Source organism: Hippoglossus stenolepis, chromosome 8, assembly GCF_022539355.2.
Source record: "Hippoglossus stenolepis isolate QCI-W04-F060 chromosome 8, HSTE1.2, whole genome shotgun sequence".
NCBI lineage: Eukaryota > Metazoa > Chordata > Actinopteri > Pleuronectiformes > Pleuronectidae > Hippoglossus > Hippoglossus stenolepis.
This window is the reverse complement of record NC_061490.1, coordinates 588,806-732,984: the sequence shown is the minus strand read 5'-3', so window position 1 is coordinate 732,984 and position 144,179 is coordinate 588,806. Positions and strand designations below refer to the sequence as shown.

The 144,179-nt window shown below is 39.9% G+C and overlaps 4 protein-coding genes and 1 long non-coding RNA gene across 9 annotated transcripts; 3 read left to right on the top strand and 2 right to left on the bottom strand.

Annotated features, from left to right (window-relative positions):
- Positions 1–1,990: 1,990 nt before the first annotated feature.
- Positions 1,991–2,684, top strand: LOC118114018. The gene is made up of 3 exons (XR_004697412.2): positions 1,991–2,031; positions 2,261–2,512; positions 2,626–2,684. It is a non-coding gene; the product is annotated as an uncharacterized LOC118114018 (long non-coding RNA).
- Positions 2,685–29,106: 26,422 nt separating this feature from the next.
- Positions 29,107–50,055, bottom strand: cep76 (centrosomal protein 76). Of its 2 annotated transcripts, XM_035163502.2 has the most exons (13): positions 49,777–50,055; positions 48,508–48,663; positions 48,253–48,337; positions 44,022–44,246; positions 43,665–43,850; positions 42,111–42,208; positions 41,769–41,897; positions 41,292–41,477; positions 33,990–34,156; positions 33,121–33,280; positions 32,719–32,892; positions 30,591–30,808; positions 29,108–29,579 (listed from the first exon to the last, which is right to left on the bottom strand). In XM_035163502.2, the coding sequence occupies exons 1-13, from the start codon at positions 49,837–49,839 to the stop codon at positions 29,441–29,443; spliced, it is 1,986 nt and encodes a 661-aa protein (XP_035019393.1). In that variant the 5' UTR covers positions 49,840–50,055; the 3' UTR covers positions 29,108–29,440. The 2 variants fall into 2 exon arrangements, with proteins under 2 accessions (XP_035019394.1, XP_035019393.1); XM_035163503.2 differs by lacking the exon at positions 48,508–48,663 and having other exon boundaries at positions 29,107–29,579.
- A 664-nt stretch (positions 50,056–50,719) lies between these two features.
- On the bottom strand, positions 50,720–62,118 carry ptpn2a (protein tyrosine phosphatase non-receptor type 2a). The gene is made up of 9 exons (XM_035163504.1): positions 61,870–62,118; positions 60,631–60,721; positions 60,440–60,540; positions 60,184–60,282; positions 57,975–58,112; positions 55,286–55,495; positions 53,399–53,563; positions 52,776–52,993; positions 50,720–52,446 (listed from the first exon to the last, which is right to left on the bottom strand). Exons 1-9 carry the CDS (start codon positions 61,924–61,926, stop codon positions 52,257–52,259), a joined length of 1,269 nt encoding a protein of 422 aa, XP_035019395.1. The 5' UTR covers positions 61,927–62,118; the 3' UTR covers positions 50,720–52,256.
- A 3,011-nt stretch (positions 62,119–65,129) lies between these two features.
- seh1l (SEH1-like (S. cerevisiae)) lies at positions 65,130–74,991 on the top strand. Its single transcript, XM_035164295.2, has 9 exons — positions 65,130–65,399; positions 65,838–65,888; positions 66,216–66,362; positions 66,498–66,709; positions 70,494–70,592; positions 70,714–70,854; positions 71,022–71,176; positions 72,964–73,117; positions 74,738–74,991. Exons 1-9 carry the CDS (start codon positions 65,289–65,291, stop codon positions 74,913–74,915), a joined length of 1,248 nt encoding a protein of 415 aa, XP_035020186.1. The 5' UTR covers positions 65,130–65,288; the 3' UTR covers positions 74,916–74,991.
- Positions 74,992–77,176: 2,185 nt separating this feature from the next.
- cep192 (centrosomal protein 192) lies at positions 77,177–122,880 on the top strand. Of its 4 annotated transcripts, none has more exons than XM_035163515.2 (51): positions 77,177–77,370; positions 79,248–79,489; positions 79,737–79,844; positions 80,881–81,035; positions 81,663–81,724; positions 84,539–84,674; positions 84,836–84,951; positions 86,068–86,220; positions 86,410–86,560; positions 86,687–86,904; positions 87,331–87,453; positions 89,439–89,594; positions 89,840–90,125; positions 91,432–91,581; positions 91,690–91,754; positions 92,565–92,783; positions 92,936–93,068; positions 93,188–93,270; positions 93,446–93,721; positions 94,161–94,989; positions 95,091–95,208; positions 95,465–95,621; positions 95,770–96,460; positions 97,123–97,314; positions 97,576–97,724; positions 98,850–99,080; positions 99,280–99,405; positions 99,908–100,048; positions 100,255–100,315; positions 100,478–100,617; positions 101,290–101,382; positions 101,726–101,844; positions 102,532–102,729; positions 104,133–104,223; positions 105,045–105,224; positions 105,362–105,622; positions 105,827–105,948; positions 107,637–107,746; positions 108,205–108,367; positions 108,840–108,930; positions 109,046–109,124; positions 109,257–109,380; positions 110,048–110,153; positions 110,258–110,477; positions 111,372–111,448; positions 111,722–111,817; positions 113,764–113,883; positions 116,013–116,125; positions 116,363–116,489; positions 119,835–119,893; positions 121,429–122,880. In XM_035163515.2, the coding sequence occupies exons 2-51, from the start codon at positions 79,320–79,322 to the stop codon at positions 121,559–121,561; spliced, it is 8,277 nt and encodes a 2,758-aa protein (XP_035019406.2). In that variant the 5' UTR covers positions 77,177–77,370; positions 79,248–79,319; the 3' UTR covers positions 121,562–122,880. The 4 variants fall into 4 exon arrangements, with proteins under 4 accessions (XP_035019406.2, XP_035019407.2, XP_035019408.2 ...); XM_035163516.2 differs by having other exon boundaries at positions 77,179–77,214; XM_035163517.2 differs by having other exon boundaries at positions 77,189–77,370; positions 95,489–95,621.
- The last annotated feature ends 21,299 nt before the right edge of the window (positions 122,881–144,179 follow it).

Sequence of the window (144,179 nt, the reverse complement as noted above, 5' to 3'; positions counted from 1 at the left end):
TGCTGCTTTGCAACTAGCTTGCTTAGCTGGTACACATTGGAAAATAAACAGTTTTTAAGTAACTTATCAAACACAATTTTAACAAAATATTTACATATATATTATCTTTAGCATGTCTAACAAAAAAATTATAAACTTACAGTATTGCCTCTATGATGCTTCGGATTGGATGCAAGTGGATTATTTCTCATAGCACGTACCACATGTATGTCTGTTTTTTACTGCAGAACCAGGAAGCCCTAAACAGGAAGTTGCTAAAAACCGGAAATGGACAAATAATATTACTTTTTACAAACAAGTCTTCTAAACTGTAAAGTAATTATCCTGTATCACTTGCATCCAAAAATAGGCACCAACAAATTATTTAAAGAAAAATGAATGCCTTAAGGGCAACACACTCCCCGCCTGACCTATGTGAGGTCACTTATAACTTGCGGGAGTCCAGAACGTTAGTCTTTAGATCAGTCTTTAAGTAGAAGTAGAACAATTTCTACAATTGGTCTAAGAAATGTTTTCACATTGCCTTGATCAGTTTTCTTCACCTCGACCTTTCATACATGTCCATCCTTTCAAGAATTAAACCATGGAGCTAACCTCCTCTGATACTACTTTCTGTTTCAGAGGGGCAGGACTTTCAAGGGTTGTTTGCAGTTAGGCCCCTGTACTAATTACTTTAATGTGCATGAACTTGCATGTGAATTCACACATGCATAAAACACATACAACTAAATTAGTACTGTACATCTAATGCATCTGACACTGCATGAAAAGAAGTATTTGTGTCAAATACTGTCGCTGCAAATTTCGGTGGAATTTCACGTTAACGGCTGTTCACAGGAATCTGCAGGCAGCACAGAAAATTGCCAGTAACTGCCGGGAATTGACGCGGGGTTCCAGTTTCTGGCAGTTTTACAAGCCTGAGAATGTTGGGAGTTGACCCCCCTGCTCCTAAGCCTAGGGGAGGCTTTCACATGTAAATGACAATGCTGTGAGCTTTACAAATGCAAATCAGGATAGTTTCACTCAGTGGTGCAGAGGTAACACCTTTTGTAACACCTTTTTCTAAAGGTACTAACTAAGGTACCAACTAAAATATCTTGTCTAACTACACCAGGCTTAAAATAAATATAAAATCTGAAATTGTAGCTTATATAGATTTCCCTTATGAATTACATTGTATACCATGAGCAAAGGTTAATGCTATAAAAAAAATTAGAAACAGTGCAATTTATTTCAACATTTGCCTGTCAAGCTCATCCAAGATAATATGTTGGAATGGAGAGAGTGGCACCACTGTACAGTTTTCTAAGAGAAGTCTTTCTGCTGACACCAAAACACTGTGCTTCACATAAATCAGTTGTGTCATCGCGTGTCAAAGTTCCAACCATTTGTCCTCCCAAAATACTGGCAAACTCAGCACCATATTCACATGTCCATGGCATACTAAGCAGTTGACTCTGCTGAAATTGCCTCATAATTTGAACTTCAATTATCCTATTGTTGTTATTAAACTTTCCCAGTATTCCATTAAAACACTCAACACTTTTATCCAAAGCGACTTACAATAAGTGCATTCAACTATGAGGGTACAAACACAGAACAGCAAGAATCATGTAAGTACATTAACTTAACACCAGAAAAAATAAGCTGGTCCTCAGTCACATACTCATCCCATATAAATGTAAAGTACAATTTAAAAACTGTTATAACCGCTGCTTCAAAAGTGAAAAGGTAATTTGTGAAGTTTTACTCTGAAAACGTCACACTCAGCTACATGCCACAAATCAGTCGTTAACGTCAACGCGGTAGAGGGCTGGTCCAATCCAGCCTCCTGAATGAAGTGTCTGCAGACAAGAAACTAGCGGCTCGTGTTTTGCGTGGTCCGACGAGTGACTCTGTTTTCGGTGTAAAAAACTTGCTGAAGTCGACACCACTGTTTCCCTGGAGGAGAGGATGAGTGCGTTGGAAAGTAAAGCCGGGCCCAGTGGGCAGTCGAGGCGGAGAAGACGGGCGCACAATCCCCAAATTACGGTAAGAGCTACAGAGAGAAGCCATTGCTCAGATAAGCTAACTCTTAGCTCTGAATAGCGTGTTAACAACTGTGGGATTAGCGAGAAAGTTGCTAAAAGAAGAAGAGAGCATCGAGTGCTTGAGCAGAACGAGTGCATGTTTAAATGTGTACGAACTGCTTCAACTCAAGAGTTTGTTCTCGTTAAGTTTTTTATATAAACGTGACTTTTTGTCCGGTTGTATTTTATAGGAAACTGCCCGTCTCTTCACACCTCTGAGGCAAATGGCCGGCGCCACGAACCGGAGCGAGGGAAAGATGAGAGAAGAGACGCGCTGTGCTGTATAAAATACATTCTCCAGGTTTACTATATCTGATCTATTTCATCATTGTGTTTTCACAGCCTGAGCCCCCCCACACACACAACGAGGCAGTCACTGCACATTTGGCCGAGACTCTAGCTGCAAGTCCGGATTTGCAGTGTGGAAAATGACGCCATTGTCCGTAAGTAACTGTTTAGTAATTGTGTTTTTTTACTGTGGATCTTCCAACGGTGATGTAGCGAGGCTATTTCCGTTTATTAATAATATACTCATGTTACTCATGTTGTTTTCCAGCTGCCTGTACTATGACGTACTAAGACGTACTATGAGCCAGTATGAAGGAACTTCCTGTACATCCAACCGGACCTTGCAGCTCTTGCAGCAGCATTGAGAAGTTCAGGAGTCGACAGAGAAGAAAGAGGGTAAGATTAGATTCATTAGATCATTTTTCAGTTACATGTATAGGTGTATGTTGTCATTGAACTGTGCTAATTGTCATTGAACTGTGCTAATTGTACTGATTGTGTTTACAGTTGATTGAAGTGGGACAGATGACATGGATCCATCCTTCCACAGCCAGGAGCTCACCGACCTGTGTGCCACACTTCAAAGACCAGAAGCTACACTGAATCTCACAGCTACACACCACAGATGTCTACACACTGGAGCAGATTCAGACAGAGTCCCACCAAGAAGTTATGACCCAGAGGCGGCAAAGAGACATTTCAAGCTTCACCTGATTAGTTTTTCACTGGCTAGGCCAGTTGTGTTTTTACAATGTTTGTGCTGTATGTAAATAAAGCTTTGACTCAACATATACCTGGTTAATGTTTTTTTCCCTCTACAATATGTTCAACATGTAACATCAAGCATCACATGAATGAATGTATAGTCTTCAGTAACTGCAGTGCTTTTGGTAAAGGCTTACTAATAATTAATAATATATATTAATTAATAATAACTATATAATATATATTAATATATAAATTATTAGTAATAATAACTATATATTCATTATTAATATTATGTGGGAGGGGTTTACCCACGTGTGTATTATAATGACCCAGGGTGACCAATAGCAACAGATCTACCAGCCAATCACAAGTGACTTTTCGTTTCAAAGGTCTGTGGTTTCATCCAATGGTGAAATGAGATAAATTCTAACAAGCAATTTCGCTGCGATTCATATGCTAATTAGATCACACCTTCGCTCCACGACTCCACGGCAGCACGCCCCCTTCCCCAGCCCCCACCACTGCGAAAGCGGGGGTATGTTTCTGCCACTTTGTGTCAGTTTGTGTCACGGACGAACGTGGAATTGGCCTCCTGTCAACGGGCACTAACTGCCAGGAATTAGGCGAGTCTGCAGGCGTTTGCAGTGACGAAAATTCGTCTTTTCGTCTAGTGTGCAGTATCTGCATATGCTGAATTATACCCACAGAACAGTATGTGTACATATATTTTCTAAGATACTAAGATACTATATATCCTGAAAGTCTTTTTTCTGGTATTAAATTCCCACTCTTTCAAATCTGTTATATATTTTCTTTCTTTGCTATAATATTTGCTCAGCTCTCCCTTCTCTCATTGCTTCTTTGTCTCTTGTCTCAACAGCCCAGCTCTGCTCTGTTGACATATTTTGGTGATATTTCATTTGACTGCGCTCAAACATTCAACTTTATTAGTCCACTCTCAGTTTTCACTTCCTCTAACACCTCTGGCTGAAGTACTTGCTGAAGAAGACTCTGTAAATAATTAGAGGGAATGGTGACATTAAGACACAATCATGGATGTATTTTAGGTGTTATTTAGTCTGGTTTTAACATTAATCAGCTACTATGCCCCGAAATGGATTAAGCTTTTGTCAGTTTTTACAATATAAGATGTTTTCTATTTAAATTCACACTTAGATGTAAGGTAAGTTTGGATGGAAGAGGATTGTATTGTCTCATGAATCACTGATGACTCTTTGTCTCTCATCTTTCAGAGTAAAAAAGAGTTTTTCTGGTGGCTGAACCTACAGAGACAAAAGAGATGAATAAAAGATGAAAAAGCAGTAGCGCAAAGAAGATACAAACTTTGAACAGACAAAAAGTTTGCATTTAAGAGTCTTGCATTAAACAAACAGGAAAAAATCCTGTTATTTATTCTAAGAAATGGGCGTCTCTTTTCATCACAGCTTTGATCAGAGTGACACAAACAGATCCAGAGAGAGAAAAGCAGGAAAAAACAGAACTGGTCTCATTCCTGATTGACAGCTTTAATTAACAAAAAAGAGAGAGCTCTGTGCACTTCCTCTCACAGCCTCTGGGGGCTGAGCTGTGATAACTCCGAGATGCCAGGAAACAATACAAGATTTCTGAAATGAATTATCTATTCTCCTCACAGTTGCATTGGAGTATGTTTGTTTTGTATTTTTTAATGAGAATATTCAATTTGCCGAGATTCACACAGAACTGGAATTCTGTGTGCGGTGCTACATAAGTTCTTCCCTTATTCCCTATTCCCTAATTAGTGAGATACCATATGTTTCAATTGGTAAGAGGTTCACATTTATACCGCGTTGTTTGAATATGAAATTTTCACCTTTATCCTAATTATAATTTCTTTTTTCTATTTTTTATTTTATTTGTGGGATAAAAGAGGGAATTAATTGTCAATTTGTTTTTAACATACCAAATGTGTATTGGAAACATTTTCTCTCTGATTTCTTCTATTTGGTTTTACATTAGGCCGATTTAAAGATGCGCTTTATTCTGATGTCTACTCACCAATAACAATATATATAATCATAATATTTTTCTCTTTTTCATGTTCATACCTACATTAGGATACGACACATAGGAGCATGCCAAACCTTCACTGTCATGGTATCACAGTTTGCTTTGGTTAATGCATAAAAACTGGATTGAGAAAAAGACTGTGGTCTGTGTTGAGTTAAGTACTTTCTTAAGGTTAGAAGACCTTTGTCGTCATGGTTACAAAAATGAACATGTGGTTAAGGTTGACGAAAAAACAGCTGTCTCCTGTGTGAAAGTCCTGGGTTTTGTCAAACCATCTGTCTATCCCAAGCTCATTTTAACATGGATTTTATCCCTCTATACTGTCAGTCACCTGAATTCCCCTTATGCTCATGGTAATAATTTGGGCACTAAGTAATTTACAAATACTATACATAACGGTTTTTACGGTTATACGCAAATAACATGATGAATATAATGACAATTGACTCCATATTAGTGTTCGTACTTATAATGCAGAGTCCCTCAATCTAAATCATTATGTTCATGGCAGGATGGTAGGTAGGAGTCAATGATTATGGTGAATTCGAGCAGAAATTAGCATTAGCAAGACACTGACATCAGCATTGTCTCAAGCAGTTGGTTGAAGTGGGCTTCAATTAGCTATTTTCCATTCAGTGAATTTACCAATGGCCCCAAAATAAGACTGAAACTGGGGATGCACACACACAGCATAAAAACATGCATTCACAACCAGAAAAGTGCTCACATGCCGTTACATTTAAAATATATTTCAGTCCAGATTGCAGAATACATGTCCTAGTAGTTTTTATGGTATTCCATTACAGCGCTCAGTGTGAGAAACATATTTTGAATTGTTTGGATTACTTCAACATTGTCTGATATTATTATTGCATATAAAACTGTGAATGAATGTGTTATTCACACAATACTATAACCTAGAGCAGACATCCTGATAGTGATGTTTAGTCTGCCAGGAATGTTGAAGGTCCAATCCCCCCTTACCTTTTATGTTCAACAGCATTCTGTAACAGTGAAAACCAGTAATCGGCATGACAATAAAACCATGTGAATTGACACCAGTTTCATTGAACATTTTGTTTTTGATTCTAAGAATATAAGTTTACTCTGATTATCACCAATTTAAAATGTAAGTGTAATAGTGAGCCCCATGACAGTAAGAAAATAGTTACTCATATTTAGTTTTGTCATTATTTAAATTTTTTTTCATATTCCAAATACATGTATTATCCACTACTCTGTATTCAAGCTTACCTGATGCAGCCCCACCATCATTTAAAACCACACTTTGCCATTAGATAGAGGGCAGCAAGCAGAGCCATATCATAGTAGAATGTATCTCAGGTAAAATACAAGTGCCTCAATAGTGTGCTTAAGTATAGTGCTTGGATAATTGTTTGTCACTCCTTTGCACCATTGTTTGATTTGATTTTCAGTCTTTGATTTTCTATATAAAACAGTATAAAGTATTAAAATAGATGATCATTGCAACTGTTTTGCAATAATGCATTAAACGTGATACCATTAAATGGTGTGCCTTTTGGCATTCAATAAATTTGATAATCAAAATAAAATATTGAATATTAATATAAAACATATTAATATTAAATAATAACTTTAATTGATTAAAGTTACCTCGGGGCACCACCCTTCAAAGGAAGGGAAAAGATAGCCAATTTATTGATTAAGTCTCATAAAAGTACTAACTACAAATTTGGAACTCTGATTAACAATTACATTAATAACTATAACCAAAATTACCATATAGATAGTTAGCTAAGTTGAAGGATATAGAGTTCTTGACAGTGGTTGGTAAAATTCACACTTAACATTAATGAAAAAACATTTGTGAAAGAAAAACATTTATTATGAAGATAATAAAGTATAAAAACACAAATTACTAAAGGTGTACTTACTATATAAAGATGTATATGTGAGTATGTGTGTGTGTCTGTGTGTCTGTGTGAGTGAGTGTGGTTTCAAAATGGCGGCTGGCCACTCCAAAGATAACGACCCCCCCCCCTTTGGAATGTTTACGACATGTAGTGGGGGTGTATGTGTGTGTGTGTGTGTGTGTGTGTGTGTGTGTGTGTGTTGGTGCCAAATTAGAGAAAGTTACTAGATGCATGCAAAGAAAGACTATGAAGAGCATAACATAACTATCATTAACTTTCAAATAACTTATAACCAAAATATCACAGCAACACAAATCAAACTTATAAACATCACACGGAATCGAATAAACAGTCTTTGCTTAGCCTAGTATAATTATTAAGCCCAGTTGTGTTACCCGTCCATGGAAAGGGAAAAAAAGGTTGCTGTGCTGTTAGAAGTCCAGTGAAGTCGTCTTACTGGTTTGTGGCTCCCGTTTTTGTGGTTCTGCTGTGCGATGCAGCTCTTATGCTGAGGTCCATAGGCTTTAACAGTCTGCTCCAGTCAGGCCTGCTTGAAGGTTGGTAGAGCTTGGATTTGGAGGAGGTTTCCCTCGCTCGGTGAGTGGAAAGCTGCACCTCTCCTCCATTGAAGTTGAGCAGACAGAGGTGGGCTCCTCTCGGAGAGTTGAGTTGAGTTGAAAGAGTCGAGAAAGTGAGCTGGACAGCCGCACTTCTCCTCTCGGAGGGTTGCGTGGAAAGAGGAAGAAGGGGGGAGAACTGGGTGACCAACAGAGTGACCAATAGTGGTTGAAACTTGTGTCCCCGGTCGGTTTTCACACCTCTGTGTGACGTTGACGCGCCCTGGGAGACTGAGTTCTGGAGGCTCTGGTTTGTCTCCAGAACAAAGAACATGTGCTCTAGGCTTTGGCCACATGTAGGCCGAACTGTAGTTCACAAATACCAGGTCCCAACACAACTAATTATATTCGACTGTTATACATATCGATTGCATCAAATAAAACTTTTTATACATTTCCAACAACAATCTTGATGCATTTTGTTTGATTTTATTCATAATTTGCCTGATATCCCTAAATATGGAAATGTCTAAATATGAGCTCCACAACCTCTGACACTACCGATTGTAGCAACAAGAAAAAAGAGGAAAAACTAATAATATTCATAATTATTTCTATTACATTAACACTGTCACAGGTGTGACTGTAACAGTGGTTCGATGTAATGCAGTGAAAGTTCAAAGAAAAAGTTTTGCCACAGGCAGCAGAAAGTCCTGTCAAACAATGTTGAGGAGACGTATTGCTTTGAACAAAATTAAACTGAACAAACATCCGAAGCCTTTCCAAAATAAATTACATTTGATTAAAAAAAAAAAAGTGGTCCATTCCAAATGGTATGTAGGAGACACATCTGTTCCTGAAAGTCAGTTGAGGTGAATAGAGAATAAAGACTGAACTTCCAAAGGAAACATGGAGCTGTCGACATTCTTGTTTCACAACTTCCCCCGGGCCTTGCTGTGTTCTAGGGACTTGCTTTTGCACTTATTGCACTGAAGTTAAACTAATAACAGTACAATAAGACTTTATAACAAGACATGCACACTCAGATGATCAATGACGGCTGATGGATACCAGATATTATTTTGTGAAGAAGAGTGAATCAAAGGCAATGTCCGGAAAACATGGCTGCACTCTCAGCTATAGCTGAGCTCAGATTCAACCTTCGGGTCATGTCTTCTGTACAGCCCAGAGAAAGTCACCCTCATGGCTGTGAGCACCTTCCACATCAAGGAGGAGGGTGAAAAGGCAAAGTGCTTCTAGGTAGAATAAAGAAGAAGAGAGAAGGCTAGAAAAAGGTATTTGCTCAACTATTGTGTTTACTTTTGTACTTATCACATATTATGTGGTTTTGTCTGAAGCAATATATTCAGGATAAGGTTTTAAGGAGTTGGGGTGGATAGGCTGGGGGCTGAAGCTGCAAAAAACTAATAGTTACAATTGCTGATGTAAATGTTTATTACTGACCTTGAAAAACAGTAGTTTGACAAAAATGATGTGAAACTATCACATGTTAAAGGGATAACACTTCACCTACCCCTCCATTGAGTGGTGAGAAGATAATGAGGGGATTTTTATTTTGGATTGAACTATCCCTTTTACTAAGGGTTTGCTTACCAGCTTTTTTTTTAACCTCATGTCACACTCTTCCTGAGTGGATAACATTTACTCAGTTGCCATTTTCTTTTCTATATTTAGTATAACCTCACAGCTCATCAATATAATTTATTTTCCACACATGCACAAAATGAAATTTTTCATGCAGATTTATTTTACAGGTATACAAAGGTTACAACAAACTTTGCAATTATTTGTCTGCTCTAATCTACTTATTTTAAAAGTTGGAAATTAAATCTTTTTGAATCAAACAGTAACTTGCTGCAGAAGTTCAACCTCTCCCACAAGAATAGATGCCATGTAAACATCCCCCCATCTTTCCCAAGTTGTAACAGCCCTGAAAAAGTTGTGCGGGAAGTCATGGTGAATTCTGATTGACTGTGACATCTATGTGATTTAAATGGAAGACCTGTGTACCTCTGAAGTTTACCAACATCAAATATAAAGCAAAACAAAACCTCATCGTTCCAGCGAGACCGCTTCACTTTAAATATTTCAAAAACCTTCCCCCTTTTTCCTCTTGCCGACAATCAGGAAACAATCTTTCCTTGTCTCTCCCCGGCATCTTCAGGGACTCTGGGTACACAGTGTGTGGGAAGACGTCTGAATTCAAGATGACTGCTCCACATCCGATGGCGGATGGGTGTAGCTGGTGGAGGGCATATTAATTGGTGATGTGGCTGGCTTCTCCTGCGGAGGGAGAATAGGAATATGAGTGGCTCCCACTGGCTCAGCGCGTCACATAACCAGTGACCTAGAAAAGGAACACTTATCACTCCCTGGAGCGGACAGCAGAGGAGCCTCACTGCTAACGAGTGCACGGAGCTGACGTCTGTTGCTGAGAAGAGACAACAGGGGCATTGTGGGTATGCAGGACAAGCAGAACTGAGTCTAACAAACTAAGGAGGAAGATATGCAGTGAGTGACTGTGGACTGCTATTTATAGCATTTGATGAATGGTTCATAATAAACCAGAATGTGAGTTAATATAAGAATGTTTGATTGTTTAATTGTTTAAATTCTATTCTATTTATAATTATTTTATATAATTTCTTCATTCATTCAGTCTGGTTTGTCATCAGTTCTGCTCATAACTCTGTTGTCATTTCCGATCCAGCCACTCCCCCACCTACTTCTGGTTAAATCACCTCACTTCTCCATTTACTCACAGCTCCACTATACTAGTCCACTTCCTTTGTTCTCTGCCAAATTATCTTTGTGCCATGTGCCTTTAGCTTCCCAGCGCTGTATTCTTAAGTCCTGTTATATTGATCCTGTTTTTTAGACCCAGTCTGTTAAACCTACCTTTCGTTGAAGTTTGCCATCCTGGATTTCTGTATCCTTTTGTCAAGTTAAGACTTTTGAACTTTCAGCTGCATCCTGAGTTGTGCATTTAGGTTCTGTTGTGCCTATCTTGATCTGTGACATCCTGCATATCCTCTATCAATTGGTGCTGCAGCCAAACCATAGTGTTGCTGAGCTGGAGCCACCCAGCAAACCAGACAGTCAAACAGCTTAGATAGTAGATGATTTTGATTAAGCATGTCTGTCATGTTAGAAATCAAGTAACACTGCATTTACAGACAGTAATAAAGTCATAAAGTACTCAGTTGGTCAAGATGCTGCAAACTGCTAAACACATCCTGTGGTGTAAGAGTGCTTTCCAACCTAAGTCACAGGATAAATTTGGTGTTTCATGAAATAGTCATGGAAGAAAAAAAAAGATGAATGTTACACAAAATCTGAATTAATAGTTATTACTTTTATACCTCAGCAAAGGAACATTTTACATTTTCAAGCACATAAATAGGTCACTTCTAGACTTTGCTTTCAAAAAGCCAAAAAGGTTGAGAACCACTGGATTCTATTTCTTTAGGATGAAAATAATATATTATATTTTATAATATTCAAAACAACATGGCTTATTGCATATGAAAAAGAAATGCATAATGCCTATTATTATACGTTATTATCTAAGTGATAATGACATATTTGGGTTTAAATGTATTTCATAGGATAAAATTTTACTATATTGTGTCCTCTTTTTCTTTTAAAAGAAACCCTCTCCCCATCCTTTCATTTGTCTCCCCCACTGACGTGCATCACAGCCTTCACATTAATCACCCGTCTGTCGCTCCATTCTCTCCTCCTCCTGCTCTCAATTTATTCACATTCCTGTCTTTCCTCTTCCTTTAACGTGAATCAAGCCTAATTAGGCGCTCTCAAGATCTGATTTTCATAAAAGGCTCGGGGGAAGTGAGGGGTTTGGTTATGACAATTATTTTTCATATATGGAACAGGGACAATGTATAAATGGTTATGAGTATTCAGCGCCTTAAAGGAAATCCCCGAAAGATGCTGCTTTGATTGTGATATTACAAAGAAACGCTGCCATTTGTAAATATGTCGGTCAATGTTGAGGCTCGGCAGATAACAGAAATAACCATGTTATTTCAGTGTATCACTTGGAAAACTGATCATTAGATTTGATAAGAAAATAAGTGAAATACTGTGTTCTGCAAAATATAAAAATATATATATATAAAATATATAAAAAACTATCCAAACATGCAAAATATCTGTATTACACCACAGCAGAGGTATAGGGACGTTTTTCCATGATGAACTGATTGACTGAGCCCACATTTAGCTCTCTTCAGTATTGGTCTTCTACGGTAGCCTTCCTTTGCTCCAATTAATGGAAACCATGGTTTCAAATACAGCACTAACAAAGACCGTAGAAATAGACAGCAAATGTACAATTTTAAGATATTCGTTTGAAACTGTGCCCAACATAAAATCAACCAAACTGTGTTATCATCAGCACATATTTAACTTATATTCTCCGAAAAACATATGAAACATATGTTCTGGACACCCACACAAGCACACACATTTTCCAGCTTTCTAGTATTGAATAAATTCGTTTTTACATTATTTAGAGTGTATGTGCCGATCATCCAATTACAGCCTCAGGGTGGATGTAGGGGGGTGAGAAAACATTGGTTTAGGTGGAGAATATCCGATGATGTCCCCTGTTATATTAACCACACACACACACATAAATTCATGTACAATGATAATCTGCTATACTGCATGCGCTCTATTGTTTACAGCCCCCTGGACGGGGTCTCCAGATGGTGGGGTGCCTATTACTGAGGCCCCTACTGTGAGGGACCCGCTGTGTGTGTGTGTGTGTGTGTGTGTGTGTGTGTGTGTGTGTTGCATGTGTTTATCTGTGAATTGTGTAGATGCACAAACACAAATTTTTGTGTGAATTTCTCTATATTTGGGGGGGGGGGTAAAGGTGAGCCAGAGGCAAAGGTGAGCCAGAGGCAACATACAGGGAGACACCAGTGTGGCATTCCTTCAAAGACCTGATCAGAGCCACTTCTCTGACAAAGGGGAGAGCAGTGTGTGTTTCTCCGGGGGATTAGCTCGGCCTCGTCCATTAGGCCTCAGCCAAATACCCCTAAGGAGACGATGGTTGGCTCTATAGCATGAAACGCATACAGCACTCACACTGCTGTATGCTGGGCCCAGCTCATGAATATCATTACATAGTAACCTGGGGATAAAGCTCAACATCACACAACATGTTTTACAGTGCAGTCAGGACGAGCTCCAGAGTGTTTGGAAGCTCACTAAAAGTCTTTATTTTTAAAGACTTATGTCGTTTTGGGTTGAGAGAAATGTTTAAAGTCTCTGCTGTAACATTGTGATGAGGATTTATTTCTGACAACAGCTTTCTTTCAGCAGGGAACCTTTCACTGTTTGGTGTTTGTTAAAATTAAAGGAAAAATGAAGAGAAGAGAAGAGAAGCTTTTTAAATCAAGACGCATTTATGTTTTTCATCTCTATCTGTTCTAAGCGACAGCTTCCAACCACTTCTGACCTTTGTCCCCTGGAGCCCACTGCTCAACATTACAACACATTGATAAGCAGAGGAAGAACCAAGCATCAATACTGCGTTTACTGAGGTTACGAGCAATCAAATTGCATCTAACAGCATTATGGCAACTTGGATTAAAAAGATTGGTAGACTGATGAGTTATTACCATTATTAAGATAATAATAATTATATTAAAGGAATGGTGTGGAATTAATGTAAATAATAAATTAAATGATATAATAATAAAATGGCTTTTGTCGCCATTTAAGGGGTAATTAGCACAGGTTGATACTGACTCCATTATAAAGGTTGCAAATTGAAATGACTGTACACTTTTTGAGTATAAATGGTTATGCATTGTTTGGGGATGAAACAATCTGTTGATTTGTGGGATAGACTGTTACTTTATAGATAGATAGTTAATGCCAAATGATTTTATTCTCAAATTAATACCTTTTGGATTTAAAATTATTGGTTTTTTGGGACATTTGACGGACAAAACTAATATTGTAATTGTATTTAATTACAGTATGATGGATAATTATTTATAAAATAATTTTTTTTTAAAATTTAAATCTTTATTACTGTATTTTTTCTGATATTTTTCTTAAACTAACTTACTTAATTTGTCTCTTCTTCATTTTGTGGTGCAGTAATCGCCCAGGAAAGAAAAAAAAGATATTTATGTATGAAGAACATACGTGATAGAACACCTTGAGACATCTCATCGTCCCTGTTATGAATTGTCAGTTCTTGTACTTATATTTTGTGTGTAATCTTTGCACCTCCGATTAAATAAATTGCCTCATTTGGTTAATAAAGTTACATTTACAAACTTCCACATTGTTGATCGTTGACACACCCTGACAAAAATGAATTCCAATTTTTATAAATAAGTTAGTTTTAACTTTAAAAATCTGGCATATATTTGAAAACTATCACAGTGCTCTTTGGATTTAATAGAACACTGTGTGCAAATTACACAGTCACAGAGAACAGATAGAGACAGAGATAGACACTATCTGTGGAAAATTCATGGCATTTCCTGCCATCATGGTGACAATCTGAACTGTAGATACAATTCATTACCTGCAGGATAGCTGACAGTACGTGCTGTATGCCACAGAGGCACGCTGACATTTCAATATAATGGTGCCAATAATGCATTCATCTGTTCACCATTTATGGACCAGCAGTCAGTACTGATGTGATAGTCAGGAGTGACATGATATGCACCTCAAGCTGCTGCTGCATCTTTGATGGGAAAGGTTTGACTTTTAGCATTTGGATAAACAGAGGATTGACAAAAGTAAAGAGAGACAAAATCGGTTTAATATTCTTCAGAATTTTACTTTAATGGCAGAAAATTTGTTTTAAAATATTGTAATATTCATACAGCCTTAAAATTCTCTAAGGACAATTCAGACATTTATATTATATTATATTGTGTATTGTATTGTATATAATTGTCATCATCAATCCATTATCATCAAAATTCTTTGCACAGCATTCCCTCGTGTGCCCCTTTTCAGCCAGTGATGAATTATTTAATCATAGTATGGATGTACAAGCTCTAAGTGCTTTGCAGTTGCAGAGCCACATTGCCTAGGGGCGGAGAAAGGGACTTGGTGAGACGGGTGGCCAGGTATTTAACAAAAGAGCAAGCAAGCAAGGCAAAAAAAGGCAGTACTTGCCAAAGGTCATAGCCACCCACCAGGTCTTCAGTGATATTTCAAATTTTTAGGTGAAAAACACCTGCTTTACTGCACTCAGCTCTCTGTGTACGCACACCACCTTGAGGCCTGCCGCGGTAATCCCAACGGCATTAGTATGTGGTGAGAATGATGAACGGGAAAGGATGTGGTAGAACGTGTAAGAGAAATCATGAAGAAAAAAGAGAGAAATTAGAGGAGAAACAAATGAAAAGGACAGAAAGCAAAAAAGTAAAAAACAAGAAAAAGACAAAACTGTAGATATAAAATACAAATCAGAAAAAAGGACAGAGAGAAATGGAAAGACAAAATAAGACAGGAAAGGACAGCAGATGGAGGTAGGGAGATAAAGGAAAGTGGAGAGATGGGGTAGAAAGAGGAGAAATAAGACTTCATTACAGCAATGTGTCTCCTGCTAAAGCTAGAAATCAGATAGGCTCTGATTGTTTTTTTTCTTAGATACACTGTAATCTCAATGATCTCTAAATACTGCTGTAATTGGATTCTTCTGGGATGATCAGCAAAAAAACCTTTGCTCCTTACAAGAGAAGGAAAGATAACTGAAAGATAGATAAAGCTTTTTATTTTTTTTAAAAAGTATAATCAAAAATTACATTATCTTGTAATAATTAGGCTTTTAAATATTACACAGAAATATAACCTCACATATTTTGATGCTAAATTGTAGAATATGAAAATTTTCATTCTATCATTAGAGTTGGTCTTGTTGTATCTTCCCTCACAGATAAGTTTGACATTTTGGCAAATGTGCTTACATGCTTTCTTGCCAAGAGCAAGATAAGAAGACGGATACCTCTCTCATACACAGTAGTAAGAGATAGTCTGTGAACCCTTTGGAATGACCTGGTTTTCTCCATTAATTGAAGATTTAATATGATCTGATCTTCTTCACTGTCACAGACAAACAGAATGTGTTTAAGCTAATAACACACAAACAATTATTATTTTTCATGTATTTATTTAAAACAGCCATTGGACATTCACAGTGCCGGTGGAAAAAGTCAGAGAACCCTTGCATTTAATAATTGGTCAAACCTCCCTTGGCAGCAAAAAACCTTAAAACCAGTAGCTGCAGATCAGGAGGATTTTGAACTGTTCTTACTTTAGTTCTGTTTGAGCTCAGCCACATTATTTGGACATCTGGCCTGAACATCTCTCTTGAGCTCATTCCACAGCATCTCTATTAGGGCCAATCCAAAAGGCAGATTTTCTGACTGGTCAGACTGCACCCACTAACATTCAGCTCTTGACAAAATGTCTTCTTTGTCTTCTTTGACCAATTACAATTGTCTTGATTGGAGCTGAGACCAGGATGCAGTAGTAATGACTAGGAGGAGACGTGGTTGAGTCGAGCATTGTCATTAAATAGATTTTTTATAAACAGTAAAAGACGCAAAGGTGGGCCTGGTTCGGGCACTCAGCTGTGGGATATAGAATGTGCAGAGCTGGCTCAGCAGGAGCAGGAACAGCTGCATTGAGTTTTCTCGTGCTCTACTTTAAATGCAGTCCCGGTTGGGACACACACACACACAAATGCACGTATGTCAACCATGTGATTGTATGATAGTGTGTACGTTTTTGCCTTTTTTTCACAGAAAAATAACGAAAGGGGAGGACAATCCCGTCTGAAATAGGGGTTTATACCAGTCTGTGGTTTATACCCACAATGCACACATTGAGTCAGACTAAGACTGTCCAAATTTTGGACAATGGTCTTTTTTGGATTATTTTCCCATCTAATATTTGCAGTAAAATGTATCTGGATCTATATTTTAATCAATTTCTGTGTTTGTAGAAGGACTTCAACAATTTTCTCATGATGTTTTCCTGTGTCTTTCCAGGATATCAGTTCTATACAATAAGCCTTTTAACAAGGCCAAATCTTTGATATAACTGATTAAGAGTACCAAGACACACAACATTTGATTAAAGAAATGTTGTATTTCAGAGGCATGAAGCTGGTGAAGTGAATACAATGTCCTGTCAAGAGACATATTTTTATATGAGGTGAGGTCCAGGAAATGAAACTGTTTAAAATCCTGGAATTGAGAACAAAGGCATCATCGACAAAATAATTTTTATGACTCCTTTGTTTCAAGGGATGTAATTATAAAGTAGTCTGTTCAAATTCAATCATAATTATATACAGGAACTGGCCCAATTAGTGATCCCATTTATTCCATCTGTTTGAATGCCACCTTTGTTATTGAAAGAGAATATTACTCTTGTGTGTGTTGGCTTCATAGAATATTTGTTGTAATTTCATAATAAATTATAAATGACGGTATGTCATTTATTTGAAGAGATGCTGCTTAAAGAAAGGAATAGATTTGTATCTGCGTTGGTGATAAGTAATCAGAGGTCAGTCTGTTTGATATGAAATGTGCCGTACACAAATAGACATACAGAACAAACATCTGCCATAACTTTTTTTCTTGATGACAAGATATTGTGGTTTGAACATTTGACATGTAACCCTGAAGCAATTACTGTCATAGAAGGTGTGCCAAATTGGTGTAAAAATGTTTAAGCTGTCTGTAAATTAATTTTTCCTTTGAAATGGCATTAAAACTCCCCTGAAAAATGAATTGCTAATTGCCATATAAACTCTTAAAGGGATGGTGAAGAGACTATAAACCGTGCTGAGCAAAACAATATGGCTGTTACAGGTTCATTTGAAATTTTTTTCAAAATGTCTCTCTGTCTGTCTTTCTATCCCAGCAAACAGGGTCATTAGGGTGTTTTTTCTGCTAATTTGACCTTTAGTTGAAACTGGCACATCACTGGCCTCTAGCAAGCAGAGTAACCTGTTAGCAGTGTAGTGCCACCACTTTCCATTTAGATACAATACATCATTACTTCTTTTTCTAGAAACTCAGCAAAATTTGTGTTGCAATAAGTGTAGTATGTCAGATCCCTATTTTCTTGCCACAGAAACTAAGATAAGACTGTTCTCCCATAAAAACACAATTATACAGTATATGTTGTTTGTGCAAGCAGCTTGTTACAAGATCTGGCAGCCGTGTGAAACAGTGTGTCAATTTGGAGCAAATGTTCCAAGTGACAAAATGGGTGGATAGATGGCTTGGAAAAACACTGTACTTCAAAAAGAGAGATCACAGTCAACTTTTCTGCATTCAACCAACAGTCAAATTGTTTATTTTAATGATCACAGCAATTACTCTATAACCTTAACCTCAAATGATTGATCGTGTAATGGTGGGACCTTGCTACAACAGCTCCATCCTCCCATTGCAACTACCTGGCTCTAAATGCGCAATATGGGAGCATTCATATTCAGGATATTTTAGCTTCTTTTCTGGATAGTAGGAGGAAGTGTAGACATGTCATCCATCATCCATCTTTATATACAGTATATTGTTTGTCTCTGGTTTTACTTAACAAACCAATGCAATGCAATGCAAAGGTCATTTTATGTGATAAAATGCTATAGCAGCTAGAGTAACTGTCTTAGAATAATGCAAGTCTGAATATCAGGAGAAAAAAATATATAATATATTATTTCCACTTTGCACAATAACGTCTGGTTGCCAACATATTGATTTGACAGTTTTTGTCACCCAATCCTACTTTTCCTCCAAATATTTCTTATAAACTACTATATTGCTTTCTTGCTTTTGTCCTAATTTTTTTCTTTTATTTCTGTTTCTTTCTCCCCTCTCTGTCCTTTCATTTTCTTCCTCCTTGGCTCCATTTATTCCTCTTTCACCGTTGCTTTGGCTCCCCTCTGCTGCTTCACAGCCCTCTTTCCCCTCTGATCTCTCTTCCTTTCTTTTGATTGATCACCATTTCAATAACAGTGGCCAAGGTTATTTGGCAGCCACCACAGAGCACATTTGTTTGTCCCCCTCTGCAACTGAAGAAGATACTCCGCTATTCTAATGGACTCCAGAAGAGAGAGTCCTTAAACTGGTTTAAAAAGAAGGCCAGCAGATCCCTCTTCCTCTCTTCCCTCTCTCCTTCTCAGCCTTTGTGGGCGCTGACAAAGGACTCCCTCTGTGTTTGCCATGGGACCAGATGTACCCAGGCAGTTCACAAGATACTAGTGCATGGAAGCCCTTTTCTTCCTCATGCTATAGGACATTAAAGCTGGACTTAGCATATTGGCAGCTCTAAATTAAATTGAGAGGTGACTGGAAACTTCTTATCCTCAGTAAGCATAAATCATGTAAGGTGTCACTAAACTTCACTTCACAAGCTTCTGTTTTCCAACAATAAAACTGAAAGGAGGGCCGATGCTAATGCTTGAGTCCAAATTAAAAGGCAAAATAGCACGACTCAAATTTGTCCCATTATGAATCACTTTCTTTTTACACAGATTTTAATACAACTCAGTATTAGAGGCTTGACTTCTGCTACCAGCTCACATTGCAGCCCTGTACCCTCTGCTTCATGCACACAATAGGTGACAATCCAGAGATGGACTGAAGTCAAGCAGGGGTCAGCGGCGTCCTTGTGAATGTCATCCCTGATGCGTTGGCTCTCTGGCCAATAGGGAAGCAGAAAATGTTGGTGGGTCTTTGTGCAGCAATGAGACGCTGCTGTGGAATGAAATTTCTAATTTCTTAACGGCACTGAATCAATCTACAGTTGTTATGCTAATTTTGTTTGTGTTTTTAATGTTCCTTTGGCATGCAGACTATATCATTTGAGTAGATCAAATGACAGTACAAATTCAACATCTATGAGGGGCCATTTTGGGTTCAGCATCTTGCCTAAGGACACTTTGGCATTGGCCGGGACTCAAACCACCAAACTTCTGCTAGTTTTGTTGATAAATACATATGCTCTATCTGGTATCTCTAAAAAAAATTATTCTCTGATTCTTTTTTAATGTGATCTCTTATCATTTTGACCAGCTGAGTTTGGTGCTCTCTTAAGCATACCAGGTGCTGGCAATCTGAAGTGTACCAAGTGGAATCACGAGAAGAAGGGAGGGAAGAAACAGCATATTATTAAGTTGTTTATTGTTGTCCTTCCGTCCTTGATAAGATTAACTGTAGCCTGAATATGGTGCTGTGGATTACTTATTCATTGTAAAACCTATGAAAACCTAATAGGAATAACATTGTTGACAGCTTTTATTCCTTGTTTTCTCACCCTTTACTTACTATCAGATTAGATGGGTGGTTTTGACCTATGTGGACTCTTTATCTTTTTGAATGCTTTTTATATCAGACATTAATAAATCTTGGTTGATCTAATCGTCAAGAAAAAATCTGATTGAAAAGTAAGATATCAACATATTGAAATAAAATGAAAAACTAGGGGTCAGATCTCATCTTTAGATAGAATCAAACTTATAAGAGTGTTTTCACACCTAATCCATCCTCTGAATTTGCCCAGTTCATTTGGGTTAGTGAGAAAACTAGTGAGTAATCTAATCTCGACCAACCAGACTGAGGCAGCTCAAAAAGAAGATCTCTTTTGTGAAAGCAAATGTATGAAAAAGGTTATTGTTGTGAGAGCTGATATTGGATGTGACTACCAATAAATCCATCTACTGCTCATGAACTGTTCAGAAAGTAATCTTATAATCAATCTGAATAAGCAATTTCTATGTTCATCTTTTGGTAACCATGGTAACATGTGTGTACGCACATGAGTGGAGGACTATACCCTTAAACCACCATTAAAACTGTGGTCTGTGTAATATACTTTGTTATCCCTCAGTCTATTGAGTAGTGATCCCACTGTAATAACCCCAGAATATTGGTGTAAAGGTTGTCCCTGATTCTGAGTTTGTAGGTTAAAAACTTAAGTCAGTGGAACAACAGTGCAACAGTGTTATCCATTCATGTGATGAGATTACATACAAAGTCAATGCAAAGACTGATTTGAACTCAATTCATGTGACGCATTTTCGCAAAAGCCAATCAGCGCTGAGAATTAAAGATTAAGATTTTATACTCACTGGACTCAGGTCCTGGCACCGACCATGCTAACACAAACAAATAAACAATGTTTTTGTTCGAAGACTCTTTTTTTGGTACCAAACTGATCGTGTGGGTACTTAAACAACTTTAACTGTTTTGGACATGTGTCCTTATCCCCTAAATCAAAAAAGTAATATTGAGCCCTCTCTGCTTCAGCTTGGTGGCTGGCTCCCTTTCTTTCTTTTCATTTGTCTCTCTAGTCTTCCCTCTCACTCTCTAATCTTTCAGAGTATCTATATGTTCTTCTCTTTCTCCCCTAAATTTTGAAAATAAACAAATAGCATATGTTATTAACAAGGAACGTGTTTGAATAAAGATGTGATGTTTAAAATGAAGTCCACTGACATAATGTATGTGCTGCCACACTAACAATTTTTGCATTAACTATCTGTCAACTTTTTCATCTGGTTGTTCCTGCTCAATCTCTCTCCCCTCTCCATCTTCCTCTTTCCCTCTTTGCACTGACAATAACACATAAATATAATGTACGGAAATACAAAACAACATATTATGTGATAATAAATGAAGCCAACACACAGAGCATTTATAACATAAATATCTATAAGAAGTGATTGGGAAGAATCCACATTAGCTGACAGTTTATCATTACACTGCTTAGTATTGTAAAAATGATTGTGATGTCCACTGCAAAGAATGTAGGGACAACAGTAGCTAACATGTCTTTATAACAATGTGGTCTTGACTACCAGTCCACTTTCTTACCTGGTTCATGCTCTCTTTCTCTCTGTCCATCCTGCTCTCTCTTTCCATTCTCCTCTCTACCTCTTTTCTCTGACAATAACACATAAACATATTGCATGGAAATAGAAAAAAATATATACCGGTAGTTGGGGAGAAGCCAAAGTGTTTAGTAACATAAAATCATTGATAAGTCCATTGTAATGACTGTGGGCAAAACAATGGCTAACAGGGATTTATAACTGCGTGGTCTTGACTATATGTTCACTTTGTCACCTGGCTATGCTCTCTTTCTCTGTCCATTCTGCTCTTTCTCCATCTCTGTCTCTGTATCATCCTCTGTCCCTCTTTGTACTGTCAACCAGATGGGAAACATAACAACCAAAGAATTTACAGTATGATACGAGGTATGAAGATGTGAATCTATGTGAATCTTCTGCATTCTAATTAAGTATTGGGTTGCTGTGCTCAATGCAGCAGGTAACATCATTTTGACCTTACTCTTTCACCTGAACCTGGCTGTATTCTTGAAATAAATATTCGGATATCCATCTATGGAAAAACAGACATTTCTTTAGGGTCGTATAAATAAGTTTGTTTTTTCCCAAAGGCTTTTTACCACAGCTAACCTCTTTTATGCCGCAGCAAGTCCATTGCGTTTGGTGTGAACGCAGCATTAGAGGCAGATTAAAGGGATAGTCCACCCAAAAATGAAATTTCACTCATTATCTACTCACCACTATGCCGATGGAGGGGTGGCTACAGTGTTTGAGTCAACAAAACACTTTTGGAGTTTCAGGGGTAAACTTTGTAGCAGCTGAGTCCGATACAATTGAAGTAACTGGCGACTGAAGCGACCAAGACTTCAGATGTAATAAAACTGAAAAACATAACATGCCTCCATACTGCTCGTGTGGTGTCTTCCAAGTATCCACAAGCCCAGACATTCATATTTAAATTGAAACGGCATTATTTAGACCATGTTGTAAGCCTATATGTCCATTGATATCTTCTTACGAGGGGCATTCATGGACGTGGAAACGTCCGCTAGCTTAGCCACTTCCGGAAGTGACTTTTAGACTTAAAACAGGGTGTAAATTACCTCATTTCCAGTCGAATATGAATTTCGGGGCTTGCGAACACTTTGATTACACCACACCACGAGCAGTATGGAGGCATGTTATGTTTTTTCGGACTCGGCTGTTACAAAGTGTACCTCTGAGACTCCATAAATGTTTTGTGAACTCAAACACTTCACCCACCTCTCCATCAGCATCGTGGGGAGTAGATAGTGAGTTTCATTTTTGTGTGAACTATCCCTTTAAGTGTAGTTCTTATTTTGACCAAATTATGGAGCTGCCTCTCAATATTTTATTTTATCAATTGATAGAGAATTACAGTATTATGACATTGTTATCAAGACTAGAGAAGTGCAATATAAATACAGACCATTTACCATTGCTCCAAGGACTATCTGCTGGATCTCCTGTCTTTTCGCCATCCTTTCTTCTTATGCATCCAACAACAACAACAACATCATTAAACTGCAAGCAAACTGACATCTCACCCCAACTCTTCCCCCTCACTCCTGTTTTACATCATTAAGTGGCAGCGTCAGGCTCAAAGGTAGTCGGGCAAAGTCTTTGAGAGAAAGGGCGCGCCTAGCAAGCGGGCATTTTGATGAGCTTGACACTCCCTCAACCAAAACATGCATCATTAGTAGTTCAGTCGAAACACCTATCTGCACAAACTTCATGTCTTTCTCCTTCCTATCTCTCTCACGCACGCACGCCGCGCAACGCACGCCGCCACACACACACACACAGTTTCTTTCTTTCTCTGTCTCTCCCTCCATCTCCCATTTCCTTCTCAAGACCCCCTCCTGTTTTTTAGCACTAATTAGCTGGGTTCTCCCTCCTCTGTGCTTCCCCAGTCACATCTCAAAGGGAGATGGATATGATTTTTCTTTAACCTAAAGGCCAAGTTAATCAGCTGAATTAATGACTTTATTACCCGATAGGCTCCAGGCCATGCAAAACATTTCTCTCTAATGCCCAACGCTCCTCTCTGTATCTCTCCCACTCCTTCTTTTTACCCCCTGCAAGAATTTTAAATTTAAAAAAATGCAATGAGACAAGAGAATGAGAGGGGCAGAGTCCAGGTGTTGGGTGGCAGGAAGATACAATGGGAAATATAATAATTGCATAGATATGGAGTTACAGGTGCGACTACTTTAACAACTAGCCTCAAGTAATTTATTTATTAACAATATTTGCAGGGGTGTTTCCTGAAATTGACAAAAGTGTAATTTATCAAATAGTCGTTATTTGAATAATGGTGTAGTCTCTGTATCTGGATGTAAAAGAGGACATGTGGTTCCTATACAGTTTCAATCACAAACAACCTTTGTCACACACACACACACACACACACACACACACACACACACACACACACACACACACACAGCAAACACAAAACAGCTTTTTTGTCTGGCTAAAACACAATAATTAGATGATACATTGGTGTCAGTCAGTAGATTTATTACCACAGTTGAAAAACACCACTGATAAGGAGATGCGCCATTAGTCTTCTTATTTACTTGACAAACTCTAACTTAGCCCAAGGCCTGTACATCGGATTAGGTTCATCTGCTGACAACAAAATAATGAGTTGGCTCTACAAGAAGGAGACCAGCCTTGGGAACTCGCTTCTTATTTCTGTGACCAGACAAGCTCAGCTACACCTGCCTTCTGTGTGTAGAGATGAGCTTTTGGTTTGGATTAATATCTGGGGAGAAGAATGTAAGCAGCCTAATACTTAAAGAAAAGAAAGAAATGCATGCAAATACAAACAAACTGTTTCTGTATGGTTTGGCCAATGTATTACATCCCCTTATGATCCCACTTGTATCTCTGATTATTTCTCAGTTCAACGTCAAGGCAGAAAAAAAAGAATTCATCTTAAGCAGGGCAGTAGCTACAACCAAGGAAACCGGGGTCGGGACGTATTTACATTACAGGGTTACAGATTTCTAAATTATTATAGTGTAATAAGGCTTGGATTCTGTAGCCATTCTAGCCAGCCATTCGCTAATTATCACTAAACACAATTTAAACTGAAGCTGATGAGAATGTGATTCATGTTGCAGGTGTTTGGTCATAAAACCTAAGATTCATCATCTGGACACATTGATTGTCTGCACAAAATTTATTGACATTGCATACAGTAGTTGTTTCAGTCTGGACCAAGGTTGTTATTTCAGTGATCAACATAACCACTAGTCATCCACTAACCAGAGGGTTGGTGTTTTTTTTATCCCAGGCACCTCCTGTCTGTATTCAGAAGTGTCCTTGGGCAAGATACTGAACCCCCAATTGCCGCTGATGGCTATCAGTGTAGGATAGAAAAAAGCGCTATAGGAGTGTATGTGTGAATGAGTGAATGTGACTTGTAATGTAAAGTGCTTTGTGTGGTCATTAAGACTGAAAAGTTCTATACAAATATAGCCCAGCTACTATTTACCATTGAAACACATCACCAGAGTGGCACAGTTTTCTTGAATTCATGATCTTCAGCTACTGTTGATTAGAATTCAGTTCCCATCATTGTGGAGTCTTTTAATAATAATTAAAGGAAGCTTTAAGTTGTCAATTAAACAAGCAACACCTTATTTAAGTGTCTGTGAATTTCTAATAATTTCCTAGAAACATCCTGGAAAGAACCGTAATATGTAATAATATGTAATAGTAGTCAGGGGTGACAGGGCAGGCAATTAAGTTGTGTTAGGTTTATTAGCACTTATTGTTTTTGGGACAAAGGTCTTGTGATTGAAAACCCCTGAACATAGTGCAGATAAAAAAGTATTTTCATTTACAGTGATGCTTTAAATCCTGCTGGTGGCGAGTGCAGGTTATATATACACTGCATATGCTTTTGAAAACTAATGGAGAACACGTATAAAATAATTGTATGTCTCATATACAAAACTGGGCCCATAAAACTTGCATTTTGCATGCTATTGTTTGCAATTTTCCTTACAGGGCTTAACAAGGTGTCCTTAACCCTCAAATAGAGTGAGGAAAAACTACCAATTTCTATATATTTTTTTACTTATTCCTAAATGCAAAAGCTGAAGTTTAGTTGTTGCTAGTTGTGAAAACAGTGTGAATACCAAACCAGCATTCTAAAGGACCATTCTAAAGTGTGGAGCAAGGACATCAGTCAATTAAGAAGATTACAAGAATCATCTTGAACCCTCCCTCTCCAGCAAACACTTGGTAATTTTGCAAAACGTCACTGTTCCCTCAGATATTTAATATTTTTCCAATGAATAAAGATATTTTTTCATAACATCCATTTTTTCGCAATGAATTCTCACAAATAAAATTTGACTGTTAGGCACAATCAAAAAACGTGCCAAAGTAATGTGCTAAAGATGGCTCTGAGCTACAATATACTCCTCCCAATCAACACCATTACAACTGATGATACAGTTATTGACAATACTTGTGAAGTGTGGGTGCCTTGTCTATGGATGAAGAAGACTCATTAGCAGCATATACCACCTTGGAAGAGGAAGATGATTATATGTGTGAAAAAAAGTGTATGCACAATAATTAAAACGGAATTGGTATGTTACTATCTATATCCAGTTTATTACTATTACTAATTAACAAAGTACAGGCTACAAAGCCATTTACAGCATACTGTGTAACCTTTACTTATACATAATCAATTCATTGCTTTGTTTAAATTAAAGGGGACATAGCATGCCCATTTTACCACAAGTTGATATGGTTCCTTGGGGTCTTAATGAAATGTCTGTAACATACTTTGGTCAAAATACCACAAGGATCATTTAAAACAGCACCCTTTTTACCCTGTATAAAACAGCCCTCCACAGAGTGACCTGTTTTGAGTGCCTGTTCCTTTAAATGCTAATGAGCCAGCTCCCCCCTCCCCCCTCTCCCCCCATGATTTTAAACGATATAAATTACATATTTTATATGATATAAATTATCAAATATGCATCCCATACTTTGTATTCCCCTTCTGTTGTCCTGGAGTTTTTATTTTCCCAATCACATAATTAAATGTCCCCCTCTGCCCATCCACTACAAGCACACAAGCAGACAGACAGAGAGAGAAAGAGAGGGGTGGGGGGGGGGGCTATGAAGACCATCATTTACCCCCGAACCCCGACATTCAACGGGTACAACAACAAGCAGAGAAAGCAGAATCGCGGGCTGACCTTATATATACAGTCTATGGGGCTGACCAGCGCGGAGAAATGCTCGTCCCGTGTGAACAGCCAGGCGGCTGCGCGCTTGAGAACGGCGCTGCGCTGCCTCGCAGCGGCGCTTCCGCGTCCGGTGTTAACCCGGCGTAACTACTGTAACCCGGCGTAACTACTGTAACCCGGCGTAACTACTGTACCCCGGCGTACAGTAGTGCTGAACACTGCGGAAGTCTTCCACACTGCTGGCTGTGTGGAAGACTTGGGGTGGGCCAAGGCCATGTAGGGAGACTTCCAGTGCCTTGTTACGACACAAAACCCAGGAAGCTCAATCGAGTCACTCAAGCATGACGTTTCTGACTTAGAGGAACCATAACAAAACGCGCGAGTGTTTTTTTCCCAGAGTTTTTGGGTTGGTAGACATGCCAGATACCCACATTAACCTGTAGAAGCACTAACAAAGTGGAATTTGCATGCTATGTCCCCTTTAAGAATGTAATTTTAGTCTATACTTAACACCTGCCTTAATACCAAGGGTGATATACACACAGCACCATAAGAACAAGAAACAAGAAAGTCTCACCTGAATGCAAACACTGCATGTCAGCTGCATGGGTGGAGACGCAAGGTGTGAGTGGTGCTTTTACACTCAGTTTTACCATAAACCAGCATCCTCTCTTCTCTCTTCCTGTTTTATATAGTAAATCCCTTCCCACAGGGCCTATTAATCAATTACACCTGAGCACTGCTGTTTAATAAGGGCTGAAAACATACCTGAGTTCCCAGCATCAAACACTTCCTTTGCTCTACATTTTTCCTGTGGTATACAGTTATGAGTGGAGCGAAGGTGTGCATGTGTCTGCGTGTGTGACATTCAGAAAAAAGAGAGGAATTATTCATTAGCTCACTATTTCGCTCTTTCAGCCTCCCTCCTGATCCTCACGTTCAACAACTCTGGGGCAAATGCAGAATTGCAAATTACCTCCCGGAAAAATCTAATTAATTGGCCATCCTCACAGGCAGCTAAGTTTGGGCTGATATGTCAACCATTCCCCCAGAACTCCAGCACTTCAATCAGAGCAAAACTTTTTGAACTGACTTCTTCTAACACAATAACTCACTCAGCTAGGCAACTGTCACTTCGCCTTCTCTGCAATTTCAAAATCAGTCAGTGTCAAATCAGCACCTATGAACACTGGCCTGTGGGATTTCAGAATAGTAGGCTCACTGTGGTTTCTACTCACTTTCAAAAGTGAAAAAATATCCATGGGATTCTGCAGAATAAGTACAATATCCTAGTTCTCCCTACAGTGGTGGGTTTCTTCACGTTTATTCCTTATTTACACTGTACATCACGATTGATTAAATACACACCTAGTGATTTGATCACGCTTCATCAAACATTGAGAGCTGGAGTGGACCAATGAAGTGACCAAAGACACGTTGTCCAGTCTGTATGTAGAAAAGCTTGAGAGCTGTAAGCGTATGGGAATACTGTGTTGTAACAAGTCAGTTAGGACAGAACAGAGAGCAGTTGCTGGTATCCAGTGCCAACATTAGTCTTAGATCGCCATCTAGTGTATAATTAATGTATTGCAGATGTATATGTCAGTATAGGAAGACAAACAAACCCAAAAAATAAAAGCATCTCCTTTCCTTTCAATTAGAGTTACAGTTAAAAGGTTGGTTTCATGTCCACCATTTCAGTATTAACTGTAGCTTAATTTAAACAATATGGTTTGACTGCTCCTCAGATTACATACCTCATATTAGGTGCCTGTATTTTCAACTATAAATTATTGAAAAAATCTAAGGTTGGATGTCTTAAGTCAAAATAAAAATACAAAATAGAGGCATTTTATACAGTGAAGAAAAGACAACATCATTATGTATTTTTTTAAGTCAGACTCTATACTTAACGACACACAGAGTATTGCAACATATTCAATAACTTTTATATATGAAGTATAAATATAAATACAGTTTTTGTTTCACTTTTAAGCTTTTTCCAACTGTATAATCCTAATGATTGCTGCAGACTATTCTGATGAGTATCTTTGAGCATCATTAATATAATCATGACCACTTAATTATGGTGATGACAATGATAATTGATAAAAACTGTGATGTAATAAACCTTTTGCTTCATCTTCTACCTTACTTTGTACATGGCATTTAGATTACTGTGCAATACTTTAAGGTATGCTATTGATTTCATGGCAGTGTTTTGAGTTTTGCTTTTTGAAAGGTAAAAATAATTCATATATAATAATCACTGGATTTTCTAGAATTATTTCGATCAAGTTCTAAAATTGAAAGACTCTTGAAAGAAATCCTGTAAATATTCATGATAGCAAAAAAGAATAGATGTCACCAACTCGAAAATGTCTTTTAAGTACACAGTAATATATATATATATATATTTTTTTTAAATTGCATTTATTTTCAAAAATAGATATATGAATACATACAATTCAGTGCATAAAAGTCAGCAAAATAAAGGCCAAAGCACCAGAGTAGAGATAACAGTCACAAACATCTCTGTAAATGTCTTTATCACTGAGTACAACTTCATTTAATTTAGTTTTTTCATGGATGCAGATGTTTTAATGCAATGTGCATAAACAAGTTTGTCTCTATGAAACAGAAACCTGTTGTGTCGTCATGAAGTTAGAAAGTTTTGTCTGGGGCCAATGTACTACACAAACTGGTAGTTTTTTAAAAAACATCTTTCAGTAGTTTAGAGTACAGAACGATATTTACATGCAAACATGAGCCACACTGCACAAACATTCTCTGGATACACAAACACCCGAACTCGTACTGCCAGCCGCACATGGTCGCCACGGCAACTAACTATTTCCTGACAGAACGGAGACCTGCACAGAAAGTGACAAGAGACAAGAAATATGAGGTAGTACAAAGATTGTTTTATTAAATAATAACAAATAAATAGATAGCATTAAATATAAGTACAGGCGATTCTTTTGCCTAGATCACCAGCTTAAAGGCTGTGTTCATGGACCCTTCCAGGTTGATTCACAGACAATATACTTACACATGATAAAGACGATGGTGTCACTTTTGAGACAGATTTCAGTCTATGATGTTACTCGTGTGTAATTTGTCAGCAGCCAAGACACGAGTGAGCATTGTATTGAATTCTGGTTGAATTTGCAAAAGAAAGTGGACATGTGTGCATGCATTTATGTACTGTTGCTTTATGTCTCTATTAACACAAACTCTCTTAAAGGGCATTCTAATTTAATAGATTTGGTCAATACATTAGTAAATATAATTATTGTTGTCTATTAAAGGCTTTTTACAGTTTTAACATATTATGCATTCAGTTAAAAGGGTGTGTGTTTACATTTTCTAGGGCAGCCGGGCCTTCATTTGTGTGTACGCATGGTCTGAGGAAGTTCTAAATTTGATTGTCCTATGCGAACAAATTTAGGTAAAAATATATTGATGAATACCAGATTTGTGCGTCAAACGTTTAAGCACAGATGTGTGTGTACGCAGTGCTTGTGAATGAGGCCCATTATTCCTCTCTCGTGCCATCTACAGCAGATTCAAAGGCTGGTTTCAGACAAAGTCACTGCACTTTGACAGTCATACTATTAAAACTGTTCAGTGCATGTTTTGAGGAACTTTAGAGTTGTGTCTGCTCTTGCAATCATCCAACTAGAATACCACAAAATGCACAAACTTGAAGTTGCAATGAATATATTTTGGGATTTTATTTACAGAACACTGCCGAGGTACTTAAAGTACACTCAAACAGACCACATGGCTGCCAACATGAAGTTTAATCCCTTTAACTGGTCAAAGCATTTTCCATGCACATACACACTGCTATCTATAGTATATTCAGAAATGTATCTTACCTGAGACAAGTAGCAAAGGCTCTACGAGCACTGCGGTGCAGGAAGTGTATGGGGAAGCCTTTGAAGGTGTGTCCATCTGGCACTGCCCTCCTCACTGCATCCTGGAACTCCTCATTGCCACAAGACACACCAGTGCAGCGCTCCAGCTCATAGGCTGATAAAGCAGAGGAGAGCAGGTAGGACAGGTGATCATCCCACACTGTTGCCAGCTCCAGGTCCTAAGGGAGGGAGCACCACAGAGCCCATCGTCAGCTTATTGCATTGCATGTCAGGATAAATCTCCTAACATGTAACTAAACAGTGGATCTTTAACATACAATATACAACTTAAGCCTCTCTTGGTCTATCAAATCAATAACAAAAGACCCGGGGCCTGTAGCCTATACTACGAAGCAAGTTCAACATACCCAGGATATCTTTCCGATATCCGGGTGAACTTAATCTAACAATGGCAGTCAGGCTAAGCGGTCACACAAAGCTGGTTATTAACTCGTTAAGTAAACCCATGTTTGCGTCATCAAGATCTTACCGCGTGCACATGAAAGGGGCAGGGTTTACAGCGTATGAACAATCACAGACATGGACAAGGAGTACAAACACATTATCCAGATTAAAAGAAACACAGTAACAGCTGCTAAATGCAGGAAGGACAGCTGGTAAAACATCTTAATGTGAAAGAATGTGTAGGTTACGGAGCCATTTGAGAAAAAAATATATTATGCGATCACGACATAATAACGAGATATGAATCTGTTCTTTACTAACAAGACCTGTGGAACTGAATTTAAGAAGCCTCTTGGATAAGAGATGAAATGTTTAACTTAATCACATGATGTAGCCTCTATAACAAGCTTTTGTTTGACACACACTGTCTGCACTGTCTCTGAAGACACACTGTGGTGGAAACATTTAAAATTACTAGTCAATAAAACATATGGAACTACTTTAAGGAGAGTGTGCACCGCACAACAGTGTAGTGTCATTTTGGTGAGGGCTGACTGTTCAAGTCTCCAAGAGAGGGGAGGGAGGGATGGGGGCTGTCACAAGGTAAATCTGTAAACTATCTATCCCCCATTCCAAGTAAATATTTATTTCATAGGATAAACCTACTTAAAAGAAGGATAAAAGTATACAACTATTGTGATGGCCCTGCCTGACTGTTGGTGTGGTGGACAGTTTCTGTGTTTTCGTATGTGTCCTTGAAGGTAACAGAGGAGCGCAGTGGTGACAGCCAGCCTATTCAGAACACCTTGGCAGAGCGCTCCAATAGGATAAAAGCCCAGCCGGCTTTGCGCTCGCTCTGTCTCAATTGGACTTATCCTGGCCAGCGTTTGCACGCTTTGCTTTTGTTTGACTTCTGTTATGCTTTAGCTCCACAGCACCTTACACTTCACTATGCTCCCACACTCACATCCACATTACTGATGTACATACTCCACATTTATCGTTACTTATTGGTTGTTTAATTTATAATAAATACTTTAAACTACCGTCATCCATTGTGTCCATCTCCGTATTTGTCATGACCTGGGAGCTGGGGCATGACACTATGTTTGGTTATCCTGCCGCTAACACACCCACTACATAAATATAAGTAACTTCAACAAGTAGAGAAACGTAGATCAATGCAGACAGTCTGTGGTACTGTGAGCACATTTCTCCTACGTGTCAGGTTGGTTATGTTCAGCTCCAGCAGCTGACAAAGGTTTATCATTCCCTCCGATGAGAATCTATATCTTTCATAAAGATACTCATTGTCTTTGAAGACCCTTGTCCTCCTCAGAGACCCTCTAACAAGCCGCGCACGAGGCTCCATGGGATCCTTTTTTTTATTGCTCCACGGGATCCTACGGTGATGTCATGTTTCAAATGAATTGATTGGTTAGGGGGCAGAGATTTTATACTGGTTAATCTCTTACCTCCAACTTAACCAGCTCCAGAGCAGGTTAGCAGTTCAGCATAAGTTACCATGGTGATTTACCCCTATAAGAAGTTAACAAGCTTCGTAGGACTGAAAACCCTAAACTAAACCTGAAGTTACCCGAATAAATAAATCCTGCTTTATAGTACAGGCCCAAGGTGAGTTAGAAATCATCTTATAGTGTTGCCATCCAGCAGCATGTTTTACCTTCCTGTGCTCCGAAACCAGGTAGCGCATCTCAAACTCCAACTGGTTGCTAGATGAAGCAGGATCCAGAGATGAGGCACAGAGCGAAGGCTGAAGGGGCAGAGAGGTGACTGAGCCTGGGTCACAGACAGACTTCAGAGCATCTTCACTCATCGCCTTCCAACAAGATTGATTCTAAAGGGAAAAAAGGAGGGAAAAGGAAGCGATGGATTAGATCTATGGAGAGTTTGATGCTGCATGAATTAAGATTTTCATTACAAATTAATTTCAACAAACACTACACAATACCAACAAACAAATCAAAAGTGCAGTATTGTGGTGTAAAAGACCATGATATACATGTAAAAATTATGTAATCTGAGAGATGGATCACAGTAAATGTAAGGGACACCACGCTCCTACCTGGAAGTCAAAGACACAAAGCTCTACAGCATCAGATGGCTGGCAGTTGGCCAGGAAGTTCTGGTGGTTGAAGACACAACCCACAGTGCGGTAGGGGGATGAGGGTTTGGGCTGGGGGGCCAGAGGTGGAGCTTCTGGGTCAATGGCCTGATGGAGGTATCTGACCACACATACTTAGTCCAATTACAAACCCACAAAATTATTGGAAAAAATAAAATAGCACACTATGCACAATTTCAAATGTATCTCTTCAGAGTTATGCTGTATAAATATAAATATAAAATAAAATAAAACTGTACTGTAAAGCGCTTTGAGTGGTCACCAAGAATAAAAAAGCGCTATATAAATACACACCATTTACCATTTAAATAGTTAAATAAAAATAGAACTATGAAGAAAACATACTACTATAACTTGCCATACTCATCTGACAGACCGATTTGAAATCAGGTCTTAAATTCCAGGGTTAAAGCTAAAACACAACATCTGATTAACAAAATCCCAGAAGTGGATAAGAACTAAAAGTTTTTCTTTGACCCAAAGCCTGGCCAACAATTTCAGAGATATCCTGCTGACAAAGACACAAACTGTGTAAAGAGGCAAACTGAAGCAAAAACAAAAACAAGTTATTTTTTAGGCCACATCTGATTTAGCACAGGAAAGTAGTATATCTCGCAAAATCTATTTATGAAATATGGCTTTTCTCCTCCTTCAATTTTATAAGTATCCATCACACAAAATCTATAATACACTGCATTTCAGCTTGCGTCCAACATGCTTTTAGAGCGCCGCATTCCACGTGACTTAAGTTATTTACAATAATAATAACAACAACAACAACAACAACAACAACAACAACAACAAGAGACCTGTGTGCTGTCAGGCTCTCCCAGAATGTAATGCTCCCATCAGTACCGCGGGTCAGGACCCAGGTGTGTGGCACTCCCTTTGCTTTGGTGCCTACACACACATACGCATCCAAACCAAAGCCCAGCAGGAGGCTGCACAGCAGGGTGGCGTGGTCTTCACAATCCCCCTGAGGAGCACAAACAGCAATGGGTTCAGCTCCTCTCCAGAGATGGAAATGTGGAAACCAAATTGCAGATAATTGTATGATTACCATATTAACTTTAACAAGAGAGTGAAACTGTCCTTGACCTTCATTTATTACATTTTAGCCTTGAGAGTTGCACTTTGAGAGTAACACCATTTTGTTGTCTTTCATTTTCGATTCTGCAGCTCTGAAGCTGCAAATTTGCAACAGATTCTTTTAATCCTGCTGAAACCTCTTAAAGCTATTGGCCTGCTCCATTCACTCTGGAACAATGAGTTCCTGTTGAAAGTTCTGAAGGCTTGTACAAGTTTAGATTATTTTGTTATGCATCTCACCTTATTATCAAAATATTACAAGTTTTTATCTTATCTTTATCTATTTGGTTTTATCTTGAAAAGATAAAGACTTTTATTCTGAGTTATTATGATTATTATCTTGAAGTATTTTTGACAACTTTTCTTCTAAAACAATACAACATTTTCTCAAACTTTACAACTTTTCTGAGAAATATTATGACTTGCAACTTATTACAACTTTACCTATCACAACATGTTTTTCTAAAATAGTAAAAAGTTATTCTACAATGTAATTATTCTTTATATTATCACCTTGTTCTAAAGATATTACAGCTTTGTTCTGAAAATACTTTACTAATATTGAACTTTAGGTGTAGTCTCAGTTCCAGGCCAAATTCCTTATTTACACTGTGACAAGTTGACAACACAAAGTTGAATTACTGCATATTCTAACATTTAACAAATTTTAACAGATTCAATGGTTCCTTCACTGTTGCTTGTCTAATTCATCATGTCACTACAACAATCCGTCTAAACAGAATTACTATATCCTGTTCTCACTGCTCTATTTGCCTTTCACAGAAGTGTTGAACACACAAGAAAAGTCTGCAGGAGAGGAAATAAGCTCTGTAGATATCAAATTGTCTATAACAGTAAGCAATTGCATTTGACTTTTCTGGTATAGAGGCCTGGGTTGAGCAAGGGGTTGCTGCTGCTGCTGCTGCTGCTGCTGCTATGTGCTGGCTCAAGCTACGGGCAAGTCAGAATGATAAATGCTCCCCAGAAGTGCTAATATGGATGGCAGAATCAGAACAGGTTGGGGAGTGATGAGGCTAAATTAATTTCCCCTGGAATGAAACTCATAAATCAGAGCTGACAAGGGCCACTTTGTGAGTCTTGTGTTTTGTCTGTCTTGCCAGCCGCTAACAGAAAAGACGCAGGAAACGTTTATCCCATGGTGGTCTGGGAAATTCCGCGCTATCAAGTCAAGAGATGAAAATGCATCAGTCAAAGAAATAAGTTCAGCTATAGCACATCTTAAATCAAATAAGGCCCCAGGACCAGACGGGTTCCCTTCGGAATGGTACAAAGTAATGGGGGGTTCGTTGGTCCCTGTGTGGCAGTCTACCTTTAACTGGGTCCTTAAGGAGTACACTATACCCCCCTCCTGGAGGGAGGCGGTAATCTAAAGTAGGTAAAGGATAAATCTGAATGCAGTAACTTTAGACCGGTTAGCGTGTTGAACCAAGATTATAAGATCTTTACCCATATACTAGCCCAAAGAATTGAGGGATTGTTGCCACAAATTATTAGCCTTGATCAGACAGGTTTTCTTCAAGAACGACAAACCCAAGAAAATATCAGAAACTTTTGGAACAATATGGATCCTTCTCTGGATATAAGCTGAATGTTTTAAAAACACAAATCCTCAGTTTTAAGTACAATCCCTCAATAAATGTGAAGGAAAAGTATAATTTGAAGTGGGATGCTGAATCCATGGGATATTTGGGGGTAAATATTCCAGTATACTTGACAAAACTTGACAAAACTCGCTTAACTACCTCCCCATGAACAAAAAGATTGGGGAAGACATAAGGAGGTGGGACCTAATACCATTTCTTAATTTCGGATCTCATATTGAATCGGTCAAAATGGTTATTTTGCCAAGATTGTTGTATCTCTTCCAGTGACTTCCTCTAGATCTATCTGACCAACAATTTCAGGAGTGGGATAAACGTATCTCGAGGTACATTTGGCAGGGACATAAACCAAGAATCAAATACCAGAGTTTACAATTGGCTGGGTGGGGTTGCACTCCCGTGCTTAACAGATTACTATATTGCTGCATCATTGAATCCTTTCTGGCGGGAGATTCATGGGGTTTTGCAAAAAGTTTTTCAGAATGACAGAAAAAAGGAAAGTTTATACTCAAACTTACATTAAGACTATTAAAAAGAGGCCAAATGGAGGGTTTGGATGACTGCCTGGCACTCACTCAAAGACACCACATCACAGACAAGATAGTTAATTACAATAAGCAATAATAATACAGCCGACACTTTCTGAAACATCGCAACTGAATGGTCAAAAACATCTAAGACAAGTTTAAGACACCAGCTGGTGCAACTTGGACACATCATCAGTGATGAACCCAGGGTCATAGGGTGTTTCGGGTCTTTGATCATCATACACCCTCACCTGGGCGACCCAGCCGGGGGTGATCAATCGCCGGCTGCGCCATGGTTAGCCCCTCTTGATCCACAGCCAATTTGAAGCTTTTTCTGCAGCTTCCGTGATGTTCTTGGTGGCTCTTCTGTCCTGCAACCCTCGGATTCCCAGGAGACTAAGTGTCCAGACACTGGCCCGCGAAGCCCCTGCAGCCCACCTCGATGGGCTCACAGCGGGCCTTCTACCCTTGGCTTTTGCACTCCTCAGACAGTTCGAGATATTTCCAATATATCAAAAGCTCCGTCCAGGTGATCTTATGGACAGCTGTATGTTCCCGGTTCATCCAAACTCCCTGTTTGCGCATTGCCACGGTCCTGCTGCAGTGCTCCTCCTCTGCACGGATCTCCCCCTGGATCAGCCGATGTTTCTCTCTCCCCTTGGCTTTGTCTTACCAAGGTCTACTAAGGCAGCCAAGCCTGGCTCGTCCTGCTGCCTCCTGCGCCCTCCACTTTCTCCCAGTTCTGACTGAGATACCTGCCGAGGAGACTCTGTTGTCAGCTGAGTCTCTCTAGAGGAGTATCTCTCTGAATTTGTAGACCTTGGATTCCTCAGTTATGCTGGTGAAAGGATGCTGCAACTTTTTGGTGTGCCAGTAAAGGGCAATGCTGTTTCGGCTCTTTGGCAGGCCAAGCCACCTACCCAGGCACTTGCTGATGATAAGTTCCAATCCCTCAACAATAGTCACTGGGGCTTTGTATATCAGCAGCGGCCGGAGTCTCTGCAAGATACCATGCTGATAGATCCATAGAGCCAGGTTTTCAGTTCTATACAGGCTGACTGGACTGCAACTGTGTCTCTCAGGGAGGAGTCAAAGATCTTGCCGAGGCTCTTCACAGGCTTCTCAGAAGCTGATGGAATCTGGACACCTCCTAAAGAGAAGCGCTACTTATTACATACTCTTCCCTTTCTCAGAACCAAGGTTCTGGATTTGGCTGGCTTGAAGCTCATCCTAGCCCAAGTAATGACCTTCTCCAGTCCTTGGAGGAACCATCGGCATCCTGGCACTGATGTTGTTGTGAACGTCAAGTCATCCATGATAGCTCTAATTGGGGGTTGAAGGATGTCCAACCTAGACAGCGGTCCTTTACATCCACTTCTGATGACTTCATCAGCATGTTCATTGCCAAGGCAAACAGGGATACTGATATGGTACAACCAGTGATTATGCCTTTCTCAAGACCAGTGGTCACCAACCTTTTTGAGCCCAAGATCACTTTTTAATTCTAAACATAAGCTGAGATCTACCACTCTGATATCTTCCAAAAAACCCACACATATTTATTATTTTTGCAATTTCTGTTAAAGGCTCAATGTACGAGCATAAATATACCCAAAGAGAGGCAGTAATATAGTAATATCAATTCAGATATACAAAATGTATTCAATGCACAATATTCACATTAATATAAATTCATATTTACAACTTCTGTTCAATGCTAAATATTTAGCTTCTCAGTTCAACAATATGTTCGGCAGAGGAGCTGCTACTGCAGTACAATGTTTTTACATAGGCTTTGCCTTGAATATGGCCATAAATATGACTATTTCCTTGTATAAAATTAGTCCTGTGTACTCAAATAAACAATTATAACAGCTGAACGCAGCCAGTGAGTCCAGAGCGGGGATCAACATCCTATGGACACTGTTGAGATCGATATGTCGATCGCAATCGACGGGTTGGCGACCACTCCTCTCGATGATGCCATTACGATGTGGTTGTCCCAGAGGTAACTGTTAATAATAGTCCAGTATGAGATTTGTGATCCTCTCTGGGACATGATGTTTGGTCAGGGCTGTTGCCACCGGCTTATGTGGAATGGATCCTTAGGCAATGGCGAGATCTGACCAAACAACGGCTAGGTCTCCTCTGTTCTCTCTTGCCACGCGGATCAGCTGAGTGACCACTCCTGTGTGTTCTATACAGCCTGGCATGCCTGGGACTCCTCCCTTCTGCACTGCAGTGTCACTATAGGAGATCCCCAGAAGGTACTCTGTCAGGCGGTTTGCAAGTATCTTGAAAAATACCTTGCATTCCACACTGAGCAGGGAGATGGTGTGGAATTGAGTGACGTTGCTTGCGTTCTCCTCCTTTGGTATTAAGACTCCTTCTACATGTCTCCAATGCTTGGCTATTTTTCCCTTACGCCATACTGTCCTGATGAGTCACCACAGTCTCTCCAGGAATCTTGGACAGTGTTTATATACCTTAAATGGTACTCCACTTGTCCCTGGAGTTGAGCTGATCCGCGCTGATCTGATTGTATTCCTGACTTCTGCCAGAGTGGGCTACTTGGTGTTGTACAGGATACAGGGTTCAGGTGGTGGTGGTGGGGGGAGGGTAAAGTGTTTGAGTACACAAAACACTTTTGAAGTTAAAACAGAAAAGCCATAACATGCCTCCATACTGCTCGTGTGGGGTCATCCAAGTGTCCTGAAGCCCCGACATTCATATTCGACTCGAAACCAGGTAATTTACACAAGTTTTAAGTCTAAAGTCCACCAGAAGTGGCTAAGCTAGTGGATGTTGGCATTTCCGACGGTCCCTGAATGCACCTCGTCAGAAGATATCAGCAGACATTTACACTAAAAACATGGTAAATGACGCCGTTTCGAGTCGAATATGAATATCAGGGCTTCTGGACACGCGCATGACACCACAAGAGCAGTATGGAGGCATGTTATTTTTTTTCTGTTGTTTTATTACGTCTCAAGAAGGACTAACCATTGACTTCAATTGTATTGGATTCTGCTCTAACAAAGTTTACCCCCTGAGTTTTGTGGACTCTCTCCCTAATGCAAATGCACAACATTTCTGTTACCTTCCAATTACTTTCATATATGAGATTCATGTTTATTGTGTAAATAAACTAGTAAAATGAACTTGACTGTGGATTTATTACATTCAGGGACTTAGCCAGTTGAGTGATATTCTATATATTATTTATATACTGTATATACACTACCGTTCAAAAGTTTGGGGTCACTTAGAAATTTCCTTATTTTTCAAAGAAAAGCACTGTTTTTTTCAATGAAGATAACATTAAATTAATCAGAAATACACTCTATACATTGTTAATGTGGTAAATGACTATTCTAGGTGGAAACGTCTGGTTTTTAATGAAATATCTCCATAGGTGTATAGAGGCCCATTTCCAGCAACTATCACTCCAGTGTTCTAATGGTACATTGTGTTTGCTAATCGCCTTAGAAGACTAATGGATGATTAGAAAACCCTTGAAAACCCTTGTGCAATTATGTTAGCACAGCTGAAAACTGTTTTGCTGGTGAGAGAAGCTATAAAACTGGCCTTCCTTTGAGCTAGTTGAGTATCTGGAGCATCACATTTGTGGGTTCGATTATACTCTCAAAATGGCCAGAAAAAGAGAACTTTCATGTGACACTCGCCAGTCTAATCTTGTTCTTAGAAATGAAGGCTATTCCTACAACGGTGTGTACTACTCCCTTCAGAGAACAGCACAAACGGGCTCTAACCAGAGTAGAAAGAGAAGTGGGAGGCCCCGGTGCACAACTCAGCAAGAAGACAAGTATATTAGAGTCTCTAGTTTGAGAAATAGACGCCTCACAGGTCCTCAACTGGCAGCTTCTTTAAATGGTACCCGCAAAACGCCAGTGTCAACGTCTACAGTGAAGAGGCGACTCCGGGATGCTGGCCTTCTAGGCAGAGTGGCAAAGAAAAAGCCATATTTGAGACTGGCCAATAAAAAGAAAAGATTGATATGGGCAAAAGAACACAGACATTGGACAGAGGAAGATTGGAAAAAAGTGTTATGGACAGACGAATCAAAGTTTGAGGTGTTTGGATCACACAGAAGAACATTTGTGAGACGCAGAACAGGTGAAAAGATGCTGGACGAGTGCCTGACGCCATCTGTCAAGCATGGTGGAGGTAATGTGATGGTCTGGGGCTGCTTTGGTGCTGGTAAAGTGGGAGATTTGTACAAGGTAAAAGGGATTTTAAATAAGGAAGGCTATCACTCCATTTTGCAACGCCATGCCATACCCTGTGGACAGCGCTTGATTGGAGCCAATTTCCTCCTACAACAGGACAATGACCCAAAGCACACATCCAAATTATGCAAGAACTATTTAGGGAAGAAGCAGGCAGCTGGTATGCTGTCTGTAATGGAGTGGCCAGCACAGTCACCAGATCTCAACCCCATTGAGCTGTTGTGGGAACAGCTTGACCGTATGGTACGCAAGAAGTGCCCATCAAGCCAATCCAACTTGTGGGAGGTGCTTCAGGAAGCGTGGGGTGACATTTCTACAGATTACCTCAACAAATTAACAGCTAGAATGCCAAAGGTCTGCAATGCTGTAATTGCTGCAAATGGAGCATTCTTTGACGAAAGCAAAGTTTGAAGAACAAAATTAATATTTCAAATAAAAATCATTATTTCTAACCTTGTCAATGTCTTGACTATATTTTCTATTCATTTTGCAACTCATTTGATAAATAAAAGTGTGAGTTTTCATGGAAAACACGAAATTGTCTGGGTGACCCCAAACTTTTGAACGGTAGTGTATATTCTTAAGATTTATTTCTAGAACTAATGGAACATGTTCCTCCTTACCTTCCCTCTGCATAGGAAAGCCATTAATGTGCACCATTGCTCCTGCCCGCCCCCTCCCACCACAGGAGCCTTCTCGTGGGCCAGCAGGCTGACGAAACGGGCTGCCTGTCGAGGACTCTCCAGCAGCCGGCCCACCCGGAGGACACGCACATAGGAACACACTGGCTGGTTGACGCCATTTTCATCCTGCATAATTCACAGACACAAAACCAGAGGTCATGGGACAGCATGGAGCCAAATATAAATGTGAGGGGTTCCAGATTTAATAATCCCTAAACTGGTTAGTTTTGCCCCAAACCTGTAGCATACACCTGTGTATCAGTTGAAAACTGCAACTAAAATTTTGTTGTGTTTTAGAAACTCCCTCATAAGTGTGGACATACATAACATGTACATGTCCTAAAACTTTAGCAATTATGTAATATGCAGAAGAATTTTAAATTATTAATTTGAGCCGAACATGTGACTGAGACGAACCTGCGCAAATATCTTGACCATTTTGGATTGGTGCGACGGTCGTATCTCAAGGAACTCCCTCCACCACTGTTTGGCATAAACCAGGAAGAGTCTCTCCTTCTCTGCTGTCCTCTTTCTTTCCAGGGATTGCTGAAGGAGAAAAACACAGTGACATGATGCATTAAATATAGAGCTTTGATGTTTATTTTACTATTCAGTCTTTATATCCAATCTCAGCAATATTGATCACAAAAGGCATTCAGTTGTATTCATTCGCTTTGAGTGGCTGATGAGTTTTTCCTGTAACTGCTAAAACCTGATGAATAAACAGTCACAGATATAGAGAGACTCCAGTGTGCTGACCTGTGTGCTGATGATATCAGTGCTCAGAGTCTCTGTGAGAGGAGGGTAGAGCTCCAGACTGACTGTCAGAACACCAGCTGGGACTTTAGATTCACTGCCTGGTGAGAGAGAGACACGCACACACGCACACGCACACGCACACACACACACACACACACACACACACACACACACACAAAAGAAATCGTATATAGCAAGCATATCAACTTATTATCTAGCAGCTAATACAAAGTATTTACAGCAGTGGTTCCCAGCCTGGGGGATAGCACCCCTCCATGGGGTCACAAGAAGTGAAAGATAAAGTCTTTCCTCCTCTAATTTTAAATGATTGAATAATTGATTTTTTCTGATTCTAGCTGCTTATAAAATACTGCAGAATATTGCATCTTCTGGCCTCTAACATTATTCAATGAAGGAGTTTAGAGGGCAAAACAGCGGCTTTTGTTTGAACTACTGACAGACATAGAGTATGCAGCATGTGAGGAGTGGTTGAAAGCAGACACTGCTGTATTTGAAGGGGGCATCAGCCAGATAGGTTGGAGACAAATGTTTTACAACTCAACAAGTTAAAACCGACAGAATCAGGTACATATAGGGACATATAAGTCTTTGTATGGTTTCTCAATGGACACAAGAGATGTGTGAAAAAAATTTGAATTCTTAAAAAGAATTATCGAAATAAATATTTGAGCTGGCTTAACTATTCTCTAAGCCATCAACTTCTCTATTAGACTCTATCCCAACTAGACGTTTTAAGGAAGTTTTTAATCTCTTATCAACAGTTCTATATTAAATCAGACTAATATATCTATATCAACCGGCTATGTACCGCAGGCTTTTAAGGTAGCAGTACTTAAAACCTCTTCATAAAATGCCTGAGATTCTGTTACAGAGACTAGATCAACATGTAGGAATTAAAGGAACCGCATTAGGCTGTTTTAAGTCGTAGTTATCGGATAGATTCCTTAGACTCCTCAGTGTACACAAACGTTGAGTGATGATTTGAAATAACCTGCATCAGATGATGCAAGCTGTTCCCTTGGAAGATGACTTTAGAATCTTTTCATTTTTTAAACCAATATTGCAAAACAGTACATCAACAGCCGGTTGCTTTTTATTACAGTGATTTTATAGGTGCATGATACCAGTGTGTAAAGAGCTACATTCAGATACACAATCATTAGCAGTCAAATATGTGAAATTAAATGGTCTCCCTGAAGAGGAAAGGGTTTTCTTTGTTATCACTTCACATTTAGGTTAAGTCCATTTAGGTTTTTGGTTTATTGTATAAGAAATGAAGTGCTACACCAAGAACCGGACCCATTTTGAGGGAGGAGACAGACTTTTTTTTGTTTCAAATAAAATGTTAAATGTAAGGAGTTTTAATTTCGATTAAATGTTATTTTACTATTGCTATTGTATTTTTTATGTCTTATTTGTCCATGTGTGCTGGACACTTCATTATTCTTAGCTCTTAGCTATAGATATGATGCCCTAGAAAAATGAATAAATTTTTGCATATATGTTCACTGCAGAAGAAGAATTTTTCCTCACCAACTCCCATCAGCTCTACAGCAAAGCAGGTCTTTCGACTGGGTGCGCCGAGGACTATCCTCCAGTCCAGGAAGTAGGATGAGACCAGCGTTGTCTCACTGGAAGTGTCTGTTTTGATCAGCACCAAGTGAACCGGGTCACTCACTGACAGCAAGGCAGTTGCATCTGCCATTTTATTGCTTTCTCCTGCAGCATCAAAAGCAATGATATGCATAAGTGGGTTTAAAGCAGTAGTCTGTGACATTTTCAAAATATTTCATGTCAAATAAATGTGGGAAAAGTTAAAAACACAGTCCAGATAATATTTGAAGCAACATGATGCAACAGTGTGCAAACATGAACCTGAATGACGAGTACCTATTCCATCTCTATGAATCTCGAAGAGTAAGCCCTCCTCGAGGTTGGGTTCACAGGCACAGGGCACTGGCTTTGAGTGAAACCTCTGGTTGCGGAAGTGCACGTAGAGTGTGAATGTCGAACACACTTGACCTGGTAAAGGCTCAGGCTCCTGGAGGTGCTCCAGAAAGGCCTTACCACCAAGTACTTGCAGATACAGGTAACGCCTTGATGGATCGATATTGGCTTAGAGAAAGAAAAGAATGTCATCCCTCAGTGTCCACGTTAACAATGATATTTTGTAACTAACACACTCAAAACTGTAGGGAGCAGTGCTCAGCTGTACAAGATGTCTTAATAATCGTACATACAGGGAACAAGAATTACTTTGAAAGCGGCAGGAACATTATGTTAAATGTTACAACACAGCTGATTAATTTCTATGCAGTAAAAGCTATAATCAAAGATAGATTTCCAACGGAGAAACCATTGGATCAAAGAAAAAGTTAAACTTATTGTAATAAGTTAAACAGCAAAACCCAACATTTAAAAAAAAAGGTCAATAGATAAATACTGCATATCATATGAGATAGATACAGTTGACACTACTTAGTCATAATTTACTTTAGTATCCCGGTTTTTCTCTGTTTAAACATTTATAAAATCTGTGTTAGCCATGGCCTTTTTGATGTTTGGCTAATTATTCCTCTCATTTATATTTTGCATGATGATTTTTTTGTCACAAAATCCCTGATTGGATATTCTGAATTTCTACCGTCATAATGTACAGTATTGTTAGTAGGGTTGCAAAATTCCAGGAATATTCAAAGTTGGAAACTTTCCATGGGAATTAACAGAAATATACGGGAATTAACGGGAATAAACTGTATATATTGGGGTAATTTATACTAACTGTATTTACCTTGTCATATACAGACATACATATAAACATTTTGTTTTGTCATAAGCAGACATGCATGCAAACATTTCTAATACAAATTTTTTAAATTCAATTTTTTCCTTAATCCATTTGTGAGTAGAACTTTAATGGATTCTTTCATTGAACAACAAAAAACATGAATGTTGAATAAAATAAATGTATTCCCTATGACCCCCAAAAAGTCCCATTCTAAATGTAAAATGAAAGCATTTAGTCAAGCGTTTTGCTGCGATGTGCTGTGATGGAGGAATGCACAGTGCAGGGTTGAAATTCAACTGAATTTGCATTAAATCGGGTTGTTTTAACCAAGATCATGCTGCAAGATCTAGAATTGCTGATGTTAGCCACTTGCCAGCAAGACAATTTTGTTCCTGTGGACTATAAATACAGTCACCTGTCTGCGTTGTCAATCGATAATGGATACAGCCTGCTTTCTCGAACAAGAGGACTTCGGACTTTCATTTGACGCATTTGATCATGTCGGGTTGAGAGAAAAATAAAACACAAATCCATTCATTCTGTCAATTTGGTTTACAATAGCTAGCTACATCCTTTGCAAAGAAACACAGCGTGTGCTGCATTCCATACATCTTTAAAATAGAGTTTTGAATGACATTTTTATTGCTCAGCCTTTAATTTGCGGTAATTACTTGTATTTTCGATAAGTCGCCCAACTCGCGCTTTTTTGATGGACCCCAACAGCCGCGAGTAATCGAGGTGATGGTGTACCTTTGTGTGGACATACATACATCCTACTCTCACTGCTGTAAAAAGTTAGCCTACTGTATACAAATAAACTTGGTATTAAAATGAAAATGGCTTCAGTGTAACAAGTAATCAATATGCTAGGTAATGACAAAGACGTTAAAAAAAACCCAAAGTCATAGGTTTACCTTTCTGGGAGTCAATGTTCCCAACTAGCTGCATCCAGGGTCCAGTTGAGCTAGGCTTGCCTAGTCTTGTTTTCAACTACATTTAAGTTCCCTGTTATAGGCTAACTTTAGCAAAAAAAGTGTCAAAATTTCCCAAATTCCCGAGCTTAACTTCCCATGGAAAGTTTCCGGAAATTTTACGGAAATTTTCCGCCCCTTTGCAACCATAATTGTTGTTGTATTGATGTGCACCAATATTGGAACTTTTAATTTAGCTTTAAAATAGGATGTCATTTGTTCTGTTCTTTAAGCTCTGAAAAGGGCATGTAAGTACATTAGGAAACAAATCATTCCTCCTTACTCCATTTTTAATGCCAAGAGGGACATTCATAACTATTTTTGCAAATTTGAACCTGTGTCACAAATCATAACCCACATGAAACCAACTACATGTAGCCTTGATATCATTCCCACCAAAGAGGTTATCAACACAGTTGGTTCCAGTATTTTAATGATTCTTAATAGATCCCTAACAGAGGGAATCAATCAATCAATCAATCAAATTTTATTTGTATAGCCCATATTCACAAATCACAATTTGTCTCATAGGGCTTTAACATGGTGTGACATCCTCTGCCCTTAACCCTCAACAAGAGTAAGGAAAAACTACTTAAAAACCCTTTTAACAGGGAAAAAAAAGAACGTAGAAACCTCAGAGAGAGCCACATGTGAGGGATCCCTCTCCCAGGACGGACAGAAGTGCAATGGATGTCAAGTGTAAAGGAGAACATCAAGATAAAGGTTTTAGCAGCATTGATTAGGGTAAACATTTTGAAGTATAACTGAAGGTCAGTGAATTGGTGGATTAATGTCATTAATGGTCAAGTGTCTGAGGAGAAATACTATGTATCGAGCAGTCCTGCTGCTGGAATCTTCCCTTCCAGTTGTAAACATGCTGTGGTCCAACCTCTAAGAAACCTAACCTTGTTCCCTCTGTTCTTAACAATTTTAGGCCGATCTCTAAACTTCCATTTTTATCAAAAGTTTTAGAAAAAGTGGTTACAACCCGACTTCGATCTTTTATGTGTCATAATAACATCTTTGAGAAATTTAGATCAGGTTTTAGAGGATTACACAGTACAGAAACTGTCCTCCTCCAAGTAACCAATGACCTTCTTTTAGCAGCTGACAGAGGACAGAGCACAATTCTAATCCTCCTAGACCTAAGTGCAGCCTTTGACACTGTAGATCAGGCCATTTTCATTGACCATCTTAAAACCTGGCTTGGCATCAAGGATACTGCACTTAGTTGGTTTGATTCTTACCTTTTAGAAAGAACCTGCCCGGTTCCCATAGGTAATTACACATCCTCTATAATGAATGTTACCTGTGGTGTACAACAAGGTTCAATTTGAGGCCCAATTTTATTTTCTATTTATATGCTTCCTCTTGGCCAAATCATCCAATGCCACAAGTCTCCTTCCACTGCTATGCAGATGACACACAGATTTACCTTCCGCTGAGACCTGATGACCCTGAAAGCCTAGCTGCTTTGTTAGACTGTCTAAATGATATCCACAGTTGGATGGCACTAAACTATTCGCAACTCAACAACTCAAAGTCAGAAATAATATTATTCAATCGCCCTAACCCCATCACTCAGATTGAATGCAGCCTTGGTACCTGGTCAATCAATATAAAGCCCGTTGGCAGAAACCTAGGAGTTCTGTTTGACTAATCATTCACTTTCGATCCACAAATTAAAAAAGTAGTCAGAACGCAGCAGCCCAGCTTCTCACTGGTCTTAAAAGGCAACATCACATCACCCCGACCCTTGCTTCTCTTCATTGGCTCCCTGGCCGTTTTAGAATTGATTTTAAGATTTTACTGATCACTTTTGAAGCATGCCAGGGTCTGGCCCCAAGCTACATCACAGAATTACTGACCCCTTATGTGCCTGCACGCAGCCTTAGATCCTCAGGTGGAGCCCTGTTCGCTGTTCCAAAGTCGAGGTTGAAAACCAAAGGTGACCGTGCTTTTGCCATCAGGGCCCCTCGGCTTTGGAACGGCCTACCTGAGGAGATAAGGCTTGCAGAGTCAGTGACTTCTTTTAAATCACTTCTTAAAACCCACTTTTATAGACTTGCTTTCATGTGATACTGTGATATTATAATTTTCTTTTCACCTTTTATTTTATTTGTTCACTTATTTTAATCTATATTACGTGTTCAAGTCTTAATTTACTCTTCTTGCTTTGTTGTCAAAGCACTTTGTTAACTGTTTTTAAAAAGTGCTATATAAAAAACGTTTATTATTATTATAAGTGCCAAAAGCTCAGCTCCAAGAATAAAGTCTTCGCTGCATAACCATCTAACTCTTTACAAGTATTTTTGCTTGTTTGCTGTTGGTTTACTTGCGTTTGGTAAATTATGTTTTTTACATTTCTTCAGCTGAGTGATTTCTTTGTCAACAAAGTCAGGAGCACGCTTGGGAGGAGATCCTTTTTTTGCATCCATGAGTGCCTCCTATTAAAAAGCAGACAGAACAACAGTTAGTGCAGAACAGTAAGCATGTGATCAAAGTAAAAATTCAAAAATATAAGCAAATATTAGTTTTTGACATACATCTGGAAAATAATTGTATTTCTCTCACTAATCATCAAGTATTCAAAGCTGCTGGCAAACGGTCATTCTACCTGGTTAAAGTGTAGGTCCTTCATTACATCATCTATGATACCCCTGTTCTGCAGAGCACTTAAAAAATCGGCCTCAGACAGAGATTGATGTGATCGCCCTTGATCATCCCTCACATTTTCAGCCAGCACCTCTCGGATCTTCCCCCGTATACCACTCTGATAACCCAAAAAAACAAACAAAATACACAGAATTAACACCTCTTTCTCATTAACGCTGCCTAAACAAAGGTCACAAGGAGACATTTCATTGTACCTATACAGGCTTTATAATCATCACCTGCTATAATGACATCTGATTAAGATGGACTCCTGACCCTCACCATTCAAAGTTAATCATGTAGCTTTGGCTTTCCACATCTTTGCCCCCCACTTGTGTGTTTTGTTCCTAATGCTCATCCATCTTCACTGTGTTGGAGAGAGTGATTGGGAAAAATGTAGCATTGCTCTTATATCTCGAAAATCTGCATGAGTTGCCCATCAACAATATTTTGAAACACAATTTTAGATAACTGCATAAATAGGTCTGTATCAATGAGTTCAAACCATCAGGTAAATACTTAAACCTGAAGTTGTGTGATAATATCATCCTATCAATGGTATCATCATCATTTCAATCTACCTACTAATTCTACAAATGTATTTCTGTCTGTCTGTATGTGGAGCACATATCTTGCAAAATGTGCAACTTATCAGCTTCACACTTGTTATGTGTATTGTAACTGGTCCAGAGAAGTGCAGTGCCAAGTTTGGTGCGATTTGGACACATGATATGCGCTTTCCAAACAGGCAGGTTTAGAACAGGCAATGCACTAGTTTTTGTACAAATTCATTAAAAGACAATTTTGTTAAAACAAACACAAATAGCTGCTCAATAATGAGCCAATTACTGGGAAAAATCTAACTGGATAAGTTGAATATTGCTTTGTAATTCACATACAGGACAATAATAGGGCACTCTATTGCATCTTATTTAACATAGGTGATAGTCTGATCTCTGACACTATGTCAGAGGACAGTCTGTGTAGGCCAAACACACCGGTCATTTAAAAGTCATCAGTAGGACACAGAAAGTATAGTTAAGCATAAACTGGTGGTACTTTGCTGCTGTGGTGAAAACAACAAAGGTTATACTAACATATATCCATGATGAGTATACCCCGGCTTGTTTTAGTAGTTCTACCTCACTGTGTGCACATTGGACAATGAGTAAACAGACATTTATGTTTAATATAACTAACATGAGTGGAAATAACAGCTAACGTTGCTCACCTTGAGCAGATGGTTGTGAATGATTTGCTTCAGCTCGGAAACTTTCTCTGGAGGCAGAGACATCACTGCTAACGGCGAACTCTGGCAAGCTTTACAGTCCAATGGCTACCGACGTTAGCAGAAGGGAGCTATCAGGAACAACAAACAAACGTGTTTGTCCTTTTTGAGCTCGATCTGATATTTGTATACACATTTGTTGTCTGTATCTAGGCCAAGCCCTCGTCTGACCGTCAGTTTAAACTGTGGCGGAAAAGCTAATGTGAATATGGCGGTCCCGATGCCTGACTACAGTCTGCGATTAAGTTAAATTCATGAACAAACCTGGCCTAGAACACAATAATATACACTATAAGGAATATCACAATAGTGATATGAGTGTTCATTTTTGCTTTATATATTTTATAAGAATGATTTGCCCTTTTTATTCAGGGGTTGTCTTAGCCACCTACGTGTCGTCTGCGACAACCAATACAGGACCCTATTGTAGTACAATTTGTAGTTTGTATCAATAGGCCTATAAGATCAATGTACCTGTTTCAGTATTTATCTGAAATCAACCTAATACTATTAATTATTTTCTACTCTTTCTTAAATTAAAACATACGGTTTATATGGTTATAATTTCTGTAGTATTCAAGAAAAATAAATCTTGTTTCTTTTAGTGGACTACACAACTACAACAGGTACTTCCTCCTCCAAAAACACCACTGCAGACAAAAGAAAATAAAATTACTGAAGTGGTCAATATGAGCAAGGCCTCTTCTTGAAATATTGAATCAATTCCTGGAATCCACAGTGAGAGACCTTCAGTCTGACTGCATTGATTTAGCTCATGGCCAGAATGCAATTATGGAGGGATGGGGACTGGGGTGAGCTGTGGGTGGACACTGGAGCTGCTTTACTGACACAGAATTCAAGGAAAAATACACACAGACAAGCAGACTTTGGTTTAAAAAAAAGATTAATGTTTTATTTTAATCTGCATTTCATGTTTTCTTTTCTCAACACAACATCTGTCATGTTCTAATTGCAGCTCAGCAATGTACAAATCTCCCCTGAAATTGTTAAAGGAAAACAAGAATGAATGGAATGTTATGGTCAAACTGATCTTTTCTGGGCTAAATGAACACTGAGTCAAAGTCATGTCCAAACAGTGCCAATGTCCAAACCAGCCAATCACCAACAAATCGCTACATCTCAGGAGTCAGCACATGCTAATGTCACATTTGGTGTGCAATCAACTCCAATACAATTTATTATATCACACCTCTGGCTACTGCAAAACAGTTAATGTAATGTTGAAACAACAGCTCACATAATCCATTTTCTGTACTGATCATGCTAAAGAAACCTTGGAGCACACACTTCGCCAACTTCAAGGCACATTAAAAGCTATCTCAAACAAGCAAACAAATAGGTGAAGACATGTTTGCCATCACTCTCACCTAACTTAGAATTCAATCCAAGATGCTCTGCTCCAACTCCTAAATAACACTATTATAGCTTTACATTGGTCCCAGTCAATTGAAAACTTGGCTAGATCATGGGTTCAAATTAAAAAGTCACATGCAATGCAAAGGTGCTGTGACCAATATCATTTTGCAATGCAGGTGTCAGTTATGTCAAAGATCCAATAGAAAACACATTACACGTAAAGGGAGTACAAATAAACAGCTTGCTTGGCTGGTATTTTAATAAAACTGGACAGCTTTGCTTTGGTTTCCGAAAGTGAGATAACCTGAACAAACATGAACCCATCCAGTGGGTGAATACACACATTAAGCTGTGAGGGACTAGATAGTCACAATGACCCATGTGACAACCAAAACTGAAGGGAAACATGTGCTTGTTTAACAGAAAATGAAAGGTGAACATTCTAGCAGAGTCTGAAACATATTGCGATTCTCTGCTAAATGTAAATGGAAGAACAAGTGGTGTTCTGGTGAACCTTTAAATGCATGCATGAAATGTGAATTCTCTTAAAGAAAAAAAAAGTCCCATGGCTAATGTCAAGGGAAAGGAATCATCCAACATATCTATGGTAGGATAAACAGTCAACAGAACTCATTTTGAAATGCAAAATGTTAAAACATGTCCACCATGATCAACACACATCTGACTATAGCAAATAAAGAATGCAAAAATAAATCTGTCAGAATATTTTTTTTTGTCTTTACTGCACCTCAAGTAGGTTTCTTTCAAAGCAATTTGCTATGATACAGTACATTCATCAACAGTGACAAAGAGGAAAGGAAAATAAATCATCGTGCTGGCAACGAGATCCTGAGATGTTACTACTTTTGTTTAGATGTTACATGAAAAATATACACAAGCTCATTTGATCCAGCGCTCCCGCATTTTGACCTTAAAGAAATAAATACCCTCAGATATGCACATCTTATCATCTAAATCTGCTTAGAGAAGTACCTAACCCCAGGTACTGGTGCAAAATAAGTCAGTTTTAAGTGACCCCGAGTGTTTCACTGGGAGTAGATCCAGCAAACCAGTAGGCTGACAGCCAAAGCTGCCCCGGCACCGACGTTAAGCAGCACGGGCCTCCAGTACAGCCACTTCTCTCGCTTTCTCTCCGAGTCGGTCAGTCTCTGTTTCATCTGCAGGACCTTCTGCGCAGTGCTGGCAATCCTTTCCTCACGGTGTCGCTTTCTGAGACTAAAATAAACGGCAATTAAGAGGAAGAGGTCAGAAAACAACAGGGTTAAAAGCAAATCCCCACAAAGCACTACATGCCGGATGATTCAAATATTTTTACACAAGAATGACAAATGAACCCGTCAGAAGGACAGGAGGGTTAGAATCTGATTTTCTTGGGACAAAAAGTTGTCTCAAGGTGCAATGATTAGAATGAAGCTTTTAAACTGTGCTTGGATGGTAACACTGTGCACAATGAGGAGTCCAAACCAACAACAGACAACTGTGTCTTTTCTCCACAAATGACTTGACAAAATTCACTTCAAAAAGTACAGAGCTGTATTACTTACTGCCCAGAGAGGTCTTCCACATTGTGGTCATGGCTGTCTGGCTCTGTTGGCAGCAGGTGGTCTCCTGAGGGGGCCTGCAGCTCCACATAAGATGTTGGCTGGCCATTGGGCCTGCTGTCATTGAGGTGAGGTCTAGGTGGAGGTGGCGGAGGGGGCGGAGGGGGCAGATCTGACTCCAAGTAGGGGGCAGATTTAGATAGTAGTCTCTGCTTGTTTTGCTACAGGGGACGAGACACAAACACACAAGTTTTCTCCCAACTACCAACTTCTGACAGCGAGAAAGACGACACTTCATCTGTTCACTGTGACAAGCCATGAATATACTTTTGAATGCCCAAGATTTTAACTTCCTCTACACTTGTTAACAGAATCATTTGATGACCACATTCATCTGTTTTTTACATATTTTCAATTTATGGAAAGACTTAAATTAAGGAAACCTAAACTTACAGAAATGCAAATACACATGAATAAAAGATACAAGATACATAGATTGTTATTTTATTAATATTTAATTTAAATCTTCTCTGGCAAAATCTTAAGCTGCACTGTAACAACACAGCTTTTTTGTAACAGTTGAGAACTAAAAAATATATAATTTTATATTCTATTTATTGAGCTACCTGTGCAGCTGAGTTATCCGTCAGGATGATTTTGGCTCCCTCTATGACCGCCATGTAGGAAAAGCGAAGCTGGTCAGGGGTCTGGATCAGGCCCATACGGTATTCCCTCATGTCCAGCAGCACCTTCTGTATGTCCACTGAAGACCGACTCTTACATCTGTCCATCTGCAAACCAGATCAACATGTTGAGAAGAAGACAAGTGGAAAGATGTTTTTGTTTTTTACTTAATACCAAAAGACTATCAGACAGAATAAAGGGATAGTTCACCAAAAGAAGAAAATTCACTCATTATCTACTCACCACTATGCCTATGGGGTGGGTGAAGTGTTTCAGTCCACAAAACACTTTGGGAGTCTCAGGGGTAAACAGTGATTCAGCCGAGGGGATATCTTCTTCAGACGTAATAAAACAGAAAAAAAACACAACATGCCTCCATACTGCTCATGTGGTGTCATTCAAGTGTCTGCAAGCCCCGACATTCATATTCGACAGGGCGTCATTTACACCATGTTTTAAGCCAAATAGTCCCCTACCGGAAGTGGTGAAGCCAGTGCACGAAGCCACACTAACGCGTACCCCGCTTACCCTTGGCCGAGAGTGAGGTGTTCCGTGTGCCCGAGGGTACGTGAACACGCCTCCGAGGACGCTATCAGAGGACATTTAGTCTAAAAATATGTTGTAAATGACGCTGTTTCCAGTCGAATATGAATGTAGGGGCTTGCGGCCACTTAGATGACATTCACACAAGCAGTATGGAGGCATTTTATGTTTTTTCTCTTGTTTTTAATTACGTCTGAAGAAGGGGTCCCATTTACCTCAATTCTATTAGATCCGGCTGCAACGCTGTTTACACCTGAGACTCCAGAAGTGTTTTGTGGACTCAAACACTTTACCCACCCCTCCATTGGCATAGTGCTGAGTAGATAGAGTGAATTTAAATTTTTCGGTGAACTATCCCTTTGAAAGAGACACATACCATTTGTTTGGATCAATTTAAAATTGTTAATAAGCGACTTTTCTTTTGATGCATCAGAAAAAAACTAAAACAAATACTATGTACAAATTCTAGAAATCTGTCAGTTTTTTTGTATGTGGCACACATATCTCAAGAACCGTTTGTCTTATTGCCTTCACACTTGGCATGTGTATTGTTAAAGGCCCAAAGATATGCTGACGCATTTGGTGTGATTTGGACTCAAAATAAATGTTAATAAAATTTTAATAAACAGGCGACCAGCGCTCTGTAGCAGCAGCGGCTGCAGCGTCAGCCGGAGCTCAATGCTATTGACATTGTCGATCTAGACAACAGTGCGTTCAGGACTATAAATGATAGTATAAATAATATAATATGGTTTCGGCCACAGGGGACATTTTTCTGTGAACTTTTACTTTGGTACTTTTACTTGAACAATGTTGGTTTAGTAGGAGTTTGAGTGCAGGACTTGTATTGAAGTATGTTTACATTGCTGTATTGCTACTTTTACTCAAGTGAAGAATCTGTTACTCTTCCACCGCAGTCTCGTTCCCTTTCTGCTGTCACTTTCAAGGTCTGTTTACAATACAAGTTCTATACTTCATCCAAATCTCTTAATTTGATGATTTTGACAAATATCCGATGCTGTTATATCAGGACTTAACGTATTTATGGTCATCTTGCTTTATCAGCTGCCACGTATCATATTGTGGATATGCAAATGTGACGACAGAAAATGTGTACTTTAGGCCAATACAAGAACAATCAGTATTTCCAAGATTTTCTACTTTTCGAATTATTCTGCCAATAATTGAAAATTTTGAGTAGCGTTTTAACTCTTAACTTTGATATCAGGTAATGTTTCCTTTTAAGGTTGGCTGCATTTGGTGACGTTGACCATCCCAGTTCTCACCAGGACCAGGCACGTGTCCACCAAGGCAAAGGTACCAGAGCGTCCAATGCCAGCGCTGCAGTGCACCACTGAGGGCCCATGCTCCGGACTCAGCGAGCCAGATTCCCGAACCTTGAGGAGGAAGTTGAGGAAAGAGGCAGGAGATTCTGGGACACCAAAGTCAGGCCATGTGGTGTAATGAAAGTGGTAGACCTCCCTCGACTCCCCTGTCTGTGGCAGAAAACATATGGTGTTGGGCATGACGGAGTTCTGACTGACTGGGGTGATTTGTCACGAAAAAACATCACACACATAAACATGAAATCACAGTATTTATTATCTCCACACATTTAGACTTAGATGCTGGAACAGGTCACACGTGCTGTGAAGTGCGACAAAAAGATTTCCTTGGTCGCACCGGTGCACAAAATGTTGAGCTGGTCTGTTTCTGTATATGATCAAGATGTATCGCCTCTCTCTTATCTCCCCTGTGGAGTTTACACTCACACCCGGGCCAGCCCCGCCCCCCACCCACTCACTCAGATAAATGGACAGTGATGTAGAGATATGAGAGGATAGTTCAGCAACATGAACGTGTATTTTTGGAGTGGAGAAAAAAATGTTTAATACAGGCTTTCCATGACGGACCACTAATGACAAAAGATTAGCGCCACTGCTTCAGGATCAGAGCAGAACAACGGTACTAGTTTGTACCGTGTCAGAGTCTCCCGTCTCTGTGTCCTCCCTCCATACCTGCGCTCACTTAACACTTTAACAATAACCACCAACACTAATCACAAGTTATTAGAATCTGAACAGTACTGAAGTCTACTTTGTATTTGTTTGATTTACTCACTACTTGAGTATGTGTTATTTAAACACATTGAAAAAAAGTCGCACAGCCAGGACATCAGTGTATAAGTGACCGGAATGATCCGGATTCATTATCTGACATCTATTGTAATAAATGTGATGGTCAGTTTGTGTGTGAAGACTGACATAGAAGGGCAGAAAAACACACACACACACACACACACACACACACACACACACACACACACACACACACACACACACACACACACACACACACACACACACACACACACACACACACACACACACACACACACACACACACACACCTAGAGGAAACGCTGTAATACTAACCTAATACAATACAAAGTTAAAATCTCATCTAAATCATATATATATAGACCCGTCTATACACTCACCGTGCCAGACGGGCTGGTCTGAGTATTTCAAAAACTGCTGATCTACTGGGATTTTCACGCATAACCATCTCTAGGGTTTACAGAGAATGGTCCGAAAAAGAGAAAATATCCAGTGAGCGGCAGTTGTGTGGACGAAAATGCCTTGTTGATGTCAGAGGTCAGAGGAGAATGGGCAGAGTGGTTCGAGATGATAGAAAGGCAACAGTAACTCAAATAACCACTCGTTACAACCAAGGTATGCAGAATACTATCTCTGAACGCACAAACCGTCGAACCTTGAAGCAGATGGGCTACAGCAGCAGAAGACCACACCGGGTGCCACTCCTGTCAGCTAAGAACAGGAAACTGAGGCTACAATTCGCACAGGCTCACCAAAATAGGACAATAGAAGATTGGAAAAACGTTGCCTGGTCTGATGAGTCTCGATTTCAGCTGCGACATTCAGATGGTGGAGTCAGAATTTGGCGTAAACAACATGAAAGCATGGATCCATCCTGCCTTGTATCAACGGTTCAGGCTGGTGGTGGTGGTGTAATGGTGTGGGGCAAGGTGTACCTAATAAAGTGAGCCGGTGAGTGTGTGTGTGTGTATATATATATATATATATATATATATATATATATATATATATATATATATATATATATATATATATATATATATATATATTCAAGAGCAATTTTTGTTAACAGAGCCAAAGAATCCCTTCTATTTATAATTTTGGTTGTGTGTGGTTTATTTTATGTACGTTTTATATATTTAGGATATTTTAACATTTTTAAAAGGGTGTACTTGCATGATTATGCTATATTATTATTTTAATATGGTTGAAAATGGTTTAAAAGTGATGACAATATCATTTATCACAATAATTTCTGGAACAAAATATCATCCAACAAAATCTGTTGTCATGACAGTCCTACCTTAATATTTCTTAATAATGCACCAAGTTAGAGGTTTCCATGTTTCGAGCTTTAGTTCTCTGAGAATCTATTTTATATCCAAGCAGAATTGGTATTGTACAATGAAATATCCTTAACTGAATCGATATCGAATCGAATCTAGACCCTGTGAATCAGAATTAAATAGTTTTGGGAAATCAGTGGCGATACCCAGCCACAGTTAAAAAATCCCCATTGTATATGTCAACTGTCAAGAAAAGGTATAATAAGTGTAATTTTGCGATGCCAGTAGGCATAGTGATAAATTGTAGGTGCGCCGGATTTATGTGCTGGTTCACCAAAATGAAAAAGTTAGGTGCAACAGTGCGACCAATGTAAAATGTTGGTCTGGAGCGTGTGCAGAACAGGTTAAGTAATGGTCTGAACGTTTCGCTCCAACTGAGCTTAATTATCTTAGTGCTGGACTAGAATTTTCATTAACTAGACACACAGCACTTTTCACCAGACAAAATCCTTGACCAATACAGATTCTAAAACATTTACATTATCGAACTGTTTCCCTCCCATGCTCACCTTTGTGTTTTGCAGTTCCAGCAATCGGATTGTGAAATAGGATTGGTCCTCCTCTGAAATTAGCCTGACAACAAACCCTGTGTCTGTAAAAGACATCTGTAGCTCCTCTGAGGTGGGCCAGTACTGTGCACACTTTTCCTGCAAAGACAGAATCAGTTAAATCAGTTTTGGATATTAAGACACATGGAAGGTGTGATGACTGAAGCATTGCCGGTTAGCTGCATTGAATTTAGCGCATCACTCTTATTTAATACCAAAATACCGTTGACAGATTTAAGGAATGTGCTGTGCATAGCAACAACACATGTGATTATGTTACTTGTCCTCTAAATTATTACTGTATTACTATGCTACATAGTCATTGGTAGCTTGTTTCCACCAGTCACAGTCCTAAACAGTGCCTAGAAAGCAATAGGGCTGAGAGGTAACAAGGTAAAAACAGTCATCTGAAATATTTGAAAGAAGCAATGGTGTTCAAGCTTTATATTTGTGTTTAATTGCTAATGTTAATGTTAATGAGTTTGCTATTCCATTTCTGATGTTGTTAATAATAAAACTGGAATATGTATTACATTTTTGTTGCCGACAATAATAATAAACTTTATTTGTATAGCACCTTTCATACAAGAAATACACCTTAAAATACTTAACAAATTACATGCAACATAAAAAAATGTGTGTAACATAAGATGGAAAATCCGAGTTAGGCACTTAAGTGCAGTTGAAGCACTGCAGCCACCTATGGTGGGAAATGGTATAGCAGTAATTGACAGCTCTCTAAAATGAGATTTTTTGATAATACCATGTATAATGGCAAAATATGTTTTTCAAAAATTGGATACTGCCCAGCCCTAAAAAACCTTCAAAATATTAAGCTAAAGCTAAACTTTGGGGTAAATTTAAAAAGGACCAGTGTAAAGCATATAGGGGAGCTAAGGAATGCAGAAATAGAAAATAATATTTATAATGATGTTTTTTGTTACCTTAGAATGAACCTTTTATATCTACATCAGGAACAGGTCCTCTTCCACAGAGAAAATTCAACATTTTTGCAAACACATTCATTTGTTTTCTTGCTGTCACCATAGCTGGAAGAAGTACTCTTGCCCTAGTCCTCAATTTGTCAGATTTATTCTTAAAATAATAAATACAACATGTTTTTGAATGTGACCTTTAGACATAGTCAGGCAAGCTTTTGATCCCAGTTAGCAGTCTTTATACTGAACTAATTCAAGCAAACTCTGGCTGCTGGCTCTAGTTTCAAATACTGTATAATGGACCAACATGAAAGTTATGTTTATCTTCTCATTTAACTCTCAGTGAGAAAGCAAAAAAGCATACTTTCCTTCTGGGGCTGGGCGATATGGCCTAGAACAAATATCGCAATATTTTTCATATATATTTCGATATTTTGAAATCTCCTCTAAAATCACAGTACAAATGTTAAATTCATAAAAGTCCACAGGAAGTGGCTAAGCTAGCGGCCATTAGCATTTCCGACGGTCCCTGAATGCACTTTATTGGAAGATATCAGCGGACATTTAAGCTTAAAACATGGTGTAAATTACCTCGTTTCGAGTCGAATATAAATGTCGGTGCATGCCTTCAGATCACTGAGCAGCTGTGGATCATAGATGAAACTGTGTTTTCACCGTTTGTTTCTACTGTTCTTCAACAAAGTCACTGACCGGATGCTTCACGTGAACGTGCCTCTCAGCTCACAGTGAGTGAGTGTATTGGGCGGAGCCCCGGTGTGTGTGTGTGTGTGTGTGTGTGTGTGTGTGTGTGTGTGTGTGTGTGTGTGTGTGTGTGTGTGTGTGTGTGTGTGAACTTCAACTCTTGCGTGATGAGTGAATGCCGCTCATGTTCATCATTTGTAAACTGATTTGTTCGGTTCAGCGTTCACCAAGAATATGAACAAACTATCAATAACCGTCTCTGAACTCTCGTATACTTCATTTTATAACTCTCGTCATTTTATACATCGCACGTGGTACAAGCCGCGATACATCGAGTATATTCGATATATCGCCCACCCCTACTTCCTACAGAGAAACTAACATTGAATAAGTATGCTATGTTGTAGAAACTTCTAGAGCTAATGTTGGTCTCAATTTGACACCTTGAAACATGTCATCCAGAACTTTTAAATAAAACAGAAAGGGGAATGTGGTAAATGAATGATTAGCAGGTAGCAATGTGTACTCACAGATCCCTTTTCAATGACTCTGTTGAGCATTATAACAGCTTTGCAACACTGCTCCCAAACCATCAGCCAGAAATGACCACAAGTATTCCTCAAAGGCCCCTGAAGACGCTCAAGAAAGAAAAGTAAATTAACAAAAAGATCACTGAACATTAAAGTGACATCTTGCTCACTCTTCTTCAAGTGATCCACAGGCTTCTTTAATCTACTGTATATTAATGCAGATGGTGTAATTTATATTGTCTATCTGGCACCATACCTGAGACAGAATGTAAGCTCTTTGGGCTTCTTCCATCATAACTAAACTTGCATTGATGTAGTCATTCTCAGAGTTTTCAAGTTTTACTCGACTGTGATCGTCTGAAAGCAGATGAGAGATGACAGAAAAAATAGACATCATTCGCAATAATGCAAACTTTCACTAACAACCTTATTTATCATAAGACTCACATGGGCTGACATCTCTGTAACGGTTCAAATTCCGATTCACTGGGAGTTTTGCCACTTTGTAAGGATATTCGCTGGCTTGGTTACGGATCTCCTGTTGGCGAAAAGAAAACAAACTGACAGTTAGTAGTTTCTTTTTATGTCAGCAACGTAAATGAGAGACATATCATTAACACACCAATGCATACAGATGATATATGCCTCCTGCCTGACAAGTTACAGAGACAACATTCATTTAATTATCAAGCTGAGAAATAAAAGGTATCTTATACAGTATGTAATTTGTGTCATCTGTGCTGACATGTACTGTTCTGCTTGGCTTTCATTTGTCAAACTACTATATTATATTGTTGTATGATATTGTTTTTACAATAATTGTTTTCCATTGTGTGTACAGGATGCGGGTAAAGATGATCTCCCAGCCTCTGCTGGACAGCAACTTTGTTATCTCTTTCTTTCTAAATGACAGATCAACAGAAACTGTTCCACTGAGCAAAAAAAAAACTTATCACGCATCAGAATTGTTTCAACATTTAGACATGAGTGAAAAAATCCACTTCCCAGCATATACAAACTTAACCATTTGAAATGTGTTTCGATTTAACTTTCGACTTCTCCATTGAGTTATCTGGCTAAATTAACAGGTTTAATAATAAATATTAATGTATAAATGTATTATTTATGCTGTAGCATAACTGTGCTTCTGTTACTTCTGAACAGATTAACTGGTGGCCACGAAATATCTTCAGTTCCATGTTATCTTCCAGTTACTAGCGGGGTCAGAGCCCGAGTTAAACGGGAACAGAAACGTTAAAAATTGGGTCCCTTTGAACAGCTGGTGGTAGAGCACATGCGCCTTCTCTGGAAGTCCTCATGAATTCCCAGAAACTGCAGCTGACGTCTGCTAGCGTCAGCGAGCATTAGCTAACTGAGCTCAACTATGAAGACTGTGCTACTGCACGTTCTGTAACGACAAGCTTTGTAGCTACGGAAGTAAGCCGCTGGGAACGCGGACTGCCAGTTTCTCCATTCGTCTTTGCTATGTGCTCATCCCCACATACAACATTAGCACCATGTTTTGTAGTCTTTAAGTTGACACACTGTAATGTGTAACCCATGAAGCTAAAAGTTACAATATACCGATTAAAAAGGTGTCTAACCGACTAGCTACCAACTTAGCTAGCTAAGTAAGTTAGCAACTGATCGTCATAGAAACACGAGAGGCCCTGTGTCCGGACTTACATTGTAAAGGTTTTGCCATCTCCCTGACGAATCAATGTCTTCAAATTCTTGTTCCATAATGTCACAGTTTGTGCCCCGAGACACTTTGTGGATGACCACGGAGTGTTTGCAGCACCGTTCGTTAAGTTACTCCTTTCTGTGAGCCATCTAAACAGCAGTGTGTTTAATCCCGGGATCCCTGCGGGAAGTCTGCTGCTGCTGCTGCTGCTGCACAGTGCTGCATGCACTCTGACTGACTGGGGTTGCCAGTTATGCGTCTGACCACATGAAAAATCTCTTTCCTCTGCTGTGTGGATGGTTTCTTATATGAATTGGTACATATCAATATTTTACTACTGTTACCATACAGTGTTTTGGATTTATCTGGCATTTTATTCCAGGTAATATATCACGTTTTCTTATGTAGTGTATTCTATTTTTTTTTTTGTGTGTACCATACACCAGTGAAATATACATTTCCATTAAATTGGACAGTAAACTTTTGGATCTTGAATCTGGAATATTGATATTTGCATTAAACTTAATTTGAATTATATTATAACTAGTTAGTTAAAGCTATGTAAAACAATAAATAATTCAAAAAATGTGATTTACTTAACAGCAAAGAACATTAAAACAACAAATAAATCATAAATGCTTTACAAATATTTCTGTTTGCAGATATCTTGTCTGTGAGTGATTAGCGTAAATGTCAGTGTACATTAAGTGTAAATATTCTACTTAACCTGGCAACCCAATGTAACTTAACGAAGCTACTTGCTATCTAATTTGTATTATGATAGCTGTGCGTGTTTATTCTTTTAAAGGCCCTGGTCTCTTAATTATATCTGTTTGTTTATCTGTGACAAGTAACTCAAAATATGCATTTTCAGTTGATGCGCCCCTCTTAATCCACGGAAAGATACAAAATGCAATCAGGATGGTATAGAAATGTTCATATTCATGGGGATTTAGGTTTTTTAGTGGAAAAAACTAAAGTAATGATCTTTTAATAGAAAAAAGATAAGAGAGGCTGGTTTAAAAATGGGGAACAATTAGATCAGGTAAGCACATATTCGGATATCTGTTTTTTTTATTTGACCCAAAGCTGACCTGGAATGTACTTATAAATATGATGGAGAAAAAATGCTAAATAGTTTTGTAGATGTAATGAGCTCTCTCAAGGGGTCTGAATGGGGAGCCAGTAGAAGAGCTTTGAAGAATATATATATAGCTCTAATTAAGATAAGATAAGATAAGAAGTCCTTTATTAGTCCCGCAATGGGGAAATTTGCAATGTTACAGCAGCAGAAGACATCACATAAGTCGCATGCATTACTTGGGTGAGGGAATATAAAGAAATAGAAATATACAACAATATATATAAAAAATATAAATGTGATTAAACTGGTATATACAGTGTAAAGACATATATTATGTGTCAGAATACGTACAGTAAATGGGTTGCACATAATTAGATCAGTAATTGACTTTGGAAGTGTGGTATACAGGCCAGCAGCAAAAACCTTGCTAAATAAGCTAGAAAGAATACAAAATCAGGCAATATGCTTTGGGGCTATTAAGACCTCCCCAAATATAGCTGTCCAAGTGGAGATGGGAGAACCTCAGATACAAACAGCTAATGCTAAACTACTGGTCAAATCTTCAAGGACACAAAGAAGAAGAAGAACCCAACTGTGAGGGCCCTTAGACCATGCTGGGAAAGTGAGAAAGCTAAGACAGAGTGCTATGTATGGACAGCAAGTAAAATGGCAAAAGAGATGAGGTTACATGATAAAATAGTGCAACAGCTCCTTATCCTGTGACACCAACATAGTTATTTCCACCTGTATCATTAGACTTTTATATCCAAGAAAAATTGAAGACAGAAAAATGAAAAGGAAATAGGGTAGACATAGTAGAGGGAAGGTTAAGGACTACACACAATACCCTGTTCCCAATACATACAGATGGGTCAAAGGAGCCAAAAACTGGAAAAACTGGATTTGCTTTTGCTATCCCAGACCTAAACGTAAATATAAAGGAAAGAACACCGGATCACCTGACAGTATATACAGTTGAGATGTTGCCAATAACAATGGCATTACAATGGACATAGCAAAATAAGATAAAAAAGGTTATAGTATGTTCAGACTCACTATCAGCATTGGTATCTGTAAATAACCAAATTTATGTTATTGTTAATATTGTTGAAGTGTCTTTCTTTTATTTTATTGTGAAATATTTGCTCGCTTTAAGGTCAGACAATCTCATTTCCGTTTTTGTATTAAATGCTTTTATTTTGAAAGTGAAGTTCCGGTAGAGACACGGACTTCCTGTTATGAATCTGTAATTTCACAAAGGGAAAGTTTTATGTTTTAGCGATCCTCTGAAGAGGCACAAGCTCTTACGGTGTTGTTTAGGGAAGCTTCAAATAAACCTGAACACATCAGTTGAAAGTCTCCACCATCTTTCAGGGGGATATGCTACAAGTCTCGACCATAGTCCATGTAGTGATACAACTGCAGTGCAGATATTCTGTATGAAATATATGAAACACTTTATAGACTACAAACTGAATTCAGATTCATGTGGATCCCAGCTCACAGGGGCATTGAGGGTAATGAAATGGCAGATTCACTTGCTAAACAAACATTAAAACAGGAAAGAATTTTGGTGGTAGCTTTCAGTTAGGCCGAAGCCAAATCAATAATTAGGAGTAACATCATGAATGACTGGCAAAAACAATGGGATGAGGGAGGAGAAGGATGCCATCTATATCAACTAAAGCAAAAAGTGGGAGGAATGAAAACAATAGAGTTAAACACTAGAGAACAGACAGTTATATCAAGGTTAAGAATAGGACAAACAGGATTAAAAAAAACAATGCACTTATAGGGAAACATCCATCAGGACAGTGTGAATGTGGTTTAGGAGAAGAAACTGTGGAACATGTCATCTGTCACTGCCAGAAATATAACACAGAGAGACAAACTACAGAAGGAGCTGAGAAAATGTGGGGTGGAAGAGTTAAACCTGAAGAATTTGTTCAATATTGGATAATGGAGATGTAAAGTATTGTTTGAGTTTTTAAAAGAAACTGGATTCATGAAGAGCATTAAAGTTTAAGTTTTGTTTTTCTTTATTTTATTTTATTATGTATTTATTTCCGCAGACCAAACACTCTGACCCACACTCCAGCATAGTAGGTGGCGGTAATGCACCTTTAACGTTAGGTGCAACCCGCCATTAAACAACAAAAAGAAAAAGAAGAAGATGCGCCCCTCTGTGGTCAACATGGGAGCACACACTCACTGCTAACACACACACATACACACACTACGGGGACCCGCCAAACACACACACACTCAAATAGACACATGACAGGCCTGCTAGCTGAATTGTTTCTCCAGTCTTGTTAGCACTGGGTTGTTGTAATCATGTTTGTAGCGCGTAGTATCGCTGCGGATCATAGAGATCTGATCCACGATGTGTCGTATGATTTCCACGGCCGGAGAATGGCAACGTGCTCCAGTGACCAAAGTGTTAAGGTAAGTTGCTTTGAGCATCAGTTTGCTAACGTTAGCTTTCACCGCTAGCTAGTTAACATGACCCTCATCACAAGCGCCCTGAGCTCATCACTTAATTTTCGGACTTAAACAACATTAAGTATGTTAAATGCAGTTTTACCTTGTTTTATTTAGCTTAGGTGAGAAATTTTGTTTGTAGCACATAAACTAGTGACGCTGTGGGGAAGTTGTATTGTAGTTGTATGTAATCTTTTCAGAGTTAGCATGGAGGAACAACATGAAACTCCCCAGTATGTATAGTACACTTGTGATTAAGAAGTTGTAATCTGATCGGTTCAGGACCACAAAGTGAAGACCTCATTAGTTTCCAGTTATGCCAGTGCGTGTTATTAGTTACTTGACATGAACACACGTACTTCAATGAAACTCTTGTTTACATGGTGATCTTATTTCTCTCAGGTTTGGGACAAAAGTGAAAATGGAGCGTGGCACTGCACAGCAAGCTGGAAGGTAAACCACCTGCTGCTTGATCACTTTTAACCTGTAAAAGTTTACGGCTTAAATGATATTATACCATCCAGTTAAAGCTAATACATTTGCATAATTTTATTTTTGATTTATCTTTTATTCCTTGAGGATTTACGGATACAGCTTGAACTAGTGAGTTTATTGTCCTGTATTTGGGAAATTCAGTTTCACAATAATGCACATCATTCACATTCTCACCTTCAAACCAAGACCCATGAAACAAACAACAAAGCAAACAGTACACATCATTCGATAATATTATTTTTGGAGTTCAGTGATTTGACAGAATCTCTATTCTCTTTTCCTCAGACACACAGCGGTTCAGTGTGGAGAGTGACCTGGGCTCATCCAGAATTTGGGCAGGTTCTGGCTTCCTGCTCCTTTGACAGGACAGCTGCTGTGTGGGAAGAGATTGTAGGCGAGTCCAATGACAAACAGAGAGGATTGAGCCACTGGGTGAGTACAACTGTACCACCAGATTCTGCTCTTTATGTTGCAGTTATAACAGGGATGATCATCCACTTACTTTGCCAAAGTTCTTTGTTTTTCATGGAAGCTCTGACCCAAGTATTTCACATTGTTCTGCTTTAGATAAAGAGAACCACACTGGTGGACAGTAGAACTTCAGTGACTGATGTGAAATTTGCCCCCAAACACATGGGCCTGATGTTGACCACCTGCTCTGCGGATGGAGTGGTGAGGATTTACGAGGCTCCTGATGTGATGAACCTGAGTCAATGGTCCCTGCAGCACGAGATCTCCTGCAAGCTCAGCTGCAGCTGCATCTCTTGGAATCCCTCCAGGTTAGAACACAACTTCACTTTGCATCAAAAACATACTGTGACAATGCAGTGTCTGCAATGTATATGATATATATATATATATATATATATATATATATATATATATATATATATATATATATATATATATATATATATACAGGTGCATCTCAATAAATTAGAATATCATGGAAAAGTTCGTTTATTTCGATAATTAAATTCAAATAAAAAAATTAAATGTATTATCTTTATGGTAGTGAAAACATTAGCTACACTATTTTTTTCACAATAGTATAATCTACAAATTGCTGTTACAGAACACAATTTGCTGTGTGATCATTTTAAATCAAGACAAATATTGAGTTATTGTGTTTTTCTCCCAACAGAGAAAAATGAAAAGAATAGAATAGATAGAGACTACATAAGAGAGAGTTGATGTTAAGTACGCTGTAATGTCACTGAAGCCAGTCAGGTACATTCTATAGAATTATTATTGGAAGGGTATACAGGGCCTAGTGATTAATTCAATGACATGTGATGACTGATGGAGGCATAGGCAAAGCTCTATGAGACAAATTATGATTTGTGAATATGGGCTTTAAAAATAAAAATTGGTTGATTGGATTTTAAAATAATTTATTAAGCCTCACCTTTTAGTCTAGTCTACGGTTCTTGGTGCTCCTCCTGCCAGCACATACTGCTTTTCCCCACTCCTGTGAATCTAGTGCACCTCTCGTTGGTAGTGTCCTTCAAGCCTTGCGTGTGTGTGTGTGTGTGTGTGTGTGTGTGTGTGTGTGTGTGTGTGTGTGTGTGTGTGTGTGTGTGTGTGTGTGTGTGTGTGTGTGTGTGTGTGTGTGTGTGTGTGTGTGTGTGTGTGTGTGTGTGTGTGTGTGTGTGTGTGTGTGTGTGTGTATCTGGGGACAGGCTGCGCTATAAATATCCAACAGCATTTCTCCTCAAATAATTGGTAGGAAAAGTACAGATGTGTACAGAAAATAATAAAATAAATGTTGGCTGAATTCCATTTAGTGGTCCCAACTTCAGGGTCCTGGTGTTATGCATGCAGGCTCGCTTTCACATTGTCATGGCTAGCTGTGTTGCTTTAATAGAACAGCTCATTATTAATGTTATTGATACCTGTGCTTTTCCAACTATGATGAGTCCAATTGTCAGCTGTGAAAAAAGACCACTGCTGTTGGTCTAAAATGTAATACTTATCTTCTTGAAATTCCCCCACTCACTAAATTGTCACTGCTCCCCAGTAACCTGGCCTTACTTCATAGTTGAAATGGGTAAATACAACTGGATGTTTACATAACAACTTATAAGCTTTTGTTTCTAAACAACATAGAACTGCACCAAATACAGGTGGACTGTTGAACGCATATTTAAACTATGGCTGCAACTATTTTGATTATCGATAAATCTGTTAATTATTTAACATTATATTTAATTATTTGTCTGATTTAATTGATTATTAATCGGATAAAAAGACAAAAGCCACATAAATCCTTGCAAGCAGTTTATTTGAAAAGCAACTTCATCCTTAATGCTCTTTTTATATGTATTACACATATCTGCAACTTAATTATGACTATTCCAGTTTCAGATACCTACAATTAATCCTGACTAGTCATAATTCTAGTTCAAGATATCTAATTCGCCTCAATTTTATACCTTGTCAGAATGGTGTTGTCAGCATTCAACTGTAGATATTTATACCATCTTTATGAACGATGGTAATAATTCAACAGAATTGTGGATATTTATGAAGAGAAACCCCATGCAAATGAATGACAAAAGTAGTTTGAATCTTACTACTCCCTGCTATTACAGATGTTAAAGATTTGAGTTTTGAGTGGTCAAACAAAATTAAAGATTATTTTAACTAGTCAGAAACTCAGAATGATGTTATTGATATCTTGCCTAAACATTCTTACTCTTCCAAATGTATGACTAATGGAAATTATGTTGTTGATATGTGTAAAGTTAATTCTGGATAACCAAACTTGGTCAATGTTAGATTAGAGATGTTAAATTCAACATTCTCTAACCAAACCTTTATTTTAATGCAAGGTTTCTGCTGTGCTAAAATAGTGAAAAATGTGCATTACCTGATCTACAAATGAAATTAATATTTATAAAATTGTGTGTAATTTTTAGTTCTGCATATTCCAATCTATATTTTATTTACAGATTTTTGGCTTCAACTTCACAGATCTGATAATTTTCTTTCTTGAAAAGCTTCTTGTGTACACAAATGTGAAACAATATGAGCTCCACTCAGGCCCGTAGGTCCGTACACACATTGTACCTCATTTACTAACATGTGCGCAGAAATGTTCTTACTCTCCGCAGGAAATAAGTCTGTGCGCAAAATCGCCGCTGGTTTCATGACACGTGTGCACCAGCCGATTTTGTTCTCACCACCATGCGTATATTTGTGAATCAGAATCATTCTAAATCGACAGGTGCCTGTCTGCTCTCTGCATTTAGCATACTGCCACGCCTCTATTTCTCCATATAAGGACATCCGTTTGTCATGATGAGAGCGGTGTGCTGAACAGTTGAAGTTATAAGAGATGACCTGAAAAGGTGAAAAACAGGACAATTTCACAAAGCATAAATTGATGATGAGGATGAAAGGGCGTCAATATCGTAGCAATTTAATACATTTGGTCAATGCATTAGTAAATTAAATTATTGCTGTCTATCTACTATTTTATTTTTTTAAATAAATGGAGTTTTAATATACTACTTAGTCAAAAGTGTGTGTGTTTACATTTTCCAGGACAGCCGGGCCTTGACTATTTGTGCGTATGCATGGTCTGAGGAAATTCTAAATTTGTTCGTAGAGTACGAACAAATTTAGGTACGAACATATTGATGAATCCCAGATTCGTGCGTCAAACGTGCATACACACGGTTAAAGCACAGATTTGTGCGTACGCACTGTTAGTAAATGAGGCCCATTGATACAACTACTAAGCTACTTCAAGATTGTTTTTTTGATAGACTGCTAAACTTGAATTTAGACAGTGTTTTGATATTTCTCCAGAAAGTAACTTGAATTTCCTTTAGTTTTCATTTATTTTGTTGTTGGAAAGCTTAATGTAGATTGATATATTACTTTTACTCTACAAGCTCTTCCACTAATTTTATTTTGGAGAGATATGGGACTGTAAAAGCAGTTCTGACTGGGCTATTTTTGGGGGAAAAATGCCTTGCAGTGCATACTTTGTTTTCGTCAGATTTGTTTGTATTTAAGATAAGTCTTTTAATAAAGATCATGTACTAAAAAATCATCTATAGATTAATCTAAAAAATAATCATTAGATTAATGTAAAAATGATGGATTAATGAGTTGGATTAATCGATAAAAAAAATAATCAATAGGTGCAGCCCTAGTGTACTGGGCCTCAGATCCACTGTAGCAGGAAGGAATAGAAAGGACTTGCTGTTTTCCCAGCAGAAAAAAGTCCTATTTTTAAGACGTTCCATTTATTGGTTGCTGTATAGAGTCTTCAGCTGGTAAATGGGTTTAGGTTTTTAAGTGTGGATTAGAACTCATTGAATATACATTTGTGAACATTTAGGGCTCAATTTTAATGAGGTACAAGTGCATTTAAGGCATGTTTCTAAACAGTTGACCTCTTTTAATCTTCTTGAATGTGTTTTGGGCGAAACCTGTCATAAAATCCACAAGTGTACCATCTCCAATTCCCTCTTAAAAGACATCAGCATTGAATTTTGATTTTGAGCATTTTAGCTTGAGCACTGAATTTTTTTTCTCCCTACCAACCAGCTCTCGTGCACATCCGCCAATGTTTGCAGTGGGGAGTGACGACAGCAACGTGTCATACGGTGGGAAAGTTCAGATCTATGAGTACAATGAAAATACAAGGTATGTGTCCTTTAGGGTTACTTTAACCATTTTTGAAGTTAACCAATATAAACAAAAAAATGTTGTACGTTTTTGTTAAATGTAATGTTTTTTTTAAAAATTATTTATCAATGTTTAAAAGGAAATATGCTAAAGCAGAGACGCTGATGACCGTCACTGATGCAGTCCATGACATTGCATTTGCTCCAAACCTGGGAAGATCCTTCCATGTCCTTGCCATAGCAACCAAAGATGTCCGAATCTTTAAGCTCGTTCCTATGAGGTGATCGATTCCGTTTTTTCCTATGTTAATTGTCAAAGTTGTCATATGAAGGACTCAAACATAGAGGTTGTAGTGTCATTGCTTTAAACCTGCCTTCTACGTGTCAGTGAATCTTCAAAAATGACATAAATATATAATTTTTTTTATATCTTTGATCCATCTGACAGGAAGGATAGCACCTCTACAGGACCCACAAAGTTTGAAGTGCAGATTATGGCTCAGTTTGACAACCACAACTCCCAGGTGTGGCGTGTGAGCTGGAACATCACCAGCACCCTGCTGGCCTCCTCTGGGGATGATGGCTGTGTGCGGCTCTGGAAAGGTTGGGAGGATTTTTTGGTGTTGCCTGCTGTTAATGACTGCTCATTTCTCTTCATTTCATTTTGAAAAAGCAGTTTTCTTTTTAATAAAAAGATTTAGAATACCGGTTTTATGAGTAAGCATAGACTCTCACCTCGGGACCTTTACGATAACCGCGGTTTCATAACATCACGGTTTCGTAACTGTAAGAATTGTAAAAACTACAATACCTAACTATGGTTTCCTGCATCTCGTGAGTCACGTAGTCTGTATGTTCGCCGTGCAGGGAAATCTCCTCTCGTGATTCACGTTTTGTGTGAGGTGCGCTTGTTTGTGTGTGCGAGCCACTTAACTGAAACGTTAGTTGAGAAGAGGGAACTGACATACCAGCCTTATTTCCACCAAGAAAAATGCCTTAAATGTGCAGTGTGGGAGCATTTTGGATATCTAAAAATGCAGGGCAATGAAGACGGATATTAAATCTGCAAAACGTGCTGGCAAAAAGTGACTGCCAAAGTTTCCAATACGTCAAACATGTTGCAACATCTTCAAGATCATCAACCATCCCTGTATGAACAAATCAAGGTAAAAAATTAAACTAGCTAGTGTATGCTGGCCCAAAAACTGTTCAGTGAGAGGAGAGATCCTTGTTTACTTTCTGACATGCTGACATGCTGACAGAGCCAACGAGTTCAGACATTGATTTGTCCACATTTGGAGCAATTGTCTGTAAATACGTACGCATGTTGATATCGTGATGACGAAACATTTTATATATATCGTGCAGCTCTAGTCGGTGGTTTAATCCCAGTCTTCCCAATTCCGAATGCCCAAGTGGCGAGATGACGGCAGTGCCATGCTCATAGATGCACTGTATGTGTGAATGGATGAATTGCAAAATCTGTACTGTAAAGCGCTTTAAATAGTCAACACTAGAAAAACACTATGTAAATACAAACCGTTTGCAGGGGTGGACTAAAAAAACACAGACTTCGGACAGTCTTGAAGTCAGTGAGCCGACAACTATTGCCGATCTTGTGTCTCGCATTTGCTTTTTTTGTTTCAGATAAAACAGATGCTTTGGAAATCCACAAAGAATACAACCAACAAAGAAAGAAAACGTTCTTATAGCTGAAAATTTAAACTATAGTGTAAAGTGAAAGTACATACACAAGTTTTCATCCTCTATAGAGAGAAATAAACATAACTTTTAGAAATACAAAATAAGGTACAATAACATAACAGCAACAAAGAGGAAAAAAACAGATTTTCACTGCCAGTGGTTATGCATCTTCACACAATCAGATGTATCTATCACAAGAAAACCAACATCTCCCGGTGAAAAAGTGGTGACACAAGCGTAGAAGACACAGACGAAGATGATGACGGTGTCGGTGTGCTGTAAAAATGATCACGTCATCTCTGCAGCGGAATTAATATGATACGTTCTGCCTCTGTCTGCTTTACCACCTATCGCCTAAATAATGCGGAGGATTTGTTGCTGTTGTTAATGCGTCTGTGCAGAGAACCTCGCACTGCAATGTGCGTGTGTGAAAGGTAAAGTCTGGAGAATTGGGTCTAGACTTAAGGTCAAGTCTGCAAACGGCTCAAGGCTGATATTCACCACATCTTAAATCATTGGAAGTGAGGTAAACTATTAATAATGTACTTTATCGACAGCTGTTGATCAGCTGTCAAATCACCCTGACTCAAATTGTCCCATCATCTCACTCCCTTTGTTTACGTCCGTAAGAAATTACATATTACAAGTAGTGAAGCCCTGACTTTGCCTCCTGTGTCTTTCTGCAGCAAACTACATGGACAACTGGAAGTGCACGGGCATCCTGAAGGGAGACGGCAGCCCGCTCACCAGCTCATCTGGTCAGCCCACAGCCATGAGCACCATTGTGGGCTCCTCTGTTCAGACACCTCAGAATGCACTGAACGGGATGTCTGCAGGAAGGTAGGTGGTGTGGTGCATCAGACGCCACTCACCCAGCCCAACCCGAGCCAGTCAGAAATGACAACTCACTCTGCCTCACACTGACTGGGACTGCAGCTTCTAACTGACAAACTCCTGGGCCCACACTGACCCAATGCTGCACTTATGCAAAGAGCTTGGCTTCCAGCATACGAGTTGAGGGCATCAAGCCTGTGGAGCCCAATGTGTTGTGTTTCCCTCTTGATATGTATGGCTGCATGTTGTAAGAATGATTTAGGGCTTAACACTTTCTTGGTATAAAAAGTAAAATAAAGCCGTTCATATGCATTGGATATGGGACTATTATTTTGAGTGCTTTTCATATTGCGATATACGGCAGAACCATTGTGTAGGTAGGAAGCAGCATTTTGTATATGTCATAAAACTTGATTACAACATTTTAACATCCAGTAGCTCCATGACTGTTGCATTTAAAATGAAGCTCATTCATTTCCTAAACTATTTTTTTTTTCAATACATTTGAATGCATCTGAGCAAATGTTGCCAAACTCTTTGCTGAGCAGAAGGATGGCTTGATTCAATCGTGTTAACTACCTGTAATAACATTAGAAAATAGTTTATACACGTGGGCATGAATACAGCCACTACTGACATTGACGACTATGTAACTTTTGAGAAACAAGCTAATACATTATTTTACAGGTAACATGGTTGCAATAAAATTTTAAATTTCATAATTCAATACTCTCAGTTTTTTGTTGATATAGCCTTATAATATAGATATTGGTGGCTGATAGCAAAACTTTGTGAGTGTCATTGCAGATCTTCAGTTCTCTCCAGTTGTTACATCACATTTAAGCATTTATCATTATCTATTAATAGTCACTTGTAGCAAAAGTTACTAATGTCTACTTTAAGATTTGGACTATATAATAGAAAATATTATAACGGTTATATTTACTGATGGTAAAAGGGGCAGTAAACAAATTGAGCTAATGCTTGTTTTGTCAGTATGTATGTGGCTGAATTCATGTCTAATTTGATAACCTGACTTTACAATTTTTTACTTTTAACTCTAACCTGAGTAACATTGGATCTGTGCACAGTATGATGATCTATGTTACAGAATAATCCACTCTGCGACCAAGTAAAATTTTGTAATGCAGTTTTCTCTCTGGTTGACAAAACTGTGACATTTAATATCATATTGTACTGCTTGTTGCATGCAGGATTGGCAAGAGAGCTCCCTTTGCCCCTCCCCTGCAGCAGCTGACCTCTCCAAAGATATACATGGATCCTGCATATTAATAATGTCTCCTCTGCATCAGCTACCATTTGCCCTCTTTGGTAATGCATCACAAATGTGTCTGTTATGTCCTAGCTCAATACATGGGAGTTACTTCTGTTGTTCATGGCTTCAACTTTGCTGTGATTACAAAATTATGTCTAGTGGGTTCACCTCTTTGAATAGACCCCTTTGAAATCAATAATCTTGTAGAGCACAAAATCCATCCTTACTCCTTTGATTTCTCATCTTTACTTCCTTTTACGTGTTCTCCCCCTGTATTCCATTGTTTTTGCCCTGTCCACGTATTTGTCGTCTTCGTCTCCTCTCCTCCCTTTTTATTTTTGTTGCTTCAGGTATTTCTTTCCACCTTTGGATTCTCCCAGAGCAGGGACCAGGTATGGTCACTTGCTGCCTCCCTCCTCCCTCATAGAGCACTGTGATGCTGAGCCCATTCAGCCTCAACAACAGGCTCTGCCCCACAGACACTCCTCTAGATCACTGCTGACCTTACCAGAGGCTGAAGGGCAGTGATATTGGGAGTGTTTTAGCTAAAATAAGCAGGGAGCCACAGAACTGTCGCTCATTTCTAATAAAGACCTTCATTGTTCTGTGTTTTTGATGGATTGTTCTTTGCAGAATTTTTTTAATGTCAAATGATTGTGGGAATTTTACATTATATGGCCAGGACAGCCATTTTAACAACTGCTGTAATAGTCTCACATATATGCTAGTAAGTGACTAATAAACATAATTTTCCAATATTTAGCTTTGTATTTAAAGGTTCAGTGTGTAAGGTTTAGGTGAAAGGGATCTATTGGCATAACTTTAATATAAAGTAATCACACTGATGATTTCACTAGTGTGTTTCATCTAAATTGTACGAATAGTTGTTTTCTTTACCTTAGAATGGGCCCTTTATATTTACATCGGGAGCAGGTCCTCTCTACGGAGGCCGCCATGTTTTTTACAGTAGTCTAAACTGGACAAACTAAACACCTTTTGAGTTTTTATGACAACTGAAGGCTACCACAGGTTCTCTTTCATCTTTGGAAGAGGAGGGTTAGGTGAGGGGTATTCAGCTGCAACATACAACTTAACCACTAGATGTCACTAAATTCTAAACAACCTTTAAGTGATTTAAGTGCATTGAATGCAAAACAAAAAAAACCACATGTATTGATTTATATGTTTTGGGGGTCATGCAACATTGGCAGAGTCATTGACAGATACATTGACAAACTTTTAGTAACTACTGATATTTCACTCAATACTTATGGATACTTGAAAGTTAATAAGCTGTATAATTGGATATATGTAGCACCTTTTAAAACACAAATCAATGAAAAAGGACAGAAATACAAGAACAGTCCAGATTAAATTTAAAAAAGGCTTTCTGGTAGAGGTATTTTTTTGGTACTTATCAGTACTGTATAGATATATTGAATAATTAAACATATAAACACATTTAAATAACACTTTTCCCTGGATCCCACGCCCACTGCCCTGGTTAAGGCATGTCTACCCATCCTTTGCTCCACCATGGTCAACATAATCAATTCCTCCTTGGAATCTGGCATGGTCCCCTCCAGCTTCAAAACGGCATCTGTCACACCTATCCTGAAAAAGCCTGGTTTGGACCTCCAACCTTCCTTTCCTCAGCAAAATCCTGGAAAGAGCAGTCACTGCCCAACTCCACCAGCACATGTCCAACCATGAGCTCTACCATCCTCCTCAACGCCTATCCAAACACATCAGCCTTACTGGCACAGCTCTCTCCTGGTTCCAATCTTACCTCTCCAACAGGAAAGAGTTCATCAAGCTTCACACCAGCCCCAGTCAACCAAGGCTCAATGCTGGCCCCCTTTTTTTCACCATCTACATGTTCCCGTTTGGTCGTATCATCCGTCAACATGGCCTTAATTTCCACTCTTACGCCGACGACACCCAAATCTATCTAAGCACCATCCGATCAACCGCAAAAAGAAATTCTTAAAAAAAACAGTTATTTTTGACACTATATTCTAGCTATTATGAGCTGATGTGTTTATCTATCAACTGGTCTGTTTTAGGAAACTTAAAAGTCCTTGTTTTCCAGATATGAACATCTGCCCTGCTTTAGTGTCATTAAACAAGTAACTGATCAATTTGTGTTGTGGTTACACTTCCCTTATTGTGGCTGAAATGAGGGATTTTCCCTATGGGGTTCAGTTGGTGGGGATTAATGTTTGTAAATATAAGGCAATTCTTCCCCTGACTTTAATTAAAAATTATGGACATAAATAGTGTTTCATTTCTTTTGACAGGGGAATGCATGTGTAGGCAGTTCTCTCAGTGGGCAGCAGTCTGCTAACCAAGGCTTGGCAGAACACGTGATACAATAAAATCCCCTCTTGGACCAGGGACTATCATTGCTCTAGCATCTCTGGCCTCATTTGCTGTGTGGTAAACAAAATGTTTTGCTTATTGTGGGAGCTCTTCGAAATATAATTTTATTCTGCGAATTCACTTGTTTACACTGATACATCTGATTTCTACAGTAATTCAAACTGTCTTTATCCGATTGAAAATAAGCATCCAGTTTCTTTCTTTTTTCTTGTGAGGAGAGACACCAGGCTGATTCATTATTAGGCTGTTTGTCAGTGTGTCAAACAAACCCACAGAAATGATTGACGTGTGCGCAATCGAATCATGGTCGACTATTGCATCCCTCACGTTTCTATTGTCCAATAAGAGTGGTTTATAGGGATTAAGACTTGCCCCTCTCGACATTACGCTCTCGCGGGCTTCCTGTGGTTTCCGGGCGCTGGTTGGTCCTGAGAACTGTTGCACGGTGTGTTTCTCAAACGTACCAGACTTTCATTGTTTAACACACGACTTTGGGAAGTAACTTTTGGAACTTAACTGCGTATTGCAGCCTCTCGCTGCTAGTTTATAAAGGAAAGACTTCGAGTTGGAGGGGAAAAAGCGGTGTCTCGGAGTTTTCAATGTAAGTTGAAGTCCAGCTAACGCTCACGTTATCTTTTGATTTTTTTCGTCTAGGTGAAATGGACCACTTCTGAGAGAATTGGTTTATATTAGCAAACAGGATTATTTAAATAACTAATATAACTATGCTCTCGGTTACTTGTCTTCTTGCAATGTCCGTCTAACTTTTGAACGAAGACAGAGGAGCAACTCAAATGTAGAGCGTACTGGCGAGTTTGACAAACCCATTTGTTTTTAGCAAGTAGGTTAGCTAGCATTAAAAGTTAGCTTACATAGCTGTGTGTGTGTGTGTGTGTGTGTGTGTGTGTGTGTGTGTGTGTGTGTGTGTGTGTGTGTGTGTGTGTGTGTGTGTGTGTGTGTGTGTGTGTGTGTGTGTGTGTGTGTGTGTGTGTGTGTGTGTGTGTGTGTGTGTGTGTGTGAGAATTCTCAAACCAAACCTGACGTCCACAGTTCATGATACACAAAGACAGAACCGCAACACTTCTCCCTACCCAACCCCACATGCTGCCACATTTATTAAAGAGTGCGTAGGATTCATGCTAAGAGTGTACGTGTACGTGTGCACAAAAGCCAAAAATGGTGTACGCAAAAATAATTCAGATTTATAAAGCCGTGAGCATGCACACCTGAAGGCTCTGTTAACTTTATAAATCACACTCTCCAAGTGGAAACCTGCACATGACTCTGCCTCATATTCTGCCCTCCTCACACCCACATTCAACCATTAATGGTCAATGCAAAGCAGCTATTGAATATTCAATATTATCCTGCTGACCAATGGGTTTCTACGTGAATTGTGGCGTCAAGCGATGAAAAGAAGATGCACAACTTTTTGACAACCACATCAAGGTGTTAGTAAGTGAGGTGGAGGTGAAAAAAAGACAGATTGTTTGGTGGCCACAGCAGGGATATCATTGATGAAGTAAATGCACTGCTGCTGCAGGACAGTAGTTTTAATTTTTTGCAAGTGTTCCCAAATAACGCTGTTGGTTTTAATGCTAATGATGATGTGGTCTAGATTATTGATCCACTTCAAGTGGCGTATGCCTGACTGATCATCAACAGTATCGTGAGTGCCTTGAACATATTGTATATAGGAACACTGTTATTGACGCGACATGGACACTTCTCTTTCTGTTTACTTTCCTGAGTTGTTGGTTTAAGAAGATCCGCAGGTAAACCCAGAAGGGATTGGTTTTGTTGCATCTGTTTTCCGTTGTTTGAACTGTATTAGACTGGACTGTGTTGGGCTTGTGTGGTAGACTGAAACGGACTTTGTGTATATATACAGATTGAACTCTGGATGTTGAGACTGTAAGCAACACACACACCCTCACCTCTTTCCTATTCTTTGGTTCTTTTTTTTCACGTAGTTTTATTTGAAGTCAAGTCCAGCATGTTCTTTAGAGTTGTTCTCTTTGCTTTTCCTAATGTTGGTGTTTTAATGAAACCCAGAAATGTATGACAGCTTCACCCTCCCCTTCCAAACATGATAGAGATCCTGTGGCAGCCTTCAGTTGTCATAAAAACTCAAAAGGTGTTTAGTTTGTCCAGTTTGGACTTCTGTAAAAAACATAGTGATCTACGTAGAGAGGACCTGCTCCCGATGTAAATATAAAGGGCCCATTCTAGGGTTAAGAAAACAAATATTTGTACAATTTAGTGAAAATGTAATTCTTTTATATTCAATTTCTGCCAATTGATCCATTTGACCTAAATCTTACACACTGAACCTATACGTTGTTGTCAAAGAACTGTTAATTTCTAAATAACACTATTTGGATTGTTCTCTCCACGTTAGCATAATTTGATGTTTTTGTTTTTGTTTTTGTTTTCAACTAACAATACCCTGCCTTGTTGTCTAATTATCTTTCCTAGACATTACAGATGAGCTTCGCTTGAATTCAAGACAAGCCACACTTGGCTGTCCACCTGCTCATTTCAAACACCATGGCAGGTTATTACAAGCTGGAAGATGAAGTCCTTCCCAGTTTCCTCTGTGAGTCTATGGACAGCTCCAGTGGCCGTGCCACACTAGGGAATGTGACACTGGGCTCAGGCCCGGGACTGCCAGTGGCTGCCTCCACAGTGGCCAAAATCAGACCCAGTTCTGACAACAGGTGGGAGCTGGCTGCTGCTTTGGACAGATGTGACTTGTTTGTTGTATCACACCGGCCATTCAGTTTGAGAGTGGATACTGAAATCATTCCAGTTTTGTTTGGGGATTTTTGCCTTTGTTCCATCAATGCTGAGGGTGTTCACACTGTCAGCATTCAGCTGTCTGAGCACTGAAAATAAAGTAGAGCTGTTAGTATGTTAAAAAGCATCTGTTTTGTGAAATCGGTGCCCTATGCTTTTGCTTTACAGAGAAGATCATTGGAAGTCATATCTGGATGACAATGAGTTGAAGCAGGCCAGCTCACAGCCATCACTTGGAGAACAGCCCAAGTTTGCCCTCAGCTTTAAGGATGAATTGTGAGTATATACATGCTTGTAGATCACATAGCAGATTTTCCTTTGCAGTGTTGTCTGAAGTCTTGTATGAGCTGAATCTCATCTTCAGGTTCCTAGAATTGTTTTATTATTGCTTATTTTTCTGTAGACCTTTAGTTGGGGTTTGGATTGACTTCTTTTTGCTGTATTTAAACTGGTGCAGATGTTTGTCACCAAAAGGGAAAAGCTTGTTTTACAATACTGTAATAATTATGTAACTGTGTTTATTTATCTTTTTTTAAATCAAACCTTGTAGTTAGATTATTTCACTGAGTACTTTTACAGTTAAGTGCAGAGGTGAATTCCATTGAAGTCAGTCATTCTGAAAGTAGTTGACAACCTCATTTTAATTCATAAATAATGTAATATATTGTAAGAGGGAATTCCTTTTTAATGCCTCCGCGCAGGTGACAGCCAGGCGCCATTATGTTTTCGGGTTGTCTGTATACTCCATTCTTTTGAACACAATATGTCCAGAACACCCTAAGGGAATTTGATACAAACATTCACTTGAGCTCAATAATAAACTGATAACATATTGGTATTTTAACCTGACAGAATTTCTTTAGATTGAGCACACACGATGAACTGATTCGTTTTTGGTGTCTGGAGGGCAAAGGTCAAAGTCATGGTGACCTCACACTCCTGTGAATGTGAGATCTCCGGAACACCTCAAGGGAATTCTTGCAAATTTAGCAGACATGTTCACTTGATGAAATGGTCACATGATCAAAGGGCAAGGTCACGGTGGCCTTGCTAAACATGATTTTGGCCTCTTGAATGTGATATCTCAAGACCGCCTTTAGGGAATTTCCTCAAAATTTGATCAGTTGTCACTTGGACTCAAAAGATAAACTTTTCAGTGTTCAAAAGTAAAGTTCACGGTGACCTTATATCTATATAACAAAAATTATGTAGATGGACTGCACTGGTTGGTGGAGGCATACAACCGCAGTGCTATATTTTTATATGTCATTTGTATGTGGTCTTAATTATTTGCTACGCATCACCTTCACAGGGACAAAGCGGATGACTTCATTGCAGCCCACCGTCTTTCAGACATGCTGGTGAAGATTAATCTAGATGACAGCGCATCTCAAAAGGGCTCCATTATTCAGCTGCTTCCTACACAGATTGGTTCAGTCCATGGCTGGCCCACAGAACTTGGAACAGGTAAAAGCGCCTGCTCCTTTCTAACTTTAGATTATCCATACTACCCAGCATGAGACTCCGTTAGCCCGTTCTTAACTAGAGCACTTGAGATTTACACCAGTAAGTGACTATTGTTAGATCACGCCCACCTATCAGAGAATTTATTTATGTTTACCACAGTCACAACCACCATCATTCAATAATCCAATCACAACTGAATATCTTTTAAGAAGCCAGGAATGATTGAAGAAAAATCTAAAGACAGCGCCGCACCGGACTCAAACCATAAAAAAAGTTGTTATATTTTGTAGTTTCAGTAGTGAACATAAAATACCACAATGGAATGGATTTACACGTTCGGTGAAAGCTGTATCGGGATAAAGTTGCATAATTGAAGTACATTTTTTTTTTATTGATCTCAGATTTGAAGTGAAAATAAATATTGTCAAAAACAGAAGACAAACGGGGGGGAAAAGGAAGGTGCACAGAATTATCTGAGCTGGAGCTGCACATCATTGTAAACTCAGCACTGCAGGTGAACCCTCAGCTGAGCATCTGTGGATACTCGACCTGAGCCTGACGGGATAAATAAATTGAACACATATTTTTCAATGATACTAATGGAATCTTTTTTTTTACTCTTAACAGATCTGTCAACAGGGCTTCTGGCCCTTCCCCAGTATGGACATAAAGACAATACAGATGCAAAGGTACCCATCTTAGTCGCTCTATAATACAGGATTACCTATTATATGTGATGGCTCATTTGCAATAATGTATAACCAGTTCTGTTCATAGGTCATATTTTTGTTGATGTTCTCTCAACCTGCATCAAAATCAAAGGGGGTCATATACACTCAATCAGCCATGTATTTGGTATCTTGCATCTTCCAAAGGCTATTTGGGCAGCTGTGGCTGAGGATGTAGAGCGGTCGTTCTCTAATCAGAATGTAAACATACCTTGTCCTAGGGCTGGGTTTTAAAAAACAATTCTCTGATTAAAATGTATCTTCATTTAAATGGCCCATATTGTGTAAAATACATTTTCTGGGCTTTTACTATCCGTAATTACTTGAAGGGGGTCAGTAGGGACCCTCAAAGTATGAAAACAGTGACTCCACGGACTTTTTCACTCAGTCCATTCTAAGAAATATGTTATTGAAACGTCTCGTTCAAATATGCATCCCATACTTTGTATTCCCCTTCTGTTGTCCTGGAGTTTTAATTTTCCCAATCACATAATTAAATGTCCCCCTCTGCCCATCCACTACAAGCACACAAGCAGACAGACAGAGAGAGAAAGAGGGGTGGGGTGGGGGCTATGAAGACCATCATTTACCCCCGAACCCCGACATTCAACGGGTACAACAACAAGCAGAGAAAGCAGAATCGCGGGCTGACCTTATATATACAGTCTATGGGGCTGACCAGCATGTCAGCCCCATAGACACCAACATGTCTTTCAGCTGTGTTTACCAGAGAGATCGCAAATGCGCCAGAATGAGACCAGTGATAGGCTCACTCAAAGTGCTGTCAGCCAATCAGAGGAGGGGCTCATAAATAATTAATGAGGCAGGCGAAAACAGCCTGTTCTGTCTAGAGCACCAGAGAGAGGCAGAAGAGGACATGGAAATACACATTGCAGCAGTTTTTTTACTTTAAACCACTGATATATCATCTTAGGGCAGGAGTAGGCAAACTTTACTATCAAAAGAGCCATTTTGCCCCCTCTTCCCCCAAATAAAATATGTCTGTCAAACATATTTGATAACGCAGCTTATAAAGTTTTATATATCAAATATGTTTAGAGAGAGAGAGAGAGAGAGAGAGAGAGAGAGAGAGAGAGAGAGAGAGAGAGAGAGAGAGAGAGAGAGAGAGAGAGAGAGAGAGAGAGAGAGAGAGAGAGAGAGAGAGAGAGAGAGAGAGAGAGAGAGAGAGAGAGAGAGAGAGAGAGAGAGAGAGAGAGAGAGAGAGAGAGAGAGAGAGAGAGAGAACACACAGAGAACACAGAGAACACAGAAACTGAAGCTTGGTACAAACCAACTGCAGCTTCTGCTCTGATCAAGAAGCTGCAGCGCTGATCTCTGAGCAGCTGTGACCAGAGAAACTCCTGTTTCCACTGTAAAGAAGCAGCCGTAAGTCACTTACCGGCTGCTTCACGTGAACGAGCTCTGTTCTCACTGTGTGTGTCTCTGTGAGCGGGGGCGGGGGCACTATCTGGGAGCGCACACACACACACTCGCCCGCTTGAAGTTCACTCACGTTCATCGTGACGTTCACGTTCATCATATGAAAACGGTTTTCGTTAAGTTCACTGTTCGCGAAAAATATGCGCGACATGCACAATACTGTACAGGGAGCCACTGCAGAGGGGCTGAAGAGCCGCATGCGGCTCCAGAGCCGAGGGTTGCCGACTCCTGTCTTAGGGGTACCAATACCTCAAATTAAATCCCAGAAAGGTGTAAAATATGGGCCCTTTAAATGATCCGATATGGATTCATAAAATGGCAAGATCTATCTTTTAATTTATGCCTTTGCCTCTGAGTTTTCTTACATGAGAATGTCGCCAACATTTAGCAAGTTGTGTCACTTCTCATCTCCTGTGTCAGGAGTGTGAAGAGCAAAACACACACTAAGAGGAAATACTGGAATACTGACCTAATACAATACAGACTTAAAAGCTAATCTCAAGCATAACCATCCTATAACCAGTTTACCAAGCTGGTAAGATATACCTTGTGCCAAATTATATTTTTATTTTATTTTATTCAATCCATTTTATTTATTGTTTTGTTTGTTTTTATTCAGGATATTTGAATGTTTTTAATTCTAATTGAAATGTAAGATTGAATATTCATAAAGTTCATTGCTCTTTGAAAGAGTTAACTTGCATTATTATGCTATAATATCATTATGTCGGTGGTTATTAAATTGTCTCAAGAAGATGACAATTATATAATTTATCGCAATAATTTCTGGGACAATATATCATCCAACAAAATTTGTTATCGTGACTGGCCAACTTCAATATTTTGAATAATGCACCAAGTAAGAAGTTTCCTTTCACAGTTTACAGCTTTTGTTCTCTGAGAATCACTTTCATATCCAAGCAAAATTGGTACATACACACACACACACACAAGCACACACACGCACACACACAAGCTCGCCTCGCTGTGAATCCAGCAAGGGGATTCCCTGCTGTGTTCTCAAATCGAATTCTCCCGAATTTCTATGGACTTAATACAAGAAGGACAAGCACAGAAATTCTGCAGAAAACTGCAGAGCCTCTCACTCTGACATTTGCGTTCACACATGCACCTCCTCCGGAGAAAATACGGAGTATCTGCGGAGTTAAGTGCATGTCCAAAAGCAGCTTAAAGGAAATCGATTTTGAATCAAATCGAGACCTTTTGAATCGGAATCTTATCAATTTGACGAATCAGTGTCAATACCCAGCCCTACCCTCTCCTATCTTATAAAAACCATGATAAAGTACCTTCCTTTTTTCCACACACACTCAGGCCTCACCAGCCATAGTGGGGGAGGACAATGTGCAGAGTGAAGGAGTGGACAGTGACCATTTCAGTGGCAGCAATTCAAGCTTCCTGGCAAACGAGAAGCTCATGTCTGTGGACAGTATGAACAGTGATATCACGGGTATGACTTGTCTTTATCTGCTAGAATCTTTTCACAGTATCAATTTCTTATTTTACCTAATAGACTTTATACTTCCTTGTTATTTTAATTGCAGAAATAACTGTAAAATTGTTCACATGTTGTCAAAGCTTGAGTCCGAATCTTCTGTGTTTGATTCTCAGATGATGACACTGACTTCAACAATTTGCCTGATGACGAACTGGAGCTGTACTTCAATAAGCTGGTTCCTCCTGCCATGCAGAGAGGCAGAGTGGAGGGCCAGGAGCTTGTCTCAACAGTAAGGCCCAATCTCATTTCACCCCTTTTCCAACCCCTACCCCTTGTTTTTTAGGGTCATCTTGCCCCTTGGAGTAGTGGTTGAAATTTTCTCCTGCGAATTGGGACAGCACTTTTTTGCCATTCATTCAATGGAAATTGAAAAGCTTGGATGTGCTGCATTATTTCACGTATGAATCAAAAGCACACTGCTTCAGGCTGCTAGTAACATAGCTGCTATACGCTGGTTAAATCAAGTGCATCGTGTATCTTCAAAGAGGGGACATGCAACATGACGTTATGTCAGAAGGTTTAGGGTTATTGTGAAAACAATGACCATAATACATTCAAACGATATTAAACTAAGATATTACAATTATTATCATAATTTGTAAATCCTTATTAATGGAGAAAATAATAAATTTGTGGGTCTCTCTCCCATCTTGCCGGTGATTCACAAGGCATTCTGGGAAATTCTCATAGCAGTCAGTTTAAAGTGTGGGTCTGAAAAATCTCTGTACAGCCCTTACACTTGGCCCTCCCTCTTCATCCCAACAGGTATTTGGACAGCCTACCCCTACACGCGAACGCGCAAAAGGGAGGGGAAGGGCTAAGGTGTGGGGAGAAGGGATGAAATGGGATTAGACTGTTCTCTTGTTTCGTAGACTGTACAGTTTATTTCCACATAAGAGCACTACCTGCTGTCAGGAGGTTGCATCTGCTGTCCGCTATCACCTAAGAACAAGAAGAAACTGGCTTAACCATCTTTAGAAAGTTGTGAGAGAGCATTTTAATTTAACGTAACTTTTCAATCAGCTCTCATTCACTTAATGTCTCATTCATAGTCTGGTGTTACTGATGACCTATTAAACATACCTTCTGTAGAGTCAGTACAGTATACGCACCAATTCTTTGATAACAATGATCAGGTGAGCCCACTCACTCCCTTTGTGCCAAGTGCTGCGTTTATGGAGAACAGCTGCTTGAAAATATAGTTTAGTTCCAACATTTAAAATTCAGTCGTAACTCATTATTACAATATCCTAAGCCTTTCTTCTTTTTCCATCAAATTTAGCTTCTTTCTCCTTGTAGAGATTTTTTGTAATGTTTTACTATATCTTCTGCACTTTTATTTCAGGAGGACTTCATGATGCCTGACGTGCGTCTGGCTGCTACAGGTATGGACTCCTGTCCTGCCAGTGATGAGGACACTGAGGATGAGCTGGAATCTGCCAGAAGGAACAATGATGCATCCAGAACACGGCTGATGTCAAGCACCTCCAGACAACTGGTCAGAAATAGAAAAAAAAAATCTCAAACTGTAATAGTTTGTATTAGTAACAAAATATAATGAGCAATATTGGCCTTAAAAATGCACTGTCCAGTATCTTCATCTTTCTTACTAAAATGTACTGTAGAACAACTTTTGCTTCATTCAATTTATGCTTTTACGTTTGTGTAAATCAACTTTTTGGAACAGGTTGGAGAGAGTAATCGTCCCAGTTTCAGGCCGGGTTTAGAGGGAGGCAGTTCTGATGATGAGTATTTAAGTGGCCGTAGTGGTCCATCTGTGTCAGGGATCGAACACAGACGATCTGCTGAGGGACAGGTCATCAACCCTCCTGTTACAGGTGTGGTATGAACTTTGCTTCCTCATCTATTTCTTTTTTGGCTCTCTGCCTTGTTTTTCTGCCACAGTTCATATGCCAGACCTTCAAAAGATCTCCTGTTTGTTTTGTGTCCTTGTGTAACTATAGGGGATGGAGGAGGTGGGGATGGGAGCAGTGGGAGTGAGGAAAGTGGAAATTATGGGGGTGTGTCAACCATCCCTCCTCCAACAACTAATGTTCAGACCACCTATGATGCCCTGCGTGGGCTAGGGATTGTGGGCAGCAGTGCTGTTGGTGAAGATGAAGACAAGGATCTCAATAATCTAGTTGGACATGGAAGGAACAGTCTTTCCAGACATACTGAGGTGAGAACGAGTCACACTGTGGGCACCTAATTGGTTCAATGGATAGTATCAACAATGGTTTTATTCCATGTAACAGCAAGGTGGCTCAGTAGACCACCCAAAATAAAAGTGTCTAAGGCTGGATATCAGCACTGATTTCCACATTAATTTCGTGGAGCAAAACATTACATTACATTCAACAAGTAACAATGCAACCCGCAGCGAGGTTGGTTATCCACCCTTTAGTTCACTTTATAGTATAAATTGCTAATCCATTTCTTGGTAACACATAACTACTTGGTGTACACATAACGTTTTACACATATATACATGTGCACTGAAAAAAAGCTTCAAATGCTAATCTAATTATTGGGATTTTAATAGCACTTTCTCATATACTATAGTTTTTCACTTTGAGACCTGCAGAGTTTTTTTGTCCTTGTACAGATTGGTCACCGGGTGGGTCCTGTAGGAATAGGGGAGGCCAGCTCCTCTCTGGGAATGTCACTGGGAACTCAAAGGCTCTCTCCTGTGAACTGGAGCATGGTGCTGGATCGACAGGAGGCACTGGTCAGTACAGATGCATGACTGTAATTCAACTACAGCTGGTCAACTGGTGGCCATTTTAATAACCTTATGCAGTGTAGGGGCAGCTGTGTCTCGGGCTGTTTGATCTCAGTCTCCCCCGATTGCGCATGCCAAAGTGAACTTTGGCAAAATACTGAAAGCCAAATTGCCCCTGACAGCTGTGGCAAAAGTGTGTGAGTTCTGTATGATCGAGAATGTGCTGCACATGGATGCGCTGTACGAATGTGTGTGAATGTCAAAAAAAACCCCGTAATGTGCTTTAGGTGGTCACTAAGACTACAAAAGCGTTATACAAATACAGATAATTTACATATTTTCTTTTATATTGATTTGATATTGCTTTCTCTTTTATCACGAAGTTATTTTACATTCTAGTAGCATATTTCAATTTAAACTGTTTAGTATGAAATCCTCAGTAGCTCTAAACATTTTTGTACTTGGCTTTTATTTTTATTGGAGAGAATGTAGCAAAACTAACCAATCAATTAACCATTAATTGTGGTTGTTATTCAGAGGTTAGAATTGGGGTTGCAAAATTCCGGCAATATTCAAAGTTGGAAACTTTCCATGGGAATATACGGGAATTAATGGGAATAAACTGGAAACTTTGGGGTAATTTATACTAACTGTATTTACCTTGTCATATACAGACATAAATATAAACATTTTGTTTTGTCATAAGCAGACATGCATGCAAACATTTCTAATACAAATTTTAAAAATGACATTTTTGACTTAATCCATTTGTGAGTAGAACTCTACCGTCTCTATGTGGATCTCAGGATAGAACCCGGTCAGTGAAAACTTATCAAAACCTGCAGGAACGATGGACTTAAATATGAAAATCTGACCTCAGCAGTTTCCTCTATGTGACAGTATGTTGGAGATGAGTATTGGTGGTTTCTGAATATATTTTTACTTTAGAGGAAATGGATGTAAAGTGCAAAGGGGAAGTAGTTTTACACATAAACGTCAGTTAATGGGAAGTAGTTCACAGGTGTTAAATGTCTCTTGTGGCTCAGCGGAGGAGAAAGCGATGCTGATGACGTCATCGACCATGATCAACCATGATCTTGGTTGTTTTAACCAAGATCATGCTGCAAGATCTAGAATTGCTAACGTTAGCCACTTGCCAGCAAGACAATTTTGTTCCTGTGGACTATAAATACAGTCACCTGTCTGCGTTGTCAATCGATAATGGATACAGCCTGCTTTCTCGGACAAGAGGACTTCGGACTTTCATTTGACGCATTTGATCATGTCGGGTTGAGAGAAAAATAAAACAATCCATTAATTCTGTCAATTTGGTTTACAATAGCTAGCTACATCCTTTTCAAAGAAACACAGCGTGTGCTGCATTCCATACATCTTTAAAATAGAGTTTTGAATGATGTTTTTATTGCTCAGCCTTTAATTTGCGGTAATTACTTTTATTTTTGATAAGTAGCCCAACTCGCGCTTTTTTGATGGACCCCAACAGCCGCGAGTAATCGAGGTGATGGTGTACCTTTGTGTGGACATACATACATCCTACTCTCACTGCTGTAAAAAGTTAGCCTACTGTATATAAATAAACTTGGTATTAAAATGAACATGGCTTCAGTGTAACAAGTAATCAATATGCTAGGTAATGACAAAGACGTTCAAAAACAACAGAAAGTCATAGGTTTACGTTTCTGGCAGACAATGTTCCCAACTAGCTGCATCCAGGGTCCAGTTGAGCTAGGCTTGCCTAGTCTTGTTTTCAACTACATTTAAGTTCCCTGTTATAGGCTAACTTTAGCAAAAAAAGTGTCAAAATTTCCAAAATTCCCGAGCTTAACTTCCCATGGAAAGTTTCCGGACAGTTTCCGGAAATTTTCCGCCCCTTTGCAACCTTAATTGGGATGGAGTGTCAGTTAAAAATGTATTCCATTGATATTATTGTGACTGATGTGGACATCATTGTGGTTCTAACGGGATCGCAGGATGCAATGGAAAGCACGGAAACTGGGCCCACTGTTGACCGACTGTTGGATTCAGTCTACCTGAGAACTAGAGCTGGACTCCGAAGACCCCAAGATGTCGCAAACATGACTGTCTCCCATCTTCAAGGCACCCAGGGGAGTTTCCACCTCTCCCAGGTACTACATTACATACAGGACCAGGTGAAAATAAGTGATTTGCAAAGATCTAATGCAAATATCTGTTACACATATCTACAGTTTGCTAAAGATTTGCTTTCTATTTCCACTCTGAAGTCCTTGCTGAATTAGTTGAACATACATCTAACACATTTCAAAATGAATTTGAGAAGTAAGACAAGGGTATTGGCACAATGTATAATGGTTATTCAGCTCTTCCTTTTTTCTTGTCCACCTTCTTTCAGGTATTACTCCCAGAATTTGGTGACAAGGATGGGGACGACAACGATGATTATGATCACAGTGGAGTAGATGAACCTGATGGTGCCAGACCCTCCTTAGGATTGAGGGGAGGGCCCTGTGGGGATGTTACTACTGCAGAGGCATCAGGTGGTACCAGTGACGATGACACAAATCCTCTCTCCACCTCCCTGGAACCCAAGTATTTCTCCCAGAGCTTCCACCAGGAACAAGAAGATTCAGACGAGTGGAACCACTGTCCAGACAACCTGGAGCTGGAGTTTCAACAAGGCAGGCTGTCTTTTTCTTTTCGATGTTCAGATCAGAAGCTGTTTACTTACAATTTACTTAAGCTGCTTTCAGACATGCACTGAACTCCAGAGATCCACCGCAGCTTCTCTGGAGGAGGTGTATGTGTGGAAGCAAATGTCAGAGTGAGAGGCTCCAGACTTTTTGTGGACTTTCACCGCCTGACCCCCTAGTATAAAATCTACAAGAAGTCTGCCGAAGTCGATGTGAGAACACAGCAGGAGATCCCCGCTATCACTGTGAGCGAGTGGGGGGGGGGTTGATGATGCTTCTCACATGTGAGACACGCAAAAATGAAAAAAAATCTAAAGGAAACAAATATATCCAGGTTAAAAAGCATTGTCACGGATGTTGAAGATAAACAAAGATGTCAAGAGAGTTTGTGTTAAGAGCCGACGACGGAGTCGATGTGCTGTAAACAAAATCACGTGATCTCTGCATCAGAATTAATACATTACATCCTGCCTCTGCCTGCTGCACCACTCCTCCCCTGGATCCTGTGGAGGATTTTTTGCTGTTGTGAACACGTCTAAGCAGAGAACCCTGTGTTGTGCATTTGTGAAAAGGCAAACTGCGGTGAAAGTTTGGACCCATTTCCCTGGAGATCCTCTGTAGGACATGTCTGAACTACTAACTAAAGCCATTTAGTTAATACTAGTTACTCAAAGCTAGGCCTTTCCACAAGGATATGGAGTTGCTAGCTAGTGGGGAAAAAGTTATAGTTATAGGGGAGATTCCCTTTCAGAGAACATTGGGTTGTAAAGTTCCAAATTTGTTGCTTCTAGTACATTCTAGTGCCATTATGCCATCATATACACTGATCTTAATTATTGTATATTATGAGTTTGCCTACCGAATTATAAAAAAAATTATACAATATTGTAAAGGAGACATAGGAATTGGAAATCTAAGAATGAACTTTCACTCTTTTTCACACAAAGCAGAATCGAATAACTAAACTTCAGAGTAAACAAAACATTTAAATGTAATGCATAAAATGAATGACGTGCAAAACATAGATATGATTATATACAGTATATTACTGCAGGAAGTTTCATGTGATAATGACCCTCTAAAATCATGTATGCATTTGTCTTGAAGTGGAGGGCAGTGGTTGTGAAACGTGCACTGCGATTCACAACTTGTTAATCAATTAACTCAGAAATGTATATAATAAATTAGAAGCTGGACTTTAATTAGTAGATAGCTGTTCAGCTAATGCCTATGGAAAGCTTAGCAAGCTTATTGATGCACAGTGTATCATTAACAACATTGTTTGTGTCTTTAGGTGCCAGCACCACTCATAATGTTGTGTACCAGAATGAAGAAGGGCAGTGGGTGACAGACCTGGCTTATTACTCCTCCTTTGAGAAAGAGGTTGATGGGAAGACCTCAGAGAATGCTGGCCAGTTTCATACTGAGGACTTTGTTGATCCCAGTAAGTTAACAGCACTACTATAATACAAGAGGATTGTTTACTGTAGTTTTTTGTTTTGTGCAAGATGTGTGAATTGTGTGTTCTGGCCCCTTTTTTCCTCCTTTACAGGTAGTGCTTTGGAAAAGTTAGCTAAAGATCAAGAGGCGTTTGAAAAAGAGCACCAGTTCATTCAGGTAAACATACACATAGGGCTGGGCAATTGACCGAAAATGTATTGAAACCAACATTAATAACCTCTAACCGACTTAATCTTGCTCATTCACTCCGTTGGGTTTCCACTACCCTCATTTTGTCATGGCACCCCGGGTACCTTGTACCATGGCGTATTACCCTGCCGCATGTCCTCCCTCCTCACTCCACCGCTGATCTGTGCTCATTTTACACTTCAACAATAAACATCTAGACTAATCAGAAGTTAGGACACATACAGGGCTTGAAGTTTACATTGTGTTTGTTTGATTTGCTCTAGATTTAATGAGACATGCATTTAAACACATTGACAAAAACGTCCAACATTTTGTGCGCATGAAGCTTACTTGCTATACATAACACGAGACGTGACATGAACAATCCGGATTCATGATCTGACACCATAGATTTATAACTAAATAAATATGTCAGGAGCGACAGAAACGTGCAGACACACACACTCACACACTCCTGCAGACAGGAGAGAAGTGTTTATGACGAAACAGTGTTTTAACTATATTGTTGCAGAGGAAGCGATGCCCTATTTATCCATGAACATAAATAGGAATTCAGCAGGTTTTTATAAAGAGCAGTTCTACTGTTCTCACTATGGAAAATCTATTTGAACAAATTTTATTTATTATTCAATTAAACATAAATGAATGAATGGATGAGAAATCATTTATTGTAGTTTGTTTGTCAAATTGTAAGGTTTCTCACTACCAAACTTCTACAACTCTTGACTTGCATTAAATGTGAAGCACAGATTTGGTTTGTTAATGTTCTTCAAATAGGAAGAGAAGATTGAACTGGTCAACAGCAACAACACCTTTCAGAGTGACTCATTGTGGAAGGTCCCCAGCAACAGCCTGATGAGGGCTTCCCAGGTCACTTCTGAATATAAGCAGGGAGACCAGAGCTACCTGCGACTCTCTTTAGGAGAGTTTTTTGGACAACGCTCTGAAGCCTTGGGCTGTTTGGGCAGCATGAGTGATGTGGATGGAGTTAAACGGGTAAGTGATCTGCTTGCTTAAACTGCTTATTGAAATTGAAAATAAAATTTTACTTCCTTGGCTAATAATTTAAGTTATTCAAACATAAATCTATAGTTGAGGTTTGCATCAACATTGTAAAGTGCATTAAAAGTTTGTTTTCTGTTCTCTAGCCATCCTTTGGCTACATTATTACCTCTCCAGAGAAGAGGGAACCATTTCCCCTCATTAACCCCCACAGAGTCGTAACATCGCCTCACATTGACACCATGGAGCTCAGTGAAGCAGACAAAACACTCAACCCAGGTGTGTCCACAGTGTTGCTGTGGCTGAATGATTATTTAAGGTTCATACAACAGTACCTAGTGTTGTATTTCTGTTTAATTTAAAATGACACACTGTGCTTTTTTAAATTTTACATGCAGAGGACCTAGAGAAAACTCTTGAGGCTCCAGGTGAAAGGATGTCACCAAAAGGTGATATTGATCCAGAATCCAGTGAACAGGAGGTATGAGTATGTTATTGATATTTTTATTACATATATTTTATATTTAAATATTTCTCTAGGGTTACACTAACATAGTGAAAAAGTACAGGGCTACTTTTGTAGCGGCAGGCCACTGCTGCAAAATGAATGTAGTGGAAACCCTGCATTCTGACATGAGATCATTTCACCTCTTTAGGACCATTCTGTTAGTGCTGCATTACCTGACCACAGTGAGGCCTCTCCAGAGTCAAGCTTGGGTAGTCAAACATGTGCCACCCTGGACAACAACAGCAGTCACTTGATGCTGAGTATCAGCACCATTGCTTCAGCCATTGCAGATGCATCCATCAGCACTGACCCATCACAGCTGGCTGCCATGATCATGGCGCTCTCCAAGAAGAGTAAGACAAGGAATCAACCCATGGCTGCAGTACCTGTTAACAGCACAGAGGATCCACACTCAGCTGAAAATGTAAAGCTTTGGATATATATATTTTTTTATCATTATACATATTTTTGAAATAACATTTGTTAGTGTGTATATGTTGCTCATTTCCATGCACAGCAAAAGTGTTCTCAGTCCTTTCTGGTGTTATGACATAAACACTTACCAAATTGTTTATTCAAAAAATTGAATCCCAGCATTCCATCCTTTGAACTATTTTGTTTCTTTTAATAGCTTTAATTATTCTGTTACTGTACTGTTTCAATATAACAAACCCCAAAACATGTTCTGGTTTACTTGTAAACACCCTTCTGTCGAACTTGACAAAGAAAATGTACTCCTTGTGGTGACTGACGTAAAATACTTATATTCTGTTATTATGAAGCATAATTTCCTCAGTTCTCGTTTAAATGTTCCTCTTAAAATGAATGTTAAATGTAAAGAACATTACTTTGCCTCTACATAGATTCTCTCTGAACCAGATGAGAGGGCCATGTTGGACACACTGCAGACAAGAACCCATGTTGGAGAGCCAAGTGCCTTTGACCTGGAGAAGTACCTGAAAACGACTATTGTCTCTTGCACCGGTGATGCCTCTTTCGCACACACTACCTTTGACCTGACCAGCTGGGCTCACAACCTCAGTAGGAACCCTCAGACAGGATACCCAGAGGACCAGAACAACTCATTTCAGCGAGTGGACAGTGAGACTCAAAAGAAGGCATCTGCAGTTTCACTTTCAAATTCATTATCGCCAGGTAATAATGGTGTATCAAAAAGAAGCCCTCTTCCTTGTCCCCACACATCTTTCACCTCTGCCAGGAGGTCTGTGGGATCAGGACAATCTTCCATGCTGAAGATTCCTGCAAACAAAACGGCAGCTTGTGATAAAACCATTTCTTCTGCAACCAAGACTTGTGGATCCACAGGCAGCACTTCCACAGAAAATGGAGTAAAGCCAGGAGAACAAAAGCCACCAGCAACTAACAATACTGGGTATTCTTTAGATGCAACACAAAAGAGTGATACAATCTCTTCTTCCTCAACTGGCTTGCCTAGAACCTCCCCAGGATGGAGGAAAGGGCAGTCAGGTCTGCCCTACCTTAAAGGTTACTCTCCCCCGTCTCAGAGGATGAGGACTGCAGGCCAGCAGCATCAGGACAGTCTGAGTAATTCTCCGCAGAAGAAACCACTATCCAGGAATATTGTGGAACCTCCACTACCTTGTAGCTCTGAGGAGAAACACGTTGGCTCCCCTTCCCAAAACATCTGGCCCTCAGTAGAACCTGCATCAGGTAAATCAGCAGCTATATTGTACATTGTTGGCAGGTATTGCCTGTCTTGATCATCATAATGAACTAATTTGTTGATTGATTGGATTGACTTTGTTTCTCAGAACTCCCGAAGGGTTTTTCAGAGCCCTGTGTGGAGGAGACGCAGTGCAACTTCAGACCATCCACCTCTCCACTCACCCACTCCTCTCCAAGTCAGACCTCCATTCCCAGTGCTAATGGGTATTGTATCACATGGTTTCTGCAGATTGTATTAAATGTCAGTTATATTATGAAATGGTAATCTTCAAATAAATGTAACCCAAATTAATTGGTTACAGTATTAGACAAGAAAGGAGATGCCATATATTTCTTAAATATTTACTCGGTTGTCTCTGGTTTGATTCTGTTGTTAAGCTAATGCTTTTAACTAACAGATGCAGGATGTTAGCATTTTGAGCCATTAATCACTCTGCCTTTACGTTGTCTCGTCTTACAGTATGGTGTCACCTTCTTCCTCCAGTGAAGGTCTGACGGACAAACGTCCAGGTCTTGACCTCTCTCCTCAGTCTACCTGCTCGAGCCCTAGTCTCAGCAGGCTCACATACATCTCCATGAATGATGGCACTGTCATACCAACTCCTGAGAGACAAAAGGTAATATACAATATAGTGTATTTTAATCTGTGTTGAAAAATGGTCCTTTCTGCAGTAGTAATCATTTTAAGACATGAGACAAGATGTAAAATATCAATTGTATCTGTTACAAGTAAGGCCAATGTCTTCTTTGTTTTACTCTCCACAGAACAATTGCACCATGGCACTGAGCACCACCATCATCAGATTCAGTCCAACTCCACCTGTGGGACCCGATGAACAGTCTAACCTTGATATTCCTTGCTCATCTAAAAGCATAGATCAGCTACAACCACAGCATTCTAAAAGTCTGGACCCTCTACCAGCACCGCAATGTAAAACCCAAGAGCCCTCACGTAGTGGTTCTGCCCTGAGCTGTACTCGCAGTCAGAGTGAATGTAACTACCACTGTGCCAGGGACAGGACCAGTGATCTTTCAGCAGGTTGTAGGACCCACAGGCACCTCTCTGAATCCAATGTAAGGCAGCTCACCAAAGTGGACTCAGGTTATTGTAGCAATCTGAACATTCAGCAAACTAGAAGCATCCCAGCTCCTCAGAGCTCCCAGCAATGGGGAGCTGCTAGCTCAGCGTTGTCATCTGTCTACGCTGGTGGCCTTGCCGTTCCTCTGTCCTACTCATCAGAGGGATTTCACTATGTGCCCATCCCCAGCTTTAAGCCCCAGTGCACTGGTTTTATTGACCTTCCCCACCAAGGAGATGTGCAGTCCCTCCTTACTGGATGCTCTCTCTATAACTCCCAGCTGGCTCAGCATTATTTGGGATCTGAAGCTCCATTACATCCTGGTGCTTATCCTGTGGGACCAACAGGAAGTGGTGTCTACAGTGTGTCCTCTACAGGCATGTCTCTTTCTATCCACTTTTTATTTGTTTATTTATTTTATTTAATCTTTATTTAATCAGGCAGTCACATTGAGATCAAGATCTCTTTTGCAAGAGCGGCCTGAGAACAAGTAACATTCACAATCAGCATAAAAAATTTAACACAAGTAACAGCAAATAACACAATAAAAATAAATTCATCAAAAACAGTAACCAGATTTTCCACAGTCAAGGTAGACTGGACAATAGTTTTTTGGATTGATGGAGACATACCATTTTTTCAATCCTGTAAAGGAAACTGAGTTTGATTTAAAATTTCTGGGTTAGTTGTTGAATATGTGTTTTGAATGAGAGTGACCTATCTAGCCAAATCCCTAGATTTTTGTAAGGGTCCGTTTGAGTGATATGGGTACCATTTAATGTTTAAGAGTGGGATGAATACAACCAGTATTGTAGGTAGAAAACACAATAAATTGTCTTACTGTATCTGCATTTAGAACCAGTTTATGATTATACAACTTTATAAATAGTCATTATGCTATGTCTGAAAAATGTTACATTACCAGGAAATATAACTGTCATACAAATAATTTTGCAACACATGATTAAACTAACATACTGGTTAAACTAATGGAATATTCTAATTTTATTGATTCTGCGTCCTATTTGATTTTTTTCAGGCACATCCAATAATGATCCAACAGTGAGACACACCCATCCAACATCAGGGCCTCTGGGAATTTCTGCTGCTGCTGGCTCTCTTCGCCTCCCCAGGCCCCATCAGAATCAACAGGACATAGGTATAATAGCGAAACCTTACAGTCACCATGATGCGGAGCCACTTGGGACAGGTGGACTTGAAGAACCGAGAGGTAGCAATGGTTTTGGCATTCATAAAAATACCCTCTTGTACATATTTCGATGTATTTTGCAGATATATTAGAGAATCTGAGGAGACGTTTAAGAAATGTGAATTTAGGCTGTTATTGTTTTATATATATTCTTGATACTTCTGTGGGCAACAGTCTTTGCATCTCATTATTTTCACTCTTTTAATAAGTACATTACCTTCCTCTGCATTGAGGAGCAGCATTTCCCTGCATCAGTCATCCTCACTCTGCTGGTATCCTCAGGCCAAGTGGTGGTACCAGGGGAAGTGCGGTTTCCTAATGCCTGCTGTGTAGGCATTGCCTCACAGACCTCCCTCAGCCTCTTCAACCCCTCGGAGAGATGGCAGCAAGTGTCAATCACTGTCACCAGCCTTGCTATTGATGGAGAGAAGGTGAGCAGAGAACACAGGGGTGTAAGTGGTGACGAGTTCTATGCAATATCAAAGCACCTAGATAATACTTTAATTACACACTTCACATTTTAAATTGTCAGGGTTTTGGACACAATTTTGATGGCATTTTGTCACTTAAAAATGGTGAGAAAGTGCAGCATTAAAGACAAGTTCCTATTATCTGTAACCGAGCAATATCTACTTAAAGGGCCCATATTGTGTAAAATACATTTTCTGGGCTTTTACTATCCGTAATTACTTGAAGGGGGTCAGTAGGTACCCTCAAAGTATGAAAACAGTCACTCCGCGGACTTTTTCACTCAGTCCATTCCATGAAATATGTTATTGATACGTCTCGTTTCGTACTTCCTCCCCGTATGATGTCATATGGGTTCGCACTCGTCTCTCAGCCCCACCCAGCCGGTACCAGTCCAGCCTCCGAACCCACCACCCCCGCTCCCTTTCACCTCCACCAACACCACCCCTCCACATCAAACGCAACACCAAGCAGACATGTTGCTGAGCTAGCAGCTTGTTAGCTACCACAGGCTAACAACAACAAACAACACTGAAGAAACACTGCAGACGTTACTCCGTATTGAAACTCCGTACTGTAACTCGGGACGATACTCCTACATTGGCCGACTGTCCTTCTAAAAATTTAACAAACATGAGGACAGTGTTACTTACCGTTCAGAAACATCCTGTTGTAACCCACTGTAAATATGTGGTTGGTCTTCTATAGCGATATCCAAACATAATGTGACTTTCAGCTGTGTTTACCAGAGCAATCGTCTAATGCGCCAGAACTAGACCGGTGATAGGCCTGGTCGCGTGTCACTCAATGTGCAGTCACCCAATCAGAGGAGGGGCTCAATAGGCAGGCGAAAACAGCCTGTTCTGTCTGCAGCTCCAGAGAGAGGCAGAAGAGAGGACAAGGAAATACACATTGCAGCAGTTTTTTCGACTTTAAACCACTGATATATCATCTTAGGGGTACCAATACCTCAAATTAAATCCCTTAAAGGTGTAAAGTATGGGGCCTTTAAACTAGCTGACAAGACTTGGATGAGTATGTGAAAATGCAGTTCAATTAAATTCTATCTTCAATGTTAACTCCTACAGGTGGACAGCTTGCCTTATCAGTGGCTCATAGTCAAGAACAAGACTATCATTGGGCCAAAGAGTACAGAGGAGCAGAAAGTGTTGTTCATAGCTCCACAGGCTGGTGTTTACGAGTGTGTCCTCAATGTTTGCTCCTGGCCTGCGTCTGCTGAGATAGAGGTGGCTGCCAGGGCTAATATCTTTGCTAAAAGGGTGGTGTTGATTGCCATAGCGGAGAATCCTGCACTAGAGGTAAGGATCACATTCTTAACCAAAAATAACCATCATAAAATGAAGTACATTACTCAAAGGTTAATATTCACATACAGAGATGGTGATATATTTGCAGACATGACATAACCTGTTTTCGCTTGAATGAGCCATGGATTAAAGTAAATATGTTGCATTGGGTGTCTCAAAGAAGGATTCTTTAATTCGTTTTGATTCTCAGGTTGAAGAAAGTAAATTTTGCTATTTGGATTTTGGAGACCTTCCGGGAGGCAGTGCCAAATCTCTTCCTCTCAAACTTGTCAACAAGACTCATGCCACAGTGCCCATCCGTCTTGTAATCAGTGCAGTGAGTCCACAGCATATTTTTCCACATTCTTAGACCATATACTAATACACAGACACTGATCCACAACAGAAATGCAGTGACCTCCAGTGGCAGTTCCATGGATTTTACTGTGTGAAGGCTATAACAAATGTATAATTTAAAGCAGCGTCTGCTGAGTTAAACGACATCTAGGCTAATGACAGAGCAAAAGCTAAATCTGAGTGCATCACTGTTTTGATATTATGGAGATTAGAGAAGAACAAAGAAGATATTTTGCTGTGGTATCTTCTCATAATGGACATTTTAAGTAGTTATTTAAAAGTTACTGGTGCAATAAGTTCCATATCTAGTATAAATGTGGTCTTAATGCATCTGCTCTAACTAAAACTTTGTGTGGTAGGAAGGATATTAATGTACTTTGTATAAACTCATTCTGGCTTTGCTTTGCTATGCAATGCAGCTAAATAACAGCAATATAAAAAAATTTAATCAGAGTGTTTCACATTCTACATCTCTCTCCTAGAACGCTACAGCAAGCCGATGCTTTACCTTTTCCAAGCAGCCAGGTATCATGACACCCGAAGAAACACAACAGGCTGGACACATCACCCCAGTGTCCTCTCCCTCTGTGATTAATCATGTGATGCCTGCCAACTACGGAGAGGTTCGATAACTCAATCATTGAAACATAATCTCAGTCATTTACACTTTCTTGCTACACCTATTAATTCTTTTTTTTTACGGTAGTTTTATTTGAAATGGTAATTATGGGAAACTGTGTTTCCCATAATGTTTGTGTCCCACCTGCTGAGTGGGATAAACTGGTGAAAACACTCATGATAACTATTACTTGTCCTTCTGTACCCCCAGAATACAGTAGGCTTCATGGTCTGGGTACATTTCAAAGCCCCTCAGAAGTACACATTTTCAGGTAATTAACCATGACTGATTACCTCAGTGGCATTTAATAGACGTATCAAATATTCAGTAGGTCACTGAACCTATAATAATCTTTGAATTATTTGATCTTGTATTTCCCAGATGAAATAAAATAAGTTATTTTCTGCTAACTTAATCTCTCTGTGCTTGCCAGGAGAGCTTGGTCCGCCTGTTGAGTACCTTGCTCGGGTGGACATTGAATTGGACTCTCCTGGTCCAAGTCATGTTATCAGGAGTATTCCCCTCAGTGCCAGGTCTGGAACTGCAAGAGTCCATGCTCCTAAAGACCTACAGGTAGTCAAGCTGCTAAATTACTTTTTATTTTAGACTGATAGTGTTTCTCTGTACATTACATTAAAGGGATAGTTCACTGAAAATTTAAAATTCACTCGTTATTTACTCACCACTATTCCGATGGAGAGGTGGGTGAAGTGTTTGAGTCCACAGAACACTTCAGGAGTAAACTTTGTTGCAGCAGAATACAATTTGAAGTCAATGGTGACTTACACTTTAGATCTAATAAAACAACTGAAAAAAACAAAACATGCCCCCATACTGCTCCTGTGGTGTCATCCAAGTGTCCGCAAGCCCCGACATTCATATTCGAATCGAAACAAGGTAATTTACACAATGTTTTCAGCCCAAACCCTACAATCTTCACTAGTGGAGTTATTAATTACTATTATTAATAAAAAAAACTCTAAACTATGCTAAATCATAGTTTTCCAACGTGAGAGTTTAAACCATCTAACTACAAACTTTAATTATAATTTTTTTGCCCATGTCCCCTTAGGGTCTCCGTAGAATGTGGTCTTTTGAACCCCACTGTTTATATAATACTCTACTGATACTATTATTAAGGATTATAAATATATATTTGTTTCTTGTTCTGCTGTTTTCTATCTTCTATAACTTCTTGACTGTTAACATCAGAGTTGTCAGTGAGCTGTGCTTTTTTTTGTCTAGAATCTCCGCCTGTCTGCTCCGCTGGGTATATCTAGTAAACAGATGCTGCCACTAAAGAATGCTGGAAATATTGATGTGCAGCTGAAACTCGAGGTAAGTCTGACCTTTACTTTTCTTATTAGACTAGGGTTTTGGGTAAGTCTCCTGCATTTTGTGCTCAGACTATGGCACATGCAATGGGAATTCATTGATATTTTTGCTCCTTTTTTTCTTGTGCTATCAATGTTTTTGGTCTTCTTTCACTCTTTCACTCACTCATCCTCCCCTTTTCTCTCATCTATTCTCACCTACTATTTCTCCATTCCTTTTCTCTTTTCATCTATTTACTCTGCCTTTTACTCCTAAGCTGCTTTCAGACATGCCGTTGCTTGTTCTGCTGTCTTCTTCTCAATTCTATTTACTAAATTTTATTTCTCTTTCATTCTTCTGTGTACAGAGTAGTGATGCTGAGTGCAGTTTCTCTGTGACACCTGATGAACTCTTCCTGAGAGTAGGAGATGAGCAGGAGGTCACAGTTTCCTTCAAAGCACAGAAAAACAGGAAAACCAGAGAAAGGTTGGCATACATTTATTACATTTTCAAGCTCTTAAGTTAATTTAGTTTATATTCTGGGGTAATAATTCATTCCTGTGAAAAAAAGAAACGACAATTTCATCCATATATTATATGTGTTAAAGAATCCAAGAAACCAGGATAAGACAACTTTATTTAGTCAGGAGGAACCTGAGAGTTTAATCGTCTATATGTTGTATGGCTGTGACAGCAGTGCTGAGGGATCAAAGGAAACATGTATTATTTGTAATCTTGTGTCTTTATATAATACAACATTAATCCAAATTCTAACACTGAAAGCAGTGGCAAAATTAAGAATGAAGGCTTGACAAGTTAACATCACAATGGTTTAACAGTAGACTTCATAATGGATCTAGACATATTTCATTCATATTGTACACTCTATGCCCTGTCACTGCAACACCAGTACAAACCAAAATAAAATTAATAATAATAATCTCAAACCACTAATTAAATTAAAAAAGAATGCTTGCCCTTGTTCAAATATGTAGCTGGCAATGGGGTTAGAAAATTGAGCAGCATGTCAATGTGGGGTTTACACCATAACCAGGTGGTTGCAGTACATGCCTGAACAAAATTATTAGTTATATTGTGTCATATATGCCAAAATATCATGCTCAGTGGACATGCAATTCACTCATTGCAATAATCTTTTTTGTTATGTTACAGCCTCCTCACCATATTGGTGTTGCCATCAGGCCCTCAGTATGAGGTAACCCTGAAAGGAGAAGTTGTACCAGAGGACTCTGGGAAACCTGCTGTTCCCTCTTCTGCTGCCTTTGGCTCTGGTCTGACCAAAGACATTCCACCAATTCTCTCTAATAAACAGTTCATAGCTTGGGGAGGCGTCACTCTGGGACGAGCTGTGTAAGCAACTTTTCAGTTTTCATCAATTTATATATTACTTGGTTACAAAAGAACACTCTAGTCATTCTAGATATCAGTCATTCATTTGAAAATAATCTAAAAACTGGAGGCCCTATGGTCTATCTTATTCTATTAAGGCTTGTATAATGTTATTCATGGGAAGGGACAGAAGCTGTCTACAGAAGATGTTATTCATCAGGAGTAACTTCAATATAATGCACAGTTTATCTATTGTCATTAAAGGAATGTAAAGTACAGGCAGCAATCACCTTGAATCATTAGTCGCTATATTCTTCAAAGGTTTCACGAGATCCATGTTTGAAGTCGCTATTCTACACAAATTGTTATGCCTCTGCTCTGGAAACAGCCAGTGGTAACCTGTTTTCAGGTTATCCGTCTTTCCGTCCCTATCTCGTGAACACAATATCTCAAGAATGCCTTGAAGGAATTTCTTCAAATTTGTTTCAAATATTCACTTGGACTCAAGGATTAACTGATTTGATGTTGGAAGACACAGGTGGTCAAGATCACAGTGGCCTTGCTTTGTAAATGCGATATATCAGGAATGCCCAAAGGGAATTTCATTATATGTGGCACAAACATTCACTTGGACTCATGGATGACCGAAATAGAATTTGGTGGTCAAAGGTCAAGGTCAAGGTCACTGTGGCTTTGTGATTGCAATATCTCCAGAACGCCTTGAGGGAATCCTTTCACATTTGGCACAAACATTCACTTGAACGTGGATTTAATTTAGGTAGCCAAAGGTCAGGGTCTCGGTGTCGTTACGAAATATGTTTTTTCTTTTTTTTAACATAATATTTTCAGATAAGCTGGAGGGAATGTCTTCAAATTTGGTACAAACATTCACCTGGACTCAAATATGATCTCATAAGATTTTGTTGCCTGGAGGTCAAGGTCACAGTGACCTCACGTTCCTGTGATATATTGAGACTCACTTTGACTCATGGAAGACCTGGTTAGAATTTGGTGGTCAAAGGTCACTGTGACCTCTGATAAACTGATTCACTTCAGTGGTCAGGGTCACAGTGGCCTCAAAAAACATGTTTTAGGCCTTTTGAATGTGATATCTCTCCACCAACTTTTGATCAGCTGTCATTTGGACTCAAAGATGAAGTGATCACATTTCAGTGGTTAAAGATAAAAGTCACAGTGACCTTATATGAATCAATAATTTTTTTGTTGTTGAAATATGTACAAGGAAACTGCACTGGTTGGTGCAGGCATACAATGGCATTATGGTAAGTCTAGTTACATAAGGATGGTCTCTTAAATCTCAAAACGGCATGTATGCAAAGTTTGTCAGAGATACTTGTGTCATATTTACAACTGAACTCTTACTCTTTGTTATCACATAACCAATAGCAGCCATTGTGTTTCAGCCAACAGAAGCTGGTTCTAAGGAACAACTCTACCAACGTCACACAGCAGCTACGGTTGCTCATTCGTGGTCAAGATCAGGACTGTTTTCAGGTAGACTCTAATATTTGAGTAGTTGAAGACTGAATGCCGCATCTGTGTTTTGCATTGTTCAGAGTATTCTCACATTCCACTTGTTTTCACATCCTAGCTGAATTTTCTCATCAAGTAAAACTAAAAACCGGACCCTTACGCTATCCTGTCTGAACCTGGACCCAAAACTGAAATCATTCGGGATTCTTCAATTTATATTTTGACATTTTCTCGCCTTTACAGCACTGGTTTAGCTGCCCACCAAATTTGCAGACCAACAGGATGCATTGTAAATCTTCTCAAGTGATGCCATTCAGGCAATCAAATCTGTTGATTCTGATGAGCAGTGAGTGAGAAAACACACCAGGTAGAGATGATAGGAGGAAGAATAGATGTGAAAAGTAAACAAGCAACTTCACATGGTGTGCTATCAAAAGGGAAAGGTACACAGTGTGAGTTTTTAATCAAGACTGGACAGACGCGTACACATTATAAGACTGGTGATTGTTAAAAAACAGCATTATGAAGCAACACTATACCATTCCAGCTCATATTTAAAATCCTGGCATGACAAGCTAGATATCACTTGTCTCACTGAACAAGGATAGTGGGGTTGGGATATAAGGGGGATTAAGGAAGAGGATAGCAAGTATTACAGATGATCAGTTAAAGGGATAGTTCACCCAAAAATGAAAATTCCCTCATTATCAACTTACCACTATGCCGATGGAGGGGTGGGTGAAGTGTATGAGTCCACAAAACTGTGGCTCTCCGAATTTTAAATGAATACCCTTGCCAGTGACAGTTCTAATGTAAAGTATACAAACCTATTTTTCACACAGCTCCAGAGTATGTTCAGTCCAGAAGAGCGTCTAACCCGACATGGGGAGCTGTCCATCCGTCCCAGAGAGGACGTGGCTGTCCACCTGCTCTTTGCTCCCACCAGGGTGGCCTCAATGTTGTCCAAGCTAGAGATCAAACAGTCTGGAGTCCGGCCTTCACAGCCAGGGGTCAAATTTACGGTGAGGATGTGACCATTCGTTTTTCGCTGCTCTTTTCTTTCGCAGTATTATTTTTGTTGTTACATTGTCACTCTTTCTTGCTTCAGTTCCTTCACTGTCTTGTGGCATAGTTGTCATTTTTTGTTTGTCATCTTAAGATTCCACTGTCGGGCTATGGCGGGACCAACAACATCATCCTGGAGGACCAGAGGAAACAGGCCGACAGCTATGTGGCAACACTAACAAACATTGCAGTTGGTCGCGTCAGCAAAGTGTGTTTGTGCGTGAGGAACACAGGCTCCAGAGCAGCCTTCATCAAAGCAGTGGCCTTTACAGATATGCAGACGCGATCAGTTTTGGAGCCCTCTGTCATCAGCCTTGCCCCATCACAGTTTGTGCTTAAGGAAAGGACACAAGAGGTAGAAGAGTGTATACAGCTAATATAATTTACTCTTGTACATTAACCCTTAAAGAAAATAAATCGTGAGAATTTGTTTATGTACTGTACAAGACACTATTATGCAGTAAGACGTAGGGAAGAATTAAATAATAGTAACTGTGCTATTGCTCTGCTATGGTTTGTACTTAACTAACACCTTTTCACCATTTGTGTGTGTTTTCAGGTGATAACTGTGCTCATGAAGTCAACCCAAAGAGAACAGAGCCTGTGTCAGTCAGTCACTGCCCTGCTGGCTACTGTCTGTTTGTTCTGTGGAGATGAGGTCTCCAGGCAGCAATACAGGAGGTGCGACTATTATAATTCAAACTTAATAAAGTTCATCAATTTCTTTTCTTTTGTAGTTCATAAGAAGAAATTTCTTCTTTAAACCCACTGGCGCAGTTTGTACGAAGATTCTGACATTGACCAATGTTTTTCGATCTTATGCAAGAACAGAATCTACGTACACTGAAGAGCACTCTTACGCTCACTTGACAACTGAAAGGCTTGTGTAAAATAATCAGTTATCGTGTTTTTTACTTTTAATTCTACAGTTGTATAATATGATTCAAATTACCATTCTATTTTATAATTTTTATCTTAAAAAAAGACAGACAAGTTTCAGCGCACAAATAAAACAAATTTTAGTGCATGGAAATGTTGAAGAGGAGAACACACACACATAGACACTTTTCAAACGAGGATCAAAGTCTGAACAGCCAATGCAATGTGACAAGGAGGCCAGACAACCAGGTTAAGGTGGTCAGAAACGAGGTAGTGTTCAAATTAAATTAATAAACATAGAGCTATGTCACATGAAAGCTTGAACACATAAAAGCAATAATATGACAATAAAAATAAATTGGCAAGTAAAATAAAAGGTGAAAAGAATACGCTCCACTCGGAAAACGCTTCGATGTTAATATCAGGTCCGTACGGGGTGATTGTGATCATTTTCAGTTTCTTCATCATGTCAATTTCTCAACCAAAACTTCTTAATTTCCCTGAGCGCATTGTCACGGCTTCAGCATGAAAGTTCTGTCCTGTGCAGCAATGGCGAATTAAGAGAAAGCGGAACTCACTCTGCTTAGTTCTTTTATATAAAGTCTCTTGAAATCATTTAGTGCTACTAGTCAGGATCTTAAAGGGATAGTTCACCTGCCGATGGAAGGGTGGTTGAAGTGTTTAAGTCCACAAAACACTTGTCTCAGGGGTTAACACTGTTGTAGCCAAATCAAATACAATTGAAGTAACTGGTGATACATTTTTCAAACGTAATAAAACAACAGAAAAAATACATAAAATGCCTCCATACTGCTCGGGTGGTGTCATCCATCTGTCCGGAAGCCCGAAATTCAAATTCGACTCAAAATGGCGTAATTTACATTCACCCTCCGAGGAAGATATCAGAGGACATTTAGGCTAAAAACATGGTGTAAATTACGCCGTTTCAAGTCGAATTTGAATGTCAGGGCTTCTAGACATTTGGATGACAGCACACAAGCAGTATGGAGGCATAAAGTTTTGTTTCTCCTAAAGTGTTTTGTGGACTCCAACACTTCACACACACCCCTCCATCGGCATAGTGGTGAGGAGGTAATGTGTGAACTATCCCTTTTAGTCTTTTGAATATACACATAGTATACATTCTTTCTTTAAATCGTTTGTATAACTCTTCCTTTCAATAATAGGAAATCCACATAGCAACCTTGTTGATGTGTTGTGCTACATGCGGCATCTATTGCACTTCTGTCTTCACTCACATATGCCTCTCTCTGAGGTTTCTTTTCCCCCCCCGGGTCAGCTGTGGCTGAGGGGGTAGAGCAGTCGTCTCTAACCAGGAGGTAGTCCGTTCAATCCCAGTCTTCCCCATTCCGCATGCCTTGGGCAAGATACTGAAACCCAAAATGGCCCCTTCTCGTAGAGAAAGTGCTGCACATAGATGCACTGTGTGAATTGGTGAATGGCCAAACTTTAGTACTTTGTTCTTTCAGATTACTTCAGAGCAAACCAGAGGCTGCACAGAAAGCTCTGTCTGAGAACAGCCTGCTGAAAAACATCAACTTCAATGAAAAGTTCCTGGGGGAAGAAAATGTCACAGAGAGTAAGATGGAATTATCATACTGCTCATCAAGATCTGTTTAAACAGCTGTGAAAATGTAGTTGAAATAAACTGTTAAAAATATAATATTGAAATAGTATGCAATACTTTGCTAATACATTAGATATGGTGATTTACACCCTGTTATCTACTCGTCTGTCTAATGTGAACATGTAAGAAGGCCTTTGCTGTAAATCTCACTTAAGGTGTAAGAAGTATTGCATTTGTTGTGTGCTCCAGTAATGTAATGGTTGAGGTTCGTGCATACCTTGTACCAACAACATATATTTTCAGCTAAGGATCTTTGTACTTGTCACTCCCAAATCTCTTTAAAAAAAAAGTTTTGTTAAAGAATGCTGGATATGTTATATTTTATAGATTATTTGAAAAGCCAATTTTGTCATGTTGGAATTTATGCCTTAACGTTTAAAGTCTGACTAATGATTTCACTTTTCCTGTAGCCTGTGACCTGCCCCAGCGGCCAAATGAGGCCCACATCTTCTATGGCAACATGAGTAAGGTGGTGGTGTCGTTGCTGGGAAGTAGAAAGAACACTGCGTGTGAGGACAGAGACCATACTGAGCTGCAGCTGCCCCCTGCTAGGCGAGATTCAGAGAAAGACTGGTACTGTCCAAAGTATTACCCACGTACATATGCAAGGACCTGGTTCATCTTAATACCAACCTTCAAATTTCACTTCTCAACACAAAGACAGGAATACAAATATAGATTGTTTTTGTCTGTCCAAGTGCCAAAAAAAACCCCAGGTCAACTGGATTTAGCTGAGTCTAGTTGTTTTTGTTGTAATCATCATTTTACCATCTTTCGATTTGGCATTCATCATTTTGATATTTGAGAGCTACTTGAAGTGTATGGTTTCAGTAAAAAGCCTAGTTATTCGACCTGTCTAAAGCCCGGCCAATACTGGGTTCGAGAAGAATTCCATTATCAACCGATATTGTATCTATTTATACAAAACCCAGTTACACTGAAAAGAGAAGACAATTAGGCTAGAAAGCAACTTATTCTGACTCCACACCATTGTCTGCTCATGATATATAACACATTGCATCATTTGCTTTTATATGTTTTTCAGTGGTTTGGTAAATGGTGGTGTGTCTTTAGATGTGCTGCCAGTCAAAGGTCCCCAGGGTCCAGCACTGAGAGTGACAGAAACCTCCTTAAAGGTACAGATATCCTCTTCAATTAAATTAAATAATGTTTATTTGAGTGCCTATTATATTAGTGCTTTTTCAACAGGATGAGATAAAGACTGTAGAAGATGTTTTCTATCTCCCTCAGGCTTCCAATCTATTACGCAGGAAGTCTGAGTCCTGGACCATCCATCCAGAACAGCTTGTCCTAACAACTCCTGCCATCAGTGAGTAGAATCGAAATTTCATCAAAATTGTGTGAACTTATCATCATCTTGATGTCTACATTACATTTCTGCAACACACCACATTTAAGTGGCGCTGCAATGGAATCTAACATTGTTGATATTAATTTTCAGATGGAGCGGCCACCACCAGTCAGATTCAGATCCGTAACAACACTTCCAGAGAGCTAAGCTTTGATTTGTCCTGGCCCGCTCACTGCCTCACCATCACACCTCAGCATGGAGTGATCGAGCCTCAGTAAGAAAAAAGTACACTCTGTGGTTCAGTAAAAGCATGCATAATCTTAAATAAATGCTTGAATCATGAAACATGCTAAAAGACATTTGGTAGCCTTATTGGCCTAAATGAATTGTAATATATACTTATACCAAACTTATTGAAATGTCAATTCTGAAATGCACACTACTAAAACTAATACTACTACTGTGTTTAGATGACATTTTGGTCAACGTTTTTAACAACACAGCCACATTAGTGACCTTTTTGACATGATGTCCATTTGATTAGAGATGACTTTGAGTAAATGTTCAACAGAAGTAAAATAATTTAGACATTACGTGTGCATTACTGGGTAATTACAAAGTTGTGAAAACAGGATAGTCTATCCTTCCCAGCACTGAAAATAATGGATTAATCTTGGAAGGGCAGTGATGTAGTGCTTTTCTCCTTATGAATGCAACATTAGCAATCAGCCAGACGAGAGCATATTGACCAACTTGTTAAACAGGAGACCACAGCACACACTAAATATCTTAAGCGGTTAAATCTGATGTGCTTGTATGTGGCAGCTCAGCTATTAATATTATGTCTTCATATCTTTCTAGGATGAACACTTACAGGAAGAGGGTCAAATAATAATCTATGTGACTATGTGTGACTTTTTCCATTTTACTTGTTAACCAAGGTGCCATCTGCAGATTTGGATCAGCCCTAACCCCTCTCTAGCAACAAAATCTGCCCTGCTACCATGGAGTGGACAGGTTTATGTCCAGTGTGATGGTCAACAGAAGGTATAAAATATTACGAATGCACTCCCAACTTTGTGAGCAAATGCTAGCTTCAATTGTGGGAACTTAACATGAGCTAAATGTGAACAATGTTACCTCTGTTTTAGTTTATTAAGGTCCAGATTCGTCAGGACCTGGCTCTGGATGTGTCCGCAGCCCCATCAGATAGGACACTGTCAGCGCTGCCCCCTCATGCTGCCACCCCTATTCTTCCTGTGGCCAGACTCACCACTGAGCCCTCACTGGCCCTGGAGACCCCACAAGCTCAGGTGGAGATCAGCAACAAGAGTATCATCTTTGCCACCACTCCCACTGGGGAAACATCAGGTAGGAGGTGACTATCTAGAAGAAAGAAGTTTCTCGTTTGAGTAACTTTACAATGATAATCTACAAGTTTTTTGGTGTAAAAAAACAAACTCTAAGGGTTTGTAGATGGTGGTAGGGCTGCATGATATATTGAAAATTGACCGTCATTGCAATATCAAAATGCGCGATATATGTATCGCAAAAGACTGCTTGAACTTTCTTCAAAGCAGTGTGTGCATTCATCAGTCCATCCTGCTCGCTCTCTTCCACACACACATCGATGCACACACCGACACACAAAAACAGTGTCATCAGACACGTGTAGAAACAACATAATTTGTCAACAATGTATGGAGAGCCAGAGGAGATGGCAGGGCACGCTCAGCTTGGCTCGATTCGGTTTGCAGTGTTGCGCAAATGATAGAGACACAGAGTGGAGCAGTAAATTACTGTCAGATCCGGTAAAAACTGTAAAACATAACTTTTCACTGTCCAAACATGTATGAATAGACCCCAACTGATCACTGTAAGCGGACTTAGTTGAGCTGTGCCCTGGGTGTCTGCCCCTGATTTGGTGGCGCTGCGGCTCAGCTGTGCGCCCTCTCACTGCGTCCATAGCCAGGTGAAATTTTCTCAATAAAATCATGTTGTTGAAATGGAAATAATGCATTTCATTTTTTCAGTTTCTGAATAGGCTACTCACTGTATGGAGTCTATGTTAGCAGCGGAAACCAAAACAGAAATACTATAACACCATATACTTACGCATTTGTTTATTTATCGTAAGTCATATCGTCATCGCAATATTCAATAATGTTATCGCATATCACATGTTTTGCTAATATCATGCAGCCTTTGTCTGTAGTCAATAAACAGTGTGCTTGTTCAAACTCTTGCGTTGCTGCTGTACTTCAGAGGCCCAGCTGGAGGTGCAGAATGGGCAAGTAGAAGTGAGGTGGTACCTGTCATCATTTGCCCCACCATATGTCAAGGTGCTCTTTTCTTTATTATCCCTTTCGTCTACCAACTCTTTTTGTTATTACTGCTTATGTTTCCTCCCTTTAGTCTCCCTCCCTTTTACTATTTCCAGTTTCATTTATTGAGGTTTTTTTTGTCAATTCTTTTGTCTCATGAATGACTTTGGTAATGATTTTTTCCTCTGTAGGTTTACACTCCTGATGTTGTTTAATTGATCTTGTAGTTGTGTCTTATTACTGACCATTGGGTGATAACAGTGACTTATGTCAACCCGTTTCTTTCCCCAGGGTGTTGACAACACTGGTGATGTCTACCGAGCTACCTACACTGCTTTCACATGCTCCAGGGTCTCAGGAATTCTGGGAGCCAATGAGAAAATGCAGGTAGGCATTCACACATTTTTAGAGCAAGTCAGTGTAAAAGAACAGGGCAAGATTTACTAGAGCTGCTTTCAGACCTTCACTTAACTCCAGATAATCTCCTGAAATTTCCCAGAGTTCTCCATAGTTTCACCTGCCAGCCCCCAATTTAAAAGTCAAGATAATGTGAGCCCATGTGAGAAAACAGCAGGAGATTATCAGGAGGATTCTCCATGAGCGAGTAGGCATGTGAATGATGTTTCTAACATGTGGAAAAACTGAAAAAAACTAAAGAAAAAATAAATATCTCAGGATGATAAAGAGGTGCCGTTGTTGACGAGGGCCGATGCTGGTGTCGACGTCCTTTAAACAAAAACATGCAATCTCCGCAGCAGAGATAATATGTTATGTCCTGCCTCCTGCATGCTGTGCCACGCCTTGTGCAGAGGCGAACGCCACAAATGATTCAGCAGAGACAAGTTGTTAAAAGTGTGAGAACAAGTCTTCCAAGAAGACCATTAGCTGCACACTGTGTAAAACTGATTTTACAATGAAGAGCACCACAACATCACATTGGAATGAACCTGAGGAGATAACGTGTTGGAGGCTTCTGCTTCTTCCTCATCTTCAAAACAATTCGATTAATTCATTATCAAATAATCGTTAGTTACAGCCATATTGTGAACGTCCAAGGGGATGGTCAATTTTACCTTTGCAAAGGTGGGTTGTAAAGTCAGCGTGTTGTCGCTGCTCTGGAGCAGACACCTCGTCTAGGAAGTCAGTCAGGAGGAAATCAGGTGTCGGAGTCAGGTGGATTGTTTATTCCTTATGGAGTTTCCCGTTACAGTAAGCCGTCGTATGCCCAACTGACTGACCGACTTTACCATCGACCCTACCAGTAGTGCCCTGTACATATTGTATATGGGAACACTGTGTCATTGAAGCGACAAGGATGCTTCTCTTCTTGTTTACTTTCCTGAGTTGTTGGTTGATCAAGATCTGTGGTAAAACTGATTTGCTGCATCTGTTTTCGTTGATTGAACTGAACTTTGTTGAGCTTGCGGGGGAGACTGAAACAGACTTTGTAAATATATACAGATTGAACTCTGGACGTTGAGGTTGTGGGAGACACACACACACACACACACACACACACACACACACACACACACACACACACCCTCACCTCTTTCCTATTCTTATTATTTTTGTTAAAGTAGTTTTATGTGAATTCAAGTCCAACATATTCTTTAGTGTCCTTCTCTTTTTGGTTCCAAATGTTGGTGTTTTAATAAAACCCATTCAAACAAACCTAAAGTAAACATTGGTACTGTACATGCCCTAATAACTTCTGATCAGTGATGGTGTTTATTGTTAAAGTGTAAAGTGAGCGCAGGTCAGCAGGGGAGTGAGGAGGAAACCAACTCCAACAGAGACTGACACATACAGGACTACCGGACCTTTAATGTGCATCTGTCCTGGCCCTGAAGAAGCGGTGGTTATAATTATGCAGTGGCAGGACATTGCTAAAACAATGAACGTAGCGGAAAACATTAATCAATTATGTTCTGTCACTACATCGGTGCAGAGTCATCTAACTTCAGTACTGTTCAGGTCTTGATAACTTCTAATTAGTGTTGGTGTTTATTTATAAAGTATAAAGTGATCGCAGGTCAGCAGGAGTGTAGAGGGACCACACCCAGACAGGAGACTCAAAGTACAAACCAACCGGTGGTTCTGTAACGAAGGAACATTTTTAGTCGTACAAGATGTCGTAAGAATCTAAAAAAAAAAGTGTTCTGTATGTACTTGAGGTGAAAATATTATCCTATTCCTACAATCTTTGTCTGAACTATTTTTTTTTAATTATGAAACCATTATGATAAAGTTTTGGTCGAAGAACACGTGAGTGCATAAGAAAAAGTTACAATACAAATACTTTTCCTCCAATGTTTTTCTTATCCTCTCAGGTGCCTATGACTTTCCTGCCCAGGGACCGAGGAGATTATGCACAGTTCTGGGACTTGGAGTGCCACCCAGTGTCTGAGCCCCAGCAGAAAACCAGAACCCGCTTCCAGCTCTGTGGCACTGTGAGAACCCAGCCTTTAGTTTTATGGTGGTTGTCTTGGTCTTTCTCACAACATACTAAAGCTAATTTTCAGCACAAGCCGGACACTTGTATTGAAAAAGTTCGTAGTGTAGTTTAAAATGGTCATTATAACTTCTCCTTAATGTATGCTTTTTCTAAACCATAATGAAATACATTTGTTTTACTTTTGCAGTGTTCAAACTGTTGCAAGCAACAAATCAGGGGATTGATCATCTTCATGATTCTCTGAATATCTCTCTCTCTCTCTCTCTCTCTCTCTCTCTCTCTCTCTCTCTCTCTCTCTCTCAACCGTGCTGTGCCAGCATGTTTGAATAGAAGTTATGATTAAGAAAGTGTTCCTAATAAGTCTATTGGCCTATATATGTCCAATAGTAGGGAAGCAACACCCATAAAGTGAAATACAGTCTCGCATCCTTTGTTTTTAGGTAACTGTTGTAAAGCTGCTACTTAAGTCAGACACCATTGAGATCGCATCACTCAGTGTGTGTGTGTGTGTGCAACTTTTGTTGGTCAAGGTCACGGTGACCTCACAAAGCACATTTTTGTCTTGTGAAGGTGATATCTCTGGAATGCCGTCAAGTTTCACATTCTGCACAAACATTTACTTGGACTTGAGGAATAAATCACTTGACTTTGGTAGCCAAAGGTCAAGGTCATGTTGGCCTCACAAAGTATGTTCATGTTTTTCTTGAAATGGATATCTGAAGATCAGCTTCAGGGAATGTGTTCTTATTTGGTACAAATGTTCACTTAAACTCAAAGATGAACTGATTAGATTTTGATGAGTGGAGGTCAAAGGTCAAGGTCACAGTGGGTTGTGTAACATTGGTGGCAGAATTAACAAATGAGAAAAGTGTCTTGTGGGATGAGAAGAAGAGACCTTGCTGAGATTGGGTTTTTTTAGATGTTAAAGGTGGGGTGCAAAATCCCTCAATTGCAAATCTTTGACTCCAATTTGAAAAACATATATGCTAGGGACATGCCGGAAGCGGCCACGAAATGCTGCCCGCTTACATTCCGCGCCCATGTTAATCAATTGGGCTGTTCACACCGGCAGCAAAGCGCCGCTGCCGGCTAGCGATCTGCAGTTATGGTTTCGGTGTCTGTTCTATTCTTTTCATTTTAAACAATATAAATGATATATTGTATATGATATAAATTATCAAATGTGAATCCCATACTTTAAATTTTCCTGCTGTTCTTGAGATTCAATTTACCCGAATTATTTTTTTTTTTCCCCCACATGATGAAATTTCCCCACCTGCCCATTCACTGTAATTGTTTTTATTTTTTATTATGTACTTATTTCACACTTTTGTCAGTTGTGTCTACAGACAGACACACACAAGCAGACAGACAGAGAGAGAGGTGGGGTGGCTATAGGCTTGTGTAGGTCAGTCACTTGTGAAGACCATCATCATTTACCCCCGAACCCCTACATTGAACAGAGCATACAACAACCAGCGGAGAAAGCAGAATCGTGGGCTGACCGGCGGGGAGAAATGGGCTTCTGGTGTAAACAGCCAGGTGGCCGCTTCCGCCTCCGGTGTGTCCCTAGCATTATCTGGTGCTGAACTGAATGTGTGATCAGTTTCATACTGTTTCAAAATATGCATTTGAGTTTTTTTTTTTCAAATAGATATGTTTCTCAGTACTACTAATAATAATGAGGTTAATTCTTATCAATTGTACTTAAGCCTAGTTTGGCGAGTTTTACAAGTCCTCAACAAAAGCCCACGACTGGGGCTCGATCTGCAGATGCCAATGCCATGGGTGAACTCTTCAAAGACAAGATTAGAGGCTCACTGACACGTCAAAAACTCAAATCCGGTCGGAGTCACCACGTTATCTTGATCAAACATAGCTAAGTTTAAGGTTGCCCCCACCATCGCTAGTCAGTCTTGTAGTATGAACTCACAATGACTGAAAGACTCTGGGTCACAAGACAGCAAATTGTGTCGTGTGCCGCAGTAATCCGACGACTTTGAATTTCATGAAGTCTGAACTTGTCTTTAATTAGCCCAACGTTTTGAGGGGTCTTTCAGTTTTATTTTCTCACATTCTGAGATGACTAGCCAAGATCTTAAAATGTTGTCTGTTTGTCTAAAGGGTGTAAAAGCTGGATCTGTGGAAGGACCACAGGAAGGAGACAACACTGTGGTGAAAAAAGAGCCCACGGTCAAGACCAGAAAGGGAGATGATGCCTCAGCAGGCAAAAACAGGTTCGAAATATTTTGCTAAAACTAAATATGCATATGATCCTCAGCAGGTTCCCTGTAGAACTTACAGCCAGTATGGAAGATATCAGATCATCCACCTGTTGGAGAAGTAGTCTGTTTACCTTGTGTATAAGGAAGCTATATTTGGATGCCCTGATAGCGTAGGAATTTATCTCACATTCCCTGAATGTAATTGTGTTAGGCTTCCTGTTTAAACTATCACAATTTGTAATCCCCCAGCCAGGAGGAGACTGTGTGGAGGGGTGTGTATTCTCCACAGGATCTGTACACCTTCCCTGCCACACGGGTGGGTGAGTCCAACACTTTGAAGGTCAGCATCCGCAACAACTCATCCAGCACGCATGAGGTGAGACACAACTTATTCCCATCAAGACTTTTGAAGGGATTTATTATTCTCTATTACTGCAGCAGAAGCTGAAATACAGTGTATACAAACATATTCAGCGTCAGCTATACCACAAATTGTTTTTTAACAAGTTGTTTCCATTACTTTCATTCGCTTTTGTAGATGGGATTTTTAACAAGCTCACACACTGTTGCAGGGCTCCAGACTAACTTTTTTCACTGGTAGCACTGATGCTCTGTACTGAAAATTTTAGGAGCACCAGCACAAAATCTAGGCGCACCACTTACGACGTCATGCAACACAACACATTCATATTTTTTCTCATCTTAACTGTTTTACAGATATTATTACATTACATTTCATTTAGCTGACGCTTTTATCCAAAGCGACTTACAATAAGTGCATTTGACTATGAGGGTACAAACCCAGAACAACAAGAATCAAGTAAGTACAATTTTCCGTTTAGAGCACATCCCCTTGAGGACCACTCAGAGGCGGATCCAGAGTATTTTCTTGTGGGGGGCACCCAAAAGTTTAAAAATGAAGGTCACCTCTCTTTAATATTTAGACTACTAAGTGGAAACAATTACATTTCTTAGATTGTACAGTTAGTGTATTTATGTCTTTATCTTGTTTTTGTTGGCAACATTAACTCTTTCACCACTTCTTGAAGGTGCATATGACCTTTTAATTTTCCACTGTCAACAATAAAATGCTGATGTCCCCTTGTTTACAATATTCTCATTAACATCTGGCTCTTACGTGCAATTAGTAAGCTCACCAACAGTAGTCTAAGGCAATTTAAGTGAGTACGATGTATTGTGCAACACTATATACAGCACTGTTAATAGTCAAATATTGCAATATTTATAGTAATTATCACATTTGTATCCATTGCCTGGGTTAAATGTGTATTATTCTCAACATCCCTCTTATACTCCATGTCACCATGGCATTAAGATGGTGCTCTGCCTTGGCATGCTTCTGGCATCCTCCATCTTTGTTCATGGCCTTTTTCCAGCCAGAAAAGCCACTGCCTATGGTAAATGTTGTCTCAGGAGCAGAGGGGAGTGAAAAATGTCTGCATACAAAATAGTTTGCACTATCCTGGCACAGAGAATACTCAAGCCAAGTGTAGACTTTGTACCAGGAGGCATTAAAGGCTCTCGTCCTACCCTGTCCATGCTGAGTGGAAGGGAAGGTTGCTCTGTTGTGCAGGGCCCACAGCTCTGGTTTGAGAAATGTTTGGAAATATATAACATTTCAAATTTCTGTGGAAAGTAATCTTTGTCATCAATGCTGAAATTAAAAATTTGTATTTTCTTTCTTGTTTCCAAAGCTGAATGATTGAGCTTCACTGTGCAGAATGATGTGTGTACAGATGTTGAGACTTGAAAATTGTTTTTACAATAATTGACATAAATTAGAATGTTTGTCTGTGCTCACTGAAAATCGAATTGTAAGTGTGGGCCCACGAGCATGATTTGTCACATCACAAGTAGTTTAGAGCCAATATTCAACTTATACAACTTATACTACGATGTGGATACTTGAAGCCAACAGTTCACATACATTGAGTATAGACTTTACCGTGTAGGAGACATCTTGTATTAAGTAGGAAAACTTTTGAAATTAAAAATATTTGAAATACATTTTTCTGGATTTTAAACAGGAGAGAATGAGTAGATGTAATTTCAAAGATTTTAACAATTATTACTTTTTCCAAGTAGACTATATTATATAATTTTGAAACTTGATCAGGGGAGATCTTCAAGCAATGACAACTCAGAAGTAATGTATTGAGTTGGTCAAGCATTACCTGTTTTCACCTAAATGTACTCAGACAACTGCATTCCAGCAGGCAAGTGATACAAAAGAGGAATTCACATATTACATGGTGGGCAATATTATGGTGGATTAATAACATTTTTGTTGATTAATATTCTACCATGGCGACCTTTAGGTGCAGCAAAAGTAGGATGAACTTGGAGGTTGCGGTCGCTGCTGCAATCCCATTTAGCACGGTTATCATTAGGTTCATTCTCCTCCCTTTGTGGATCTAAAACGATTGATTGACATAGTCAACACTAAATTAATTGTATTCTAAATTAAACTACAATTTTACTTTTTACAGTGTAGCATAAAGTGCAGATATTTAACAATGACACATAAGAAAACTGCACAGTACACAATGCCAGCTTCATTCAGTAATTAAAAGTAGGTATTCAAGTTACTTCATTCAGTGGGAAACTGTAGAACTCTCCCAGTTTGTTTCTTATTCATGAAGAAATCTTTGAGGTGTCCTTAAAATATAGAATTCTTACCTCAACTCAGGGGATGAGGAAAGTCCGTAGTGAAGTGACAGCTTTTAATCGGTGGAGCCACGGAACCACTTCCTGTATTGCTTCAAGATGAAAGCCCTCTAGAGTTTTATACAAAGCCCAGCCTCTAGGTCTCCGCATTGCTTCCGTTTCGTTGTACAACCACGGGTGGCAATCAGCTTTAGACAATGATTGACATCACCACACCACGGGATGGCCAATCAGATTGCAAGGGGGGTGAGATTCTGATTCACAAGGTTTCGATTCGATATGATTCCGTTCAATATCGATTCAGTTTGGGATATTTCATTGTACAATACCAATTTTGCTTGAATATGAAAGACATTCTCAGAGAACTAAAGCAGTAAAGTGTGAAAGGAAACCTCTTACTCGGTGCATGATGTAAAATATTGAGGTAGGCCTGTCATGATAACAAATTGTGTTGGATGATATATTGTCCCAGAAATTATTGTGACAAATATTATTGCCATACCTTTGAAACAATTTCATACCACTGAAATAATAATATTAGAACATAATCCTGCAAGTACATCCTTTCAAAGAGCAATTCCCTTTTTATTCTTAAGAATATTCAGTCTTACAATTTGAATTAGAATTAAAAATATTATAATATCCTTGATAAATAAAACATTTATAAAATGGACTCTCTGTAAACTCAACCTCGTTCCCAGTCTGAGAAGTCTGGGAGCGCACACACACAGTTTCTTGCTCGCTCCTGGTATTTCATGTGATGGCCTATATTATAATGATTTTTTTTTTTTTTGACCCCAAAAAATGGGGGGCATATTTGCAAGTTCCACTGGTTATAAAATTGTCGCACTTTCTCTTAAAATAGTTGCAAAATGCAACTAAATAGTGGCAGTCTGGAGCCCTGTGTTGCAAGTAGAAATTTGCATGATTTACTTAATTTATCCCATATGAGAAATGTAATAACATCAAACTAACAGTTGTCGCTGTGCATGGGTTTGATATTTGATGTCTTGCTTCTCTAATTGTCTTGCAGCTGAAATTTGTAAACACTAAGGAGCCATTCCACATCAAGCATTCCAAATATTCTCTGAGGTGAGTCCAGTAGTTATTATCCCTGACAGAAGCTCCATTTCATGATAGCAGCCAACTGAAAATCTGGTTTCAGGAACTTTAACTCGTCTTTGTAATTATTGCCGAGCTCTGTTTTGTGTTATCTTATTACTGCTAACACTTTTCCGTTTGTTGTCAGAGATGGCTCCACACTGATTTCTCTCATAAAACTCAGTATCTATGGTCCAATCCGGAGGGGTAGGGCCAAGTGTTAGGGCACTATAGCCCTCGAAACGTAGATTTCTCCGACCCTCACTTCAAACGCAGGGGTACCCAGAATGCCTTGTGAATCACCAGCAAGCTGGGAGAGAGGGCCTCAAATGTAGTATTTTCTCAACTAATAAGGATTTAAAAATTACGATATTGATTGTAATATCTTAGTTTAATATCATTTCAATGTATTATGGTCATTTTTTTCACAACAACTTTTTTTTAAACGAGCGCTAGTTATCTTTTTTTTTTTTTGCATCATAAAAAGAAGGGCACGAAGCACTTGATAGAACTCGCGAAAAGCAGCGATGTTACTGAACTTAACTTCTCTAATAACAAAGCATCCTGGCAGGGTTTTATACAGACCACTGCTAGCAGCCTGTGACCTTTTGATTCATACGTGAAATAACGCAGCGCATCCAAGCTTTTCAATTTCAAATGTCATTGATTCACCTGCATTAGCATAGATGTTATTAGGATATTATAGGTTTGTCACTTTAGTAACTGCAAACAATAGCATTGGTTTATTTAAGATCTCAACAATGTTATTACAATGACATCCCCGGCAAAACTTTTGTCTCGTCTGTTTAAATCGACGACTACTGATGACGTCTCAGGTTTTTAGCGACGACTACTGATGATGTAACGGCTTCTTGAAGGGCTGTCCCAATTCGAAGGGCAAGATTTCAACCACTACCCCTTGTAACTCCGTTTCAAGGGGCAAGATAACCCCCTTGAAAGGAGGGGGTGAAATGGGATTGGGCCTATGTATTAATATTGAGTCAGAACATGCTCTAACGTTTTCCCATTTCTAATGCTCACTGTGGGAGATGTTGGGTCCTGGTGGATGATGTTACAACAGTTTATTCAGTGCACACGTTTTGTTGAACTGAGTCCTCTTGGCAGTCAGTCACAGGTACTTGCTGTGCTATGCTCTGTTGATGAGCAACTGTGTTCAGTGGGCAGAACATATTTTTAGTACTGGAGATTTTCATCATAACCTGAACCCTGCCTGTTGTGTGTTTGAGAGTTTGTTCTAGCCGTGTGGTGACCCCAGCATGTTAAACTTCGTATCACGCACTCTCATGTCCACCCGACTGAACACAATGCTGCCCCTGTTATTGTTTATTTGTTATGGATGAGTTTGTATTTACAGTACATTGTAATTAAGATTATTATTATTACAATCTTGAGTATTTGATTTGATTTGAATGTGTAAATACATGTTGTGTATTCATGCTTTTACTGTGTTGTGTGTGTTAATGTTTACTGTGTTTTCACAGTTGTTTTTCTCCTCTACCCATTAGATCACAGCACTATTTGAAGCTACCCATCCAGTTCAGGCCGAGCACTGCAGGCAGACACGCCAGTTTGTTGCTCATCAAGTCAGAAACAAGTGAAAGTCTTGTTATTCAGCTAATCGGTGAGGCAATGCCTTGAACACACCATCTACCATCCTACGCCACCCCCACATGCTGACTGGTCAGTTTTGGGTGGATGCTCATCTCTGTACTCTTCATCATGGCACAGAGGGGAGAAACGGGTGAAGAGAAAACTGCACAAAATCCCCAAAAAAGGAAGCCTGAACTTAAACCTTTCCCTGTCTTCATATTTAAAGATGTGGACTGTTTACCTGGAAATGACTTAGAATCTGCTACCAACATCTGCCTCCGGATAAGACTCGGGTGTCATCAGATGGCCCATGGAAAATGATTGTTCCTGAAGCAGAACATTTGGTCTAACTGGCTTATAATAAGTCTGCGACACTCAGAATTTTAATGATTCCTGTCACTTGATTCACAAACTGATATTTGCCTAACCCCTTACTTGCGTCACATGGGAGCATTGTTGCCACCACGGCCTGTCAAACAGAACCAGTACCAGCTGGGATATATAGGGGATTTTTTGGAGTTGGTCACTCAGGAATGTCTTTGTCTCTTGTTTGGTAACAAGACTACAGATATATATTTTTTTAGAGAAGTCATTTAATGTTGCTATTCATTTACATAGATATAAATAAAAAGTAGCATATAGGATTAACCTAATTTATTGTATTAACTCCAACATGCCCCAGGGGATTTAAGGAGTCTGTTTTTTTTTAATCGCATAGATTGTTGGGTCTGTTCACATTTCATAAGATCTTCTTTTTCCTCTGTGCTTATGTGGTTTCTGTGTATGAGGCTCCTTGTCACACAGAGCCCACCTGGATAGTGACATTTGTCAGAACCATGTGTCGACTTCCAAAAAAACGAAGACAAAAAGTTCAAATATACTTGATTTAGTCATTATCATTGATTGTTATTTTCTGCTTAAAGTGGATGTTTTCTGTAAAGCAGCTTGCCATGCCTGCTTAGTGTGGTTACCATGGTAAAACAGTGTTAATTGCACTTCAAGTCACAGGAAATTAGCTCCCAGTTAACTCTTTTGGCGCTGGGGCAAATCGCCAAAATTGCATTTGAGTATTGGATTCACATCCATAATTGTTTTTTGTAGCTGGATGGGGAAATACTGGTGAACTTCAACCAAGATGTGGCATTTTTCTGTCAGAAGAAGACAACATTTAGGCAATGTAAAACAATTTTTTTTATACTTGTGCAGGAAATGTTTATATGAAGACAGTATATTGTCTCAGGTTGCGCTCAACATGCTCTGACAGCTATCCTATCATACTTTAATTTACAATTTGCACATGCTATAAATAGTATATCATGTAATATATTGCTATGTGTACACATTTTAAATAAAACCTGTGATAAATAGCTTTGCTTATTCCAGTTCTTCCAAAAAGGGAAAGCAATTGGAAAAATAATTTTATAAAAGAAATGCATTAAATGCAAAAAGTAGAGAATTCAAAGATCTTTAAATATCCTTGTGTGTTTTGTCCATTCATTCAACCTTTATTTATACAAGATGATCAGATCAGTGAAAACAACTGGCATGTCTTTCAGCAGAGCAGCACATACTTAACAATATTGGTAAAACATAACAAAATAAACTACAAACAAAATAAAATCACTGCAATATCCTCCTCAGAGACCCTCTAACAATCCACACGGGATCTTTTTTTTTTATTTAAATTTTTTTGCTCCACTGGATCCTCTAAGAACAGTGATGTCATGTTTCAAAGGAATTGACTGGTCAGTGGGCTGTGCTTTTATACTTGTTCATCTATTATCTCTGACTTAACCTGCACAAGTTACCATGGTCATTTACCCCAATAGGACCACAAACCCTGAAGTTACCCCGATAACTGCAAATCCTGCTTCGTAGTACAGGCCTCTGCTCTGGAGCAGGTAACATCAGATCAGATCAAAACCTGCCAACAGCCCTACTGACTAGTCAGGTCCCTAAAAAAAAAAAAAGCAATCAGCCTCCAGTGCCTCAACACTAATGGTAAAGTAACTAATATTAAATGAGAACAGATATTTGTGTCATGAATCAAACAACTAAGTCAAATTTGTGGTTTTAAAACGACCTCCTACAAACAATGGTTGGTCGACCACAATAAATAACTACATAATAAAATCTTTTGCTGCATTTTAATCGTGCAAAGATTGTGCTTTATTTTTTGACACCCAGACCTATTCTGTTGCTGCAGCTCAGAATAATATGAGGACAATTTGTGGAATTAAAACTGGACAAGAAAATGAAATTCCCCCTGATGTATTTTATAAGAGATATTATTCTCACACAGCTCAGTATTCTCCCAAAACAGGTGTGACTTACTAAAAAAGATGTGCTTTATCTGGTAATCTGGCTTTACGAGTGTCTTGTGTACACAGGATGATAAAAGCAAAGAGCAGTAAATCAAACCTTTGAAAAAAAAAACATTAATTATTAAACATTTAAAAAAGTTAATAAAGACAGGCATCAAACCACCATTATGTTTCTCATGGCGTGCATAACACCATGCAGCATAAACTGTGTTGGTGATATTAAAGATGAAGTGAGAGAGAGACTGTCTCATGAAGACCATCTAATGTGAAAGCATGAAAGCAAGATAAATTAATTTAAATTCAATTCAAACAACTTCACGGGGGAATTCATTTAGAGCTGCAAACCCTGTTTCGTAGTACAGGCCCCTGATCGGGTTTACACTTGTGCATAATGATAAAGATGTATGTACATGTTCAACATGGAGACAGCTAAATATTGGCAACATGTCAGGGGGTTGTTTTATTTAGGACATGGAAGAATTACAATACCAATGGATAATACTGATGTTTGCACTCAGTGTCGACCTTTATCTTAACACTACTTGTGGTGGCATTTGTACAGGAAGTACAGTCTGCTTGCTGCAATACATTTTTTTACAGTGTAAACCATGTCAGATACAATGTATTTATTTCTAACCTGATTATGACATTATTCAAGTACATTCATGTCCTACAAACATGCACCTTCACAATCCCTATCAGGACTAAATTATTCTTTATTCTTGTTTGGATGAGTGAAGTCTAGTGGGCATGATATACATATAATGTAACACTGAGCGGTGTAGTGTTGGCTATACGCAGGTATACGGTAATCAGCATAGCGTACGCCCAATTCTAAATTGCATTTGGTGCACATCATTCAGTTGTGTGCTGCGAGCCATTTTATCCCAAGGACAGTGAAAGCGTCACCTGCCTTCACCTCCGATTGGTTAATTAGGATAAGGATATCAGAGTACCCCAATCAGAGACAGAATAGGGTGGGTTATTTTTATGTTTGTCTTCCTTGTAAAAATATTTGCTGGCCTTTACCTTACCTCCTGGTTAACTGAATTCATAAAAACAAAAATGCAACTAAATTGGGCCTGTACTGAAATTCAAACATGAAGCAAACTATCCATACAAAAATTTCATCAGAAATGACCTCATGCAGGACCGACCTCGGTGCTGCCAGCTGTCAGCTCGGGTTGTAACTGTAGTTCAATGCCTGCACCGGTGCGCGCACCACTCCCAACATACTCCACCTCTGTCAGAGAGGAGGCTGATGGTGACTGAGATGCTGCCAATTTTAGGCCCAATCCCATTTCACCCCTTCTCCCTTCTCCCTTCCCCTTGTTTTTGTGGGTTATCTTTCCCCTTGAAACAGAGTCACAAGGGGTAGTGGTAGTGTTGCTGTGATATTTTGGTTAGAAGTTATTTGAAATTTTATGTTAGTGATGTTATGCTCTTCACAGTCTTTCTTTGCATGCAACTAGCTACTTTCTCTAACCTGGCACCAACACACACACACACACACACACACACACACACATATCTCCCCACACATCTCTCTGACCCCCGCCACATGTTGTAAACATCACCAGGGGTCCTGTCTTCAAAGTGGCCAGCCGCCATTTTGAAAGTACACTCACACACACATACTCACATACACATATTTATATAGTAAGTACACCTTTAGTAATTTGTGTTTTTATACTTTATTATCTTAATAATAAATGTTTTTCTTTCACAAATGTTTTCATTAATGTTGCATAAGTGTGAATTATCCAACCTCTACACTGTCAAGAACTCTATATCCTTCAACTTAGCTAACTATCTATATGGTAATTTTGGTTATAGTTATTCATTTAATTGTTAATCAGAGTTCCAAATTTGTAGTTAGTACTTTAATGAGACTTAAAGGGGACATATCATGAAAATTCCACTTTTTTAGTGCTTCTACACGTTAATTTGGGTATCTGGCATGTCTACCAACCCAAAAACTTTTTTGTTTTGTTATGGTTCCTCTAAGTCAGAAACGTCATGCTTGAGTGACTCGAATGAGCTTCCTATGTACTGTGTCGTCACAATACACTGGAAGTCTCCCTACATGGCCTTGGCCCACCCCCCACCTCATCCCCCCGCCCCCCCACACTCGTTACGCCGGGTTTTCACCGGAGGCAGCAAGGCTGCGAGGCAGCGCAGCGCCGTTCTCCAGCGCGCAGCCGCCTGGCTGTTCACACGGGATGTGCATTTCTCCGCGCTGGTCAGCCCCATAGACTGTATATACAGTGCCTTGCATAAGTATTCACCCCCCTTGGACTTTTTCCCATTATGTACTGTTACTAACTGGAATTCAAATAGACTTAAATAAACTTTTTCCCGTTTGATCAACAAAACATGCATAGTACTTTGGAGGTGCAAAATAAATTTTATTGTGACACAAACAATAATGAGAACAAAAAAGTTGACATCTGTTGGGTGCATAAGTATTCACCCCCCTGTGTCAATACTTGGTAGAACCCCCTTTCGCTGCAATTACAGCTGCAAGTCTTTTGGGGTATGTCTCTACCAGCTTTGCACATCTAGAGATGGAAAGGTTTGTCCATTCTTCTTGGCAAAAAAGATGAAGCTCAGTCAGATTGGATGGAGACCGTCTGTGAACCGCAATCTTCATGTCTTGCCATAGATTCTCTATTGGATTGAGGTCTGGGCTTTGACTGGGCCATTTTAAGACATTAACATTCTTTAATCCAAACCATTCCTTTGTAGCTCTGGCTGTATGTTTAGGGTCATTGTCCTGCTGGAAGATGAACCTCCGCCCCAGTCTCAAGTCTTTTGCAGACTGCATCAGATTTTCTTCAAGGATTTCCCTGTATTTGGCTCCATCCATCTTTCCCTCTATTCTGACCAGTTTCCCTGTACCTGCTGAAGAGAAGCATCCCCACAGCATGATGCTACCACCACCATGTTTCACTGTTGGGATGGTGTGCTCAGGGTGATGGGCAGTGTTGGGTTTCGCCACACAAAGCGTTTTGCATTGAGGCCAAAAGTTCAATTTTGGTCTCATCTGACCAGAGCACCTTCTTCCACATGTTTGCTGTGTCTCCCACATGGCTTCTGGCAAACTCCAAACGGGATTTTTTATGGATCCCTTTCAACAATGGCTTTCTTCTTGCCACTCTTCCATAAAGGCCAGATTTGTGGAGTAGACGACTAATAGTTGTCCTGTGGACAGATTCTCCCACCTCAGCTGTGGATCTCTGCAACTCCTCCAGAGTAACCATGGGCCTCCTGGTTGCTTCTCTGATTAATTTTCTCCTTGTCCGACTCTTCAGTTTGGGTGGACGGCCTCCTCTTGGTAGGTTTGCGGTTGTGCCATATTCTTTCCATTTTCTTATGATGGATTTTATGGTGCTCAGAGAGATGTTCAAAGCTCTGGATATTTTTTTATAACCTAACCCTGCTTCATATTTCTCCACAACTTTATCCCTGACCTGTTTGGTGAGCTCCTTGGTCTTCATGATGCTGTTTGTTCAGTAATGATCTCCAACAAACTCTGAGTCCGTCACAGAACAGGTGTATTTATACTGAGATTAAATTGCAGACAGGTGGACCCTATTTACTAATTATGTGACTTGCAAATGTGACTTGTGAATGCAATTGGTCGCACCAGATCTTTGTTAGGGGTTTCACAGTAAAGGGGGTGAATACATATGCACTCAACACTTTTCAGATTTTTATTTGTAAATAATTGTGAAATCCATGTAATATTTCCCCCCACTTCCAAATGATGCACTATTTTGTGTTGGTCCATTACATAAACTCACGATGAAATAAATTTTAATCTGTGGTTATACCATGACAAAATGTAGAAAAGTCCAAAGGGGGTGAATACTTATGCAAGGCACTGTATAAGGTCAGCCCACGATTCTGCTTTCTCTGCTTGTTGTTGTACCCGTTGAATGTCGGGGGTTCGGGGGTAAATGATGGTCTTCATAGCCCCCCACCCCCCACCTCTCTCTTTCTCTCTCTGTCTGTCTGCTTGTGTGCTTGTAGTGGGGGGGCAGAGGGGGACATTTAATTATGTGATTGGGAAAATTAAAACTCCAGGACAACAGAAGGGGAATACAAAGTATGGGATGCATATTTGATAATTTATATCATATAAAATATGTAATTTATATCGTTTAAAATCCTGGGGGGAGAGGGGGGAGGGGGGAGCTGGCTCATTAGCATTTAAAGGAACAGGCACTCAAAACAGGTCACTCTGTGGAGGGCTGTTTTATACAGGGTAAAAAGGGTGCTGTTTTAAATGATCCTTCAGGTATTTTGACCAAAGTATGTTACAGACATTTCATTAAGACCCCAAGGAACCATATCAACTTGTGGTAAAATGGGCATGCTATGTCCCCTTTAATGTTAAGTGCTTTGACTGGTTGATTTAGCGAGAAAAGCGCTGCATAAATGCAGTCCATTTACCCTAGTTACACACTCATTACACATGTAGGGCTTTTTTAAGGATGGCTCTGATTTACTATTCTTTATAGTCCTGGTTATGCCCCTACTCTTTTATAGACTGAAGTCACTTCTCTGTCACACATGACAGCTCTGTTATTAAGGGTCATATTATGATGAATTATGTTTTATCATTTTCAGTGATACATATACTGGCCCATGGGGGGGGGCACATGGTTTGGTTCATGTTCAGTATCTCAGATACCAATAATTGGATTCTGACAAAGCTGGATAAATAAGGACTTCTCACATTGCTCTGGCCTTTCAGATACATTGACTCATACAGATGATACAGGGGCAGGTCAGAAACTGCATATCTTGAGGTCATGTGCCATGGGACAGGACACTGTCACGTGTACGATGGTTATTCCCCTCTCATAATTTATCTTTTCTTTTGGTTTCTTTGGGAACCAGCTTGCCAGATTTCACAAGTTCCAGAGACGAGGAACTCCCCAGCATTGTGGGTTACCTCTTTACTGTTCCCACACTCATCAGCAGTGGTTCAGAAATTAGAGTATAAAGTTGTTAATCGAATAGTTAAGAAACCCCTGAACCAGCCAAAAAGTGCTGGAAACAGCCATTTGGTATTAATGTACTCTCTAAGCAGGTTTCACCGAAGACACTTTTGTCAAACAGTACATTGGCTTAGTGCTGGAGTGCTTTTAGTACACTTCGTTTAACCACAAAGCCTAGTAGTGATTTAATAATTCAGTAAAAGTCTCTGCATGGGGAAAAAGGACTGTAGAATCACACACACACACACACACACACAAATACACCCACATACACACAGATGTTGTTACCTTTACTACGTTTTACTCAAATGAAAGATCAAGCAAGTCTGAAGTAGTTTTTGTCCTTCTCCAGCAGAGGGCGATAACCATCAGCTTGAACTAATACATGCCCTCTTCTACTCCATGCCCTCCTGTTCATAAGTGTGGGCCTTGGCTTTGCTACATTTAGAAAATGATCCCAAATCAGCTGGGCATTGTCTTGATTGCTGCCATTGCGCTGTCATGTGAATCTCAAGAAACTCTTTAGTCACCATTAAACTACAGCTAATTGGTGAATTTGGCTGTGAACTTCTAATTCAGCATGGTCCTGCCATGCTCTACTGTAATGGTCTTTATATAGCGCTTTGCTAGTCATGATGACCAGATAAAGCTTTACAGTACAGTTTATTGCCATTGACCCATTCACACACACATTCACACCATAGTCCATTTATGGACAGCACTTTTTTTTTCTATGACAGTTGTGGATCTAGGCAAACATGATCTTAACTGATTTTAAGATTATTCTCTAGAGCTTAATATTTAGTGAGTATAAATTACAATAGAAATGTTAGAATTGAGAAATCACAACATTAAAGTAATACTTCATATAAACCTTACAGCACTTGATGCAGTCGTCGGTGCCCCATAAAAATAAAGTCTAAAGCCTGGGTTGAGGAACAGAAGCTGGTCTTATAATTACAATCTTTAACAGAGTTTGTAATGATAGTGATAGAGGAAAGGTGCAAACAGTCCAGGAGTCATTTTTCATCACAAGTGTAGTAGGGCTGCAACTAACGACTATTCTGATAGTCGATTAATCTATCGATTATTGAAACGATTAATCAACTAATCGGATTAGGAATCACACAAATTCTCAATTGCTCTTATTTAGCCATCAGCTTTTAAATTTAGCTTGAGGTTGTTCGCGGCATGTGATGACTGAAAATAAAGACAATAAAGATCGATACTTCATTCAAAAATGTCTTTTAATAAACTTTACTGCATATTAGGCAAAGTTTTTGTCCATTTAAAACCAAGGACAGGCAAAGTGCTAATATAAAAAAATTAATTTAAATTCAAGTTTCCCTTTTTCCTGTGAACCAAGAACAGGCCAAGTGCCGATACTAAAAATAAATTAAAAATCAAGTATCTATTTTTTCTGTAAACAAAAGGACAGGGAAAGTAGCAGCAATAAAACATCAACAAACAAAACTACAGTCTTCATTGGACTGCATAATTGTGATTTAAAAAGACGTTTGTCAGGCAATAGGATAACATTACGCATTTAAACTCGTTAAAAAAAGTTTTAAAAAATCTATATTCAAACCATATTTTTGTAATGGATTCTAGAATCCTGCACACAGGTATTGAGGGTGTTGCCAAGACAACTCCGTTTATATAGCAAGCTAGATAACAGGCTATCTTACAGAGGCGAGTCTGCATCGCCTACGTTATGATGTCAAACGTGCTTCCTCTTCAAATGCTCGTGTCCTGCTTCCATGAAAAGCAAGGTCCGCCTTGCAAATATTGCAGGTAGTTTTTTTTCGGGCTATGTTAAAGGGGACATAGCATGCCCATTTTACCACAAGTTGATATGGTTCCTTGGGGTCTTAATGAAATGTCTGTAACATACTTTGGTCAAAATATCAGAAGGATCATTTAAAACAGCACCCTTTTTACCCTGTATAAAACAGCCCTCCACAGAGTGACCTGTTTTGAGTGCCTGTTCCTTTAAATGCTAATGAGCCAGCTCCCCCCTCCCCCCTCTCCCCCCATGATTTTAAACGATATAAATTACAAATTTTATATGATATAAATTATCAAATATGCATCCCATACTTTGTATTCCCCTTCTGTTGTCCTGGAGTTTTAATTTTCCCAATCACATAATTAAATGTCCCCCTCTGCCCATCCACTACAAGCACACAAGCAGACAGACAGAGAGAAAAAGAGAGAGGGTGGGGGGCTATGAAGACCATCATTTACCCCGAACCCCGACATTCAACGGGTACAACAACAAGCAGAGAAAGCAGAATCGGGGCTGACCTTATATACAAGTCTATGGGGCTGACCAGCGCGGAGAAATGCACGTCCGTGTGAACAGCCAGGCGGCTGCGCGCTTGGGGCGCTGCGCTGCCTCTCAGCTGCGCTTCCGCGTCCGGTGTAACCCAGCGTAACGAGTGGGGGGGCTCTGTGTGTGTGCCGGTGTTACAGTAGAGCTGAACACTGCGGAAGTCTTCCACACTGCTGGCTGTGTGGCGCTGATACAAATTCCAGCTCACGCATGGGAGAGCGAGCGGTCGCGCCCGATCAACTGCTGCAGCCTCCCAGTCCCAACGATCCAGACAAATGCCACATGTGAGTGAATCGCGGGCTGACCAGCGGAGAAATGCTCGTCCCGTGTGAACAGCCAGGCGGCTGCGCGCTTGGGAACGGCGCTGCGCTGCCTCTCAGCCTCGCTGCCTCCGGTGTAAACCCGGCGTAACGAGTGTGGGGGGACGGGGGGAGGTGGGGGGGACGGGGGGGGCCAAGACCATGTAGGAAGACTTCCAGTGCCTTGTTACGACACAAAACCCAGGAAGCTCAATCGAGTCGCTCAAGCATGACGTTTCTGACTTAGAGGAACCATAACAAAACGCGCGAGTGTTTTTTCCCCAGAGTTTTTGGGTTGGTAGACCTGCCAGATACCCACATTAACGTGTAGAAGCACTAACAAAGTGGAATTTGCATGCTATGTCCCCTTTAAGGGTGAAATTCTCCCATACTTTTGACTTTCTGGTACGCGATGGTGTTGCAACGGACGCCGCCATTGGTCTATGTTTTGTCGCTATTGCACATGCGCGACTTTCAGAGATAGGAAGGGAGCGAGATGGCTCACTCCTCAGCTACTTCCATCAGCACCTCTGGTAAAACGACGTTTAGTTCAGCTGCACGGCACGAAAAACGCGAGCTATGACGTAACCAATGAATCATCGACTATTAAATTCGTTGGCGACTATTTTTGTCATCGATTTTTGTCGACTACGTCGATTAATCGTTGCACCCCTAAAGTGTATTGAGACAGCTCATGTAGAAGTTCTAAAGTTTTACACATAGCTTTAAAAAATATTTTACACAACACTAATTAACGCTAGCTTACACGCTAACTTCAGCTCCAATTCATTACTCTTCTTAAATATAATGTGGACATGTTTACAACTGGCTTTTAACATTACTTTACATTGTACATATATATATATGATAAATGGTCAGTATTTATAAAGATGACAGATGCTTCACAGTACAGTTTATTGCCATTCACACACACATTCATACAGTACATCTATGGGCAGCAATTTAGGGTTCAGCGTCTTGCCCAAGGACAGGAGGCATGCAAATGTGGAAGACTGGGATCGAACCGCCGACCTAGTTTCCACAGCTGCCCCATAAAACTTGAATCAATGCTTTCATATTTAGAACAAAAACTTCTACAGTACTGCTGTCTCAAATATGATGGTTTGTGTTCACACCCTGGTCAGTGACAATGAGAAAATGCTGTTTTAAACACCAACAACCTCCATTTAACCTGTGTGTGTGTGTGTGTGTGTGTGTGTGTGTGTGTGTGTGTGTGTGTGTGTGTGTGTGTGTGTGTGTGTGTGTGTGTGTGTGTGTGTGTGTGTGTGTGTGTGTGTGTGTGGCTTTAATCCAGAGATTGCACTGCAGCAATATTTTACTGCCACATGTGAATTGCTGATAAACTCTTCCAGTTGCTGATTGGAAACTCTTGGGGCCTGATCTACTAAAGGTTTGCGCGTGTAAAAACGTGCGCAAACTTGATTTCAGCCGCAAAAAAACATGCAAGCTGATCTACTAATGGTGCGCACTGAGGATTGCGTGCAGAATAACACACGCTGTCCATTTAGTACGTTTGCCTTAATGAATATGAATGATAGGGCGTTTCTACCCGAGTGCGCAAAATATTGGGAGGAGTAGATGCAAATAGTTTCATTTAGCACACGCATTGTGATTTACAAAGCCTGAAAATAATTGCGGTGATTGTGACTGTGTCTATATATAATATCTGATTTTGAGTCAGTCTTGTGGATGTTTGTCAGCCTTATGTCATGACCCGATCCGAACTAGAAGGATGTTGTAGTTTGATGTTTGTTTGAGTACCATGCATCGCAGAGAGTGTTGAGAGGATCCATTTCAGTGGTATTTTCGGGTTGACGGTGAAAAACACTTTTTCACCGCCACCAGCAAACAAAGGAGAATACCCATGGCGCTGTTTACCTGTCGTACCTGGAGCATGGAGGCGACGAAGGAAACAAGGGTCGCGGGCCGGCGTCCTAGTCCGGCTGAGGAAACGTGAGAACCGGCCTCCACTACCAAGTATTCTTCTGGCTAATGTTCAGTCTCTGGATAACAAGCTGGACGAACTTCGGAGCAGGATGGCTTTTCAACGGGACATTAAGTTTTGTAACGTGATGGTTTTCACGGAGACTTGGCTCGATCCCGGACTCCGCCATTGTTCCCGAGGGGGTCTCCATTCACCACCAGGACCGGACAACAAACTCGGGGAAGAGCAAGGGAGGAGGTGTCTGCTGCATGGTGAACAATCTGTGGTGCTCAGATGTGGAGATTATTTCTTCGGACTGTTCTCCGGACCTGGAGCACCTCATGATCAGATGCCGACCTTATTACATCCCGAGGGAGTTTACATCGGTCGTTATTACAGCGGTGTACATTCCGCCACATGCCGACACTAATCAGGCACTGGACGAGCTGCATGCGGTTATCGACAGGACAGAGACATCACGGCCCGAGGCTGCGTTTATTGTGGCCGGTGATTTTAACAATGCCAAGATGAGGAAAGTCCTGCCGCGATATCATCTACACATCAGCTGTCCTACGTGTGGAGCGAACACGCTCGACCATGTTTACACTCCCTTCCGGGATGCGTATAAGGCCCTCCCTCGCCCCCCATTCGGCAAATCGGATCACGTCTCAGTTCTGCTGCTGCCTGCCTATAGGCAGAAACTCAAACGTGACAGACCGGTGACTCGGACCATTCAGCGGTGGACCGACCAATCAGACTCGGCTCTACGGGACTGCTTCAGCACGACGGAGTGGTGTGTGTTCCAGGATGACAACATCAACACATACACGGACGCGGTCATCTGCTACATCAGCAAATGCATCGATGACGTCGTACCGAGGATTACTGTACGAACATTCCCGAACCAGAAGCCCTGGATTAATGGTGATGTCCATGCAAAACTCAAAGCACGGACTGATGCCTACATCTCAGGTGATCTGGAGGAGTACAGGAAGTCCAGGTACGCGATCCGGAGTGCTATTAGCAGTGCCAAGAGACTTTACAGGGACAAGGTGGAGTCTCACTACAAGGGCTCCAACACAAGGAACATGTGGGCTCGACTCAAAACCATCTCTGACTACAAAGCAAAGACCAGCAGTGCTGATGTAGCGTCTGCATCTCTCCCAGAGAATCTGAACACCTTTTATGCACGCTTTGAGAGCAACTCCCCGGCTGTGGAGATCCAAGAGGCCCAGGAGGACCGCTGCCCCTCTGTAATATCCAGTGTGGGGCCATGGTTCTTTGTGAAACCACACTTCAGCCTACATGTTCAGTCAAGGCCTGAAGCCGCATGTTCCTCCAAGACTCAGTCTCCCAGGGGCCATCAAAAACCAGAGCAAGGAACTCGGTCTCCCAGGGGGCATCAGAGGTGTAAAAAAAAACCCAGGGACACAGGTTTCAACTCCCATTGGTCACTCTGGACCCCATGACCTGTGAGGTCACCGGGCCAATATAAAGTCAGGTTCTCCCCCTCTTCTGTCCTCTTTCTACACTCCCTCCAAGGAGAGAAGGCGGTCGAGCCTCTTCATCCTCTTCCTACGATCCTTCCACAGGAGGGAAGGCTGTCGAGCCTCTTCTCCAGCTCACATCTTCATCTTCCCATCCAACTCTTTGAGAGGAGCACCAAGGTGCAGCTTCCAGCTCATCTTACCAAGGAAACCTCTTCGCACTCCAAGCTCTGCCAACCCTTCAAGCAGCGACTCGATGTCCTGCTGTAAGAACTTCAAACAGCAACTGAACTCAACCGAAACCAGCAAGACGACACAAAACTGCGAACTGCACAGCAACTTCCTTTTTCCCCTTTCCACGGACTGGTAACACAACTGGGCTTAATAATTATACTAGGCTAAGCAAGACTGTTTATTCGATTCTGTGTGAGGTTTATAAGTTTGATTTGTGGTGTTGTGATATTTTGGGTACAAGTTATTGAGAAAGTAATGTTAGTCTGTTATGCTCTTCACAGTCTTTCGTTGCATCCAATCTAGTAACTTCCTCTAATTTGGCACACACACAGACACACGCATAACTCTTCACCTCATTATCTCTACAGGTCGTAAACATTCCAATAGGTGGGGGACGGGTGTTATCTCTTTGGCCAGCGACCATCTTGAAAGCACGCTGACTCACACAGACACACACACATGTATACACACATACCTATCTTTGTTGTTATTTAATTAGAAATTAGTAATTTTTATTTTTAATAATTTTTTCCAACATTTTTGGCATCCCTGGGTGGACAGAGTACAGTTGGCAAAAATTCATAATTATGCAACATAAATTTTTCTTTTTCCTCTTCCATTTTTGGCTAACATAAATGGTGCCCCCGCGTGAGGGAGAGTACAGTTGAAAAATTCATAATTATGCAATATTAATTTGTTTTCATTTTCGGCAAACGCCAGAAATAAGTGGAATTTTGAATTTTCAGTCAAGCCAAAGGTTTGAATTCAATTCCACTAGTCTGCCACCGGAGTAGACATTCAACCGTATTTACAAACAAGTGCATTGTGGTGAAATTTAATTTATTCATAAATTAAATGTTTATTAATAATTAATTATTCATAACTACCATTTTAGGTCCTCATAGTGTTACGCTAAAAGATTGCTATCGTTGCTAATAACTCCAGTTGAATATTCGTTGTTGAAATTTTAAGAATTTCTTTTAACATTTGAATATCACATATTCAATGTTAACTGGTCAAGCTGTGAAATTTCCTGTAACTGTTAAGTGCTTTTGAATTAAGACATGACCTATGTAACAGAGCTTGTACCTGGCTGTTACTGCCAAGCATAACAGCCCAAGTTGGATAAGAGAACCTGAGAAAGAGCCACAGCGTGCTTCCAGCCCTGTGAATTTATAGAACCCCTAACTGTTACTGCCCTGCATATCAGTTAGTGATTAAAAGTTTGGTGAACTGTTTAACCCACCATAGTTTTGGTTAGGCTAGTGTACGATCAAATCCACACTACAAGGTGTCTGCCAGTGCAACACCAAAGCCAACCACACTGCTTTTTGATTTATAAACTTGTAAATCTAATCCTTCAATTTCAGACCTAACAATGGAGAACCCCTGTGTAGAACAATTTGTTTCTTCCATAGCACAGAGCCTGACCCCTGGCTATCCTGAATTCATCAGCAAGTTGAACTTCAGTGAGTGTAATAAAGAAATAGATTCTCTACTTAACGACAGGTGTGATGCACAAACAGCATCAAAGGGTCCATTGTTGAGATGCATGATTCTAAATTTCCACAGGCAAATCAACCTTGCCTGTCAGAGCAAAGCAGCCATGGAACAGGAGGTAAATGCCCTAAGAGCGCAAAATGCTTTTCTTTTCCAGGAGGTTCAAACTGCTAATAAGAAAGCCCTGAACTACTTAGAGGACCTGCACTCAGCAGAGTCAGATCTCATTTCACACAAGGAGGAATTGTTAAAACTTAGATTAGAAGGCCCGGCCTCACATCAGTTTTTGAACCAATGTGATTCTGGTTATTCCGATTCACACTCCTCCGATAGTGTACGGTTAACTCCCTCTTCACTCCCAAGATGGGACAGAATCCCATCCGACCCGAAGTCTTTGGGAATTAAATCACCTCCTGATCCTCCACTGACAGGAAGAGGTAACAGCTTCCTAACTCCCCATCTCTCTGACTGACACTGACATTGACGACACATGTAGTTTATCTTCAAGAACACATTGTGCCTCATATGCTTCTCATCCACTGATGCATGACACATTTTTCCGTGCACAACTCTCCAAAGGGGGGACTTCAACATTCAAGAATGTTTTAGCACCTCCCCCTCAACCAGAGAGACCTGTAGCAGGTGATGCACGTGCCCGGACCTCACAGTGTCTGCGCTTTGATTTGCTTGAGTTTCTAGCTAAAGATATTGAACAATTTGATCCAGACAACTGTGATAACAATATTGATAATTACTTTAGAGAACTAGATCTCAGCTTAAGTGATGTGCCAAATGCAACAGAAAGAGAGAAGGTTAGACTCGTGTTAAAAACCAGCTCTACAGCTGTTCACAAGTTAATTCAGTCACTTCCTTCCAGTGTCACAAGTAACTACACAGAGCTCCGTCAAGCACTAGTCGAGGAATTCTCTTCTACTGCTGACGAGATCACATCCATTGTTACAGCATCCCAAATTAAACATTCACGTCGCGAAAATCCCAAAGATTATTTTCGACGTTTGAGGCATGTTTATTTTCAGGGAAAGAATGCACCAGGCCTAGAAGAAAATCCCACCTTCAAGTCCTTGTTCTTATGTAACCTACATCCATGTATACGCACACATGTTGTACTGATGACACAGCAAGGAAAACCTTCAATGCAGCAGATCAGGAAGATGACACAGGTGGCTTGGGAAACTGTTATCACTTTCAAGGCTACAGTATGTGCAACCGAGTCCGTCAAAACAAACAGCACGGTGCCAAATTCATCCGCCGCCTCAAAACTTCACCCTCAAAACAAAACGAAGGGGGGTGACAACAGGCAGCGTAGGGACACTGAGCGTACACGCCATGTCCACCAGCTTCCCAGAGATAGGCATTCCCACAGTAGAAGCTGTAGGAAGCCATACTCTGACATTCTGGCCCAGACAACTTACCACTACTCAGAAGATGACGACAAAATATGGTTATGACCGAGCACACAGTGACAGCGCCTCTGAAGTCCTCCTGGACTCTGGCTCCCCAGAGCGTTATGGCCCTGAGCCACGACACAGGCGATCCAGAGCTCGCTTCTCACGGCCATAACCAACACAGTGAACCCCTGGACTGACAGTCAGTATTAAGTTTCTTGCAGTTAATAGGAAACCTGTTTTGTTAGCAACAGCAGCAAACTTCAAAACCTAAATTCTGATTAAACTTATATACCACTGCCAACTTTGTAAATATGATTGGATCGACTACTTTTCATTTCATAATAATGAAGTCCATACCACACATGTTAGGACATTAGCATATTATTACAGAAACAATGATACAGTCATTTGGATCTTGAGACTTTGAAAAATTATGACAACCTTCCGCAGGAAAACCTGCTGAAGATTAAAATTGTTAAGTCTAACAGATCAGACTGAGTACTACATTGAGTAGGATTCCATGAGTGAACAAAACTCCTGGACATTCCAAAAATGACCTTATCATTGTACGTGCCACTCTCTCTGCATCTTATGCATCTTTTTCTCCCTAACCTAGTGAAGAGCACAGGTTATTCATATTGTACTGTCATTGTAATCTGAATTATTTGTCTAATTTGAATCTTGCTTAGCCAAACTAGATAGTATACACAAATGCCCAGATGTGACAATCCAAATGAATTGACAATTGACTTTTCCAGCTTTGGACTAAACATGTTCAAGTTCGCCCTCAGGAACCCACGTCAGGTGCGATCCTGAGAACGAAGGGGGGATGTTGGGCCATGGTTCTTTGTGAAACCACACTTCGGCCTACATGTTCAGTCAAGGCCTGAAGCCGCATGTTCCTCCAAGACTCAGTCTCCCAGGGGCCATCAAAAACCAGAGCAAGGAACTCGGTCTCCCAGGGGGCATCAGAGGTGTAAAAAAAAAAACAGGGACACAGGTTTCAACTCCCATTGGTCACTCTGGACCCCATGACCTGTGAGGTCACCGGGCCAATATAAAGTCAGGTTCTCCCCCTCTTCTGTCCTCTTTCTACACTCCCTCCAAGGAGAGAAGGCGGTCGAGCCTCTTCATCCTCTTCCTACGATCCTTCTACAGGAGGGAAGGCTGTCGAGCCTCTTCTCCAGCTCACATCTTCTCTTCCCATCCAACTCTTTGAGAGGAGCACCAAGGTGCAGCTTCCAGCTCATCTTACCAAGGAAACCTCTTCGCACTCCAAGCTCTGCCAACCCTTCAAGCAGCGACTCGATGTCCTGCTGTAAGAACTTCAAACAGCAACTGAACTCAACCGAAACCAGCAAGACGACACAAAACTGCGAACTGCACAGCAACTTCCTTTTTCCCCTTTCCGCGGACGGGTAACACAACTGGGCTTAATAATTATACTAGGCTAAGCAAGACTGTTTATTCAATTCTGTGTGAGGTTTATAAGTTTGATTTGTGGTGTTGTGATATTTTGGGTACAAGTTATTGAGAAAGTAATGTTAGTCTGTTATGCTCTTCACAGTCTTTCGTTGCATCCAATCTAGTAACTTCCTCTAATTTGGCACACACACAGACACACGCATAACTCTTCACCTCATTATCTCTACAGGTCGTAAACATTCCAATAGGTGGTTGAAGGGTGTTATCTCTTTGGCCAGCGACCATCTTGAAAGCACGCTGACTCACACAGACACACACACATGTATACACACATACCTATCTTTGTTTAGCAATTAGACCGTTAGTAATTTGTGTTTTTATACTTTATTATATTCATAATAAATGTTTTTCTTTCACAAATGTTTTTTCATTAATGTTGCATAAGTGAATTTCGCCAACCTCGACACTGTCAAGAACCCCATATCCTTCAACTTAGCTAACTATCTATATGGTAATTTTGGTTATAGTTATTAATTTAATTGTTAATCAGAGTTCCAAATTTGTAGTTAGAACCTTTATGAGACTTAATCAATAAATTGGCTATCTTTTCCCTTCCTTTGAAGAGTGGTGCCCCGAGGTAACTTTAATCAATTAAAGTTATTATTTAATATTAATAATTAAATATTAATATTTAATATTTTTATCTTGATAACCAAATTTATTGAATGCCGAAAGGCACACCATTTTATGGTATCACGTTTGATGCATTATGGCACAACACCAGGGCAGACGTGTGGAGATCTTTTAACCGGATCAACACACGCAAGGCACCTGGACCTGATGGCATTCCTGGCCGAGCTCTCAAGGTGTGTGCAGATCAGCTGGCAGATGTGTTCACAGACATTTTCAACCTGTCACTGCTCCAGTCTGCAGTCCCCGCATGTTTCAAGGAGACCATCATTGTCCCTGTTCCCAAAAAAACCAAAACCCTCTGCCTGAACGACTACCGCCCAGTAGCACTCACCTCCACCATCATGAAGTGTTTTGAGCGGCTAGTCAAACCCTTCATCACCTCCTCCCTCCCTGACTCTCTGGACCCTCTTCAGTTTGCCTACAGGCCAAATAGGTCGACTGCAGATGCCATCTCCCTCACCCTTCACACTGCCCTCTCCCACCTGAACCAGAGGGACACATATGTGAGAATGCTGTTCATTGATTACAGTTCAGCATTCAACACCATCGTTCCCCTGAAGCTCGTCACCAAGCTCAGAGACCTTGGGCTCAACATCGCCCTCCGTGATTGGATTCTGAACTTCCTGACGGGCAGACCACAGGCGGATAGGCAGCACCACATCCTCCACCCTGACTCTAAACACCGGTGCCCCCCAGAGCTGTGTGCTCAGTCCTCTCCTGTACTCCCTGTTCACGCATGACTGCGTGGCCACCCACAGCTCCAACACCATCATTAAGTTTGCTGATGACACGACTGTCATAGGCCTGATCACCGGCGACGATGAGATGACCTACAGAGAGGAGGTCAGAGCCCTGACATCTTGGTGTCAGGACAACAACCTCCATCTCAACGTCGGCAAAACGAAGGAGCTGATCGTGGACTACAAGAAGAGACAAGGAATAGAACACCCCCCCCTCTCCATCAACGGGACTACGGTGGAGCGAGTCAGCAGCTTCAGGTTCCTCGGGGTTCACATCAGCGATGACGTGACCTGGACACATCACACAGACTCCATCAGGAAGACGGCCAGACAGCGGCTCTTCTTCCTCCACAGGCTGCGGAGGCTCAACATGGATGCCAGGATTCTCTGCAATTTCTACAGGTGCACCATAGAGAGTATCCTGACTGGCTGCATCACCGCCTGGTATGGCAGCTGCCCCACCCTGAACCGTAAGGCTTTACAGAGGGTGGTGAAGTCTGCTCAGCACATCACCAGGACGGAGCTACCATCCATGGAGGACCTCTACACCCAGTGGTGTAGGAAGAAGGCCAACCGGATCATCAAAGACCCCTATCACCCCAGCCATAAACTGTTTTGCCTACTGCCGTCTGGCCGACGGTACCGCAGCATCCGGGCCCGCACCACCAGGCTCAGTTTCATCCCCCAGGCCATAAGACTTTTAAACTCCTCCAAACCAGCACCTTAGCATATTTGCACTATTGCACATAATTGCACCATTGTTTTTCTTTAGGTGTGTATATATATATTTAGATGTATATTTTTTATTTTCTATTTTAAACTTTTGATATTCTATTTTATATTATTTTATTCAATATTTTTTGCTTGTAAATATTCGGAGCATTGCAATAAGAGAGCCTGTGACCCAAGCATTTCATTGCCAGCGACTGCTTAATGTAATTGTTGTGCATTTGACATTAAACTCTTGAATCTTGAAACATCAGAAAGATAAGGGTATTTGCAGCATTGATTAGAATAAACACTTTGTAGCATAATGGAAGGTAAATTAATTGATGGATTATTGTCAGTTGTGCAATAATGCATTAAACGTGATACCATTAAATGGTGTGCCTTTCGGCATTCAATAAATTTGGTTATCAAAATAAAATATTGAATATTAATATTAAAAATATGAATATTAAATAATAACTTTAATTGATTAAAGTTACCTCGGGGCACCACCCTTCAAAGGAAGGGAAAAGATAGCCAATTTATTGATTAAGTCTCATAAAAGTACTAACTACAAATTTGGAACTCTGATTAACAATTAAATTAATAACTATAACCAAAATTACCATATAGATAGTTAGCTAAGTTGAAGGATATAGAGTTCTTGACAGTGTAGAGGTTGATGGAAAGGGAAAAAAAAGTTGCTGTGCTGTTCGAAGTCCAGTGAAGTCGTCTTGCTGGTTGTGGCTCTGCTGTGCGATGGCTCTTGTGCTGAGTTGTTAGGCAGGACCTTGCGTCGCTGCCTTTTGGAAAGTGTTAGCAGTCTGCTCCAGTCAGGCCTGCTTGAAGGTTGGTAGAGCTTGGATTTGGAGGAGGTTTCCCTCGCTCGGTGAGTGGAAAGCTGCACCTCTCCTCCATTGAAGTTGAGTAGACAGAGAGGTGGGCTCCTCTTGGAGAGTTGAGTTGAGTAGAGATGAGTCGAGACAGTGAGCTGGACAGCCACCCTTCTCCTCTCGGAGGGTTGTGTAGAAAGAGGAAGAAGGGGGGATAACTGGGCTTATATTGGCCTGGTGACCTCATGGGTCATGGGGCCCAGAGTGACCAATAGTGGTTGAAACTTGCGTCCCCGGTCGGTTTTCACACCTCTGTGTGACGTTGACGCGCCCTGGGAGACTAAGTTCTGGAGGCTCTGGTTTGTCTCCAGAACAAAGAACATGTGCTCTAGGCTTCTGACTACACATGTAGGCCGAACTGTAGTTCACAAATACCCGGTCCCAACACAGTAATGGTCGAGTATCTGAGGAGAAATATTGTACATCAAGCAGTATTGTCTTGGTCAGCAGCCACCACGATCATGATCCACCATCACGATCGGATGCCTCCATAGTCCACAATCATTATCCACTGCCGCCATCAGGATCCACCATCAGCTGCCACCTCGATCGTGGTCCACCACCACTATCAGATGCCAACACGATACAGGATCCGCCATTATTATCACGATCAGCCAGCACGATACAGGATCCGCCACTTTGGTGCGCACAGATGACTCATCATTAATTTGCACAAACTGGAATCGATCTGAAACATAGGATTTAAACCAGTTTAGGGCGGTTCCTTTAATGCCAATTAACTGTTCTAGTCTCTGTAATAACATGTGATGGTCAATAGTGTCAAGATCTAACAGAACGAGGACAGACACAAATCCCTGACCTGAAGCTATTAGAAGGTTATTAGTGACTTTTGCCAAGGCTGTCTCCGTGCTGTGATTATCAAGGATTTTAGACAGGAAGGGGAGGTTAGATATCGGTCTGTAATTGGCTAAAACCTCCGGGTCCAGGGTGGATTTTTTGAGAAGGGGTTTGATTACAGCTAGTTTAAATGACTGTGGTACATATCCTGATGATAATGAGAGATTGATTGTGTTCAGTAACGTACTATCAATTAGGGGCAGAATTTCTGTAAGTAATTTTGTAGGAATGGGATCTAAGATACAAATTGTTGGTTTAGAACATGAGATTATTTTGGTCGGCTGATCAAGGGTAATCAGAGAGAAGCTGTCGAAATAATTGGTAAGATTCTCAGCCGTTTCTGAGATTTCTATTCTTGATAGAGTATTAGTGCCAATTGAGGGCAAGAGATGGTTGGTTTTATTCCTAATAGTTAGAATTTTATCATTAAAGAAATTCATAAAGATATTGCTATTCAGGGATCGAGGAATATTGGGTTCGGTGGAGGTGTGTCTCTCTGTCAGCCTGGCTACAGTGAGAAACCTTATTTTTTATTTTTTTTATTCTATTAGTGTGGAGTAGTAGGCAGCTCTTGCTTTGTGGAGGGCCTTCTTATATGCTTTAACACTATTTTTCCAGGCTAGGAAATTTTCAACACGGTTGCTGGAGCGCCACTTCCTTTCTAGTTTTCTTGATGCTTGTTTTAATTCATGTGTGTTGAATTATACCACGGAGCTAATTTACTGTGTTTTACATGTTTCTTTTTTAGAGGCGCTATTGAGTCTAATGTTAATTGTAATGACATTACAGAGCTATCAAGACAAGATG

Bases quoted from the DNA above. Each gene is read 5' to 3' on its own strand.
- cep76 (XM_035163502.2), bottom strand. From the start codon at position 49,839: ATGTCTCTGCCTCCAGAGAAAGTTTCCGAGCTGAAGCAAATCATTCAC. The intron at 34,157-41,291 runs GTAAGGAGGAAC...TGTGCTCCTCAG, and splicing joins CTTTCCTATGCAGAGGGAAG to GGGGATTGTGAAGACCACGC. The intron at 29,580-30,590 runs GTAAGATACATT...CTTTCTGTGCAG, and splicing joins GCCTTTGCTACTTGTCTCAG to GTCTCCGTTCTGTCAGGAAA.
- ptpn2a (XM_035163504.1), bottom strand. From the start codon at position 61,926: ATGGAACAAGAATTTGAAGACATTGATTCGTCAGGGAGATGGCAAAAC. The intron at 55,496-57,974 runs GTGAGCATGGGA...TTTCTGCCACAG, and splicing joins TGGAACTGCAAAACACAAAG to ACAGGGGAGTCGAGGGAGGT. The intron at 52,447-52,775 runs GTAAGTAATACA...CGTTTATTTTAG, and splicing joins GTGGAAGACCTCTCTGGGCA to TCTCAGAAAGCGACACCGTG.
- seh1l (XM_035164295.2), top strand. From the start codon at position 65,289: ATGTTTGTAGCGCGTAGTATCGCTGCGGATCATAGAGATCTGATCCAC. The intron at 66,710-70,493 runs GTTAGAACACAA...CCTACCAACCAG, and splicing joins ATCTCTTGGAATCCCTCCAG to CTCTCGTGCACATCCGCCAA. The intron at 70,593-70,713 runs GTATGTGTCCTT...AATGTTTAAAAG, and splicing joins GAGTACAATGAAAATACAAG to GAAATATGCTAAAGCAGAGA.
- cep192 (XM_035163515.2), top strand. From the start codon at position 79,320: ATGGCAGGTTATTACAAGCTGGAAGATGAAGTCCTTCCCAGTTTCCTC. The intron at 81,036-81,662 runs GTAAAAGCGCCT...TACTCTTAACAG, and splicing joins GCCCACAGAACTTGGAACAG to ATCTGTCAACAGGGCTTCTG. The intron at 81,725-84,538 runs GTACCCATCTTA...ACACACACTCAG, and splicing joins AAGACAATACAGATGCAAAG to GCCTCACCAGCCATAGTGGG.